Source organism: Equus asinus, chromosome 23 (assembly GCF_041296235.1).
Source record: "Equus asinus isolate D_3611 breed Donkey chromosome 23, EquAss-T2T_v2, whole genome shotgun sequence".
Lineage (NCBI taxonomy): Eukaryota > Metazoa > Chordata > Mammalia > Perissodactyla > Equidae > Equus > Equus asinus.
This window is the reverse complement of record NC_091812.1, coordinates 54,410,198-54,554,376: the sequence shown is the minus strand read 5'-3', so window position 1 is coordinate 54,554,376 and position 144,179 is coordinate 54,410,198.

Sequence of the window (144,179 nt, the reverse complement as noted above, 5' to 3'; positions counted from 1 at the left end):
ATAAACAAAAAATAATGAGTTTCAGATAAAGCACAATGATTTCTATTTCTAGGTTCAAAGAGAAAGCCTCCCTATGGATCCTAACAAAGAACTCACTGTGCAAGGGGGTGAGAAACGGCTTCCACAGCAGCCTTCCAGTGCTCACAGGGATTTCACAGAGCAGACTCATTCTTATAATGTTGGCTAATGGTGGACCAAACAAGCCAGTGCAACACAGTGACAACAACACAAGCCACCAGGCAGGGGTTGGTCTGTCAGTGAGTCCCATGGCTCCTATATGTGGCTGGCACCCAGAGGACACTCTCTCTTCCCTGGTTAGGAGACTTTGGCGAAGCAGAGACGCAGTCCTTAAGGCATTAGGGAATTTCTCAGATGATAAAAATAGAGACGTAGGTAGAGGGAAGAAGAGAGACCCAGTTTTCCAATCTGAGGCACAAAATGAAGTTAGTGTCTCAAAAACATCGCCTCCGTCCACCTCCAGATCTGAGAGACAAGATCAGAGTCAAATCAGAAGTGAGAGGTTCTGGATGTGGAGTTCCAAAACAGTTGGGAAGGATCCATTCTCATTCAAGTGAGAGTTGGGCAGGAATAACAAGAGGTCAAGATTTTACTTGTTCTGCCTTTCTTTTAAAACGAATCTAAAATCTGAGCGGACTCCAATAGAGATTGTAAATGGACGTGAACACGTAAACATTTTTCAGAAGACAATTTGAAATTTTTCCTCTGTCATTAAGCTTGTTTTGACTACTTCTTTTGAATCTCCGACAACTTGCATATAACTCTGAGCTGTGCCATTATTTCAGAAATCTGATAACTTACTCACGTCTATATTTCTATCATGACTTCAGTTCGACTTTGAGAGCCCTGTAGTTTTTCTTTTTGCTACTGCATTGCTTCCCTTCCCTATCACTTATTCTGTAAATTATTGCTTTTTCAAACTTTGAACATATTATTCTTGCTTACGATATAGGACAATGAAAATTATTTATTTAACCAAGATGAAAATATTACTTCTGTTTTCTATCACATTCTATATATTCATCCTTAATATTTAATTATCCCCAAGTGCTTTAGTGTATTGTGGCAGGCTGTGCAGAAATTAAGTAATACAACCCAATAGGTACAACAATAAAGAAAAATAAATTTATCTAACATATCGAAAAACTGTTTATCTCTTCTGAGAACCGATTTAACAAAAACAAAATGGAAAACTCAAATATCTATTTTGAAGTCGTTGTCATTACATAGGTGACACCGGTAGCAAGGGAAATCATTTTGTGCTTTAGAAAACAATTCTCTGCTGCCACTTTTTCTTCCTTGTGCAAGAAAATTCCCCTGAAGTTATACATATGAGGGTGAAGTTCAAGAACATTTGGAGTTGCCTGACTTGGTGTCAGTTTGAAACTTTGGATTTCTAAATACAATTGACAAAGTCATTTATAGAAACTTCACATTTTTATCCTTGGGACTAACAGCAGCGGGGGATAGAAGCGTCTAACCAGCAAGATTGAAAGAAAGGTCCCCTGATGCTTTGTGATTTTTAAATGAAAATAATGGAAGATGAAAGCAGATCTTCATTTTATCTTGTTTGTGATGCCTAATAATTCTGCTCGAGGAAATAAAAATACTCATTGAAAGAAACATTTAAAAACTCCATAGGCTAAGCCATGCCATTGCAGGCTTGACTACATTTCTTTATTAATCCTTTTGGAAAAGGACCTTCTCTCAGACATCACCCTGAAAATGGCTTGAGACGGTAAGTTTTTTTCTGATAACTCATTTATTTAATATTAAACAACATTTTACGACTACTATTACTATATTCAAGGAAGCCATGTGGAAGACACAAGAAAAAGATGTAGTGTCTATTTTATCCATAAATAAAGGACAATATATTCTTACCTTTGCATCCTAAGTACTTAGCATACAACTTGTCATGACGCAGGCACCCAAATTTTGTTGAATTTTAATGAGAAATCTCAGTCTGGTAAGGGACAAGAATAGTTATGAGATGTTAAGAAAAACCTGTAATGGTATGCATGAAACACAATGAGAACACGGGAAGAAGTTCACTCACCTACTCGGAGATGTCAGGGAAGGCAGCCCAGGTAAGATGGTGGTTGAGCTGAGTTTTACAGAAAGTGTAGGTGATTACCCATGAGGTAAGGAAAGAGAAGGACAGGCCAGGAGGGGACTATGATGTGCAAAGTGCTTGTACTGAAAACCCGTCTTGTGTTGGATACATCACCAACTTTTAAAATTTAGAAGATTATCTTCTAGAGTAAAATGAAAGAAAAATCAGATGGTAGCTAGACTTTTGGTGGTAAACACAATGTAGAGTATACAAAAGTTGAAATATAATGATGTACACCTGATGTATAATGATATAATAATGTTGTAAACCAAAGTTACCTCAAAGAATTTGCTAAAAAATGACAACTTTATCATATTTGAAAAAAGATGAGAGATATTTAAAAAATAAGTGTGTTTAATAAGCAACATGATATTCAAAGTAGCAGGAAAAACACATACTAAACAAATGAGATGGCGTTTGTCAGTAGTGACAAGAATTTTTAAATTATAAATCCAAGATTGCTTGGAAAAGACAATAAAATGGAAAACCTCTCTGGAAGACATTTTGTCAAACTAACTTACAAACCTTAAACATATTTGATGAAGCAATTCTACTTCTAGGTATTTAGCCTAAAAATATAACCCCGGTATACAATAATATTAATATAACATCATCAATAAATATTTACTTATAAAAAAAGTAAAAACACACAAAATACCCAACAGTGACAATGGTAAAAAAATTTGAATACGTCATTTGAAGAAATACTACCCAGCACTTAAACATTATATTTTCGAAAACGTTTGATGACATAGAAGATTGCTCAGAATAAGTGAATAAAAAAGGATACACAACAGCACATGCATGATGACATCAGTGTTTTACAAGCAAATGTATCTATTGCAACACTCACTGTATTGAACCAACAGCAATGGTCTTGATTTTGAATTGGCAAAGGAGCTCACGAGGCAAGATCTGGGTCCCCCAGCCCCAAGTTTCCATTGTGTTAAGAAAGTATATCAATCAGATAACACAATACACCCCATGGACCTTGAGACCAAAGATGCTCCCTCCACCCCAAAAATTCTTCCCCTCTCTCAGGTGCATACCGCTTCTCCAATCAAGCGGTGGAGCTTTGTCCCTTCTCCTTGAATCTGGGCTGGACATTTAGCTGCTTACCGATGTTCTAGAACTTTGAGTCTAAGCATTATGAAAGCCTCATAGCTTATGCTTCTTCTTTCTGGGGACGCGACTGCTAAGAAGCTACCTGGACAGGTTTGTTCATGTCGTGAATCAATGTGCCAAGATGACAGCCCCAGCTGAGCTTCCTGGGAACAGGAGCATCAGCCATGTGAATGTTGAACCATCTCAGCTGATGCCACATGGAGCAGAAAAGTGCTTCCCTCCTGCCCTGTCCAGACGGCAAATAAATGGTGCTGATTAAAACCACTAAATTTTGTTATGCGGCAATAGAAAATCAAAACAAAGAACACCTCCATAGTGGAGTTGATATCCAAATACTCCTGGGTGTGACTTCTCAATGTCTCATCTACTTCATCCACTTTGCATTTTGGATCTGTGTGGACACGGAATTCTAAACTGGTTGAGTATGGACCTCCTTAGTTAGGGATGCTAACAGGTCTGGGGTGCCTTCAGATTTTATGCCTTATAGTTGTGTAGTCTCTTTAGGGATGTATGACTAACTTCCATTCTCCAGTATAACCACAACTCATAAATATCATCAGACAATAAACAACCTGGGCAACAAGTTTCAGGTGCTTGATCCTGTACATGTTACCTTGGCCAGATTCTCATTTTTCTAGGATATTGTTATACTCCAATAAGTTCATTGAATTAGCATTAAACAGAATACAGATAGTCCCCAACTTATGATGGTTCGACTTATGATTTTTCAAATTTACCATGGTGGGAAAGCAATAGCAATAAGTAGATACTATAATTCAACTTTGAATTTTTATCTCTTCCTGGGCTAGTGATATGTGGTAGGATGCTCTCTCATGATGCTGGGCAGTGGAAGCAAGCTGCAGCTGCCAGTCAGCCACGCAATCACGAGGGTCAACAACAGATACACTTACAACCATTCTGTGCCCATGCAGCCATTCTGTTTTTCACTTTCAGTGCAATATTCAATCAATTACATGAGATATTCCACACTTTTTTGTAAAATAGGCTTTGTGTTAGATGAATTTGCCCCAGTGTAGGCTAATGTAAGTGTAATGTAAATGTAGTCTAAGTGACATTCTTCAATATAAATTTTAGCTGGGGTGACGATATGTTCAGAGACTTTTGAGAATGAAAGAGGGTGCCAAATAGAATAAACAAATGCTTATTGTTTAGGCAACTTTAGCACCAATAAAGCTGATATATGGATTCTGTCTGCTTTGCTCTTGTGGTTTATTACTCAATTGAGTCAGTCCTTATGATAGGGAGAGTAGTGCTACTTTTGGACTCCTTCAAACTCCAACATTGATAATTTCTTAGTTTTCTAGCTCTCAGAGCAATGCCTTCTAAAAAGGAACTGCTTAAACTAGTCAGTGTGAAAATAATAAATCTGGAAAACTAGACACGAAACTGTCAATATTGCTTTTCTTTGAAAGATGAGATTTTAGGCTAATATATATGTGCATACACACACACACACATACACACACACATATATACATGAGAGAAATTTTTTGTTTGTTTGTTTTTTGCTGGGAAGGATTCACCCTGAGCTAACATCTGTTGCCAGTCTTCCTTTTTTTCCCCTCCCCAAAGCCCCAGAGCATGGTTGTATATTCTAGTTCTAAGTCCTTCTAGTTCTTCTAAGTGAGCTGCTGCCACAGCATGGCAACTGACAGACAGCTGATGTGGTTCCGCCACCAGAAAACAAACACCAGCTGCTGACGCGGTGAGAGCACGGAACTTTAACCACTAGCCTATCACGGCTGGCCTGAGAGAGAAATTTTGTGTTTGAACTTTCACAAGTGTTTCTTTGATAATCATGGAAAGGAAATTAAAGAAAAAAGTCTCATGATACCCAATAAGTATGCTTATTATTAAGCCTTACATTATCTCACTTCATCCTATTAACAACACGTGAAGTAGATCTTATTTCTCTGTCTTATTAATAAGGACACTGAGGCTCAAAGATATTGTGGCCCGATAATGGTGAAGCCAGAATTTGAACTTAGGCCTAGTTGGGCCCACAGTCCCTGTGGTTAATTGTTGTGTTACGCTGCCTCCCTGTTCAGCTCATGATGGCTGATAATTGAGTTGGGAATTGATAGCTCATTTCTCATTTTACTCTATGTTATATGGCTGGTTCATGTGTGAAGATAAGTGCACCTGAGCTCAGTTCTCAGATCAGCAGTGAGCATTCATTTCTAATTACGAGGGATAGCTGGTATCATATTTTCATAGTCACAGAACTATTCCTTCACATCTAACATCCACACTCCTATCTCAGTGGAAATCTTACTACTTCGTTTAGGTGTACTGTTTTCTACATAGTCCACAGATGATTGATTTGCGTGTCTAGGATATAGCATTCTACACATTTAGCCATGTTTTAATTTTGCAAAATTCAGCACATTTTTTGCTATTTTTCTTTTGTTTCATGACTTTACTGTAGAATCAACAAATACATGGATGCACATGAATACGAGATTGATTAAAGACAACGTATGCCATTCAATTGTGTGTGCTGACACTTGGAATTACATTTCACACCAAATCTTATTTTCCGTGTAATAGCTCACTTATGTTTTTAATGGAAGACTTCCTTATGCTGAAAAATCAGCTGTGAATGAATTAGATTTAGAGAAGTCAGAATGAAGTCCTGAGAAATTGACTGTATGATCTTTTACCTGTACCACGGATATTCTTCATTTGCCTCTAAATATATTCTTCTTTTGAAAAATATATTATGAGTTTTATTGAAAAAAAAAGAACTCACCCTAGGAAAATATGTATTGATTTAAAAATGTTAGTATTTTATTTGGCATTGGCATACTCTTTGTTTTGGACTCTTTATAGGAAATTGATCCTACTTGGAAGCGATGCCGTGTAGTGATCAGCTTTGAAAGAAAATGGTGAAAATCAGCTGGGAGGAATGAGGCTGAATGAATGCAATATCAACAGTAACACAAATGCCGCCCATGGGAAGGGAGGCATTTGAGAGCCTTTCTAGTTTACCTGCTGAAATTCTTACTTCATCAGTCCACACCTCGACACTCTATACTTTCTTGATTAAAAAGTAAAGATGATAATAAAGGATTCATTCCATAGGAAAACTTTGGAGAAAACTCAATTCTTTTGAAAGTTTTTGTCATATGTAGCACAAGTCTCCATGAATATATTGATGCTAATTTTTGAAACGGAAATAATAAGATAATAGCCATTCAAGTATTACACTCCCTTTAACTAACTTGCCTACTAGGTTTAAGCATGTCCAATTATTAGACATGAAAAAATTCTTATAAATTTCCACTAGAGATTCTGACCAGTATACTTTGAAATATTACTTTTCCTTAAGTGGAGGCTTATTAATTTAGTAAACAGAACTTTGATGCATCCCTTTGCTGGGCACTGGCATGGATGACAGAGTTCAGATAAAAAGAGTTACTTCTTACCCATAGGGGTTCATTATTTTGTTGAGAGTATAAGCATCACCTTGTCTGGAAAAACAGTGGATTCCCTCTGAATGAGAACTGCTTAGATGTCTCCAGGTTGAAGTAAACTGAAACTCCCTCATTTCTGGAATGGTTAGGCAACTTGAGAAAAGTTGATATAGGGTTTTCCTCATGTGCAATTACCATTAACAAAGAAACTAAGTTGTATGTATTTAATATAAAACATCAGAGATTAGACTAGTAAAAGTTCACCTATTGCCAAACATTCAAAGGTTTACTAATATTTTGGCACTAAGAGCTAGGGGGTAGATGGTTTGCAGGAAGTGGTCAAAATGGCTTTTTTTCCCTTGTACTCAAATTACATTGGTGTTTATTGTTTAGTATAGATTTTTTTAAAAAATATGATGAAAAATGAAAACCTTCTCTTTCACAGAACATTTTACTTTAGTCTTAGATCTGAACTTTAAAAAGGAAACTTGACATAAAATTTGTATTAATAATTCATGGACTATATTAATGGCTGAGTTAGAACTTTAACAAGTTGGTGTTACAAAACTGTCAAAAACGTAACAGCCCTGCCTTCTTTAATTTCCACTGCTTCTGATGAAGCGTAGGGAAATGCCTTATTGGTGTGCAGTGTTACCAATTATCTGACAGAGCCAGAGTGTATTTCCAGCTAATCAGAAATAAGAGTGCAGAATTAAATCTCCCGTGTGAAACTCATCATTTACATATTTATGATTCAGAAATGATAATAAGGCTAATGAGAAACTCACATACTGCCTTTAAAAGTCAAGTCAATCTTACAGTTAATTTTCAACAGATAAAGCTCTGATACGTGGTTGTTGAAAGATGATGTCTGTTGATAACAATTTAGTTTAATTAAACATTACAAGTTATATGCATGGACTCATCCATACATTATATAAAGGGGTTTGTTTTTAAACTGTCACCTTTGGGCCAAGAGTGAGATATAAGGTTAATGGAAATGGGGGTGACACAAGGAGTTTATGCAAAGATAAGGTTTTGGGGAAGAGGGTGATAATACAAGCACGCACACACTTAAGCCCAGCATTACCTTATACGTGTCCCGGAAGATCAGAGAGGAGGTGACCAGTTGTAGATTATGAGGGCTCTTTAAAGCTGTTAAGAGCTCGGAGTTGTGTGTTGCATACACATTTCTGAGTTGAGGCAATATGTCATGTGCTATGATTATGCTCATTAAGTGGCACTGTCTTCAGAGCCAAGGCATTTGAATAAGTTCACTGCTGCAACATCATTAACTAAAGAGGTGGCTTGCTCCCACCCCCACATCAACTCTCACTAAAAAATGCCTTATTCAAGTCACCGATTTGCTGATGCTGGCAGATGACCCTTTCTGTGTATAATACGGGTTTTAGTTCTCTGTGGGCGTTCTTATTTGTGCAAGGACTTGGGGCACACTTTGTGTAATCTAGCACTGTCACAGATCTTATTTTCAAAGTACACTTTTTTTCCCTCTGAGGTGGCCTTAAAATAAAATTGAAATGAAAAGTTTAGTGGCATAAAGTGTGTTTATTTCTATTTTGCTTTCTTTTTTACTCTTTTTTGTAAGAAGAATTTTTGCATTGGATAACATATTGCTGTGTGGAAAAGAATAGAGACGGAGTTTTTAAGCTCCGTTACAGTGCAGTTTAATGCCTCATTGATATTAACATCATTATGATGATAATGTAACAATAACAATAAAAAAATAACACAAGCAATAACAAAAGCCTATATGGTCATGGGAACAATAGAGGGCAAATACAGCTCTAGGAAAGGAAAATGTCATCATGGCTTACAGAGAATCTCATATCTACATCGCTGTATTGCTTTTCTATTGCTGCTTAAGAAATTACGACAAACAGTAGCTTAAAATGATACATGTTTATTATTTCACAGTTTCCTGGGTCAGAAGTGTGGGCACAGCTCAACTTGGTTTTCTGCTCAGGGTCTCCCAGGGTGCAACCAAGGTGTTGGCTGGGGCTGTGGTCTCCTCTGAGGCTCAGCGTTCTCTTCCAAGCTAATATGGTTGTTGGCAGAATTCAGTCCCTCTTGGTTGTAGGACTGAGGCTATAAGTTCCTAGAGGTTATCTACAATTTAATTATATGTCGCCTTCTCCAGAGGCAGTTCACATCATAGTAACTTGCTTGTTTGAAGTCAACAGAAGAGTCTATTGCTCCAGTCTACTAAGACAGTGTGTTATATAATACAACATAATCATGAGAGTGACATTCCATCACCTCTGCCATATTCTATTGGTTAGAAGCAAGTCACAGGTCTTGCTCTCATTCAAGGGGATTATACGAGCTTGTGAATCATCGTGGGTAACTTGACAGTGTGCCCACTAGTCCACCACGATCACTGAAAGGCACATGGGATACTAGTTAAGAATATAGGCCTCAGCTCAGACAAACTCAAATATCAGCTCTATCATTTACTGACCACATGACATTTGGAAGGTACTTAACCATTCTGTGCCTTATTTTTTCATCTTTAAAAGAAAGCAAATGATGAGATTTATATCTAACATTGTTGTGAGGATTAAATGTGTTAATTAATCTTAAACACTTAAAGTACTGCCTGGCATATAGTAAGTTCTCAGTAAATATTACTGTTGTTCACTATTATGGTGAAATAAGCAATTCCCGTTTTCGTTTTTTAGGGAAGAAATAACACTATATATATATATAGATAAAGATGGTGACCTTCTAATGAAATGACAAAAGTCATAGCTTATCACCAGATTACTTCTCTTGAGCCTGCCAAGATAGCTATGACTCTGGTCACTGAGATCACTATTTGTATCACACCCTTGTATCTTGACTTTTGGAAAAGGTGACTCAGTGAGTAAAGTTTATGCCTTGAAATCTCCTTTGCTCTAAACATAGGAATGCCAGATAAAATTTTTAAAATAAGTGAATAAACCAAAATGACCCAGGTAGAATTAAAAAAAATTCATGCCTTTGACCAAAAAATAGAAAAGACCTAGAAAATGTTACACAGCTGTCAAGGAAGAAATGACTCTACAAATAGAAGTAGAGAGGGATATCTAGAGTTTGGTTAATAAGTGCTAGACATGAGTGAAAGCATTCTATGTAAAAAGAAAGCTGAAGCCTAGAGAAGAATGTCTTGAAACTAGGGACTGAGTTTGGACTTCTCTTGCCCCCCTCAACTATTATAGCAGGTGAGGGAAAACAAAATCTGTGTCTGTTTTCTACATGGGAAATGAACTAAAAACACACATATACACATGCTAGAGAGGCAGAAGGGAATACAGGGAGCCCCTTTGCATCAGAATCTGAAATAACCTTGCTTGATGGCGCTGTGCTTTGATCTGCAATCTTTCCAATAGCACCACGAGTCAATAGGAAACCTGAGCTGGAATTATAACATCTGGTTGTGGAAAAGAGGCCTGGAGGGACAGTAGAAACAATTGCAGAATCACCTGACCATAGGGAATAAGCACAGAGGGAAAGAGAGAGAGAGAAATATTATAAATAAAAACAAAAGCAAGTAACCTTTGCTTAAAATGAGTTTGCAAACAAAAGTGTTAAAATACATGAAGAAATATGATGCCAAAAATGACAAGCAGAACATGAATTCATTGCAGCGAAAATTAATTTCATGCAAGCAATTATTAAAAGTATAAAATAATTATTTTGTTATGGCCACTGAAATAAAATGAAGACATGACTTCCATAAAAAATACAAAAATTTTAAATAAATACAGACAGATGTTAAACTATAAAGGTTAAGAAGATGTGCATTAATTAAAAACATTTGAAAATAGAATTATATATTTATATAAAAATTAAAAAGGGTAAAATTCAGAATGAACACAGTAACAAGGAAATGAGTGAACTGGAAGGTATTACTAAGGCTTTTCAAAAACAAACCAGAATGAGATTTTTTAAAAAGCGTGGAAAGATCTTTTAAAATACAGAAGAAAATTTAAGAGACGTAAAGGACAGACTGAGAAACAGCAGAATTTGTCTAATAGGATATTTGGAAATAATGAATGGCAGAAATAATGACAGTAAGTATTTGAAAGAATAACTGCTGAGTTTTCTAGACTTAAAGGGGATGTGGATTTTCAGTTTAAAAGTTCATTTCAAGCACAGAGCTGCATTTTTTCCTTTTTTTTCTTTTGAGGAAGATTAGCCCTGAGGTGACGTCTGCTGCCGATCCTCCTCTTTTTGTTGAGGAAGACTGGCCCTGAGTTAACATATGTGCCCATCTTCCTCTGCTTTATACGTGGGACGCCACCACAGCATAGTTTGATAAGCTGTGTGTAGATCCCTGCTTGGGATCTGAACCAGTGAACCCAGGGCTGCTGAAGCAGAGGACATGAAATTAACTACTACACCACCAGGCCAGTCATCCAAGCTGCACTTTTTTAAAGAAAAAGTAAATCCATACCGAGAAACTGATGGTAAAATTACAGAAGATGAAGACAAAAGGAACCGTTTTAAAATCTATTGGAAAGGAAAAACAAAAACCAGATAGATGTGAACAAATGGGTATCATTAGCAACAATATTTTCCAGAAGAAAATGATGTAGTTGCTCCAAATAATGATAGTTAACTGCTACACTGAATTCACTCTGTGCTCTAAATTATATGCATCTCTTACGTGATAGCTTCTCTTATTATTTCCATTTTCCAAATGAGGAAATTGAGGCCTTGAGAAGTTAAGAGACTTTCCTAAATTTATAAAGCCATTAAAAGCTGAAACTATCTATGTTTTTATACTCAAGTTTATTATTTAAGACAGAGTTAAATTGATATTTTTCAAAATATCGTAACAGAAAGAATTTAACACTCTAAGTCATTCAAAATAATCCTTGAAGATTGTACTTGATCAGGAAAAGTGAACCCAGAAAGCATGCACCAGATACAAGAAAGAATAGAAACACAAGGTTTGACAAATGACATCAGGCCAGTAAATTTGATTAACTGGAAATTTGATTTAGAGTCAAATTTGATTGGTTATAAAAGCAATAACTATTTTCTGAGTTTGAAAAAGTAAAATAAAAACTCTAAAATATCAAGATGTGTTGATTGGGACGGTAATTGTAAGGGGTAGTTAAAGCATGGCAAGTTTTACTGCCATACCAAGAGGAAAACAAAAATATTAAATAATTGACTTTGTTAGATAAATACATCAAGAATTTATATTAAAATTACATTCTAAAATATATGTGTAATGTATAACTTACATATATTATATATTATAAATTCCAGACCAGTAATTGGATAAAAGAAGAATCTAGGTTGTAGAAAAGAGTATTAATTTAACAGTAGCAGTGGAGGAAAAAAGAAAAAGAAGGGCTAACATAATATGAAGAATAAAATGGTGGAAAAAGTTAAACTATATCATGACAATAAATGTACATGGATTATATATACCTACAAGCACAAAGCACATTCATATAGAAGGAATTTACATTGCTTATGTCTACTTTTAAAAGATATATTACAAATAATCAAATTGAAATGTTCCAAATAAAGAAATGGGCCAAAGAGATTTTGAACAAAGACCTTTAAGAAGAATGCTACTATACCAATACAATAATAGACAAAATTAAAATTAAGGCAAATTAAAATTAATAGTTAGATAAATAGGTATATGGCATAACAATGCTAAAATTTACCTAGAAGTCATAAAAATTATAAAATTTTATGTACGTAACAACATAGTTAAGAGATTAATAAGCTAAAAATTGCATGCATTGCAATTTCACCAGACACTGATAAACCAAGCAGATAAAGGAAGAAATCCTTAAACTCAGCATATTTTTATACAAAACTGACTATAATTTCAAAGAAATGATTACCCATAAAACACATTTTTAACCACAAGGCAATTAAACCAGCACTTCAAAGATCAGTTTAAAAAATAAAATATGTTTCAAAACTTTGAAAGCTTTCAGAAATAACTTACAGATTTTTGGAAGTTTAGTTGTTTGATTGATTTCTTAAAAATCTAAATGCAGTACTTTATATTCATTCTTTTTTAATTTCATCTTGTTAAACATTTGGCCCTTTGTTTCAACCTGACAAGATCGTCTTAGATATTAACTCTATAACCATTGTAATTTTTATTCCTCCATGATTGGAGTAAGTTTTTATATTAATAAACATGTCTTCCATACATTCCTTTGAGTCATTATATAAAAATGGTAAATCTGTTAACATGAAGGACAGAGGCTTAAACTCCTAATATAACTAATTAGTGATGGAATAATGCATTAACCCTTCCAGATTCCAGATCTGTACTATCTCTTTTTTATTCTCTGATACTGTATAAAATAGTAGCAATGCAGCTTCCCTCTTCAGCCCATGCCCAATTATGGCTGAAAACCCTATTTTATTTATCCATAACAAAACTGAGAAAACAATTATACATTTAAAAAGGAAAAACACTTTGCTAAAGGCTAGAGGGAGCAGAGAAAAAAATAAAACAATAATACATGAATCCTTTGACTTGCAAGTATAACATTTTTTGAGACAAATGGATTTTTCTTTATTGACATAAGATATAAGAAAAAGAAAAAATAATTTCCCACAGCATTGACGTTCCAGTTTCTCATCTCCCTACTGATAGTATAAATACTAACCATCAGCTTTACCTCTAAGGAGCATTCTCAGACAGCTAGATCCACTAGTGAAGGCCAAGAAAGCGGACAAAAAAATTTATCCCACATACAATTTTGTGGCTGAACTCTCCAATTTTGTACACCTCATCAAGATAGCTGTATCTTAAGAAATAAAAGTAACAATAATATTCATACCAAAAGAGTTCCACTCATGGTCATGGAGGGAATTGTTCCAGAAATACATTGCATTATGTAGGTGTTAAGTAACTTGGGTACCAATCTTCACAAGAGTCAACACTGGAGTGTGAGTTAAAGCAAGATCCTCCCCGTGTTGGGCCTCAGTTTTCTCATCTGCAAAATGATGGGGTTAGTCGAAATTACGTACAAGGTTTCCTCTTGCTCTGATCATTGCTGGGCTGTAATCTCCCCCACCTACTCCATCTGTTCAAAGCTTGGCTCCCCATGAAACTCAGAAAAACTTCGTTCTATACATCTCAGCTATCTAGAAAAAAATTCATTTTCCTTTTTCTTTTTTTTTTTTAAAATACCTCTTGGCAGAAATATCACATTTGTTTCTGATTTAAGCTCATGTTCTTCTTCTTTTAATTGGCTTAGCTCTCCCTTTTCATGGGTGTCTCAGTTGTGTATGTGGTCTCTCTGTAGCAATGTTTTAGCCAGCTGGCTTGTTTACTTTCTTGATAGGAAGTTAATTCCTCTCTAGCCTCTAAGTCCTTGTGAGGCACATGGAGATTTTCTTTTATTGCTTGAATCTTCTTCATGTAGCAAGTTTTCTGCTATTTCTTAAGACTATTGAAGGTAAGCCTTCAGCCAAATGCAAGTATTCCCCAGTGCAATTGGCTACATGACCTCAATCTTCTTCAGGCATATCCTTAGCCTACAGGGCTCTGCTGACCCAGCAAAGCTGTTTATAATCCCTTCTCTTAAATATGCATTTGGAGAGCAAAGTCATTAACTTTCCTCTCAAATGGCTGTATCAACAACTTTTGTTCCTAGACATTAAAGGACCCCAACTATCCGACATAAGTGTTCAGGTCCCTTGCAACAGTAAGGTGCTATCCTGTGACATACTATAAAATTTTACTGCCAGGTCATCTCTCTCTTCAATATGCTATGAATTGGGGGAAAACAGCTAAATCTGAGAAAGCCAACTTGTCATTCGGGAGATTTGTAGATCCTAATAGATTCTAAGTTAATATATTAATCAGTAGCAGCCATTTTTTATTTGCTAGTGAAATGTATGCCTTGTCTTAGAGGGGTAGTGACCCTTCAATTCAGTGTTTAAGGATGAGTAGTTACTCACACAGTGGAGGGAGGAAAGAACTGCAGGATATAATATGGAAGTAAGAATCAATGCGTTGTGCTTGGAATGGGAGAAATTCTCTGATGTGCTTAGAGTATAAGGGATTTTAGAGAAGTAATATGTGGTGAGGTTAAAACCATAGGCTGGTACACTTTATCAAAGATATAATCTTAATGTGTATTTCTTAATATTACAGTGAAAGGTGAGCTTTTGAAAGGTATATGTGAGGAGAGTAACATAATCAGGTTTGTGTTCTAGCATGACCATGAAGAGGATGAATGGGAGGGAAAGACACGGGATGAGACAAAGTTAGGAAACGTGAACTGAGGTAGTGACAGAGGAGAAGGGACTTTAGGACTTGATAGCACCTGAAATGGTGATGACAAAGAGACGGCAAGAGGAATAGAAAGGATGAGGCCATGTTTTGGAGTTTAGTAAATGAGTAGATGGGGATGTCACAAGCATAATTAAAAATTGAGAAGAGGTGCAAGCTTGGGGGAACCAAGGGGAGACATGATTTCAACTTTAGAGATGTTGAGTTTAAAGCTGCAAATAAAAATTTGAATCTCAGGGGAAAGTTGGGATATAGAGGTGTGGAGTTTGATGGGTGGTTGAAAAACTAAGATAGTCCTTGGTAGAATTGTGTCTGTAAAATGAAAGACAGTCTTTACGGATACAGAGTTTAGATGTCACCATTACTAGCAAAGTCATGTACATTTACTTCTTAATACCAAAGACAACTCAGTCTGTAAGTGCAGTGACGGCATGTTCGTTTGACTCCCAGAATAGAAACTTATGCTTTAAGGTCCACATTATTAAAGTGTCCCCAGCATGTGCAATAACACGTTTGTGTCATTACTTTTAACCACATGGCTGAAAATAAATTAATGGGAAACTTTGATAAATATAGTGAGCGAGGACAAAATATATATTAAAACTATCAGAAGCTACATGAGACTAAGGCTATTTATTTATTTTGGGGTGCAGAGAGTTTCCATTTCTGCAGGGTCCCTCTGTGCTCCAGATCCCCGCTCCCTGTCTCTGTGATTCCCTTGAACCTGTGCCAATTCAACGTTTCTGCATTTTTTCATTCCATTCCATCCCAATTTTTGCCCTTCCGTAAAGGCGTAGTAGCATAAGATCTGAAGTGGGGTAACTATTCACTGATGGTTTGACGTAACAGAAATGACATCGCATTGCTAAACATGTAGCATATTAGTATTACTAATATCATTAATTCACAGTCGTAAAAATTCCTTCCTCAGACGCTTCGCACAGGTCATCTCTACATATGGAATCCTGGCCTCCTAACACACTTTGGTTCCTCTTCTGCCATCCCAAGCTTGCTAAACCATAACCACCCCCACAAAATCATATTTATCATATTTCTTTATTAGCAAGAATATACGTTTTTTCTAGCTACTTTTTTTGGGTCTCCTCTCAGTCCTTCAGGATATACTCAGATAGCCTCAGCTTCACTTCCAATAAGCACACTAAAGTATGTCCCAAAACAGGCAAATTTTTTCCCTGAAGGAAATTCTGGGGGTGAGCTCTTAAAATTTAGCATTTTCTCTCTTAGTCTAATATAAAGTCTTCATCAGTCTCATCATGTGGCAAATTACAGTGAATAAATATCCTATCGATCTATGAAATTCTATTAGGTGTTTTTCCTCCTCAAACGTGCTCAAAACTAAAAAAATAACATGTAAGTCACTTAAATCATCGCTATTTTATTTTGTGGGAATGAGTTATATTGCAAGAAACATTCTCTAAGTAACTGATAACAAAAAGATAAAAGTGGTTATTTAGTTTTAAGAACAAGTTCTATGCTTCTTAAAATTGCAATAAAAGATAAAATGTGGATGAGCTTTCTCAGGAAGAACCTTGTCAATCTGTCCAAAAAATAAATAAACCAGACAAACAAAAGCAATGAAGATGAAAAGCTCAAGGGAGAAATACAATTCCACAAACCCATAGGGACATGTCCTCTAAAAAGATTATTTTAGGGTTTAGAGTTTATTTGTGAGATTTGAGTAATTGTTGAAATAATGCATGTCTAAAATTTTTAAAATAAGGACAAGAAGATTGATCTATATTAGATGTTTTTGTAAGAACTTCATGTTGTATTTCACCACCTGGTACTAGGCTGATCAGCACTGTTGATAAATATTTAACATTATAGGGCAAAGTTCACTATTTTAGAATAACAATGAGTTTTTCTCTTATTGCTATTCTCTTATCAAGTTCAATCTGTGTGCTATGGTAAGGTGGAAAAGGTATTTTTGATCTAGAAATAAGTACCACATTCTTTTCCCCTGAGGCAAATTAATTCAAAATATTATTTTTCTCCATAAGATTTAATGCTATGATAATAAGCAATAAAATGTCTAGAGTGAGACATTAGCACTATTATTAGTCTTTATTCATTCTCCAGGTATAGGCTAGGCAGAGAAAGAGGTCCAGAAATCTTTATAGGGGCCCAATTGAATTTTTGCCTGGATGCAAGTCTGTGCATATACAGGGTAAAACCCAACTCTGTCGGATAAGAATAACTTAAGAGGAAAGAACAATGAGCACGATTGTGGTATGGAAACAATTCCCAGAGTAAACACAGAGCTGGCAATTATTTATGTTCCTTCTAAACCAGAGTGGAGACGTCTCACTGACCATACAGAATTAAGTAGAGACTACAGAAGGCCACGGAAGAAGTGAGGATGAATTAGTCCTAAGACGAATGCTATGTTTGATCTCCTCAAAGCAAAACATTCCAAAATTTGTGAAATGCAGCTAAAGGAGTGTTTAGAGGAAAATATATAGCATTTGAAACTTAATTTTTAAAAGAATGATGAAAAAGCACTGATCTAAACTTCCACCTTAAAAAACTAACAACACATTTTAGACACAAAAAATCAAGAAAGTAGAAAATATAATTTAGTAGGAAAAAGATCCCATGACATCAGAAGTTGACTCTTGGAAAAGATCAATAAAGTTGATAAATCTCTAGTCAGACTAATCTGCAGGCAATAAAAACACAAATTTTAAAAATCAGTAGTGGAAGAAGAGACATCACTATAAATTCGACGACATGAAAACATGCATAAGGGAGGAGGGAACTACAAAGGAGCATAAGGAAACTTCTGGGCATGATGCATGTTTTTTTTTGACTACTATGAGTATTTCACACTGAAATACTGAAATGTATTAAATTTCAAACTTTAAATATGTACAGCTTATTGTAAGACAATTACATCCCAATAAAGCTGTTAACAATTGTAGTTATTCTTATATATGTATAAAAGCATTAACGGACATATGTTGTGGTGGGCGTGTGTTTATGCATGTGTATATGTATTTGAGTATTGTGTATGTTAATACATACACATCACATTGTACTGAGCGGTACAACAGCATTTACCTCTGAATGATCTTTTCCGATCATTACCAAGAACACACGCTTTCTCCTTAGTTATCTTTACCTTATATTACTATGTAGTGGCATAGCTTGGATTTCTTATTTTCTGACCTGACAATCATCAACATAATTAATATTCCATCATATACATGATTAAAATTTTTTTTCTTCATTAAATAGAAATTTCGTAACTGCATATGGCTGTTCTAGTAAATAAGTTATATTCATTATGCATTTATGTGACACAAACAATGCTTATTTAAATTACCCTTTAAAGTCGTTATTTTTTTGATCCAATTTTATAATTAAGGTTACTGCGACTTAGAGAAATGAAGTACTTGCACATAGCTGGTAAATGTTAGCATCTGAGTCTAGTTGACTAGGGCCTGCATCTTTATCTACCAGCTTCTACTGCTGTTGCCGCCATGGCAAATGTCTGCAGTTGGGTATTTTAGCGGGGTTGCAATATGTGGAAAGAAATTAAAATCATGGAATACTGATGGAAATTGATCACATTCATGAAACATTTACAGAGTATCTGATATAGTCCATATATTGTGCTGGGGCTTAGAACCTAGAAATATGTTTTTATCTGGGTAGGCACAGAATTAGTGATAAATACTCAATACATATATGCACAAAATCTTTGTTATTTTATTTGTATATATAACTAGAAGTCCATCTTTGAACTCAATAGCATGAAGAAATTTGATGTAAACTTTCCTGGCTCCTGTTGTTTTTTGGTTGCCCATTTTCAATGCACGTGTTTTATTTAATTAGTCGATATAAATGTACTTATTTTAGAAATTGTTTCATTTCTTTTGCTTATCACTATTTTCACCTCTTGGGCCTTACAGTTTCCCCAACAATTGTGATCGTCATTTATTTATGAAAGTCATTTCTCCAGTGCCCTTTGATTTCTGCTAGTTCTTCTCATTCATTCATGCAGAGAGCTCACCACAACCAGAAGCTACAAGCACTCTCCAGGATGAGAGGCAAAGCAAGCACGTCTCAAAGTCAGACTCTGCAGCACCTGCGTCAACAACTCCTAGGATGCCCACGAAAATGCAGACTCCTGGCTAACCTCAAACTGATTAAATCAGAACCTCTATTTGCAATGGCCAAGGACACTGTGTTTTACAAACCTTCCCCCAGATAATACTAGAATCAGAGAGATATGAGTTAGAGAAGCCCGCTCAGGAACCAAAACCAACTGACCTCAAATACATTGTTATTAACAACTCCCTTATTCGTTAATGGTGCCTCTCTGATGGGAGGTTTTTAGATCTTGTTTCCGGAAATATCTTCTTGCTTTCTCTTTTAATATTTATGTCATCTCGATGCAGCCACTCACTCTGCTGAATGCTTACCCAGTCTAATGGCTTTGGGCACTTCTCAGAAATCCAAAGCATTGCCGTTGGTTTACAGGTTATTTTTAAAGGCCAAGAGGAAACAAACAGGTTAATCCTCTCAAATCAAGCACTCAAATTTCCCTTCATCACCCCAACCCTCCCTCGGAAAGGACTTTTCTTTGTGAAATTTCACAGGTATGACAGAGCCATGAGGTCTCAGATTCGCTTTGAACAGGAAACTTTTCCCACAGCTCTAATTAAAAGGAAGTTTCAAACCTACAAATTAACAGTTTTAATATGCTGTTCCCGCTGATTAGCTGCCTCATTTTAACAGGCATTCACTGGTTACACTGCAACTGTTAATTTTAACGGCTTGATTTTTAAATTCCAAGAGGAGTAAAACTGGTTCAAAATGATTCCTATAATTTTTACCATTGGCCTAACAATCTTTATTTAGAAAATCTTCTTGAATATATTATTCTCCTCTAAGAATTTTATCTCTTTTACCTAGAATAGAATAGACATTTAGAAGCAATCTCTTGTTTTCTGCCTTTTAGGGACTAGATTTCAAACTACCTTTGCATGGTATTGTGCCTCTGGAAATTGGGTGGGGAGAAAAATGTTTTAATGACAATCTCCTTTTTAAATCAAACATTTACAGGTCTATTTTTTAGAAAACACATTGTAGTTTTTAAAAAAGATTTTAAAAATTGAGCCACAATGTAATCAATTTGTAACGGTGGATATAAGAATATACGATAAATGAAATTGCTAGAAAAATCTCAACTAAATAGGTGAGGCCAGCTCTACAGAAGTTGACTTCAGATGCCGAGTTTTGCTTGTTCATTTGTATCCTGAGAGGACGCCGAGTTCCTGCTTATCAAGGATGATACCAAATCCACAGATAATCCAAAAAATTCCTTTTAGCCTCCAGTTTTAAATCTTTTCCTTAAAGAAATCTTTCCTCGAAGCTGCTAATAAGCAGCTAGAGTCACTGATTTAAAATGCATCTCAGATAATTGTATTTTGCTTGTTTTTATATTAAAGGTTACTTTGCTGTATCCATTTTCTCCCATTTTAATCTTTCCATCATTTTCAACCTAGTTCCACACACCTCCTACAGGAAACCCATTTCATTCATTTCTGGTTTATTCTTTCTGTTTATTTCTGTTTACCCTTTCTCTTCATTTCTTTTTACACAAATGAGCAAATATATACATACATATTTATGCATTTTATACATATGCTAATATACATAGATGTATGTTTGTATAATTATACATATATTATTTTATACATATATACATATATTTTATATATTATATATACATGCATTTTCTTATTCTTTCCTGTGGAAAATGTAAAGTTATTGACATTCTTTTGCCCTTTGCATTGTCTCCCTAAGAATATCTGCCTTGAAAACTCCTCCATATTCATGGACATATGCTTATACTTTTATCCAGCTGCATTGTACTTTGTTATGTGTGCTATAGTTTATTCAACCACTCTTCTACATATGGCTATTCATTTTATTTTCAATATTTGCAATTGCAAACAATGCTGTAATGAATAACCTTTTGCATACATATTTTTCCACATCATTGAAAGTATATCTTCAGGGTAAATTTAAGAAGTGGAAATGTAAGGTCAAAAAGTAAATGTACGAGAGTCCTTGTCTCCTGACCTCTAAGCTAACAGAAAATTCCTAATTTTTTAGTGATTTTTATCAGAAATTTATTGTTATACGTTTTAATTTTTGCCAATGTGATATCTTAGAAATACCTTATTATAGTTTTTTTTTAAGGAAGATTAGCCCTGAGCTAACATCTGCTGCCCATTCTCCTCTTTTTGCTGAGGAAGATTGGCCCTGAGCTAACATCTATGCCCATCTTCCTCTACTTTATATGTGGGATGCCTGCCACAGGATGGCTTGATAAGCAGTGTGTGGGTCTATGTCCAGGATCCAGATTCACAAACCCCGGGCCGTGGAAGCAGAGTGTGCGAACTTAACCACTATGCCACCAGGCTGGCCCCTATCTTATTGTAGTTTTTATGTACATTTATCGAAGTCTGATTGAGATTAAACACCTTTTCATATATTTAAGAGACATTTTGATATACATTTTTGAGAATTGTTTGTTCATGTCTTTGCCCGTTTTTTTCCTGTTTGATAGCTCTGTTTTTACCTCAATGTGTAAATGTTCTCATATAGTAATGCTATTAGCTCTTTATATGTGATATATAGTTTAAGAAATTACTCCTAGTCTTTCAATTTCCTTTTGTTTTCTTGATTGTGTGTCTTGCCATGGAAAGTTTTCTGAAAATATTCTATGTAGTCTAATTTGTCAGTCTTTTCATTCATTGCATCTGGATTTTGAGTCCTAGTTAGAAAACCACCTCCTACACTAATGTTCTCGAAGAATTCATCCATGTTTTCCTCTAGTACTTGCCCAGTTTCATTATTGTTATTAATATTTTACATTTAGATCCCTGATTCATTTAAAGTTTATTCTTATTTATGACATGAGGTATGGATCTACCTTCATTTTTGTCCAATGGCTAACCAGTTGCAGGGGGTTTTTTTTGAGTCCATCTTTGCTCCAGTGGCTTGGAATGCCACCTCCTATTATATACTAAATACCACATGTACCTTGGTCTATATCTTGACTTTTATTCAATTCTACTGTTTTCTTTCCCTTTTTTGTCTATTCATGTACAAGTAACATACTATTTCAATTACTGAGGTTTTATTGCATATTTTAATGTCTGGGAGGTTAATACACCATCACAAGTTTTTGTTTTTAGCTTTTTCACGGCTATTCGTGAACATTAGTTTTACTATGCTAATTTTAGTATCAACTTCTCTAGTTTGATTGGGAAATAAAACTTGTTAGTATTTTTATTAGGATTGAATTCAATTTAGAAATTAACATAAGGCTGATTTTACATTTGTTATCTTTATGTCTTTCAGTTAAGTTTTTCATAAATTTTTTCTCTGTTGAGTTTAACTTCAATTATTTAATAATCTGTCCTGCTCTTATAGAGTTATGATTGGCCTCTGAAAGGGGGGGCAGTTTTGTGATACCGAGCCCTTAGCCTTTAGGGTCTGCGCTAATTCCAGGTAAATAGTGCCAGAATGAATTAAATTGTAGGATTCCCAGCTGGTGTCTGCAAAGAACTGAAGAATTGCTTGGTATGGAAAACTCACACATTTGGTGCCTCTTCATCTGGTTGTTCCTCTGTATCTTTTACCATATTCTTCAATAAACTGCTAAACATAAGTAAGTGTTTCCCTGAGTTCTGTGAGCCACTCTAGCAAATTGATCAAACCTGAGGAGGGGGTGGTAGGAACCTCTGATCTACAGCTGGTTGATCAGAAGCGCAGGTGACAACCTGGACTTGTGACTGGCAACTGAAGTGGAGGCGTGTGGCGAGGGCAGCCCGTGGGACAGAGCCCTCAACCTGTGGGATGGGATGCTACCTCCAGGTAGATAGTATCAGAATTCAGTTAAATTCTCAAGCACGCTGCTGGTGTCACACAGAATTCATTGCTTATTGTGGGGAGAAACCTCCACACATTTGGTGACCTGAAGTGTCAGAAGTGAAGTGTTCCATGTGAGTGGTACAGCAGACTCACAGGGAAGAAACAGTGGGGAAGAACAAGGCTTTTCTCTACACAGGAAGCTAAAAGACTGGGCTGTTTTTCTATTACATTTTGTTTGTAGTCTATCCAGAAGCCAAAAACATCCTGACACATTTATAAAAGATTCAATATAATACAGCTTTAATTTCCGGAAGATCTCAACACTGTCACTGGTTTGGATCTGGGTATTTGTTTTCTTCTCCTGCCTGTGGAACTAATTTCTATATATTTCAGGCTAGTTTCTGCTTTCAGTGGTTAAATTTACTTAGCCAATTATTATCAGTGTTATTTTTGGAAGTGAATGCATCATATTCTGTATTGTTATTGGTTTTCATAGTAGTGTTGACGTATATTTGATCTAATAAATTAGCATATGCATCTATGAGGCATATTTGTCAATAAAATAAATTCATATTCTAATGTATGGGCTGATGAATAATTTTTGTAGAAAATATTATACATTATATTTTTTATATTCAAAGCATTAAGTCTCAACATTTCCTTTTCTTATTTTCTTATAGCAACAATCCCAATCTGTGCTAGAAATTGCCATTAAATACGGGAGAGAGGAAGTACCAGAAAATAAAAGAAATTGGAATAGTTTTATGATGAGTAAGATAGTCTTATTTTTTTGACCCAGTTAGGTAGAGAAAATTATCATTCTACATATCCTACTCAAGTTATGTAGTTCAAATGATATTTGTTCTCTCTTCTGGGAAAATTGAAGTCCATTTTTCCAGAATAAGTCCTCCAAAAACTATTTAAGTGATCAAAGCATCAAACACAAAGAAAATCTTGCATTAGCACTCTAAAACTATAAAGGCATGATGAACATAAATATTTTAAGGATTTACTATTAGATATAGGACAGTTGGAGCTAGATTAAAGGACATAATTTACAGTTGACTCATAACTCCCCTTCCTGTGAAAGTGGGTCAACATTCCTATTAGACAGCTAGGGCTCAAGGGCAGGGATTTGTCTGTTTTGTTCACTATTGCATCTCTGGTGCCTAGGACATTACCTAGAACATAGTCATCATTCAATTAATAATTATTGATTTACTAAATCACTTACTAAATGAATAAAACGTTGGGATGAATAAATGAATTTCGTGGATTGCACATAAAAGCATTAGCAGAACTTACCAATTATCCTATAATTTTGAGTATCAAGGACTGAGTTCTGATTGAGTTAAGGTGAAGGCTTGTTCATTCCTACCTCTCCTTTCCCCTGGGGATTAATAACAGTTGACAGGCTCTGTACCTGAGATTGAAAGCGAAGAGTAACTTCATTAAACCCAAAGGCCTTGGGTTGCAGAGCATCTTTCTAAATACAACTTTTCCACTCAGAATGGTCACATTTTACCTTTTTCTCAGTGGAGCATAGCTTAACGGACCAGGCATTCTCCAGTCAAAGAGGCAACAGCACTACGGAGAACGCCAGTTTCAGACACACTGGGGCCCAGCGTAGGTCCTAGGCCACACTGAAAACTAAACATGGAAAGGGGGTCACTGACTCAGCAGTTTCGACAAACACAAGCCAGAAATCCTGTAGAGATGACTTCTCTTCCAGGAGAGCTTATTCTCCCAGCTCCTTACCTCTCACCCTACCAAGATTGTGGGATTCCTAAAATGATAATATGGAATTACATAATATAGTTCCATGGTTTGTGATCCGACTGGCAGATTCTAAGAAGAGACAAAAGACGTTGTAAAAACCTACTCACACTACTTTTGTCAAATGTATGCCTAGAGTAGACTTATTTTCAATAAAGGAGAAATAGACTTGAAACTCACATTCTTTGAACAAATGACACAATATAAATGGAAAGAATATACATACCCCTCATGAAGTAGAGAAAAGACTATCATAGAAATAATAATATGAATCACAACTAAATTTTAATAGCATCGGGTTTTCTTCTCAAGAAGGTGGATGACAACATAGACAATAAGACCTGAAAGATAGATAATGAGCCAGCACACCAAGATAAAAAGGAAGATATCGGATTTACAGACATGTGTATGTATTATGCATGTAGGTATGCATGTATGTACAGTTGTTAAAAACCCTTTTCCTTCTTCCTTATATTTGCAAATACTTGATTAAGTAAGGTATTTTTGCCCCAAACCTCAACAGTTTATTGATAAGGTTCTGTTGTGAAAATTGTTTTGTGTTGGTTTAAAAACAAAACTATAGCCTATGCTTGGTGTCTGGGAATCTGTGTTGAAGTGAAAGCAATTTAAAATTAAGAGTGTAGCAAACGACTGTTGGGAATTCACTAGAGAATGTTACTTCATATATCTGATAAAATATGATGAAACAAATAATTCTAAAGCATAAGTATTACATTGGCAAAGTAACATTATTTGATTCCGCTTCATAAATCTCCCAGTAAATCAGGGATCCATTGTTTTAGGTATGTGCCTCTCAAATTATGAGCCACTTAATATGTAAACATTTTAGTGCAAGTGGGACTAAATGGCAAGGAGCTTTGGAAGAGTAAAGTCCGTTGGAAAGAAGTGTATTTTATGTGATGTAGGTGAGCTATTTTCAATGTGACAAATTGGCCTGGCATGGAAATATGGCTTTTTCTGTGGACATAAATGTAAAATTGGAGGTGCTGCGAAGTTCACCAATAATCATCTGTAAGTATATTGCTGAAACTTCCCAAATATTTCCCATGTCAATTTTTATATTTTTTCCTTTATTGTCCAAATTCATCACTCTGACAAGAGTCAAATAACTTTCTTTATCACTGTCTTTCCAATCTCAAGCGATATATGCATCTGGAAGAGTCAGTCATTCTCAACGATCTATATTCTTTAAAAAAATCTTCCTTCACAGTGGGGCTGACATTCCCAATACAGATTTTGTAACTACTGTGTAGTCACTGCTACTGTTTATTGTGAATACCCCGAAAGTTTCATTTATAAGAAATCTTTAACATTAACAAATAAGACTGATGTCAAATAATAATTTACATACATCATTATGGCAAAGTAGTGGATTTTTTTGAGAGCTTGAGATAAAAGTGAAAGTAATTTAACCGTGTGCATGCGTTTGTTTCTATATAGCTATATTACTATAGATATGTACATGGCTACGCACACATTCTCTTTTAAATAGGGTCTCAGAAATGACCAAGACTTTCTATTTAAACAATTCAATGTGTCCATGACCATTCAGGAAATGATAGAGTTATTTGAGTACCACTTCTTTTAAAAGCTTTTTAACTCAGTGACCCTTAAGGAATCTTGTTAAACCTCAGAAAGAAATCATTCAGAAAATATGGATAAAACTAGTTGAAACTCTATAGGCATTCAAATATAAGATGGTTATTCTATGCAGAAACTATGACTATATTTTGTTTAGAGGGTTTTATTCTCTCTGTGACAATTGTCCAGCACTCTTGTGAAACAATACAAGTACTCTGTATTCAAAGTCAAGAAAAAAAGACCAAGAAATCTATAACCATGTAGGCCAGATTCAAGGTAACATCTAGAACTAACTTTGAAGCCTTGTGGAACTGATTCATAACAAAAGAAGAGAAAGATAATTAGAGTTGGTATGATTCAGTCACCAGTTAAATTCCTTTTGTGGAGATAAAACTATTCCTTTCCATTATCATATCATGGTTTTCTTTTAGTCATAAATACAAACCATTTAAATTCAACAAGTACTTATTGAGTGTGTTTATACTTAGATACTGTTCTTGGCTCTGGTGATATATTAATGAAGCAAATAGATAAAAGGATCTCAGCCCTTGTGAAGTTTTATATTTTCATAAAAGAAGGCAAACAATAAAAAAATATATTAAGCATGATAATTGATATTGGGAGTTCCAATGGCTTGGTGGTACATTGAATCCAGTTTTAAACAGAGAGATACAGGAAGGCATTCTACCACATTGCTAAATTCACTTATTAGTTCCAGTAGATTTTTAAAAAATTTGTTAGGATTTTTATATAAACAATGCTGTTATATGTCAATGAAGACAATTTCACTTCCTCCTTAATATTTATGCCTTTTATTTCAGTTTCTTGCTTATTGCACTGGCTAGAACCTCCAGGGTGGTGTTGATTAAAATCCTTTCCTTATTCCCGTAAAGAATAAAGGTTCAATAGTTGAACATTAAGTAAGATGTTGACTCTCTGTTTTCTGAAGAGGAATTTACCTTGACTATTTGAAAAACAATCATACCATTTTTCGAACTTTTACATCACTTTTATGCATCTATTGTGCTGATTTTTTTAATGTTAAGCCAATCTTGCATTCCTAGGGTAAATCCACTTGGTCATGTCCTATATATTTATGTGTTCCTGAGTTCCATTTGTTAATACATTGTTTACAATTTCTGTATCCATATACCTGAGAGGGATGTTGGTCTCTAGTTTTCTTATCTTGTGATGTCTTTGCCAGATTTTGGTGTTATAGTTGTGTCAGCTTTATGAAATCATGGTACTATTTCTTAGAAGTTTGATAGAATTCACCAATGAAATCATGTGACCTTGGAATATTCTTTATTGCAAGTTTTTATAATGAATTCAATTTTTAAAACAGATATAAGAACATACATATTTTTACTACTTTTTATTTCTCCTCTCCTCTAGGGCTGAGGCCTTAAACTTCCAGAGTCCTCAGTTGGACTGTCTGAGAGAAAAGGGAAGAGAAAGGAAGAAAGAGAGAAATAGAAATCATCCTCTTGGTTAGGGGCCATACTGTGTACCAACCTTGACCTTGATTCTCTATTGCCCACCAGCAACTGGCAATAACTTCTTGGAGAGCCAGTTCTAAAATCTGAGGAGATATGTCTAATTAGTTCAGCATAGCTTTACCAATGGTATTCTAGACTTTATAAAAATAAGCAATTTTAATCACTGGAGTATCATAGTATTTTTAGCTATTCAAGACATAAAGAAGACTAGCTAATACATTTGCTCTGTGTAAAGAAGGGACTCAAGCGAGCTACCAGAGATAATGCACACTCTCATAGATATTTTAATATTTGTCTAGGACTTATCTTAAAAAACTCAGAATATTTAAAACAATGAACCAAGGAAAACAAGCAACCTAAATGAAGATTTAGGTTACAGTAGCTGAGGAACTTCATTGAAAATAATCAAACAAGGCTGATCCACATCGTATGCTCTATACTTTGCCTCTTGGGTCTTACTCAAAGCAGACAGTGCAATTTTTCTCTTCCAAGCTTGACCCACTTGTGCACGGTGCTGATAATTATTTCAGTCTAAATTCAGTATTTTAAAAAGTCTCCCAAGTTTTGCATAGTGCTCCAGAAGACAATCATTAAAAGAGGTATGAGGTGAAGTATAAACTTTTTATGGGACATCAGACAACTTACACGATGAAATATCTGTTTGAAGCCTGCACTTAAGAATGTCTGGGACATCCATCAGTTGGAGTCTATGGTCCTTTACTTTTCTTGGATTAGCTGCGAAGCCAGGAAAAAGTTATGCACTATATTGATTTGTCTTGTGAAACCAGCCAAAATTATTTCTCATAGTGGGTCATTTATTTGTAAACGGGGCAGAACAGTTGTTGAAAAAGGCAAAAGTTGACTTTGGAAAACTAATTAGTGAAAGAAAAAGGATTACACCTTCCAAAAGCACAGAACTTAAACTGCAAATGAGAAACTGTTTTCCAAAAGTCTGTATGTTAGTGATTAAAAAGTTATCTACATAGCTCCATATAGTCTTTTAAAATCAATATGTCTCTTAATTCAACAGATTGCTATGAATATTGAGAAAGGCTTATTTTAAGCTATTCCAAATTATTTTGTCTAGAACTCAATAATTATAAGCATCACATAAGAATATAGAGCTGTAGCAATAAAATTCAGTGAAAGAAGACATGATACACATTAGTGAGGTAACAACAGAGTGAGTCACGTAATGCATATTAAGACTGATCATTGGTTATTGGCTGAAAGTTCAACAGTTTTACTAATGTTAATTCTTTGCTATTAAGAAAAACTACGCTAAATATTCCAAAATATTCCAGATCATGGAAAGATCATTAACTCAAAAGTTATCTACATGATGATTATTAAGGAAAAACTTACTTTATGAATACTGAGACATTTTAATTAGATCTTTTGAAAAGTAGAAATGAGGGATATAAATAATTTAATAGTAGGTAGACGAATTAAGATAAAGTCAAAGAAAGAAAAAATAAATATGGTTATTAAGAGTCATGCCTTTGACAGGGAGAGTAAATACTGATTGATGCTTTTAAAATTAATAAAACACATTCCTAGAAAGACACATAAGGGGAAATGAATGTATACTTTATGGTTCATCATTCCATAAGGTTATTATTTTTGGGAAAAATAACAATTATACATATAGATAGGTATAGACATGCCCACTTATGCAGAATATATAAAATAAAAAATTAAGAATCTAATTTTAAAAAGTTAAGATATACTCCGAGCAAAATAAACACCTTTATCGAGCCTACATAAGATCTTTGAAATATTTTCCAGGATAATAATAATAAGTTATTATGTAAACAGTAGTTATGAAATTTAACAATTTTAACAGCAAAGGCTCTAAACTTTCAAGCAGCACATAATTTCTGTGACATACTTATTACTCCAGATCATAATAAAGGAATATTTTTCTCAAATTAGTAAAATTTTGAAATTTAGACAAAATTTTGTACATATTTGAAAATAAAAAAATTACCACTATCATTTTTTTCATTTTATAAACATATCCTAATGTAGAAATAAATAAATAAAATCAGCAATAAATTAAAATTATAGCAAATTATGACCAAAGAGGTTTTATTAATCTTTCCAAAATGATTTTTTTTAAAGATTTTATTTTTTCCATTTTCTCCCCAAAGTCCCCCCATACATAGTTGTATAGTCTTCGTTGTGGGTCCTTCTAGTTGTGGCATATGGGACGCTGCCTCAGCGTGGTTTGATGATCAGTGCCATGTCCATGCCCAGGATTCGAACCCACGAAACACTGGGCCTCCTGCAGCGGAGCGCGCGAACTTAACCACTTGGCCACAGGGCCAGCCCCCAAAATGATTTTTATTAAGAAAAGTAATAATACAATTCATATATCTACATTTCATAAGTGAAATAATACCATCTTTATAGAGGCTGAAGAAACTTCTTGATTAAAAAACAAAGGAAATAAATTGCACCATACCAGGAATAGAAAGATTTTAGACAAAATGAAGACTATCCTTAAAAAAGGATCCAACTTAGTACTTGATAATGAATCAACAGAGATCTTTCCATGGAAGCTAGGATCTAGAAAACATTAAAATACACCATCATGCCTACTATGAAGGAAATAATAAAAAGGGAGATTTTTGTAAAATAGGAAAAAATTCAATATTATCAATACACAGATAATTGTTTGTTTAGAAAACTCAAGAGGATCAACTGAAAATGATCTAGAGATAACGATAGAATTAAATAAGATACGTAATACAAAGAGGTGAAAGTAGCAAAAACTGAAATGCTGAAAAAGAATATTTTATGTATGGATATTAATTATTTTATATAGGTACAATAATTTAAGGAATAGATCACCACTGGAAAAATAGACATATAGATACTTGCAATAGGAAATAATTCCCCCCAAATGCCTGGTATATTAAAATGTAGTAAATATTAAAGATAGCATCTCAAATAAGTTAATAAGTCTGGACTATATTTTTAATCAATTCTTGAGAAAACGAATCAGTTATAAAGTAAAGTAAAATGATATTCTTATACATACTGTATAATGGATTTTCTGGGTTTACCAATTATTTTTTTTGAGTGAAGAAATATAAAAAAATTAATCCATGAAATATGTAAAATAAATATGGTTTTTATTCATTTAATATCAAAGTAGTTAAAGATTTTCTGAGTATAAAAGGAAAGAAACTATAAATAAAATATTTTATAGATTTGAATCCACACAGTTTAAAAAATTGTGCCCAAAATACCAAAATCAATTAGGTGGGAGTGAAAACTGAGCATTTTTTCACATATTAATGGATAATAGCCTTAGAAAATAATGCTAAGGATATGTTTGCTAGTTTGCAAAACAAATTTAAAAATAGCCAATTATTTGCTAAAGAAATAAGCATTAAAATATGTCAGCATTGTTCACCTGTGAAACTGCAGACATAAAGCAACAAAAGCTAATGTTTTCAAGGTGTATGAAACTAGTACTCTCTTATTACTCTGTTTTATCAGAGACTATGTTGGTTAATTTATCTTATTACTCCTCTCATAAATCCTACTTGTAAAGTAGATAGTAATATCCTCATTTTAGATGAAGAAAAACCAAGTTTGATGGAGTTTAAATGACCTGCTCATGGTCACGCAGCAGGTTGCAGAACCACATTAGGGTCCATATCTAACTCCAAAGTCCTTACTTTTCCGAATGCTTCCCAGATCCCCACATTAGTTCTCTGTTAATGAAATCAAGAGGGAGACAACGATGAAGTGATAAAGGGTAGGGGTTTCTGATTTGAACTGCCAAATGTAAACCCTTTCACTTGATCTTTACTCTAAAATCCTATTTAGAACAATTAAAATAACAAATTATATAAGAGAACACGTTCATAACGTGGAAAAGCCATGAAGGATGCCATCAGCTGATCGGAACCCTGTCAGGAATTTCTGGAACATTTGACGGTTAATTAGATTTAATCAGAACCCTATGGAACTGAGAAGTCTCCAAAATGATAGAAATGAAAGTGGGAATTAAAATAAAATAAATAAAATAAAACAGTGAGTCTTAGAAGAAAAAAAGCATACCCTCAGGATTGAAGGTAGCAGGGAATGGGAGAAGAGACAGGGACCATACCGATTCATCAGTTTAAGGAATTTAAAAGGCTATGCATCTAAAATGGATTAATCCTCCACGTATCTCAGTTTTAAAACATCCAGCACAGCTTTTCAAATGAAAGAGGAAATCCTGACTCAGATCTCTTTCTGAAAACAGGTGGGAACAGAGGAGTGTTAGGTCCAGAGTTAAATAGCAGCCACCACAAAAGATTCACTCCCCAAACTAGCTAATCTGACACCCTGGAGACTTTCCTTTAGCCACATAGTATGCTCTTGCCCTCCAACTTTGAAACCCCAAGAACAAGGACCAGGACACCTGTAACAGATGTAGCCCCCAATGAGATTGGACCAGCGAATTTCCTGTGAGCTTGGGGAAATATGCTCAAACTACCAGTATTGATTAGTATAAACCTGCACCTTTAAACATCGCACCACAACAAAGAATCACCAAGTATTTGAGGAAATCAGCCTCACAAAAGGGAGAGAGAATCAATCACAACAAAAGAGAAAAATACTACACAGAATAAAAGCATATGTCAAAGAAATAAAAGATACACACATATAATTCAAATTCGTTGAGATTATTGAGAGGTTGTAATAGCCACAAAAATCACAAGTCACAGTTGTACAAAAATGAAACAATTAGAACATGGGAAATTAAAAATATGGTGCGTGAAATTTTAAAAGCAAACAGACAATAAACAAAAAACTTGAACAGGCTGAATATTGGGGTAAACACAGCTGAAGATTGAATCTTTGATTTGGTACATGGAGTCAGTTGATTATCTCATAATACACTGTGAAAAGATAGAGAGATGGCAACATTATGAAAGTACTAGAAGTCGGGCAATCTGTCTAACAGGAGTTGTAGGAAAAATGAATGAAGGAAATTGAGAAAGAGAAATATAGAAATAGATAATTTTCCTGAGCTGAATACAACCTCAAGCGTGGGTGTTGGTGGTTGGATGAAGGAGACCCGCAGACCTGGTGTAGAAATTTAAGACTTCTAAAGTCACAAAGCTTCATGCTAGCTTCCGATGAAGAAAGTAGGCCAACAAAAGGTGACTATCGTTAAAGGGATTGAATTAGTGTCAGATTTATGTCTCTAACTCAGGATATTTGAAAATGGACAAATATTTCTAAATTCCAAAAGAAAATTGTAGATGTAGAACTTTATATTCTTCAAAAATATCATTCACTTCTGAGGGCAAGTTAATGACATTTTCCAACTTACAGGATGGTGAGAAAGTCTTCCAGAAACAATGATTTACTCCAACAAAATACAAAAAAGTTGAGGTTAAGCACTATCGGACTCATAGAATATGAAAAACAAGGTTGAGCAAGGAAGCCAGAAAAAGTTAGAGTTAAATATATATAATAGTTGAAAGGGTGATTGCAAACCTTAAGACAATCAATAAAGTTTAGGTCTATAAAAGTAGAAGCATATTGAAAATATAATAAAAAACAGAAATTAAAACTCCAGAAGATTTCAACAAAATATGGGATATTGGAAGGAAAAGGAGAAAGTGACAGCTTGCAAAAAGTATTTTTGTTTGGAAGGAAATGTTATAGTTGCTGATTAGCTTTCCATGTTGATAGAGAAATATGTTTAAATATTAAGCAAATGTTTAATATAAATGTTACATAAATAATGGTGGAGTTACCGTGTTAGCACTGGATCACCCACCTCAAAACTGTTTTTTTTAAAGAGAAAAAATAAATCGCTGTCTTTTTAAATTGCTTATTGCTGGGGCCGGCCTGGTGGCGCAGTGGTTAAGTGCGCACGTTCAGATTCCGCAGCCCTGGGTTCGCGGGTTCAGATCCCTGTGTGCAGACATGGCACTGCTTGGTAAAAGCCATGCTGTGGTAGGCGTCCCACATATAAAGTAGAGGAGGATGGGCATAGATGGTAGCTCAGGGCCAGTCTTCGTCAGCAAAAAGAGGAGGATGGGCAGTAGTTAGCTCAGGGCTAATCTTCCTCAAAAAAATAAAAAATAAATAAATAAAATAAATTACTTATTGCTATATATATGCAAAGGAACCTGATTCTGACTGTTATATTTTCTTTTTGAGTGAAAAAAATAAGTTCACTTTTTTTCTATCATTTGAAATTTTAGCTTCAAACTTTTATTTTTTATAGTTACTTTAGATGTAATAATAGGTCTTTATTTCCTTCCTCATTGTTTCTTGTATCTCATTTCCTATTGGATATATTTTTATTGCTAAAATATATCCTTTAGTAATATTTAAATGTCCATGTCTTTGCAGTTCTGAGAAAAATCTGTATTTTCTCCCTCACATAGTAATGACAGTTTAGTTATTATTATATCTATAAATATATAAAATTTTGTTTAAATTTTGTACTTTGAAGACAATGTCTTAAAATCAATGTAACAAATAGGAAAGTTAAGGTCTATACGATTTCTCTTATTTAAATAGTCTGTCACTTCTCATTAGGAAGCTTTTATAATTTTTCTCTTTTGTTCCAGTGTTCTAGAATTTTGCTATGATAGGTCTAAGAGTGATTTTCTGTCATTTATCCTGCTTGGGACTTGATGTGCCCTTTTCATTTGAAGATTACACGTTTTAAATAATATTTTGTTTTCATATTTATCTCTTTTTTTGGTAAAAACATTTAAGTCTGACTCCCTTAGCAACTTTTTGTTATATGATATAATGATAATAATTATTAATAGCTACAAACAATTTATCCTTTCCTTTTTTTTGTGGGCTTTATGTTGGGAAGGGGGTAATCAACTGGCCTAATCCTTCTTCTTGAACTGAGAGTGTATCATCTGTACTACTTTCAATAAGTGGATATGTGCGGTGAAACCTTCAACCAGAGAAATGCTGTGGGGTGCCTTGTGTCCCTAAGATAACTTGAACTGACACGGCAAGGCAGACCAACTGATAGAAACATAGAAATTCTGGACAGAAATCTAACAATTTTCAAAAGAAATAATCTCTTTAAAATAAAGTGAAATTTCAAGTGCTAGAAACAAAGAGCAAAATCAAAACCAGTTCAGGAAATGAGAGCTGGTAACGCCGAAGTCCCTCAGGGATTTTGGACTTAGATATGGACCCCACTCCCTGGGGGCTGAAGTTGAGCCCTGGATCCCTAGAAAGCAAGAGATCAGAAAGGGAATCCCTTATGTAGAATTTGCAGCTCCAAAGAATAGGGGCTAGAAATCCTCATTCTCTTTCTAGGGAATCAACCTTATTATGTCTTTGAGCCACAAAAGTCCCCTTTGAGGAATCAAGTAGAGTTATTAATATGTAGAAGAACTTGGAAGGTCAAAAAGTAAAATATAGGTGAATTCAGGGTCATTGAATTCACTCCTCCAGAGTCAACGCAAACGAAGGAAATGCTCCACTCCAGGCCACAGCCACTTGCATTAAAAGAAATATAAAGATGACCTCACAAAACCATGTTACAGTCTACACAGGAAAATGAATCAACAGGTGAAAGATTCAGTAACTACAACAAACAGAAAATTAATATCCCAGGAATGGAATATCAGAAAATTCTGAAAAAACATCTAAAAGCTCAAAGTGTTCATTGACAACTAACGATCTAAAGCTATTAGTGTCTTTTATGGTTTGGTGTTCAAGATTTATAGTCTTTCCTCTAGGACAAAATGAAGTTTAATCTTGATCTATGTAAAGAAATACATTTTAACAATTATTATTTTTTAGAATAGTATAAAAATTACAAAAATAATATTAAAGTCAATGTAAAGGCACAGTTCAATAATTAGAAATAAAATTCCTTAGGCAAAGTAAACTACAGAAAATTATCTTCATGCTTTTGGTCTCAAGGAAGTCAAAACAATTTTTTTGCCTGAAAACATTAACATAGTATTCCAACCATCCACTGTACTAATGTATACAAATACGTAAGTTAAATTATCTGATCATGAGTGGTAGATATTCAAACCATTAAAAAATTGCTTTTGAGTCTAAAAACTGGTCACATTTTATGAAAATGCATCAGGTTTTAACAAAGCAGGAATTTTTTCAAAGATTTATTTTATCACTTTTGTTCTCCTATTTCATATGTCATATTTTGTGTCTGTACATACAAATTTAAAATATTTTATGATAAAGCAAATTGAAGTATGAGCAGAGAGTCTTGTGTAACTTTCCTAATAAATAGGAGGCCAATCAGGTAATATGTTCAAATCAAACTTTATTTTCTGTCCATCAAATAAGTTAAAAATATAGAGAACACAGTTTCTAAAAAAGGTGTTTCTATGTTTTTCACAGAATGAATTTGGTTGATTGAAATGCACAGCACATTCAAATCAGAATTGGTCAAGTTTGGAGGATAGCTGGTCTAGTGTCTTTTTTTTGTAACCACAATCTACAGTTAAAGGCATGTGTTATCGTGATCCAGAACATACACTGACAAACACACATACATGAATTTGAAACTAATGTTCTTAATACTTTACTTGTCCTTATATGTGATACTCTATAAAAATCTTTCTTCTGTTTTATTTCATTTTAAAAATGCTTAGATGCTGATTGTAATCACCTAATTGATTTTATGATCTACTAACAGGCCTTAAGAAATCAATTTTAAAAACCACTGATCTAAATTAATCTATTCATTTTACAGATAGAAGACTAAGATCCCAGACAAATAAACTCACTTTCTTAAGCACTCATGCCAGAATGTGGTAAAATTCAGTATTTTTTTTATTGCTAGTCCCTGTATCTTTCCTATAAGATATGATTCTGCTCCATTTGAAAGCATAACCATAATAAGAATATATGTAATTTAATTTGACCATTATATGGAGAAATTTCATAATAAATTTCTGAAATATTAGGGGCTGACCTCTTGCAGGTTAATAGCATAAAACTAGATTTTGTGTGAAAAGTTAAGTCTTTTGCATTTTGAACGCTAGCCACGCTTTTCAGAAAAGGGTTGAAATCACTGAAAGTTATATTCCAGGGAGTCCACAAGGTCAGACAAGGTCAAGCCATCTGCTTTTTGCAGTTTAAAGTTGTGTGGCCTCAACTCATTCCCACCTCTGAGGTAGGACAAGCCTAGTTTTGACATAGCAAATGGAAAACCTCTTTCTTGCTCATTAATGTTTTCAAACATTTATTGAATTCTTGTGTGTTAGGCCAAGTACTGCGAAGACAGTGATGACGAAGACTTGAGCCCTACCCTATAGCAGTGCACTGAATTGGTCTTGCATTTCTCAAGTCAGGCTGCCCATAGAGAACATTTCCCGAATCCCAGCCCCCTCCAAATGATTCTCTCCTGTGCTCTACTCTCCTGGTGTGACACAGTTTGTCTACGCATTAGCTACTCTCCCGGATTTACTTGGAAAAGAAAACATGAGATAAATGACTATGATTATACATATACATTTTGTAAAGGGATTGGGAATGCTTTATGTAAAAAGAAAATACCATTCCAGTGACACAATGTACTGCAGAGGAAGCAGGATTGTGAAGGTGGTTTTTCTGTCTATCTCTATTGGATTGCTCATCTTAAGGAACTTAAAATCAGATAATTCATGTTTGAAGAGAGTGTAGAAATCAACAGTAGGACGTTGGAAGATTCTGTGCAGGTGCATCTGTAAAGAAAATGCATTCAGTATCCCTCAGGGCGTGGACAATGGCCATCACCACTCCTATTCCAGAGTGGTTTTCATACTTGATAGTAACAAAGAAGGATGACAAAACAATATTTTAAGAAGTAGATAATTCTCAATGGGGATATTATTGAAGATAAAATATTGAGCCAATCATACAAAGAATAAAATAAAATGACAAAATAAAACTTCAGGAACACAAAAATATAATGGTATGGATATAGTAGAAAACCTAAATTGAGAAAGAAGATAAAATAATAAAAAATGACAGAAATAGAGGCTATACATTACACCGATATCATCGAAGAAAAAGAGGAACATAAAGAGAAATGAACAAAAAGGAAAAACCCAATGGGAAAAATTGCTAAAAAGTTATACTCTAATCAAATCAGCTACCTGAGCAAACTGAAGAGAAGGGAAGAGAGAAGGACAAAAGCAGAGGAGGACCGTGGGTGCTAACCAAGTTACAGACCCATAGCAATTGTAGAATTGTGTTCTGAAACCTGATAACTCGGATAGGTTTTCTCTGAGGAGAATCGAACAAAGGAAATGCAACTTGTTTAACTCATTTAACTTTTTTCTTTCCTTTTTTTAATGATAAAATATTTCAAAGAGAAATAAAACTTTCATTTTCCTCATAATTATAATATCTTCCAAACATAAAAAATATTACATAACAGTAAGCAAATTTCTGTCTACTGATATAACAAATCTTACCATGATCCGTATTTGCTTCAGATCGATATTTTAAAAAGATATAAAACGTTAGAGTTAAGACTGGAGGTCTGCCTAAAAGATCGCACTCTTGACATAACCACTATCCTACGGATGTTATATATTTCATTACAATGTGTGCTTTCAATTTTACTATAGTTACATAGACTCTGATAATATGTAATATTGGGGTTTGTTGTAGCTGTTATGAAAATGTGCATAAACGTTACAATATGCTATTCATTATTTTGTAACTTGTAACATTAAGTTTTAAAAAGTATCCATTGTTGGGGCCTGCCCGGCCGGGCCCGGGGTTCGCCGGTTTGGATCCCGGGTGCAGACATGGCACCACTTGGCACGCCATGCTGTGTTAGGCGTCCCACATATAAAGTGGAGGAAGATGGGCACGGATGTTAGCTCAGGGCCAGGCTTCCTCAGCAAAAAGAGGAGGACTGGCAGTAGTTAGCTCAGGGCTAATCTTCCTCAAAAAAAAAAAAAAAAAAGTATCCATTGTTTACTCATATATCTAGGACGTTCACTTTAACTGGAGTCTTCTCTCTTGATATCTGAGCATGTTATTTTATCTGCCAATTTCCCTATATATGAGAATTTAAATTGTTTATGTAATCCATATAATATTTCATTTATACATACACATTCATACATATATACATACATGTACCTATATATCAAAATCATGCAATTAATTTTTTATCTTTTGTGTATTTTCCCTTTGTCATTAAGAAGAAATTCTTTTGATGCACAACTACATATGGAATTTCTGGATCATAAAGAATTTGTTTCTTCCCTTTACTAGTTATCAGCAAATTTTTATAGAAAATTCTTACTAATTTACACACCCTGCTAACAGTGGGAATGTTCCCAGTTCCTCACATCTTCATTGATATTCAATCTTTCCAGTCATTTATGACAATCTTCTAGATATGACATTGTCAATTATTGTTTTAAATTACATTACGGAAATTGCATTTCCCTAATATTAGAGAGGTTGAACATTTTTTCATATTTTTATAATCACTAAGAGTTCCTTCTCTATGAAGGGAGTGCTCAAATTTTTTCCCCATTTTTAAAACTGCATTGCTTGTCTTTTTTTATTGATTTGAAGAAATTTCTTAACATAGTCTAAATACTAATCTGTTGTCAATTATAGGTGGTACACTTATCTTACACATCTTTTGCCCAGTATGTGGCCAGTCCTTACATTTTGTATAATTATATGACTATAAAATTTATATACATGATTTTATAAAGAAATATTGTTTATATTATATTTTAAAATATATATTTCTATTATGTATGTTACTATTATAAAGAATTCTTCCACATTTTTTCTAATAGTTTTAAATTTTCAGTTTTAATATTTATATTTTTATTGCATATGTAATCGATTTTATGTATGTTCAGATGAGGAATGTAATTTAGTTTTTCCATCTGGCGTACCATTTACTCCAGCATAATTGAATAGCTCATCATTTTTTCATTGATTTGTAATGCCAGTTTCTTATGTGCGTGTCTGTTTTGTGACTTACTATACTACCCCATCTTGTAACACTCTCTACATAAGCTTAGAATAATTTCATATATTTGAGAAATTCTTTTTCCAACTTGGTGTATGGTGTAACTTGTACAATACATACATTTTTAAATTTTGATAGGACTCACCTCTAAAATTGTATTTTATGAGGTACTCAGCTATACGAAGCGAGTAAACAACTAAAACATACGAAAAAACATATTTCATTTAAAAGGCAATGTTCTTGAGTGATAATTACATTGACTCATTGCTTGACTCAGAGACTTTTTTCTATTCACATAAAGATTCCATTTTATATATATATTTTAAATTGTTTGCATTTTGCTTTGAATTTTAAATTTATTGACTGATAATTCCCCTTAATATTGTTTTAAAATATATTTGGACATATATAAACCTTTTTTGTTTAGTTTGCTTACGTAAATATTCTTTTTCATCATTGGACTCACCAAAAACTTAACTATCTTAATAAATTTTAAGAGAACAAGATCTAATTTTATTATTTTTGTTCCTTATTACATTGATTTTGCCATTACATCTATCATTAATTTCTTCCTTGTGTCTTTAGGTTTGTCCATTTTTCTTTTCTTCCTAACTTCTTGAATTAAATATTTAGATCACTTTCTCCAATATTTTTTATTTTCTGATAAATGATAAGATCACCCCTAAGTAAATTTTCCTATATGTTCCACAAAATCTGTCATTTATGGTGCTGAATTTTCATTCAAGGTTATATATTTTATAATTGCCCTTAAGATTTTCTCTGTAACTCACCTTGATTTAATGGAACAGTTATTGCTGATTCTAGAACATAGTATCCTTTTCAGCTATGTTTCTGTTACTAATTTCTAATTTTATTCCATTAGAGTCTAGATTTTAGTCTATGTAAAGTTAGTTATGTTTTCTATTTTTAAATCTGATATAATAATATATAAAACAAATACGTAATTTATAAAGGTTGATGATAAACAAATACCCATAAACTCCACATTCAGCTAAAGATCTAAAACATTACCTTTCCCAGAGACTGCTGCTTCTCTCCTCCATATCCCCGTCCCCTTATTCTGTGCTAATAAAAGTTCTGTCTCCACGCACAAAGGGACAGTTAAAGATTGGAAGTTCAAATCTGCGTCAAAGCTTGATGTGGGTATGATTAGGTTCTCAGCAAAGAGATAGCAGTGGAAGTGACCTATGAATCCTCCAAACTTTTATTCAAAAAAGAACTATAAATTCTGTGTCTCCTTTCTTTTTTACCAGTCCTATGGGATAGTAGAAGGATATAGTTTTGTGCTAGCTTCAAAAATGCAAATTAGACTGAAGAAGTCTTATTCATTGATCCTGTCCGACTCCCTTATCAGCACAGCACTTTGTCATTGACACTGGAGAGAGAGAGAAAAATGAGGAGAGAGAGAGGAGGAGGAGGAGGAGAAGGAGGAGAAAAAGGAGAATGGTAATAATAAGGAGGAAGAGGAAAAGAAAGAGAACAAGGAGGAGGGGAAGAAGAAAAAGAAGAAGGGCAATTCCTGTCTTATGGAAGCTACTGTATTTTGGAATTCCTTTACAGCAATATAATGTGAATACTAGATAACAGCATTATCATTATTGGTAAACTTTCTTGCGTGTTCTGGCCAGATCATTTCCAATGCCTCTCACTTGAGAGATAAGCACTATCTTGAAATTGTATTTATTGTTTCTATGCTTTAAGCTGTAAACTGTATTTTTGTGTGGGTGAGTACCTGACAAATCTATGAAATCAAGTGAAGGAAGAAGCGTTAAATTCTTTATTATTTTATTATATTTATATGGAAAATTTCATTGTCCCTTTGGTAAGCGCAAAGTATGTTATCTATTTGACCCGTGACAGTTGTTCATTAGTCTGTGAGTGTGATTTTAGTTACTGATGGAAATGACTGAATTATCGTTGTGTGAAGTCTAGGATAAAAAGACAACTTTACTTGTATGATTTGGTCATAAGTAAGGACTGTATTTATGTCACAATTATTAAATATAGGTACTTTTATAATAACTATGAAAAACACTTTTCCCTCACTAAAAACAAAAAAAGTGGTAGAATAGCCCAAATTCTATATCTGACTCACCAGTTCAATGAGACCGCCATTCTAGGTAGTAAGCTGATGCAATCATAAGCCTCACTTTGTTTCTTTCCCTTTTCTTAGGGATCACAGTCCTGTATTGTCTAATTGCCAAATGACTGGAAATATGTTTTTTTGCATATTTTACTTGTTTCATGTGTTTTAGTTGTTTAATTGCTTCACATAGTTGAGTACCTCATATTCTAGTTGTTTCATATATTTCTAATTGTTAAGGCAAGGGAATAAATCTTCCCTGGTTAGTCCATCTTGGTGGAAAACAGAAATCCAAGCATTTTCATTATATCGTGTATCTTTTTCTCATTGATTTATAGGATCTCTTTTATGTATTATTTATAGCAATATATGATATATATGTATTGCAAGTATCTTTTTCTCATCTCTTATTTGCCATTTCACTTTTCAATACATTTACTGGGTTTGTTTTGACGTGTCCTGTTTAATAATCTCTTATTATCCAATGGTCATGAAAATCTTCTCTTATGTTTTCTTTTAGATGCTTCATTGTTTTATTTTTTTCGTTCGTGTCTATGATTCATTGTGAATAAATTTTTGTGTATTGTGTGAGGTAATTTTTTTCCAAGTAGATAGCCACTAATCTAACATCATTTATTGGTAAGATCCTGTTTACTCACTGAATCGCAGTAACACCTTTCCCACAACACGTGTGACTGAACATATGATCCTGGACTTTCGCTGTAGAACACTGGTCCATTTGTCCATCCTTGCACCAGAAAGACACTATCTTAAGTATGGTAAGTATTTAATCTGATAATTTGAGTCTTTCAACCTTGTTTTTATTTTAAAAAATTGTATCACCTATGCAAGATTTCTTAACTTCCAAATTCATTTTGGAATCACCTTGTCAATTTATACACACATACATGCATATGCAAACGGACCTGCAACAAATCTAGGTAAATTTGCAGAGATTGGCATTTTAACAATGTTGATTCTCCTAATACATAAACATGGTACATTTCTTCTTTTAATTTAGCTTACAATATTGTTTGTTTTAAATTACTTGCTCCATCCCTTACATTTCTACAAATTGGAAGTTTTACTTAAAACCTTGATTATATTCAAGTTAAATTTTACTACCTTAATTTTAAGAACAATTTGTATATTTCTTCTACAAAATTACAGACATAATATACATTTGTGTGATCAATTAAACACGAGGGAAAGAGATGGTTTTGCAGGAACACTCACCCCTGTTGTGGAAAACATTTATCCTCATGTGCGAACCTCTGGTGTTGTTTCTTATACAAATTTAGATTAGTATATAGATCTTCCTCAACTTACAATGGAGTTATATCCTGATCAACCCATTGCAAGTTGAAAACATCGCAAGTCAAAAATAAGTTTAATACACCTAACCTAACGAACATTATAGCTTAGCCTAGCCTACCATAAATGTGTTCAGAACACTTGTATTAGCCTACAGTTGGTAAAATTATCTAACACAAAGCCTATTTTATAATAAAATGTTGAATATCTCATGTAATTTATTTAATACTGTACTGAAAGTGAAAAACAGAATGGTTGTCTGGGTACAGAATGGCTGTAAGTGGATCGGCTGTTTATCCTGGTCATCACGTGGCTATCTGGGAGCTGTGGCCTGCTGCTGCTGCCCAGCATCAGGAGAGAGGATCTTAGGCATAACGTTAGCCTGGGAAAAGATTAAAAGTCAAAATACAGTTTCTACTGAATGCATATTACTTTCGTGCCATTGTAAAGTCAAAAAATGGTAAGTTGAACCATCATTAAGTTGGGGACTATCTACATATACAATCTCCATTGTCTTTTTTTAACACGGATAAAGTTATGTTAATCACATTACTCTTGAATTTGCTTTGGTCGCTGAAAAGTAAAACATGAGTATTTCTGCAAGTCAAGAGATTAGAGCTATGGCATCTTTTGCTGCATATCTGCAAAATTCTACTCGTAAAGTTAGTTGTACAATATAGTCAAACATTTTCCTACTGATGGACATTATGCTATTTTCAATCCAAACATAATGCACATGTCAGGATGATTCTTTCTACATCACTGATGGACAGAAGAAGCCATTTTTGTGGCTGCTATGGCATCAGAGGACTACAATTCCATAATGTTTATAAAAAGTTGATTTTCACAGTTTTTGTTTATATATGGTTACATAATTCTTTGCTTTGAATAAATGAATCTGGAAGCACTATTAAAATTTTAACTATTTTATTTCATTGCTTCGTTGTAGTTTGTGTTTGTTTGTTTCTCTGAAAACATTTTAATATATTTCCATTTGGCTCTGAGACAGCTTGATGCCTCCAATCAGACCCTTAAATCATTATTTTCTCTAATCTGAATAAACAAGGGTCTTCACTCCACTGCACACATCACTAAAGTTGGAGCTAAGTTTTTCATCAATCTTTTTATAAGCTGATTGAATTCTGCATTTTTCCATATTCTTCCTTCTTGGCAGAGCTATACATCTTCTAACCAAAAATGTTTTGTGAATTTAAGCTCATAAAAATAGTTTTGTTTGGAGCCTACTCAAATAAAGCTTTTGCTACTTTGCTCCTTGCAATGAGAGGGAAGATGGCCTCAAAGGTTTGTCTTAATTACTCTGAAATCAACAAATCTAGAAGAGACTTATTGTTTCCAAGATTTAAAAATCTTATGAACATTTTAAAAAATAAGAACAGAAGTACAAGAAGCAAATATAGTAATATTTGTGAATGAAAAAGTTTAGCTTTTGAACCAGAGAAAGCATTTGCAAAGATGTAACAAAGTGTTATTTACTGTAGGGGAGGAAGACATTTCTTCTTCCCAAATGGGGGTTCGTCTGGCCGGAGAACGAATTAAATTCACATGAGACAGAATAGCAAGAGAAAATTAAACAAAGCTTTATGAGGAACCACTGCCCAGGGCCTTTCTTCCCGAAGGAAGAAAGGGCACCGAAGAAGTGGGGTGCACATAGTGGTTATATACCCCCAAACAGGGTGTTTCACATGTGATTGAAATGTCCCTCCCACAAGAGTCACAAGATTGCCCTGTCGGCACAGCGCTTGATGGACACAGCAGGTAGTGGTCTGCTCTCTCAGTGGGCGTAGCAGGAGGCAAGTCGATTATCTGGAGCTGGGCGGTCACAGGTGAGCGCAGCAATCAGTTCCTTCCCTAAGGAAAGATGCTTAATCCTTAAAGAAATGCCAAAGTTGGGAGGGGGAGGGAAGTCAGCTACAGGAGGTTACCAGACTAGCACAATAAAATGCAGATTTAAGTCCTTGCCTTTGGTATTGATTAAGAGTTTCTAGAGAGAAGGTCATCTCCTTTCTTCTTCCTGGTACAGAGAGGGAGGCACCTTTACAGATAGAGATTTACCTTACAAATGTAAATGTGTCCTAATGAAGGGCAAGTTCTATTCCTCAGAGCCTCCTTCCCTGTCCCAGTTTATCAAAAGCAATCAGCCTCAAATAATCCTGATTCCAAAGAGACATATCTTGGGGTGACCAATTTCAGGTCCCCACATTACTGAAACATATTAATACATCTTAGCCAATTTTTATAATAAAATAAAAAGTCATGCTATAGTCTTGGTTATATGTAATAAACTTTAGATTTCTTTTGCCTCTTTTAAGTAGGCATGCTTACTATAATAATTATTGTTTTCGTACATCCTCAGAACCTCCAAATAATTTATTCTATCTATTTATAGTAGACACACAAGGGATGTTGAGTTATGTAAATCTGCTTCCAGAGCAGACAGATGAAACAGGAAATCCATGAAAATAATGAGCTATTTTCTTTGATTGTTATAAAATAGTTTTGGGGTGGTGTTATTTCAGTCTCACTCAGGTTCCACTCTTTCAGCGACATACGAAAGATGAGGGCCCAGGGTTTAGGGACGTAAAGCCCTCATAATGTGAGAACTCCAGAGAATTAAAATCTTGCATTCACGATTCTTAGCTGAAAAACATCATGCACCCACCTCTTTGGCTTCTATAATGATGGGATATCTAAAACTGAGACTCTCTCAGGATTCTCCAGAAACATTGTGACAAAGGAGATGCTCTCCCAAGAACCTTGGATCAAGCAGCAGACTACTGGATGCATACAGGGTCAAAGCAAAACCTTCAGACCAAGACCTCTAAATGCCATAAGGCAATAACAGCCACAGTCTTTCCTGTCTCTTTCTCCTTTGTTGTGGTTATCTTTTTCTCACTCTATTGGTCTAACGTTTGTATTGAAAACTTCTCTTTGGGAACAGGAATGAGGGGCAATAGATAGGCCTCTATTTGGTGCCTGCCATTGAATAAACTGAGATCACATTAAGATGCAGATTCTGATTCAGTATGTCTGGAGACAGACCTCAGATTTTATGTTTTAACAAGTTTCCAGGGCTACAGATGCTGCTGGTCCATGGATATCACTCTGCAGAGCAAAAATCTAGAGAGAGTTTTACATTTGCTATTGTAAGCATGAGTTGCAAAAGTAGTGAAAGATTAGAGTTAGTACAGCCTGAAGTTCCTGTATTAAATTTTCCTCTCCTATCCTAACACTATTCAGGCAGAATAGCAAATATAAAAAGGAAACTAAAAATCTAGCCATAAAAGTATTCCTTTAATGAGAGTTATATCATGATTTCACATAACAAGAATTACTCTTATACCACAAAATCCTGCCCTTGACATGTTGTTCCTAATTATTGTATTAACCAAAAGAGTGACTAACTTCTTGCCAGAAAATATTGCTTTTTGATGAAGGCCTCTTAAGGTAATTATCTTGCAATGAAGGAAACTCTTTCCAAAAGGGATAGAACATTAATGATCAAAAAGGAAATAGTTCCAAAATTTAATTACATTTCAGAATTCTCTGCTGATTCTGGTTAGGTTTGCAAAACAGATGCAAAATATCATTAAACAAATTGTACAAGAACCAAAAAAAAAAAAAAAAGGAAAATTGAGAGAATGAATTCAATACAAAGTCATGAAATTAATTATAGCATTGGCTTGCTAAGCATTTATGGAGCTACAGATATCTCTATCTGTTTGGTGATGTCCCATAAAGTTAACCATTTAACGTATGCCATAATTGAGTCCACAGGACTAGCTAAAGTATGCAATGAGGGAAATAGCAAGCAAATTCATAAATTCTCTGTTTATATTTCTAGCCACAGACACACTCTTTGTTTAACTAACAGGTTGTGCATGTATAGGCCATTAGTGATCATTAATTTATGAAACAGTTCTTGAATTTCACAAGTAGGTTTGAATTTCACGAGTTGCATTTCACATCAGGGAGTCCAGATTATTCACCACTTTCATATGCTAACACCTGTGATCAAGGCATAAAGGCTGATAAACTAGCATTTAGCTCTTTGTATAAACACATAAGCAGAAGGATAAGTCACGAATTTGCCAATTTCTCTCCCCTGCTGATATTAGCTGATATTCATAACATATGCACATGAAGCCTTGAAAGTGTTTGTATTCTTCCTCAGAGTAAAATTTAGAATATTAAAATGCTGGTGTCACGATCAATTCCAAAAGGAAGAACTCAACTCAATATTTAGGAAAGACCATTTTGATCAATCCCAAAAGGAAGAAGTGAACTCAGTATTTAGGACAGCATCATTGTCTCCACTGCTCTTTGTTTGGCAGGGGTGGCTGTTAAAGGAAACCAGACATTCAAGTTTGTGAAGTTAACTCTACCCTTTTTCTGAATTAAAAGGGGCAACACTCATATCTTTTCTCTTAAAATTTTAAAATAGATGAGACTCTGGTATGCATAAACACTGCAGGTATGGTGTTTTTTCTTTCATTTCATGGAAAATGTAGATTCTGTTTGTTTTTACCAAAATTGATATCTTTACTCTCCATTGCTTGTTTTGTGTTTTATTCAAGACTCAAGTATAAATAACATTGTCAAAAATGTCTTATTAATAAATGTGTAAGCCTTTAATAATGGATGCACTGTTTTTGTGGCACAAATCAACTAAAACCTCTATTTGCTTGATTGCAAAATTGAAACTCTTCAGTTGTTTTATAAGTCCTTAAAGTCTATATAAACAGAATAATTAAGTCAATCAAATATAAATGATACATTAAAAATCGTATATTGCTTATATTATTACTTATATATATTGCTTATGTTATCTTATAATGCTTGTATTATTGGGGTAATTTAAATATATTTTACAAAGCTAGCCAGTTGATTTGCTAAATTTTCTCTCATTCAAATATTTACAATATGAACTAACGTTCATATTCAATCAAATTTAGAGAATCTGATCTTAGCTGACCCTGCCTTTTCCCAGCCATAGAAGTGGCCATTCAAACTTCATATTCAAGTATTCCTTCACTAGCAGATGTTTAAAGCAGAAATTGTGTGTTCTAGGACTGGGAAAAGCTCCTAGGGGTGTAAAAGAACTTTCTTTGACAAGGATACCAAAGCTACACAATAGGGAAAGGATGTTTTTTTCAATAAATGATGCTGGGAAAACTGGATATTCATATTCAAAAGAATTAAGTTGAACTCTTACCTTAAACCATGTAATAAAATTAACTCAAACTAGATTAAAGACTGAAACATAACACCTGAAACTATAAACTCCTAGGAGAAAACATAAAACAAAAGCTTCATGTTATTGGATTTGGCAATAATGCTTTTGGATGTGACACAGGTAACAAAGTAAACATAGACAAATGGGATTACATCATATTTAAAAATTTCTGCACAAGAAAGGAAACAATCAACAGAGTGGAAAGACAACCTACAGAGTAGAAGAAAATATTTGCAAACCATATACCTAATAAGTGGGTAATATCCAGAATATATAAAGAACTTCTATAATTCAACAAAAAAAACCCCTAATAATCCAATTTAAAAATATGCAAACGACTTGCATAGACTTTCTCTAAGGAACATATACAAAAGGCCAACAAGCATAGGAAAAGATGCTCAACATCATTAATTATCTGGGAAATGCAAATCAAAATCACAATGAGATATCACTTCACATTCATTAGGATGGCCACTATCAAAAAAAGGAGAATAACAAGTGTTGGCAAGCATATGGAAAAATTGGAACCCTTGTGCACTCTTGGTAGGAATTTTAACTGGTACAGCCATTATGGAAAACAGTATAGAAGTTCCTCAAAGAATTAAAAATAGAATTACCACATGATGTAGCAATCCCATTTCTGGATATATATCCATAAAAATTGAAAACAGGACCTCAAAGAGATATTTTCACACCCATGTTCATTGAAAGATTGTTTGCAATAGCCAAGAGGTAGAATCAACTTATATGTCCACTGAGGACAATGGATAAAGAAAATGTAGGATATACATACCATGGAATATTATTCATCCTTAAAAAGATGGATATCCTGCCATATGCTACAACCTGGATGAACCTTGAGGACATTATGCTAAGTGAAATAAACAGGTCACAAAAAGAAAAGTACTGCATGATTCCATTTATGAGTTATCTAAAGTAGTCAAATTGATGTGGATTAAGGCTGCCCCAGCTAGAGAAGCCCAAGGTGACCTGGCCTACATGCCAAACTATATGACCCAGTGGACTTTTTTTATGGTATGAATTAGGACTGCCCCAGGGAGAGAAGCCCAGGGCATCCTCACCTGCATGCCGATTTATATGGCCAGATTTGTATCTAAAGTTATATGACCGCACAATAACCAGACCCCATCTGCACTGAAATCATTTAATGACTTTTTACATCATCTTTTCTTTTTTTCCAGTAAAAATAAGTCACGTACCCATGCCTTATAAAATTAGCCCTAACCCTCAACTCAGGGCAGCAGCAGGAGCTCTGCCTGCCCGTGGGTCCTGTCCCCATGCTATTCCACACTATTCTCTAAATGAAAGAGCACTACTGCCAGATCTTGAGAGTCTAAGAAATCTTTCTTTCGACTCCTCGGCTCACCGACCCCGCATCAAAATTATTAGAAACAGAAAGCAGAATGGTAGCTGCCAGTGACTGAGGGAAGGTGGAAAAGGAGAGTTGTTAAGTGGGTATAGTTTAAGTTTTGCAAGATGAAAAAGTTGTAGAGATCTGTCGCACAACAAAGTGTATATACTTAAGACTACTGTACTGTGCATTTAAAATGATAAAGATGGTAAATTTTATGACTTTTTTACTTAAAAAATAAAATAGAAGGGAAAAATTCTTTTATTGTCACATATCAAGCCAGTCATCAGGTGGATTAACATGGGGAAAATGAAGGAAATAAACATTAACCTGGAAGAAGTAGATTATTGTCTCCGAGAAAAGAGTGAACCTTCTATTTCTTCATCGACACTCTCTAATTAAAGAACAATGGAAAAACAGCAAACATGACATAAAGCAATTAGCAAAGTAGACTCCATAGAAAGCCAAATTAAAAATTTCAAAAATATTAAACTAAATATTGCACATGTCATTATATCTCTGTTTGTACTGAATAATTAAGGTAAAATTGGAGTTTTATAAGTTTGAAGAAATTTGAATACATTACTTTTTTATAGTGTTCTAAATTCCTATGTTAGCAAAGAGATTACTGGCAATTATTTAGAAAATATGAGCTTTTCCTCTTTGATGATTTTTCACTTAGTTTAGCTCAAAATGGATATTTGAAAGATGTAAAGATTGAATTGTTCATTGTCCCCTTAAATACTGGGAGAACACAGAGAGACTTTAAAAAAGTGATTTGAACCATGAATATGAAAACAATTAATAGATTTAAATTCATAGCCTACTTAATTATAGAGTGGCATATGTGAATTTTTAGTAATAGGGTACACATTTATTAAAATTACTTAAGACTCCAGTAAGATTCAATTAATGGGTCTTTAATGCTCTATTCTGTCAGGACTAAGGAGACACAATGAGAGAGCAAATAAATAAAAAATTCTACTGTTTTAATTCATATTTTATTTGACTTCTGTTTTTTCTTTGTCACCATTTCATCCTGTTTATCAGTAGGAATCTGAGTTTTGTAACAACTACCATTAGAAATTAATATGTGAGGGTGTATTTTTTTTGTGGAATAAAAACCAAAGTTGCTTTGATATTAAAACATTTCAAAATTAATTTTTACACATAGTGGAAAGAGACAATTAAACACTACATTTTCCCAAACTGCTAAAGGCACTTAATTGAATATATTGTATAATAGTTCAGTTTGTATACTTTTTAAGACTAAGAAATCTTAAGTTATGGTAATTGTTGTTTACATTTTTGAAGTGAAGGGGATTCAGCTTCTGTGAAATATTTATTTTGTAATATTTTTAAATAATTGATAAATGTCTTTTGCAGAGTGTATTTGTTTATTTAAAGAAACACCTTGTTTATCCCCTTGTTATGGAATGACCTATTCTATATATAAACTTTCTTGACACAATTTTCACAATTAAATACCAATGTAATTGATTTATTCTACAAATATTAATTTTCTCAATCTGGAGTCATATACTACAGTCTTTTGTACTGGACTTCTTTCACTTGCCAAAATGCTTTAAAGTTCACTCGTGTTGTAGGATGCTTTAGTATTTCCTTTCTTTTTAAGGTTGAGTATGCCACATGATTTCAGATTTTATCAAAGATGTGATTTTGCACTATAGCAATTCTCAATTCTGTTATATTCCTCCAAAAAGCATTGATGTGCTTGTTTTAGTAGCTAATTGAACTGACTATACTCAAAGTGCAGACTGACTCTGACTCTGTAGAGGTCAGAGGCTCAGATCTCATTTCAATTCTTGAAGACTTAGTTGCAAATTGTTTTCAATTTGTCCAACACATATGTAGGTAAGGGTTAAGACAGACACTCAAAAAAAAGGGCGAGACTTCCCTGAAATTTACTAGCCCTTCTCCCCACCCCTCTGCACCTGGGCTGTCCTCAGGATAAAGCAACCGGGAAAGGAGCAACTTAGTCTGCGATTGTTGCTTGCTCCATTGTGGTTCCCTTCCAAAATCTGCCGCTTGTTATTTTTTTTTCCAGTCTCCAGAGCCCTAGGTAGTTTATTTTTATTGTTTTACATTTTATACAGAATCCATAGCCGTTATTTTTCAGGGGACACAGTTTGTGTGGAACTCACTCCTGCGTATTAGGAACAGGAATGGGGAATAAACCTTTAAACATGAAAAACAATTAAAAACAATTACACAGCAACAAATTTTCAAGTTTGGATAGGAGCGACTATTATTGTGAAAATAAAACAAAGCAAAAGAGAAACAAGCAAAAGGAAAAAAGAAAACAAACAACAGAGAGAATGCAGATTAAGCTCTTTAATTTTTTATGGAGACAAAGTTTGTCAAAAATTGTTTTTAAATATCTGGAACTTAGCATATTTTTATGTGTGATGACAACAACAATGAATGTTTCTCATAATCTTTCTGGCTCTCCTATTTACTCATTGTAACCAGGAATTTTTTTATTTATGCTCGTATGAGGCCCACAGAGGGATAATATGAGTCACACTTTTACTAATACATGGTTTGTTTTGCTGAAATATTTTTGCTAGTAGGATTTTTCTTCAGAGTGGTATGCAGCCTGAGGAAAAGGAGCAGCATCATTCAAGATGATAAAGTGACATTTTGGAACAATATATAGAAGATTTAAGGGTGAAGAGATTTTAGTAAGAGGCAAGATGGAGAGAGAAGATTAAAGAAATTTATATTGTAGTCTAAGTCTCTTATCTTTCTTTATGGAATTAAATGCTTCGTGATCGTTTAAAAACATTTGCACCACAGGTAATTGTGACTGGGTCTTCTTTTTTATTTTAATGAAGGAATTGGGAGAGTGGGACTGATGTGAGCTTGGGGAGCGGAGGAGTCCAAAGAAAGATTTCTTAGACTATCAAGGTCTGGTTAGTAGCGCTCCTTTATTCAGAGAATAGCGTGGGGACAGGACCCATGGGCAATGAAGAGCTGCAATGTGTTGAGGGTTAGGGCTAAATTTATGAGGCATGGGTATGTGACTTATTTTTACTAACAAAGGAAAGATGATGTAAAAAGTCATTAAAATGGTATCAACGCAGGTGGGGTCTGGTTATTCTGTGGTTGTGTAATTTTAGATATGAACTGGGTCATATAGATCGGCATGTAGGCCAGGAAGCCTTGGGCTCCTCTCCCTGGGGCAGCCTTGATACATCAGGACTACTTGCCACCCATGAAATCATATTCTTCTAAGGTAAACCTGCTTTGCTACTTTTTGTGGCGCTCTCAGATGGACGGATATATGTAGAGGTCAGCCTCTTCCTCACACTTCTTCATTTTTCTGTTCCTGTTGCTTTCCTTTCCTCTCTTTCTGTCCCCATTCCCTTCATTTAAGGGACTTGGAGTTCTTATTTGGGGTGATATTTCTCCGTTTCTGGTGAGAATGACTAGTAGTTGAAGAATTCTAATTCCTGGGGGTTAAGCTTTAGGATGTTTGTAAGATAAACATGATGTAATGGTTATGATTAAATATTTCAGTGATATCTGATCAAATTAATGGTAATTATAGATATTAAACTACTAACAAGGCAAGAGGAAATACTATAAATTTAACTGCATTAATAATTATTAAAACTCCTTAATATTTATTCAGTACAATAATCACACGTTCAACTAAATGTATCCAGTAAACTTTACATTGAAAAAATTATGACAGTAAATTCTATAACCCAATTGCCAATTTTTAGATTTTTTGGCTCCTGTGGAATACCCATGATTTATCATTAGTAGTATTTTTTAAAAATTATTTTGTTGAGGTCATATTGGCTTATAACATTGTGAAAATTTCAGATGTACATTATTATATTTCAGTTTCTATGTAGACTGCATCATGCTCATCACCAATAATCCAATTTTTATCCACTACCATACATATATGCCCTTTTACCCCTTTCATCCTCCCCCCTACCCACTTCCCCTCTGGTAACCACCAATCTGTTCTCCTTATCTATGGATTCGTTTGTTTGTTCAACATTACTAATTATTAGGGAAATGTAAATCAAAACTACAATGAGATATCACCTCACACCCATCAAAATGGCTATGGCTATTAGTAAAAAGACAAGAAATAACAAGTGTTAGAGAAGATGTGAAGAAAAGGGAACTCTCATACACTGCTGGTGGGAATGTAAACTGGTGCAGCCACTATGGAAAACAGTATGGAGAGTCCTCAAAAAGTTAAAAATAGAAATACCATATGATCAAGCTATTCCATTTCTGGGTATTTATCCAAAGAACATGAAATCAATAATCAAAAAGATATATGCACCCCTATACTCATTGCAACATTATTCACAATAGCCAAGATGTGGAAGCAACCCAAGTGCCCATCAATGTATGAATGGATGAAGAAGATGTGGTATCTATATATACAATAGAATACTACTCAGCCATAAAAAAGACAAAATAGTGGCCATTTACAACAACATGGATGGACTTTGAGATTATTATGCTAAGCAAAATAAGTCAGACAGAGAAAAACAAATACCGTACAATTTCACTCATGTGGAAGATAAACAAACACATAGTAGTAGTATTGTTGTTATCATTATCATCTACTATTATTAACACTTCTCTTCACTCGGAGCTCTGGATTTGTCATTGCATACCTCCTTAAAAGGGTTCACCTAAATACTAGACTAGAAGAACTCCTAGACCATTTATCAAGGTTTTTCTTTAGTGCTAGCATCTCACATTCTTTCTCTACCTTTTTTTTTTTGCATCTGCAGATGGTAAATTCCTGACTGCGTGCCTGGACCTTGCACCCATCATTTTGTTTTGGGCTGGTTACTTTTAAAAACTTCAGATGGGAAAGAAACTCTGAAAAGTAGAATTTACTTACCTTTTGTTAGGAGACATTTACGTTTGTAAGGGAAATCTCCATCTGTAAGAGTGTCTCCCTCTCTGCATTGGGAAGAAGGGCAGGAAGGGATGGGTATGACCTTATCTCTAGAGACTCTTAACAGGAAGGCAAGGCCTTAATATCTTGCTCTTGTCTGCATAATAATCTTGCTCTTGTTTAGTGTACTTGTCTGGTAACCTCATGTAACTGACCACCCCCCAGCACCAACATCCTCCTTTGTCTTTAGCTGAAGATGATATTTAAGGTAGTGGCTTCAGCTATTTACTTAATCCGATCTGATTCTTTTTTTTTTTTTTTTAAAGATTGGCACCTGAGCTAACAACTGTTGCCAATCTTTTTTTTTTCTTTCTTTCTGCTTTTTTCTCCCCAAATCCCCCCAGTCATAGTTGTATATTCTAGTTGTGGTTCCTTCTAGTTGTGGCACGTGGGACGCCACCTCATTGTGGCCTGATGAGTGGTGCCATGTCTGCACCCAGGATGTGAACCCACAAAACCCTGGGCTGCTGCAAAAGAGTGCACGAACTTAACCACTCGGCCACATGGCCGGCCCCTAATCTGATTCTTAACTAAAGTTATAGGACCACCCAATAACCAGACCCCACCTACACTGATACCATTTTAACAACTTTTTTTACATATTCTTTCTTTTGTCTTATAAAAAGATAACTCACACACCTATGCCTTAAATTTAGCCCTACCCTCAACCCATGTTTTGCAGCTCTTTACTGCCCATGGGTCCTGTCCCCATGCTATTCCATACTATTCCCTGAATAAAAGAGCACTACTGCCAGATCTTAAGAGTCCAAGAAATCTTCCTTTTGACTCTTTGACTCACCGAGCCCGCATCATTAGCCTCTCACATTTCTTCTCTTACTTTTTTCTGCATCTGCAGATGGTAAATTCCTGACTGTGTACCTGGACTTTGCACACATCATTTTGTTTGCTGCTATATGCATCCTTTGATTCTTGTTTGCCTAACAGACTTTTTGATCTGCTGCTTTAACCTAGCCTTATTTTTGATATATTCCTTGATTCTACTTCCCTGTCAGTTTCTAATTGAAAGAGTTTCTTTGTTCAGAAATTAAATATTCCCTCATTCCTCAAGGATTTCTCAACCCTTCTTTTTCTAGAAGCTTACTCTGCAGTCACCACTGATAAAATGAACTACATTAAGTGCCTACTGTGTGCCCAGTAGTGAGATAAATGATCTACACATAAAAATGAAAGCTTCGTAGTAGTCTGTCGCCACCCTCAGCCCGACAGACTCCCCAATTCTAATGAGCTTGTGTTTGGTAACAGATTTCATCATTTTACTAGTTGCCAAGTGTCTTATGCTTCTACCTACCAACAAACCAGTTTTTCTTTACTATATGCTAGCAAGAATTGTCTTCGATGTCAATCACTCTATCCTGATTCACTAAATACATGGTATTGTTATTACTATAATTATTGCTATTATTGCTATTGTATGTCATTTCTGAATGCAGAGGGGAATTCTGAAGAAGGAATATTTTGAAAAGGATGATACTGACACTTTCGCTAAAAGGAAATGAATTATGCTAAATGTGAGTCAGAAATTTTGAGTCACACAAAAAGGAACAAATTGTGTGTGCCTGTTAGAATTTTTCTTGCTGGTAATTATAGTATCATTCCTTTTCCTAGCTGCCTCAGAATCAATAAAATGAACCTGTTAGAACCCCTTGGATATATAGTCCTTTCTCTGTTGCTGGTCAGGTAAATTGAAGAGATCAGGGTAAATGACAGGCAGTCATGCACAAACCAGACTCTAGAACCTTCTATTTCCAAAGTCTACTCACAGGCGAAATACCTGAAGAAAACTCATTGGAGGTTGTACCATTTTGCCATTTGACAAGATGCACATTCTCTAGGAAAATGGTCTTCAATTAAGACCTCCCTACCTGATGATATGAAGACAACAGCGAGAGGGAGAGAGGAAGAGAGAGAAACCACATTAACTTCTAGGTGTTTTTAGGAACATTTATGGCTCACCCAGTACTAATTATAATATGATTTCAAATGTGTTAAGTTAACATTTCATGAAGTCCTTTTCATATGCCAGCCTTAGCAGGTCTTATTTTTGCTTCCTGCATATTTTCAGGCACTGAAATAAGTAGTTCATATTGCTTCTTTTCCTTTTATAACTTTTTAAATCTGTGTGCACTCAAACATTATTTCTTAACTGGATCTGTATTGCTCCCCTTCACTTTTTAAGCTCAGATATTTTAATTGTACCATTTCCAATATATTCAAAATACAAATAGCATATGAAATGTGTCAGTCTTCACATTGAATTTATAAATAAGTCTGGTCACAGTCAAATAATTTCACACATTGCCCAGCATAAACGTCAATTTAAAATATGAGGCTCATAAATAAAACGAAAACTGTTACCCAGCAGATCTAAAAACAGTTATTATGTCAGAGTTAATCTTTGCACCAGCTCATGGTCTTCCTACACACAGCTTTAAATGTGAACCCCTAAATACCAAGGGTCCTGCATAATAAATCTTACTCTGCTAACTCATTTGCAAATTTCAATTGGGAAAACATCATCGTCTACCTGAATGGAATTTGACCTTCTGAAAAAAAGATAATTCTGTATTTGTAAAGGATGTCAAAAGAACATGAGATGATGCATTTTCATTGAAAAATAAGCCAGGCTGTCACGAACTCTTCTAGAGTGCCCACAAATATCATGGAAGCATGACCACAGCCTACTGATTCTTCCTTGCTGCAGGATCACAGCCTACTGACTCTTCAAGAACTGGGAAGCAGTTCTGGCAGGTCTCAGACTTTGAACCAAACCACTGACATCTGACCATGCACTGCACAAAGTAGATAAAACACAAGTGGAAAACGTGACTCTACAACGGATGTTCAGTTTACAAAGGATCTGCAGGGTAAGTACATATTTTAAAGAAGAAAGCACTATTCTACATTCTCCCAAGGAAAAGTAGAAATAGGCATATTTGATTGCCACCATGGGTTTGCATTAACTACTCAGGAACAAATGGAATAATTTTTAAATATGTCTGTGAGGAGTTGCCTATGTGCCAACCCTCAGTGGCCCCATATAATGATTGTCTATGTAATTATTCTTTATCAAAAATCTTTTATTTTTGTTGGTTTTTTGTTTACTTCTATACTAAGAGCCGGATTTTGTAAATTATACCAATAGTGAGTTTTCCATCTGAGGTTGCTCCGATCGTCTGCAGAAGGTATATATTTTTCAATTGTTGGAAGTACATAGATGCCTCTGTTATAACTTTTCAAATGATTATAGCTTGATTAGTTGCAACAATTTTTGTTATGCAAATTTCCAAAGCCACTCTTATTTTAGCAGCTATGAAAATAATATTTTGTTATTTTCGGTGGTGGCTTCCCTATTTAGATACTTAAATATTTATTATTTTCTTGAATTGTAGAATTTCATCAGATTTCTCCCTTAAAAGTTATAAATTATTATTTTGCCATCATAATCTCTTTCCAAAATATCCAATTATGGTCCTTTCTCTAAGTTCCAATTACTTCTGTGCCTCAATATCTTCATCTGAAAACAATATAGCACTTACCTCATGGAGTTTTTTTGTAAGTTAACATATGCAAAGCATTTGGGATAGTAAGTAATTTAACTCTTTTTTTAAAACTGTTTCTTATGACTTCTCTTTTAGCAATTTTCCCTAAATGCACAGTGAATATTAATGTTCTAAGTGTTGTTATCTTGTGTCACTTATTGAGATTTCCATGCACAAGATACTTAGGCATTTTGCATAAGTTTTTGTCTGTATATTCTCAAAGATCATGTCAAGTATATATAATTTCCATTTCAGTGGGAAAAAAGTTTTGAGTCTTGGAGACATTAAGCAACTTGCCTGAGGTTAAACTGTTGATACGTGGCAGAGCTACAACTCAAAACAAGGGCTAGCTGACCTCATAGCCTGGGTTCTAGATTCCAAGTGTGTACTTCATCATCACCTCATCCTTCTTTAGTCAGTGTGTGTGTGTATATATATGTATATACACACCTATGTATATATATATATACACCTTGAGTCTACTATCTGTTTCACTGACCTGGATTTCTTCAGGGTTGGTTTTACTATCCAGTGTTTCCCCTGATGATCATGTCCATTAAATAAGTGAAAAATCTCTGTTTTTATTTTATGGTAACTATGTCCTTTTTCCTTTCCCAGAGAATAGATGGCAGCTATTTTCTAAACTCATTTTTTTTTAATTGCTTTTTTCTCCCCCAATTCCCCCAGTACATAGTTGTATATTTTAGTTGTGGGTCCTTCTAGTTGTGGCATGTGGGATGCCGCCTAAACGTGGCCTGATGAGTGGTGCCATGTCCGTGCCCAGGATCCAAACCGGTGAAACCCTGAGCCACCGAAGCAGAGTGTGGGAACTTATCCACTCGGCCACGGGGCCTGCCGCAGTAAACTCTTGCTTTCTACAATTGTTACTAAAAAGAGGCCACTCATTTTTCTGCTGGCTTTGCATTTTTATATTGCTGAACATGTTGATGATTGGTGCTAGATTTTGTTTCTTCTGCTTACTCAAGCTTCCTTAGAAAATAGGCCCTCAGGGGCACGGCGCCACGATCCTGTTTATGGTGATAACTTTGTGAGAAGTAACAGCTCTTCATGCTAATGTTGGGTGAAATGGTTAGGGCTACTTCAAGTATTTTTGAAAGTACAAGTTAAAGTTAATTCTATAGCTAGTGGGGAAGGTTGAAGGTAGAAGGAGAGTCACAATGATCCAGCCTGCAAATAATGACCCAAAACTCAAATCCTGTCAGCCACGCGAGGATCATCAATAGCATTTTCCTGGATTTGGGACTGAGAAGTATGACAGGTGATCCGAGTGTTTAGTCCCTTGGATTTCAGACACTTTCAACAGAATTTTCTTCTAAGATTTAAGATGAAAGCAGAATGCTCTTCTAGAATCACTGAGGTTGGAGTCATATGAACTGCACACATAATACTTGATTGATTTGATTCTGTACCATCAATTCTAAAAATGATAAGGATTCTTTTTCTTTTTCGTGAGGAAGATTGGCCCTGAGCTAACGTCTATTGCCAATCTTCCTCCATTTTATGAGGGATGCTGCCACAGCGTGGCCTGACAAGCAGTGCTAGGTCCACGCCTGGGATCCAAACCTGCGAACCCCAGGCCACTGAAGCAGAGTGTGCAAGGCCAGCCCTGGTAAGGATTCTTAAAACAATGATTCTCAAATTCTCGACCTTGAAACCTTGGCCTCAGAATCATCTGAGGAGACACTTCTAATGAATCAGAATTTCTTGGGTTGAACTAAAACATCGCTTGAAATTACTCCAAGTGATTCTATCGCACACTGAAGTCTGAGAAAGAAAAATAACCTTTAAAAACATGGAATATACTCAATTATTTCCTCTCTAGAGATACTGGAAATTTTTTTCAAATGGTTATGAGGTTTACAAAAAAAATGATTACAAAAATTCTACTCATTCTTCTATTTTCCAGGAAGTCGCAACAGGAGAATTTTATAGTAAAATGTTGTGAAGTATGAAAACAAAATGTTCAATGCCTAAAATGGAGTCTTACCACTTTCGAGTAATAATCACTTGTAGAAATAAATCAAATTCTCTGACCTCACTCATGGAATTCATGTCTCTTAATGTCCTTCAGTCAGTCAGGTAGATGACAGAAATTCAGGTAGCTGAAAGAGTCTATCTTTTGCAATGTTCATTTATCATTCACAGAATAAGAAGCAATTAAAATCTTCAGTTTAAAAACAATTGACCCTTCAGAATCTTAAGAGCATATTCAAGTAGGTGCCTTTTTATGCTGAAATGCAATTACGTTGTCTCTTAAAACATCTTTGTTTTAAAATATCTTTCTCTGATAAAATTGTGTGAATATAGAACTCTACTTATAGAATCTTTTCCACAGTTTGAAAGGTAGCTGTGTATTTCTGGACCTATTGCATTAACTAACAACGTCACTGGAAACCAAAGGGCATGTTTTAACACTCCTGATTCTAGAAAATATACATACACGTATATGTATACACATATATACACATATATTTACATATGATATAATAAACCATGAGAATAATTTTATAATATTCACAAATGACATAGGAAAACGAAAGTGAAATTAATCTTTTGTTTCTGAATTTAGGTTTCAATTAAAGGACGGAAATTTTGCCCTATTTGTTAATGATGAAAGGCTTTATACAGAGTTTATATGATGTTTAACACAAATTTTCAACTTGGCTTTTCAGTGAAAGACAGTGAATTTGGAAGAGTAATATGCTGCAAGTCAGAAAACATGAGTCTTTGTCTCTTATCACTCAGACAGTTGAGCTTAGACGGGTTACTTTAAATGTTCAAGTGTACAGTTAAGGAACTTCTAATCAGTTACTTCTAAGGCCCAAGCCAATTTAACACTGAGGAAACTTTCATTCTAATTCTGATTCCCAATTGTGAGAAACGGTGAAAACAGGTTTCCCCCGCTATCTGAAAGTTCACTTTATAGCACTTTGCTTTGATGAAAGACACCAGTAGTTCCTGTGTTTGCTAACTGAAAGAAATCTGAAGAGGATTTTCACTTTTAGGAAAAAAGGTGAAAAGCCAAAAATAGCATTCACCATTAGTTTTGCGGTGAGCCATCAGAGAGGCAGGGTGCACCCCAGCAGTGAGAGTGGCACTGCCAAGCTCCTTGCCTGGGAACCACTCTGGCATCCGTCTCAGCATCGAGCTGCCATAGCTTTGAACTGTGTCTGTGAGCATCTGTGCTTTATCCTGATTTATTTTGATAGGTTATTTTTTGCGTCTGGGAATGTTCAAAATTTTTTCCCATAAAAATTAATGGTCATTGCATCTTCACTTTATGCCATTTTGCCTTATGAAAGGTTTTATAGGAGTGCTCTACTTTTGGATAGAGGGGGAAACCTATGTTTTAGCATAGTGAGGAAATATACATTCTATGACAACAAAGAATTGTTAAATGTGCAAGGAAACCAGTAACAGATATCATATGCATTAAGATTATTCATTTAAATCTTTTTAAGCCTTTTTTTTTTTTTGAGGAAGATCAGCCCTGAGCTAACAACTGCTGCCAATCCTCCACTTTTTGCTGAGAAAAACTGGCCCTGAGCTCAGATCTGTGTCCATCTTCCTCTGTTTTATGTGGGATGCTGCCACAGCATGGCTTGACAAGCAGTGCATAGGTCCACATCCAGGATTTGAACTGGGAACCCTGGGCCACCAAAGCGGAACATGTGAACTTAACTGCTGAACCACTGGGCTGGCCCCCTTTTTAAGCATTTTTGATGGTTCTTTTTACTACCACATGTCTATACATTTGTCTAATGCATTAAATTGAAAAACTAAATAGAGCAAAAATTTTCTTGCTGTGTTAGGTCTAGGTCATGATGTTGGGCATTTATTTTTATATAATACAGAGCTACCTTCATTGGCTTTTTTATAACATCTTCCCCAAAATGTACTATTAAAAATTTCAAACTCGGGGCTGGCCCAATGGCATACTGGTTAAATTCACATGCCCTGCTTGGGTGGCCCAGAGTTCACCAGTTTGGATCACGGGTGCAGACCTACATACTGCTGCTCATCAAGCCATGCTGTGGTGGCATCCCTCATAGAAGAACTAGAAGGACTTACAAATAGGACATACAACTATGTACTGGGGCTTTGGGGAGAAAATAAAAAAAAGAGGAAGATGTGAAACAGATGTTAGCTCAGGGCCAATCTTCCTCACCAAGAAAAAAAATCTATAAATAAATTTTACATTAAAAAAATTGAAAGTCACAAAGTGAACGAATTGTACAATAAACATCATTCATATACCTACTACCTAGATTCTACAATTAGTTTTTATGATATTTATTTGATTATATAGCTCTCCATTTATTCTAAGGGTGATAAATAAGGTATGATCCTTGTTTCATTCAGAGATCTTAGATGCAGACCACAAGACCCTTTCTAACTGTTGGGTGCCAGAAATCCCCTTTCTTCCCTCCGGTGTTCTTATGGCTGGACTCAATAAAATTGAGGCAAGGCTAGATTAACAGGGGAAAAACTCAGTTCAATATGTATGTATTGGAGACCATAAAGAAATGATGTTCAGACAGTGAACAAAGCAGGCAGTTTATACATCTGTTACACAAAGAAACAATACATTTGTGAAGAAGTGACAGGACAAAGGAACTTAGATTTGAGGAACGTAGTTAGTGGGGAGCTTAAGCAGAGTTTAGGCTATAGGTAGGAAATTAGCAAGGTTCATTTCTGCAGGCTTCTCACCCCCAAATCCCCCAGCTCTGGGGATGAGGATGCAGGGCCCCTTTCACAGGAGAGATGGATTTCCTGCTTTTGGGCGGATCAGAGACAGGAGGGTCAGAATGTCCTTTTTCTTCTCGAGTAACTTTAACTCAAAATAGTCAAAATGCCACTGTGGGATATTTTGGGGTGGTCTGCCCTGGGACCCAATGTAGATTAAAAATATAAAATGAATTTGTTAGAAGATGTTAAATGTTTCACAGTTTCTCTGGGAACATGGCGACAGAGAATTACCATCCAAGGTTATACAACCAGGAAGAGTACACACATACTACGTTGCCGACAATTTTCAGATGCAATGGCACAGCCACTGAGTATTGGCGCTGCAGCTCACATAGTGAAGATTGAGCGTAAGAACCTAAATACGGCACAATTTTTAGCCCAATCTCTGCCATTGCTGGCTTTGAAAGCTTAAGTTTATTTTCCATACACTGCCACCCATTTAACAAAATGGACTTTTCACATTGATCTCTTTCAAATCAGTGTCTATTTTGGGTGTATCTGATTGGTAAAATCCAGGTCACATGCTATCCTCAAGGGCAAGCATAGGTGAGACAGAGTTACCTGGCTCCTACATTGGGAAGGTAGAACTCATAATATGGGAAAGTGCCACATTGTGAAAAGGCTGTTCAAAAAATATAGGGCAAACGTTCGTTAGAATCTTATCATCATGATACCATTTTTGTCCACAAGCATTTTCTTAAAATAATTATTATTTGTTTTCTGGAATCAATTTATGTCATGTCAGTGTCTATCTGCTAATCGATCAGTTTGGTAATTCTCTTTTATCCATGCACACCTATGTAGTCACAAATTCTTGTGTTCCTCACTTCTTTTCCTTGGAAAGTTACCTTTGAGATCTATTTTAATTGGAATCAACGATTATTTTACTCTTCATCTAAAATTCTCAATTCCCAGTTAATTTCACTAACTTATACAATTACAAAAAATAGAACAGATGAGTTTCTTACAGTGTTTCTGTAATTGTGTAATTTCATTCTTTCTTCTCTTTATACCATTATGCTTGGGGTTGATCACATATTTATAACATTAGGGGAATAAACCAAATATTTATGAATGTCACTATACCAAACGGGTAACAGAGTCCTTGTATTTCTTGTACTTCCTTGAATAAATGTAATAAAATGGGATAATCTGACATATCTGAAGACTGAAACAGAGCTCTATGGTTATTATGAAATAATAGCTTAAGAATGTTAATGTTTCAATTTTATTCAGAGGTTAGGAGCTGTAAAGAATGACCAAAATGCTTCCACCTAGGGTGCAGGGGATTATCTTCACTGAGTGTGTTAAAATGTCTCATTTTTATAAGAAAGAAGATGTAGCCACTGGATAAAAGAGGGGATTTATTTACCTTTTTGAGGCTTTGAAATAATGTACCATGTTTCCAAAAGATTTGGTATTTGAAACAAATCAGAAATACGAGAAGTCCTACTCAAAACATTTTAGATTTTGGAGACCTCAATAAGTACACTAGAGCCAAGAAGCAAAATATCAAAATTAATTGCTCAAGGGAATGGATGGAAAGACATGTACTTTATTCATGGCCTTGCTGGATTTATGATTGGCCCATTTTCCCCTGGTTTATAGAAATTAAAAAGGAGAACAGAATGACAGTTATTAATCTCACTGAAAGTGAGTAGTTCAAAGATTATGAAAGAGTAAAGGTGACATCAATTTGAAAAGAAAACTATTAAAGGTATTTGTCATAGGGCCAAACAAACTGTCACAAGATCTTAAAGATACTTATCGATGGAAAATCAAGGTAAAGTCCTCTTGATATAAAAAAAAGTTAATGTTGAGTAATTGAGGCTTAAAAGATGGTTAGGAAGCTGGGTCTCAACAGATAACTGTTAAAGAGACAAATTAGTACACTATTATCATGCATAGTTTTCATCTATTGAAATTATTTATTCTACGCATAAGGGACATATTATTATAGCTCTGATTAGAGAATAGTTCACTCACTACCTATCTGTTTTGTACATATATATTCCTTTTTCATTGTTTAATGATATTCTTAGTCAAAGATAAAAGCTATTGATTTATGCAAAATGGGAAATACTAGTCATTATATTTGCTTAAGTAACCAGAATTTTCTGTTTCTTACTGTATAAAATTATTTAAATTGTGTTAGATATATTTTTTCTTCAAAACTTGGCACCTGAGCTAACAACTGTTGCCAATCTTCTTTTCTTTTTTTCTGCTTTTTTCTCCCCAAGTTCCCCCAGTACATAGTTGTATTTTTTAGTTGTGGGTCTTTCCAGTTGTGGTACGTGAGATGCCATCTCAACATGGCCTAATGTGCAGTGCCATGTCCGTGCCCAGGATCTGAACCCTGGGCCACTGAAGCAGAACGTGTGAACTTAACCACTTGGCCATTGGGCTGGCCCCTGTGTTAGATATATTTTTAATAGCCATTATTTACTAAAAATAATCCATTTCAGTAAGAACTAGAAAATAAGTGGGAACATAGAGTATTAGATTTGACGTGCGCCTTTCTTCACAATCTACATATTTTATTTGTATTCATTGAAAAAAGTATCTGCAGGCTGGCCCAGTGGCCTAGTGGTTAAGTTGGCATGCTCTGCTTCAGCAGCCTGGGGTTTACAGATTCAGATCCCAGGGGCGGACCAATGCACTGCTCATCAAGCCATGCTGTGGTGGTGTCCCACATACAAAATAGAGTAAGATGGGCACAGATGTTAGCTCAGTGCCAATCTTCCTTAGCATAAAGAGGAAAGCTGTCAGATGTTAGCTCAGGGCCAATCTTCCTCACCCAAAACAAACAAACAAAACAAAAACAAAAGTATCTGAACATCAACCTCAAAATACTTTCAATATTTTTTACTTGAATATCAATCATGTTAAAAGACTGATATGTCAACTCATATTGACCTAGGTTGCACTGTGAAGTTATACCCTGTTTTCAGAAGCACTTACTCGTGAGTCCCTCATATAATTAAAAGAAGACACAGACTAATCTGGCGAGCAGTCACTTGGGATATCTGATCATCCTCAAGCTACCAAAAAGCCACAGGGAGACAGATAACATGGCACCTGAAGAAACATCATCTCCTAACATAGGAACATGTAACTTTCATGATCTCCTAATGTAGCTCCATTTTAACAGCATATTTACTACTCTTGTTAACTTGGGGAGTGGAAAGAAATTAGCATGACCTTTATTGAGATTACTTTTCTTTTTTTTTTTGAGAGGTAAATCCAACATTGTGAGAAAGAAAAGTTAAATATTATTTTGATATTGCAATCTTATCTTGTTCTTTGAAAGCTTCTTCATAGTGCTTGATACTCATATATCTTTGCTATTGGACTTTGACAAACTCCCACCTGTGTTCCACAGGGACCTTCCTTTCCTGAATCCTCTATGGAAAGAGTGACAAATATTCTAATATACTGAAAGTGAAGGTTCTGACTGGCTCTGTTTGTCAAACAAAGAATTCTTCAAAACAATATGATACCTTAGTATGGACAAAAAGTCACTGAATCTCATGTAGTTATGGAACAGGAAAAACTTCCAAATCCAATTCTTTTTTGTGTGTGTGAGGAAGATTGGCCCTGAGCTAACATTTGTTGGCAGTCCTCTTCTTTTTGCTTGAGGAAGATTGACACTCAGCTAACATCTGTGCCAATCTTCGTCTATTTTATGTGAGATGCTGCCACAGCAAGACTTTAGGAGCAGTCCTAGGCCCATGCCTGGAATCCATACCTCCTAACCCCGGGCTGCCAAAGCAGAGCACAAGAACTTAACCACTATGCCACTGGGCTGGCCCGCTTGATTCTCAAGTGAGGAACTGTGACAACCCCTCCTGCAACCTCCTTCAAATCCTCAGAGGCATAGCTATTTGCCGATTCTAAAAAAATACAAAGGGAGACATTTACTACATATGCTGTAGCTGAAATCTAAATTATATTGTTTTGGAGGGTGTCCTGTTTATATCTCCACTAGAACTGTAATCATTAGGGATGATGAATTTCTCATCCTTGGTCAGGGAGTCAGGTGTCCTGGGTTCTGGGTTCTGTTAATCACAAGCTTTCAGATACTGAGCTTTCTCTTGGGGACTTCAGAATCTAATCTGTCAAAGAAGGGTCAATTTGGATTATCAGATCTCTAAGTCTCATTCTTGATTAAACATACTCAGTTTATTTGGTCTGACAGAACTACTAATTCATTAAATATTTATTGAGCAGCTACTCTTTTAGAGTCTAGGGCTACAGAAGTGAATAAAGACATACTTCTGTTCTAGTGGAGCATAAATTGTAGTTTGGAAAAACCATCCTACTTACTTTTTTATAGTTAATAACAATCTTGATTTTTTAAAAAAAATATTGTATTGTTTCATATGTACAAAAGAAAATTATTTTCCATTTTCATTTGCAAATCATCTTCAATTTTTATCATCATAGTTTTCATGCTAACTATAATAAAATTTGAGACATACACCAACACGTCTCAAAACCTCAGTGTAGGGGCCAGCCTGGTGGCATAGTGGTTAAGTTTGTGTGCTCCACTTCAGTGGCCCAGGGTTCGGATCCTGGGTGCGGACATATGCACTGCTCATCAAGCCAAGGTGTGGTGGCGTCCTGCATGTGAAATAGAGGATGATTGCCACAGATGTTAGCTCAGTGACAATCTTCCTCAAGAAAAAGAGGAAGATTGACACAGATGTTAGCTCAGGGCCAATCTTCCTCACCAAAAAATAAATAAATGTCCCTCAGTGTAGTCTGTCTGTATCTTCTCCTTCTCCCTGTCCCATGTATCAGTTTGATACTTGCTTCTAAGTTATGTTGTCCTAACACTGAATGTTTCTTCATCCTGAAACTAGTTACAGTGCTTCCGTCTTGTGCCAGTCACTCTTTATGGCTTCAATTCTTCTTTTCCATTTTTGCTGTTTCTGACCTCTACTAATCTAATAACAACCCAGTTGGTCTCTTTGACAGTTTATTCTGTACGCTACAATCTGAAGAACATTCTTAATGCTTAACACTAATTATGTTTTCCCTCGAAAGCATCAAGGTTTCTTAGTTTCCTTCAATGTATTGTTCAAAATTCTCAGATTGTTGAAGAAAATTCAGCCTACTTGGAAGTCATTATGCTATCAGCCTTATCATATTATCTCTGTTGGAAGGCTAGAGTTCAGCTATATGAATAAAAAGAGCAAAATAACGCATTCACTTACTGAATTATATGTAGGAACTAGCGTAGAAGCAGTGTTTCTTCTGGGGAATGTGCTAAAGGCAAGGTTCTAAAATTTTTGTTGTCAGATCCCTTTAGATTCTTAAAAGTTATTGAGAGCTTTTGTTGATATTGGTTATGTCTATCACTATTTAAATTATTCAAAGTTAAAAGTTAGATATTTAAAATATTTAGTTATTAATCCATTTAAAAGTGACAAAATAAATCCATTATATATTAATATAAATAACATTTCTTTATTTTTTGGTGAGGAAGATTGGCCCTGAGCTCACATCTGTTGCCAATATTCCTCTTTTTTGCTAGAGGAAAATTGTCACTGAGCTAACATCTATGCCAATTTTCCTCTGTCTTATGTGGGATGCCGCCACTGTGTGGTTTAACAAGTCGTGCTAGATTCTTGCCCAGAATCCAAATCTGTGAACCCCAGGCCACCACAGTGGATCACGTGAACTTAAACACCACATCACTTGGCCAGCCCCCACCAATAACATTTTTTATTGAAAAATTAATGGTATTTTCCCAAACAAATGAAAAAAAGTAAGGAGAAGAGCGACTTTTTTTTTGATCTCTAAAATGTCCGGCATCATAGACTACAGCTGAATTGTTGTGTCTGTTTCTACATTCAATCTGTTGTTTTGGTTGAAATACATTAGGAAAATCTGGCGTCATGCAGATATTTAGCTGGAAAATGGAGGACTATTCTAATAGCCTTTTCAGATAATTGAGACTATTCCTCTTTAATACTGCATTAAAACTTGATTATTAGTAGTGTCTTAAAGGTTAGTAGTAATATGGGATATGGAACCACATCAATGGACTTTTTGTGTGGAAGTGAGAATCTAACAAAGAGCGCGAATAATTATTATGAAAATAGTTTTTACCTGATGAACTGTCTGGAAGGGCCTTGGGAACCACTAAACAGAGGATAAGAATAAACTGATGCATCCATCAGAGTGATTAGACCCCAGGCTTCGAATTCAGAAGAAGTCCTAGTGCCTCTGCTTACATGCCATATGACCTAGAGTGGCCTCTGAAACCTCTCTAGGCAAGACTTCCTCCCTCTAAAATAGCGATGATAATAATATTAATTTTAAAAAGTTATGCAATGTAAATGATGAGAGAATGCACATAAAATGCTTTGCACTGTGCTTAGTCTATTGCAAATTCTCAGTAAATGTTAGTACTATTATTATTAATGAATTCTTAATACGTGACAGGAGCCGAAAATCAGTAAATGATTGAAAATTGAATAAGAATGTAAGTTAAACAATCTTATGTTTATGATCTGTATTTTGGGAAAAGGTTTGTACCTTCTTGGCTAAGACTCTGAGCTTTATTACACTCAAAGATGAGCGTAATAAAGTTTCCAGGGCATCCATATGGCCCAGAGTAGGACTGAATTATCACAATAAAAAAGGCTCAGTGAAATGAAAATCCTAGCATGGCTGCACAGAAAATTTTGCCTCAAATAGAAACAAAACAAAGCAAAATATGTTTATGCAGTTATAAGAGGAACTAAACCAAGAGAATTAAAAAAAATCCTCAACTCAACCAATTGCAATGGAACTGAGTTGGACAGTGTTTGCCTTGTTGAGAAAAACATTTTTCTGTCCTTTCATTACCACATGCAGTGACTAGTCCCATGTGATTAACAAAATCATCTTGAAACGCTGGCATGCATTGGCCACAGATGAAAAATTAAATGGCATCTTTAAATTCTCACCCCTCATCTCATTTAAGAGAGGATGTTGTTGCACTTGGATTCCAGTCCGTCTAATCAAGCGGCGCATTTCCTATCACGTCCAACACCTGGCTGACTCCCGTGTGCCAACTGTGCCCAGTGCAATGATATGTCTGGAAGTAATTATTTCTATCACCCACATAAGGGCAGGGGATATGAGACACAGCACATGCTTACCTTTTACACAGACTTCATTTTTCATTTTAAATGCCTCTGTGAGTTGGCCCATGTAGACTCACCTGGGTCCCTAAAAGAGAAATTTCCAAAAAAATTGCAACTGGGATGAGGAGTATTAGATAAGGAAAGTACTGTCCCAGGTTACTCAATCTTTTCTGCAAAGCAAATATACCCATATAACTTTGATATTGACATTTTTTTCTAAGTGAATAAAGACGAACAGCTATAGTCATGCCATAATGGTTTGCCATATTCCTATGTTTTGAAGGGACGTTTTTCTCAGGATAAAATTTCCTGTGAATAAGAAGCTACCCATGATACTGTCCTATGCTTATTATTAGATTTGATCTAATTTTGGTGTATGTGTGAATTTTCTCTCTCTCTAATATACACATTATAGAAAGATAATGAATAGATAGATAAATTGAAATAGATATATTTTGGCATCAAAATAATTGTAAAAACTTAAATCATCCACCCTGACATTATAATGTTCAAATACTTTTCCTTTTGCTAAACCTTAGTGTTACAGCTATTGATTAAATCATCTCCTCTTTCAGGACCCTTGGGTATTCAGATTACGATATCTTTGGAGTCTTGTTCTGGCATTCAGTCAATGCATGTAAGAGAATATGTTGTATCATATTTAGCAGACTAAGCTCTCTGAGGAAAGGATTAGTGAATAGTTACTGAGTACATCTAAAAAGCAGATTTTCTCTGTAATATTTATATCTATTCTTGGAGCATATAACCGGATATGTTCAAAATACAGATGCAAAAAGGAGAGATGTCCTAAATAAAGTGTATTCATCTAATCTGCATATTTTGAAAGACAGATTCTTCCCTGCTTTCACATTTTATTTTTATATTTTAATTGGAGCCTTGCATAATTTAAAAGTGAGATGGATAATCAATATAAAGATCAATTCAGCACTAAATCCATGCATGAGACCACTAATGTTTGCTTGGCAAAATGCCGCATAAAGCTAGTTTCGTGTCTTCAAGTAAGGTAATCTGTTAAAATATCGTTTAATAATATACAAAAAGTATAAATATATAAGGAAAATCAGAGGAAGAACAACACAATCTCATGTGAAATTAAAAAGTGATAATTTTACATAATAGTATTAAATTATATGTATACTAATAACTGGAATTCCAGTAAAGAAAATACCAGTGCCTTGTAGCCTCCCACTGTATCCCATTTCTAACCTGATGCTCTCTGCATCCTTCAGCTACAGAGCCACACATCCCAAAGCACTCTCACCTTGATTCATTTTTAAAGAGAGTCAGTGGCCTCCTGTTTCAGGCAGACATATAATGGGGCATTCTGCTGTTAACCACATAGGGAGAGGCCATTTTGACATTAGCTCCCATCTTCTCTGACCATTAGAATTCTATATTCACTGACAGGAGAAGGAATTCCATGACAACAAATGCCATCAGCTGACTTTCATCTTAGGAATCATATCTCAGGAGATTTGAGTAGGGAGATCACACTCCAATTTGAAGTAGATGCCCCTTCTTTTCACATATTACACAGAAAAGTATATATATAATGAAACATCATTTTGCTATTTGTAAAAGCATGCTGTAGAAGGAGAGTTTCTTTACCAATATTCTAATATTGTTGGACTTGAGTACAAAGTATAAATTCAATGTATCAAAAAAGTGTCATAGCTATAGAAATGGAAATAAATAGTGGTTTCCAGGGGTTAAAATGGAATACAGTGGGAGGAAGGTAGATGTGCTGATTAATGGGCAACAAGAAGGATTCTTGTGGCATTGGAAGTATTGTTCTTAGTCTTGACTGGGGTGGTGGGTGCACTAACCTACACAATGTGATAAGACTGCATGGAGCTAAACATACACACATACAAATTCAAACTAGTACAAGTAGAAATGAAGAAGTCTAAACAAGATCAGTGTATTGTATCAATGTCAATATCCTGGTAGTGAAATTGTACTATAGTTTTGCAAGATGTTACTAGGAAGGAAACCAGAGTAAGAGAACACAGGATATCTCTGTATTATTTACTACAACTGCATGTGAATGTGCAATATCTCAAAATAAAAAGTTTTTAAAAAGTATAGAAGAGTTCTGGTTTCTGGCCCAGGATGTAAGAAACTTGAAAGGTCTCATGTCTATCTTCACAATAAGAAAAAATATAAGCAAACTGAACATCAACAACTCTTCTTATATCCTTTAGAGAATAGAGATCACATGGCAAACTGCTACCTCCCAAATTAAGGAGATAGACAGGCAGATATAGAGAAGTACAGCTTCCAGAGCAGGAGGCCAGGGTCAGAAACCACTGCTGGAGCCACTACAGGGTTAAGAAGACAAACTGCAGTTGATGAATTTCTAGAAGCTCTAGTGGACAAGCTTGAGAATTAAAATTCCAAGGGGACACCCAGTCATAGTGGCTGTGTGTTGGTGTGATGCTGAAAGCTATGCCGCTGGTATTTCAAACACCAGCAGGGTCACCCATGGTGGACAGGTTTCAGCATAACATCCAGACTAAGACATACTAGGAAGAATGACCTGGCCATCCACTTCTGAAAAAATTGGTCATAAAAACCTTATGTACAACAGTGGAGCATTGTCTGATACAGTGTTGGAAGGTGAGAGGATGGTGTAAAAATACTGAGCAGGGTGCCACTTTGCTGTACACAGGGTCACTAGCAGTCAGAATTGACTTGACGATACTAACAAGAAATGAACAAATAGAAAGTGCTCTAACAGAAAAAGCAGACAACACAAAAGAACATGTGGGTAATGTAAGCAAAAAGATGGAAACTTTAAGAAAAAATCAAAAAGAAGGGGTATAAATCAAAAAACACTGTAACAGAAGTTTGATGGGCTCATCAGTAGACTGGACATGATCAAGAAAAGAATCAGAGAGCTTGAAGAAATATCAATAGAAACTTCTGCAACTGAAATGTAAAAAAAAAAGAATGAAGAAAATGGGACAAAATATCCAAGAAACATGGTACACCTAAAAAATGTACAACATATGTTAACAGGAATAATAGGAGTAGAAGAAATAAACAGGAAATGTTAGAAGTAATAATGGCAGAGCATTTTCCAAAATTAATGATAGACAGCAAACCAAAGATCCAGGAAGCACAGTAAACACAAAGCAAGATAAATATATATATAAAAAATCTATACTTGGGCATATTATATTCAAACTGCAGAAAATCAAAGACTAAAAAATATTTGAAAGAAACCAGTGGGGGAAAAACATATGCAATATAGAGGAGCAAGAATAATAATTACATTGGACTTCTCTTCAGAAAACACGCAAGAAAGAAGAGAGTGGAGTGAAATATTTAAGGAGTTTAAAGAAAAAACTACCAACCTACAATTCTTGTCTTTGGTGAAATTACCCTTCAAAAGAAAAAGAGAAATAAAGGCTTTCCCAGACAAACAAAAATTGAGGGACTTTATTGCCAATAAACCTATCTTGCAAGAAATGTTAAAGAAATTCTTCAGAGAGAAGGAAAATGATATAGGTCAGAAAATCGAATCTACATAAAGAAAGGAAGAGCATTAGAAAAGAAATATACAAAGCTAAAATAAAATCTGTAGCTCTTCTTATTCTTATCTTGCAATTTATTCAAAATAGTAATAGTAACAATATATTAATTTATTATGATTGAGTGTGAATGACAGTAATGCTATAAGAAAGGAATTGGGACTACTCTGTTATATGGTACTTGCACTACACATGTAGTGGTATAAAACTATTTGAAAGTGGATTTGGACTACTTGTTGATATATATTATAAACTCTAGGGAAATTATTTAAAAAGCAGAAAAGAAATATATATATAGATTTTCTAAGAGAGGATAGAAGTAGAATCATATAAAATGCATAATTATAGCCCTGATGAACACAAATGCAAGAATCCTCAACCAAATATTAGCAAACGAAATTCAACAATACATTAAAAGGATCATACAACATGATCAAGTGGGATTTATTCCAGGGGTGAAAGGATGGTTCAATATCCAGAAATCAATCAAAGTGATACATCACATTAACAATACTTTTAAAAAGTGAATAATTAAAAAAGAAGAGGCAGAAAACAATGGGAAACAAATAAACAAATGAAACAACAAAAACCAAGAACAATGAATAGAAAACAGTAACGAATATGGCAGATATTAATCTTACTATACCAATATCACTTTAAATGTCAATGTCTAAATACACCAATTAAAAGACAGAGGTTGTCAGAGTGGATAAAAAAAACAAGAACCAACTATATGTTGTCTACAAGAAACCCACTTTAAAAATAAAGACACAGAGGGGCTGGCCCCGTGGCCGAGTGGTTAAGTTTGCTCCACTGCAGGCAGCCCAGTGTTTCGTTGGTTCGAATCCTGGGCACAGACATGGCACTGCTCATCAAACCATGCTGAGGCAGCGTCCCACATGCCACAACTAGAAGGACCAACAATGAAGAATATACAACTATGTACTGAGGGGCTTTGGGGAGAAAAAGGAAAAATAAAGAAAAAGAAAATCTCAAAAAAATAAATAAAGACACAGATAGTAAAGGGATAGAGAAAGATAGACCATGCTAAAACTAATCAAAAGAAATCTAGAGTCGCAGTATTAATTGTAGGGAAAGCAGAATTCAGGGGAAGGAAAATTATCAGACATAAAGAGGGATATCACATAATGATAAAGGGGTCAATTCTTCAAAAAGACATAGTAATCTTTAATGTGTATGGATCTAATAACAAAGTGTCCAGATTCATGATGCAAAAACTGAGAAGAGCAGGGAGAAATAGACAAACTCATTACTATGGTTGGAGACTTCAACACCCCTTTGTCAGTATTTGCCAGATCTGGCAGGCAGAAAATCACTAAGAACGTAGTTTGACTCAATAGCACCCTTAAGCTACTGGATCTGATTGGCATTTATAGAATACTTCATCTAAAAACAGCAAATTACACATTCTTCTCAAGCTCACATAGAGTATTTACTGAGATAGACTGTGTTCTAGGGCATAAAACACAACTTAACACATTGAACAGACCAGAAATCATACAAATATGCTCTCAGATCATAATGGATTTAACTAGAAACCAATATCAAGACAGACAGCTAAAAATCAGAAAATAATGGAGGGGTTAGCCAAGACTTCTAAATAACCCAGGGGACAAACATAAAATCTCAAGAGAAAATTAAAAATATTTTAAATAAATGAAAACACAACATATCAAAATTTGTGGAATGAAGAAAAAGCAGTTTTGGGAGGGAAACTTGTGGCAATGAATGGTTTATTAGAAAAGAAGAAAGATCTTAAAATCAGTCATCTAAGCATCCAGCTTAGAAAACTAGAAAAAGAAGAGCAAATTAAATCCAAAGTAAACAGAAGAGAAGAAATAATAAAAATTAAAACATAAAGTAGTGAAGTTGAAGACAGTAAATCAGCAGAGAAAATGAACACAATAAAAAATTGGTTCTCTGAAAGTCTTAAAAACGTTTAAGTTAAATTAAAATTAAAGAAAGTTTATAAACCATGCTAAGTAAAAACAAGAGAAGACAGGAATTAGTAATATCAGAAATAAATGAGTGGTCATCACTACTGATTCCATGGATATTAATAGCGTAATAAAGACATATTATGAACAACTCTATGTCCACAAACTTGGTAACCTAGGTAAAATGGACCAACTCTTTGAAAAACACAATATAGTAAAACTCATACAAGGATACATAGATAATCTGAACTAGTCCTTCATCTTTTAAAGAAATTGAATCAATAATTAATGACCTTTCAAACCTACCAAAGCACCAGGCCCAAAGGGGCTCACCGGTGAATTTTAACAAACATTTAAGGAAGAAATTATACCAATTCTCTAGTCCCTTTTGGAAGATACAGTCAGAGGGAATACTTCCTAACCCATTCTGAAGCCAGCGTTACTTATATAAATACCAGAAAAAGACATTACAAGAAAAAGAATACACACAAATATCTCTCATAAACATAGATGCAAAAATCCTCAACTAAATGTTAGCAAATTGAATCCAACAATGCTCAAATAAACATACCAAAGAAGAAAAATCACCTGATCATATCAATAAATGCAGAAAAACCATTTGACAAAATCCATCACCCATTCATGATAAAACTATCAGCAAACTAAGAATAGCAGGGAACTTCTTCAACTTGATGAAGAATATCTACAAAACACCTCTAGCTAGCATCACACTTAATAAAGAGAAAGTAAATGTTTTCCTGCTAAGATCAGGAGCAAGCCAAGGATGTCTCCTATACTACTTCTTTTCAACATTGTACTGGAAATCCTAGCTAATACCATAAGACAAGAAAAGGAAACAAAAGGGACACAGATTAGGAAGGAAGTAATAAAACTGTCGTTATTTACAAATGCCATGATTTCTCTGTAGAAAAACCCCAAAGAATCAATGTTGAAAAACTTCCTTGGGGCTGGCCTGGTGGCCCAGTTGTTAAGTGCGCGCGTTCTGCTTCAGTGGCCCAGGGTTCACCGGTTTGGATCCCAGGTGCAGGCATGGCATTGCTTGGCAGGCCATGCTGTGGTAGGCATCCCACATATAAAGTGGAGGAAGATGGGCATGGATGTTAGCTTAGGGCCAGTCTTCCTCAACAAAAAGAGGAGGATTGGCAGCAGATGTTAGCTCAGGGCTAATCTTCCTAAAATAACAAAACAAAAAAACCTCCCGAAACTAGTAAGTGATTATAGCAAGTTTGTAGGGCACAAGGTCAATTTACAAAAGACAATTGCTTTCTTATATACCATTAGTATACAGTTAAAACTTTAAATTAAAAACACAATACCATTTAGATTAGCATCAAAAATACGAAATACTTAGGTATAAAACTAAGAAGACATTTACAAATTCTTTATGAGAAAAACTATGAAATTCACATAAAAGAAATATCAAAAGATCTAAATAAATGGAGAGATATCTTCCACATCTGAACAGGAAAACTCAATATTGTCAAGATATCGGTTCTTCCAAGCTTGATCTATGGTTTCAACACATTCTTAATCAAAATCCAATGAAGTCATTTTATGGCTATCAACAAACTATTTTAGAGGTTCGTATGGAAAGGCAAACAACTCAGAGCAGCCAACCCAAGACTGAAGGGCAAGAACAAAATTGGGGGACTGACATTACCCACCTTAAAGACTTACTGTCAGCAATAGTAATCAAGAGAGTATGGCACTGGTCAAAGAATGGACATACAGAGCAACAGAACAGAAGAGAAAGCCCAGAAATGGACCCACCTAAATATGGTGAACTAATCATTAACAAAGCAGCAAAGGCAATTTGATGGGGAAAGGACTGTCTTTTCAACAAATGGTACTGAAATAACTTCCACATGCAAAGAAAAAAAAAAAAAACCTAGACATAGATTTTACACATTTCACAAGTTAACTCAAAATGAATCATAGACACAAATGTGAAACAGAAAACTATAAAAATCTTGGAAGACGACATCAAAGAAAGTCTAGGTGACTTTGAGTTGATGAATTTTTGGATAAACACCAAAAGCATGATTCTTTCATAAAAAGAAAAAATTGATAAATTGGACTTCATAAAAATTGAAAACTTTTTCTCTGTGAAAGACCATGTTAAGGAAATGAAAACACAACTCATAGACTGGGAGAAAATCTTTGACTAACACATATCTGAAAAAGGACTGATATCCAAAATATACAGAAAACTCTTAAACTAAGCAATAAGAAAACAAACAATCTAATTAATTAGTGGACAAAAGATCTGAACAGATACCTCATGAAAAAGATATACACATGGCAAACAAGCATATAAAAAGATGCTCAATATCAATGACATTAGGGAATTGCAAATTAAAACACCAATAATATACCACTACACATGCACTAGACTGGCTAAAATCCAAAACACTGACGATGCGAAATGTTGGTAAGGATTTGGAGCAACAGGAACTTGCATTCATTGCTAAGGGGAACAGCCACTTTGGATGGCAGTTTCGCAGTTCCTTACAAAGCTGCACATACTCTAACCATATGATCCAGGAATTATACTTCTTGGTATTTACCCAAATGAGTTGAAAATAGATGTTCACACAAAAAGCTGCATGAGTGTTCATAGCAGCTCTATTCATAATTGCCAAAACTTGGAAGCAATCAAGATATCCTTCAACAGATGAATGGATAGATAAACAATGGTACATCCAGACAATGGAATATTATTTAGTGATAAAAAGGAACGAGCTATCCAGCTATGAGAAACATGCAGGAATCTTAAATGCATATTGTTAAGTGAAAGGAGCCATTCTGAAAAGGCTGCATACTATGTCATTCCAACTGTATGACATTCTGGAAAAGGCAAAACTATGGAGACAGTAAAAACATTAGTGGTTGTCTGTAGCATGGGTGGAGGGAGGGATCAGCAGGTGGAGCACAGGTGACTTTTATGGCAGTGAAACTATTTTGTATGATGCTATAATGGCGAATGCATATCATTAAACATTTGTCAAAGCCCATAGAATGTGCAGCACTAAGTGAATCCAAATATAAATTATGGACTTTACTTAATAATAATAATGTGTCAATATTGCCTCATCAATAGTAAAAAATGTACCACACTAATGCAAGATGTTAATAATAGGGGAAGCTGTGTGTGGGTGGGGTAAGGGCGTATTTGTGAATTGACTGTACTTTTTGATCAATTTTTCTACAAGCCTAAAATGGCTCTAAAATGTAAAATCTATTTATAAAAAGTATAGCAGCTTAAATTTCACATTAATTAAGTTAAAGGATTATACTCTAGCAACTATTTGGTTATACATATGAGAGCTCTTTATAACAGAATGTGAGATCCTGAGGAAAATATTTTATTTTTGTCTATCCTCTTTATGTACATAAACAGATTAAGCAAACTGTAAATCAAATCACTGCCAAAAAAGTAAAGGCTTGATATTTACTATTGTGGATACAGAAGAAAAGGGCACAGTTTTCCAAAATATACATCATAATATTTTTAAATTATTACTATTCTTTATGGTGAAACATTTTCTCAGAAGAACGTGTTTAGTTTGATCATTTAAAACATTGGAAAATGGAATTAAAAGCATCACATATGGTGTATAGAAAAAGATTTAGAAACACATTTAGTCTTATAAAGCAAGATAGACATTTTTATTCCTAAATCTTTTCTGAAAATGCAAGGCTCTATTTCAAAGACACATCAGGTAAAATGGTATAGATTCAAGTCCAACACATTTTCTCACAAATTACTTAGTTTCTTTTCTACTTTTTGTGGGCCAAGAGAGATGCCATTTACTAAGAATTTAATTTATGCCAGTCTCTAATGTTAAGTAATTTAATATGATTATTTTATTTCATTATCACAAAAATTCTGAAATATCAGTTCCGTCGTTTCCTTTAAGGAGATAAAAACGTTCAGTGACTTTGTGAGCATGAGATTTGAATATAATTTATTTGATCTTTAAGAGGTTGTAGTTAACTATTATTCCCTGCCTTCTTAGTAATATATTTATTTAACTAATAATGACTAATTTTAGATGCTTCGTGTACAACAAATTACATTTTGGGAATTTGCCATGGGTTAAATTTTTTTTGTACTAACCTAAAACTCAATGAAACTATAAACCCAAATCAAATTAAGAGATTCTAGAAACAACCACATTTAAAAACAAAAATAAAAAATTTTACAAGAAACTTGATTTTATATTGTTAACCTTATGAAGGATATAAAATTGGGTCTGTAACTTCACAATAAACAAAAATCAACTACAAGCGGATTAAGGATATGGATATTAAAATTTTTTTTGTGTCAAATTTTAGAGGAATACAAAGCAAATTATTTCCGTATTTAGAGTGATAGTCTAGTTATCTGTTGTTATACAGAAAACTACTCTAAACTGTAGTGGTTTAAAACAGCAATTTATTTACTATATGACCCAGCTATCCCACTATTGGGTATCTACCCAAGAACTTGAAATCAGCAATTCAAAGAGACTCATGCACTCCTATGATCATTGCAGCATTATTCACAATAGCCAAGATATGAAAGCAACCTAAGTGCCCATTGACTGATGTCTGGATAAAGAAAATATGATATATATACATATACATATATATATATATATATATATATATATACAAATATGTATATATTTTCAATGGACTACTACTCATCCATAAAAAAGAATAAAGTCGTCCCATTCAAAACAACATGGATGGACCTTGAGGGTATTTTGCTAAGTGAAATAAGCCAGATAGAGAAATACAATCTCTGTATGACTCCACTCATATGTGGAAGATAAATAAACACATGGACAAAGAGAACAGATTAGTGGTTACCAGGGGAGAGGGGGAGGGGAGTGGGCACACGGGGTGAAGTGGTGTACCCATAATATGACTGACAAATAATGTACAACTGAAATTTCACAAGGTTGTAAACTATCATAACCTCAATAAAAAAATAATTTATAAAAACCCCACCAATTTATTCTTATCTCTCATTGCTGGGTCATCTCACTTGAAGTCCTTTACGTGGTTATAGTGGATGGGCAGATAGTGAGTGGGCTGGAGTTTTCTGAAGGCTTGATTTGGCTGGACACCCAAGATGGCCCACTGACCTGGACAGCAGCCAGTTCTGACTTTGGGAGGGAGCTCAGTAGAAGCAATCTCCCTGACTGCCTACAGGTGGCCTCTCCTTGTGGCGTGGGCTTCTCAGAACCTGGTGGCTGGGATCTGAAAGTAAGTTACCCACAGTGGGAACATTGCAAGAGACTCATTCTGTGTCCTAGCCACAGAAGTCCCAGAATGTCACTTCTGCTCAGACAGTCACTAAGGCCAGTCTAGATTAAGGGGCAAGGGAATTATATTCCACCTCTAGCTTGGAGAAGGATGAGGTCACATGATAGAAGATTATGGGGGATGGGCTTCTTGTCGTGCTCATTTTTGGAAAATGCAAGATGTCACAGACAGAGGAGTCCTTACCTCTGATAAAATAAATGTACTAATCATAAAATAATGCATACAACTATTAAAACTAAAACTTTATGTTCATTATAGCGCAGTCACATTGGAAAATAATTTGTTGTTATCTTGAAAATTGGAACTTTCCCACACATATACCCTACGACTCAGCAATTCTTTACTTAGGTATATATGTTTGCACATTAATAATTAGGAGATGTGTCCAAGAATGTCATTAGGAGCCTTGTCCATAATAGCAAAGACCTTGGGAAAAACTGAACGCCAGCTATTAAAAATGGATAAATAATTTGTGATGTATTCATTCACACAATGAAATGCTATAGTAGTGGAATGGGGAAATATTAGTATGAATACAGTATTGATAACAATTAAGTTATTCCTACACAGTATTCCTACACAGACTACACAGTATGATATCAATTTTACAAACTTCTAAAACAAGGAAAACTAAGGAACATATTGCTAAAAGCCTTAGTAATTAAGATAAATAATATTTTAATGTAAAAATTAAAAACATAAAAATCAGTGTAAAAAAGTCTGTGATAAAATATCAAAACTTTAAATACAAACAAAATCAGATTGTGCAGTAATATGTCTAACCATTATTGAAGACCGAGGCAAAGAAAAATCTTTAAATTGGTAAATTAGATACTGAATTGGTAAATTTCACCCCTTGCTTTTTAAACACAATTAAGTGTTTTTAAGCACAGTTTGGTAGTACCAATCGAATTTTAAAATGTGTGTTAATTTCGACAGAGCAAATGTGCTCCTAGGAGTCTGTTATGAAGAAATGTTTGCATATGTATGCAGAGGTATACATGCAGTGACATTCTTTGCGGTAGATACACTGATAATAACTGACACGTTATGCATCCTTCATTATGGAAGAAAATGACTTATGGTATATAAAACCAACAAATTAGGGTATATAAAACAATACCTAAAGCATATTATGAAATATAAACATTATCATTTATTATTATTATTAATAAACATTATTATTATTTAATAATAAACATTATTATTTAAATATTATTATTATTTTAACATTATATAAACCAATATCCAAAGTATATTATTAAATAATAAAATTCAAAATGTGAATTATATTGTCCTGTACTTCTTTTTTATTTATTCATATACAGAAAAATTAACTAGAAAAATCTACATCAAACTTTTCGTAGCTGTTACCTATGGGGAAAAGATTCACAAAGTAGGGGAAAGAGGGATAGTCTCAATCTCCTCAGTGGCTTAAATCTCGCTGGAACTTTTTAACAAGGGGAATATATTACTTGATAATTAAAAAGAATAACACTGAAGAAATTGTAAAAAATGATTGCAGCTAGGAATACTGAATTAGAAACAGTATTTTTCTTTTGCTGATTACTTAAGATCCAATGACGTTTCATGAAAATCATATTACTTACTAAATCCACTTCATTTACCAGGTTTGGTTACTTTTCTTATTTAAAAAAAATCAAGCTTCTGGCACATTACCATTTTTTCCCCTAAATTATTTTAGTCAAGGAGAAGAGGAAACCTAAATCTGAGGAGAAAAAAATCCCCAAGATTTAAGGTCTTTTTGTAATACAGTTTGCTTTAGACCTTTAAGTTCATAATTTCAATTGTTCATTTAGGCCAATAATAATAATAAAAACAACAACAATCATAAATTTATATTCTGATTGAAATGCTAGAGGTTGCATTCATACGCTTTTAACAAGATAGAGGAAAATATATATAAACATATAACTGGGAGAAAATGGGAGAGTCTCATGATAAGATGGAAATCATTCTGTTCACTGAAATTTCTTTTAGGAAAGAAGTATATTTAAGCAAGTGTAGAAAAGGAGATGCCAGTCTAAACTTGGTAGAAAGTGGGACCCCAGTCATTTTACATATATAAAAGGTAAGAATATTCTCGTTTCTACAACAAGTCAGAGAGGAAACTAGAAGGAGGGGAAGTGGGGATTGAATTAGTGAGATGGGAAAGACTATAAGCTATATGATACAATCATATTCAGAGTCACTTTTTCCCGGGGTATAAAAATCTTCAATAAAATTATCAAATTAATTTCTTTGGGGGAATTGGTGATAGAGCTGGAATCTACATCCAGATTGATTTTGGGGGAGAATAGAAGAGCAAATGCAAAGTGATGCAGGAGCACCAAGAGAGAGAAAAACAGGAGTGATTTATACAATTCATAGAATCTACAAGATTGTGTAATGTCGGTTCACACCAAGTTTAACTAGATCTGCAAAGAACAAGGGATTCCTGGCCAATACTTGAGTTACTATGCTATTAAAAATGTTTATATACTATGCACATATATTAGAAAATACCAAAGTGATATGTCCATATCTAATTAAAATAACTATATGATTCCTGGCTGTCCCAAATATTTTTAGTACGTAAATTTTTAACTGTTAGCTGAAGTCGACAAAGCCACATGGTAAGAAATGAATCCAGATCAAATGGAGGTGATTAGAAAGAGGATTTAATGGATGTTTGTATTTCTGTTTATTACTTCCTGAGGAGCTGCCATCTTCATCTCTGGACCTTGACTCTTTTATCTGGATGACAGCATTCTACCCAAAGGACCAACACCATCCCTCTGTGACCCTGGAGTCCGGGACAACACTGAAAAGAATGCGTTATCTTCAGGCTTCAGCACAAGTTATCAGATTTAGGGAATATGCTAGAAACATTTAAGTTTTCTCAGATGGTCACAGAGTTTCCTGGAACCATGTTGATTGCTCATGGCCTCCTCCGAAGCCTCTTATAATGCTTCCAGGTCATATTTTATGCTGCATACCAGGCATTCGTGTGCTAGGCAATACGATAATAACAAAAGTTTGCACTTAGAGCTTCTGAATTTGAATTCCTACTTTGCCATGCGCCATCTTTGTGACCATGCACATAGGACTGTACTTCCCTAGGTCTTAGCTTCCACATCTGCAAAACAGTGACGAATACCTATCTCACAAGCATGTTGTAATAATTAAACAATTTCATAAAACTGTTTTACACAGCATCTAACACAGCAAGTAGTCAATAAGCAGTAACTATTATGTATTTGGCCAACTTAAGGCTGGTATACCCAGCCTGTGAACCCATCCTTTCCTGCTTTTCTGTATCAGAGACAGTCTAACATTTTTAGAAGTGTCGTACTAAAACTACGTTTTACATCACAAACCTTTGTTCATCTATCTATCATCCATCTACCTAGCTACTTATCTCTCATCTTTGTCTCTCTCTGTATTTTAAAATTTCTATTGTTTATCTATCCACCTATTTACTATTTATGTATTTAACTCATAAAACTCAAATTTAAATCTGTACATGTCTCATTCTATCCTTTCCAGACTCCTGAGAGGTGAACTGCTGTTCTCAGGCTCATATTTCCATGCCTATCCAGCTTAATGCCAGCACATGTAGAAATAAAGAAAAGATGCCAAAGGACAAATGAAAAAGTTTAATTTGGAAACATTTCCTTTGGTCCAAGTCAATTGAACTGTATTTGGAGTGAAGTTTGTGTTGAGAACATTCACTTCAACAGCAAAGAATATTTTGCTCATTGTTTCTCAATTGTTTCACTTGGAAAGAAAAGGAGGAAAGGCTCTTTCTCGAATTTTTTCCAGGCCATCAAAACTTGAATAAAGTCTGTGCACTCACAGGTATAGATCTTGGGTTGACCAGCTGTTCCCTGCTTGTGGATAGTTGGGTAATGATTCCCCGGGTTCCATCAACCTGAAACACACTTAAAAGAAATAACGCTGTCAGATTAACATGGCACCTGCCTTGTCAAATATGTCTCCAGCCATCTGGAAGGCAGTATAACCAAGTCCTTGACTCAATATTTCACTTACTCCAGTTTTGCTGTAAGGACCTTAAAAAATAAACTCTCAAAAAAGACTTTGCTTAGAAGTAGTATATAGTTTCGTTTTTAGAAACTATGAGATGTCATCAAAGATGCCATAAAAACGATGCATAAAAATGTATAAAATAACAGATATCTAAATCATACTTGTGATGTTATTCAGAGAGAGAGGAAATATAATTTTCAAGGGTATTCTAGGTTCTGAAATACGTTTTAATTATTTCTCATCCAACATGTTCAACTGTATTTTAGATAAACTTTGTGACTAGTCAAGCAAATATCAGTTTCTACCTATGAATAGTGCAGACATCGATTATTTAAAATCTATAATAAAATATAATTTTTCAGGACAAGGGGTGCTTATAGAGACAGACAGAGATAATATGCCTAAAATTTTACTAATTTTAGCTTGTGTAATTCTATTTTTATTAGTCAAGTATTCAGTGAGGATATCAGCATTTATATATAAATTAAGCAATACAAATTTCTGATATACTCTTCCTGTTTTTGTGGGAGAGAACATACTACATCATTTTAACAGAGGAATATTTAAGGAAAGCATAGTTTTACATTCTTTGAGGTTAAATAAGAAAAAATAATTAGACAGTTAAAAATGTAATTTATTCTTCACATTACTTGGAAAAAAACCCCTCAAAATTATCCTAAAACATTTTGGATTTGTAATATATAATTTTTGCCTTTCAAAATGAAAGTCTCAAAAATATCTTTTTGATATGTGTTAATAAAAATTTTCTTTTGGGGCAAAGGACTCATTGGTAATAGCATAAACACCTGAAAGTAGATTAGACATTATAATAGGTGAATGCTGCTGCTGCTGTTACGGTTAAAATGGATGCTCGTCAGCTTCATATCAATGAATTAGCAATAAATAACGTATATTGTAATGAGGAGTGAACGTACTATTGTCTAGTATAGATACATACATGTAGTATAAATTGTGTGCCCAAGATAAAGAAAATACTGCGAATCACACCCACTATCTATTGTACACTCTTGGCAATATCACAATCAGAGAACAATTTGTATTTTAAAAGTTATCTTCAGTGAGGCACTCCTACTTCCATCAATTTTATCTCAACCGATCACCACATTCTGTGGATGGCTGTTCTGATATTAGAATCCTTTTTCTTTCTCTAGTCAAAATGTTTTATATATTTTTTGTCATTTTATGAGTTTCCTGCTTTGGGAGTAATTTTATTGTCAATTCATGAGAACTTTGAAATGTCACAAAACTTTTGGAAAATATAGTACTAATAATTAAAGTTTAACCAGAGGTACCTCTCATGGTATCATTTGGATGTGCAATTTCTTCATTTAACATATGTGAAGGCAAGGGGAAAAAAACACGTGTATATGTATACAGCACATACTTATATATATGTCCTATATATATGCACACACTGATGTATGTCATAGTAGTAGTTTCTATAACATACAAATACATTGGAAAATGAAACGCACAGGAACATGAAGCTATTAGGTAGTGCAGACTGTCATTTTTCACGTTAACAGAATATTTTGTCAGCCTTATCCAGCAAAAATTCTGATGTATGAAACAACATTGCTAACAGATCTGTCACCCTCTGTCCTTCCTTTTTACTTTGCATATACATCTCACAATTCTCTAGAGGGCTCGCCTCCCCATTTAGCCCTTCCCAAAATCCCTGAGCTGCCTTTGTCATCTGGCGCCTTCATGAACAACTGTGAATACTGTGTCTTTCTTCTCACCTGATAGGTGAGTCATCCCCAAATCCAAGGTACTGTTAGAGGATGTAAGGGATGCTCTGTGGGGAGGAAATCATGAGAGCAGGAGGATAGCCTTCTGCTCTCAAGGGAGAACACTGAAAGGAAAATCAATCATGTGAATTAAGACCTTTTGATGAATAAATAATTCAAACACGCTAAATTAATTAACGAATTTCCAAGTTAGGATTATTATAGCATTCTAGAGTTAGCTAGAATTGCACCAGTCGAAGTGTAATCATTTGGTTTTGCTTCATATGATTTTCAGATACAAAATGACTGTGATGGATTGAAGGCTACCATATAAGAGAATAGACTAGCCAAAACCAGGTGGTTGGGCACTCGCTTTCCAATGCACAAACCAAAGACTAAAACGAATGTTTCTTCCTAAACACTCTGACCACTGTATTTAATAGTGTTGACATTTACATAAATGGATTGCGGTATAGTTGTCGAACGTATACTGGGATGATTCCATAATCCTGTTTTAATTAGATGGATGTTGTGAGCGTAGAAAAATCACAAGCTGCACTCCCTGTGGTGATGCCATACTGGCAAGGAATCAATCACCACGGCTCTGGTTGCCATAGAAACTGATAGCTCCTGCACCACCATCTAAGTGGCAAATGATTGGTGGTGTACTCATAACACAGGGAGAGCAATGAGTTTTTCTATCCTGTCCAGCAGCTGTGCCAGAGAGTTAATTAAAAGCAGAGAACATGAAATAAATCTAAATCTGTGAAGAAATGAAATGTACAGTACAAATTGAATTCCCGTGTCGAACAGAAATTAATATGCAGCGCAAACCACAGAGCTGCCTGAACAAGCAGCAGCTGGGAATCTTGGGAAATGGTGCCTCTGAGGCGGTTAGAGCTGAAATGTGGAGAGGGCACCTCCTTATCTTATTACCTAAACAAGCACTTTGTTCAGAATTTGTGTTGACTGATGCATGCAAATTGCAGCCTCAAATGTTAAGAGTTCCCATTTCTAAGCAGGAAGGACAAAGCTTAACTAAGATTTAATTAACAAACTGTTAGCAACTGCAGTTTATCAGCTGTGAACACAATGTAAGTAAATGTTTCTACTCCTGTACTAGAATTCACCAGACAACCTCTGAGAAAGTCAATGTGTTTTTATTGATAAGCCACAAATTCAGAATTCATGTTTCAAATATCGCAAGCCGCCAAGGAGGAAGTACCTGAAATGCTTTCCCAAGAAATAAGAGAAGCTCGACATGGAAATAAAGTTTATTTTCTTTTTTCCATAGAATGAGCTACAACAGATCAGGCATAAAATATTTATCTAGAGAGAACCACAATTTCTTGGTTCAGTCCACCCCTATTCTAGAATTTCAGTGTTATCATTTGGAAAAGTTAGTGTTTGAGTGACCTGTTCTCTGTGTGAAGCCAACCACTCCTACTGGGCAAGTAGAACGACCCAGGGACCACACTATGCATCTCTACAGCTGCCGCATGTGTGTGAGTTTATAGGAATCAGAGGAAAAAAATAACACCCTAGATCATGCAATTTACCCTTCTACCCCAACTAGGACAAAACCAGATCCTCAAGGAGTGACTACAGAAAAGCAAAAAAATGCTGGTAGAACTTCAGAGTTAATATCATTATGACATGCTCATATGCACTTAATGTCCTTTTAATGAACTGCTAGAATTTTCCTTTTATCAAGATGTATTTTCATCTGGTTAGTCCCCTATTTCTGATGGCAATTGAACTGCTCACCTAAGGGGAATTTACATAATTCCTCCCATCACCCAATTTAAGGATGTTTTCCAGTGTGATAAAACAATAAGAAAGCAAACACCATTCTTCCATATACTTGTCTACAATGATATGTCTGTATGAATCAGATTTTTATATGTAGTTAAGAACTACTTGGTTTGAAAACATCACATAAATGTCCACGACATAAGGAGCAAAATTCTGAAGTAGCTTTTTCAAGGGGAGTTTTGTATACTTTGCAGACTATGAATAGGCTTCCAATGACTGGTAGAGTCAATACTATTGTAAGAGGAGGACTTCAGTTTGACATAAGGCGGGAGGCATGAATGAAAATGTGATTGAAATCAAGGGAGGGGGTGTTTCCAATATTATTCTAACTGTACCATTTTAGACTTTGAATATAGTCAAGTTAATTATACCACTCTTATTCTCATCTCTGAGTGGAAACACTGATAATCAGTAATAGGAAAACCATCTGATGTCTTCATGGGAGTGAGTATCTGGATGTATGAAAAGAAGAATTTTTAAAAAGTATGTAAAGTGCCCAGAAATACTAATATCTGGTGTCACAAATGTACAAAATAACAAAGATTTATGTAGTTAATGTGTAAGACTAGAAATTTATATGGTAAATATATCTTTAAGTAGACATTTCAAAATGCAAAAGTTCAAGATTTCACAAAATTTTTTTTTTAATATTTCTTTCTTTCTTTTTTTTTTTTTAAAGATTGGCACCTGGGCTAACAACTGTTGCTAATCTTTTTTTTTTTTTCTGCTTTATCTCCCCAACCTGCCCCCCCTCCCCCCCCGCACACAGTTGTATATCTTAGTTGCAGGTCCTTCTAGTTGTGGGATGTGGGATGCCACCTCAACGTGGCCTGACGAGCAGTGCCATGTCCATGCCCAGGATCCAAACCCTGGGCCGCTGCAGTGGAGCACACGAACTTAACCACTCGGCCACAGAGCCGGCCCCCAAAATTTCACAAAATTTTTAATGCCACTCAAAATATCCCTTCAAATTCACAAACATAGGAGGTTTCAAGGTAAATGTATATTTTCAAGTATTCTGTGTAATTAGACCGTATTATCTCTGGTATTACAGTCATCTAATGGGATCTTATGGATCATGAAATGTTAATCTCCATAGTTAATATTGCTGAATAAAAATATTTTTTTGTTTTTAAAGATTGGCCCTGAACTAACATCTGTTGCCAATCTTTTTTTTTCTTCTTCTTCTTCTCCCCAGAGTCCCCCAGTGCATAGTTGTATATTCTAGTTGCAGGTCCTTCTAGTTCTGCTATGTGGGATGCCACCATAGCATGGCCTGATGAGCGGTGCTAGGTCCATGCCCAGGATCCAAACCCTGGGCCACCAAAGCGGAGCACGCGAACTTAACCACTCGGCCACAGGGCCAGCCCCTGGATAAGAATCTTGAATCCATGTCCTGTCTTTCCCATTTTCATTGCTCTGACTTACGTCTCTATAGTCCCTCACTTGGATTCTTATTATTGCCCCTAACTGATCTCCTTGGAGCACCATTTTCATTTTTCAGTGAAGAGAAGGAGATCAATATGTAGAGTTTAATAAATTTCTCCAGGTATTTTGAAAATTGTGTGATGTTTGCCCATCCTACCCAATTGAGAACTAGGACTCTAAAAGAGTGATTCTCAAACCTATTTACTTACCAAATCAACTAGAAAACTTCAGAGTGTATGTGAGAGAGAGAGAGAAAAAGTGAGAGAGAGAGAGGAGAGAGAGAAAACAGGTTCCCACGATACTGTAAATCCTATTAGTTGTTCTGCATAGCACCTGAACATTCAAAGTTTTAATAACTTTTGCAAGTGAATCTAAAGTACAAAGTCATTTTAGAAAAAGAGGCAAAAATTTAGCTGCAAGCAGTTTTGACATCTATTTATCTTTTGACCATTTTTATTGATGACCGTTTCACCTGGTGAGAGCTATGGTGAGGTTCCATAATTTATATAAGCAATGCTGATCTTGTCACCCTCCTAGTCAATGACTTTAACCATTTTTTGTGATTCACTTTATGAGAATAACAATAAGCAAAGGCTGTTTTTCTCAGAAAAATACACATACATATTTATATACAAAATTTGCAAAAATATTCCCAGGATGTTACTGATTCCCCTGATAAAATAACCTCTTTTTTTACTCTATGTTGCATATTTGGCCTTCTCAGAATTTCTTCTGACATACTTTTACAGTAGGTATTTGCTAAATGGTAGTTGTTATTATTATCATTGTTATTATTTATTGTAAGTTCCCTTATATAAAGACCTCAGTTATAAATATCTTTAGATCTAAGTATTAGGAAAAGAAAATCTTTGTTTCTCCTGGAAAACAAATCATATGCATTTGTAAAAGAATGTGAAAGTGCAACTATGTTATTCTCAGTTTCAAGTGAAGCCCCAAAACAGTATATGCCATATACTAAATTGAAATACAAGACCACTATGAACGACTTGCAAAGTAAGTTTGGAGAAAATGTGTTCTGCAACTCAACCTCCTCATCACAACAAGGATATAAAGACGTTAGCAAGTGGGATGTTAAAGGATGATTCTTTGGAGAGAGTTGGTTTTGTGAGACCTCATCTTGTAAGTGGGTTTCTCCCTTCATCTCAATTCAAAGAGCAACTTTAAGAAGACCTCTTGGAGAAATTATGATGTTTTTGCTGAAATGTGGAGGCAAAAGTCAATTGATGTCCTACCAAGCTTAGCAACTCTCAAGGATGAGCCTGGAAGGCTAATCATTCTCACAGTAGAACAACAGAGAGATCGCTATGTTAGGCTAGATGTTGCCAGAGCAAAGTATGTATGAAAGTTTCCTGTGGACCAGATTTAGACCACATACAATGGAGAGCTTGTACAGGGCTGTCTTAAATATTGACCAAGAAGATCACTAGAGGGGCAAGGGTCAGGGAACCTAATATTTCTTTAATGGAGGAATAATATACTGACCACAACACACTGTCTCTTTCCCAGTGACCCAAGCCTTCTGAGAACCCACAGAACGTCCTACAAGAAAATGCATCATTTTGAAACACATGTGAAATTCAGAGATGTTGACACAGAATTACAGCTTTAGTCAAGTAAGAAATTCTTTATCTTTCTCCCCTTTTCTCCAGCATGCTTACCTCAATTGAGGCACCAAATAACATCATATGTCGAAAGAGTTAGCTATGAATTAAAGCAACAAACTCTTAAATAAAATATGTTCTGGTGAGGGGAGTAGCTATGACTTTGAGAAAGCTTGACATATTGATTCTTTTAGGCACTTAAATTACTAGGTTAGACATTTAAATTACTGACTGGAGGACCTTTTACCACCTGATAGTGATTCAAAATTAGTGTGATTTGCCCCAAATTCCATTCAGTGGAAGGGAAAGAACTTGCCCCACAGAAAAACAAAATGAAACAACATGTTGCTTATAAGTGAACCTACAAGTCCTGCTTATTCAATATATTTATACAACTTTGTTCCTATAAACAATGTGAATCTTTAAGCTAATTATACCTCTCTTCATTTTGCTTTTTGGGAACCTCAGAGCCAAGTATGCATATTAATTTATTAATATATAGGCTTTTATGGACTGTGTACCTGCATATGATCTTTTTCTTTGGTCTTATCTTGTTTCCATCTATATTGTCCAAATTCTAAGGTTGTCAATATTTCTATTTTATTGTAGTGCATGAATGTTCATAAATTGGCCAAAATATTTTGGGATAACCATATGTGTATATTCTGAGTATGGGAAAGGGAAGAAAAGCAAGATCAGAACAGACTGGAACTAGGGGAACTTGAGGGCCACCAGAATTATCTAAAGCATCATGGAAAATTCAGGCATTATTAGGCTGAAGCTATCATCTAAAGAGACTCCCTTTCCCTGGTAGGTTGAGCATGACAGGTAAAATATAAATTACAGTCACTATATTTAATCATTTAGCTAATATTTGTTGAGGGTTTATTCCGTGTCAGCCATAGCATGCAGAAAAATCACACTTGGTCTCTTCACCATTCACTGGGAAAGATAGCGGCAATGCCGGTTTCACAGGTTCATGACTTGTACTTGCACAGGGCTCATGCTCAGACGGACGCTGCACTTGGTTTAATGTTTTCCTATTCCTGTTTTGAAATCCTAATTGTTTTTGAACAACAGGAATCTTTAATTTTTCCCAGCAACTTAAGTAGCTGATCCTGGATAGCGGGCTGTACGTTCTAAATCTTTGCCTGTCTACAGATTGCCCCAAACAGGCTCAAGTCTCATCTGGATCTGGCATTCACATTTTTTATGTCTGTGAATGGATTCAGCTTTCTTTGTTAAGACACAACGCTGGACCATTATCTTGTCCCTATCAGAAATAAAAAAGAACAGCTTGAAAACGTACACAAATCCTCTCTTATGTCAGCAAGACTCCAGAGTAACTTATTTAAATAATTAGTTTGTAATGTGCTTCTGTTTGAGAAGAACAAGTCTCATGGGAAAAAGAATTGGAGAAATTGTGAAGTCTGTTCTTAGTAATCTGCAAGAAAGGGCACCGTGTATTGCTCTTATTATGCTTTTTGACTTCTGCTGGGTGGTGGTGCTCTGTAGCTATATCCTTGAGCACAGAAATTTGAAATCCTAGGTGACAAGAAATGCTCCTTTATGTTTTTCTGCTATTCTGTTGTTTTTTTTTTTTTTGCTATTCAGTCATAATTAACACATACCGGGGACCCATAATACCTTCAGTCTTGCTACCCATCTATGTATTCCTTCCTTGCTGGGCCTGACCTTTATCTTTGCACCCTTAGTACCTATTGCAGGCGGAGCCTGTAACCCAGAAATTATTAACTAAGTGATTGAAATAACCTTTCCATGTTCAGGACTCAGATGAGCGCTTTACATGGGCTATCTTATGGAATTAGAGAAGAATGATTTCATCCCACTCTGTGAGCTTTTATAAAATTTAGAAAGCTATATTTGATCCCTTGTAACATTCTCTTTGATGTCTTTGCAATGGGTATTTGCTTAGCCATGCAGTTCTGGTCCATCAAGTCCCTTCAGAAGCAGGATTGGTGAGAGGAAGATGTCAACCTGTAATGCAGGCCTAGCACAGCCTTCACCAGCCCTCCAGAGAGCTCTACAGACAGTGGCTCACATGTGGTTGCAATCCTTCGTCTCACTCGTCACTGGAGGCAGGCCACCTTGGGAAGTGCTTGACCTTTAGCAACATCGTCTTTGCAGGTGAGGCAGACGCTGAAGGAGTGGAAAGCTGAATGCTCTCTCCTGAAGTCACTCCTTGTAGCTGGGCGACAAGGTCTTCCTTAAAATGATATCTGGGTGGCACATCCCCATGTCTACCAGAGATTTCCATCATAATACCATCTGGTCTACCTTCCTAGATTAAACTATCAGAATCATTAAATTCTGAAAAAATAAAATTCTATTTGTATAGTGAAGTGAGGTATTCAAAATAGGTGCTCCATCATGAAAATGAAAGCAGAAATTATATTCTGTGAAGCACTGCAAAAAAGGTTTCACATTATAATTCCTTATTCTAATTATGGGTCTTTTCAACATTATATTGTCTATTTTCCAACAGTCTGACTGAGGCATCTGTGACTATAATATTATTGTATCACTGCCTATGTCATGAGAATCATGACATAGTCTGGTGGTATCTGCTAGATCTTATAGACACTAGACAATCTTTTTCATTTCAAAATAGAACTGCTGCTGGCCTTGTTAGTCACAAAGAGATATAATATTTGATTATGAATTGTATTATTGTTTCTATTGTTCTATTATTTTTCTTATCCTCCAAAGTTTATGTTATGCTCTATAATTAACTTTTTTTTTTTTTCTTTAGGAAGATTAGCTAACTAACTGCCAATCCTCCTCTTTTTGCTGAGGAAGACTGGCCCTGAGCTAACATCCGTTCCCATCTTCCTCTATGTTATATGTGGGATGCCTACCATACCATGGCTTATCAAGTGGTGCCATGTCCGCACCCAAGATCCAAAAGGGGGAACCCTGGGCCACTGAAGTGGAAGGAGTGCACTTAATCGCTGCGCCACTGGGTTGGCCCCTATAATTAACTTTTAAAATTGCTTGTTTGAGTAACTTTTTTATATAAAACCTCCGAACATTTTAATATAACTAATTGTTTTCTATTACACCTCTATCCTCAGTACACAGAAAAGTTCACATATTTGTTAAATGACTAAAAAAAGTTGAATAAGTGAATGAATGAGTTGGTATCACCCTGGGACATTCTTAAACAAGCATGTAAAATAAATAGAGAAATGGTGCTGCAGTACAAAACTGAACTAAAAAGCCTCGAATTCTCCTGCTCTCTAAACAGAGAAGACAGTCTACATACGGAGCTCCCATGGTGGAACACACATGAAAACGGCCGATGTTTGCATGAGGAGATGATAATCATGTGCTAAATATGATTTATCCACATGCCACTGTTGTAAGAACTAAAGGTGGCACAGTGTCGGAGTTTCCTAATGAAAGCTTATAATTCCACAAACCGATCATGGTAGCACCATATCTTCATTAGTCGATCATTTCTGAGGTCAGCGTGCTTTAGGCTTTGTCAAACGAGAATCAGTTTCTAGGATGGGAGAGTGATAGGACAAGGGGAGATGACTAAAAAGCCATTTCATCTGGAATATCATCTTTGAAAAAAAAATAAAACCCTATATGTTGGCCCTATAACTCGAGGAGAAGTCCAAAGGAAATAGAAGATTCAGACAAAATTCAGTTAGATCATTGTACATAACTTTTCACCCTAGGAATATAGAATTAACAAAATAAAACAACTTAAGTGGATGATGGGAGGACAGTGTTCAATAAGCTAAGATGAGGTGCACCTACTAAAAGCAATGTTTAAAAAAGTTTTACAGACTTTTGAGAAGGCTTATGATATATTTCAGTGCAAAGTAATCTGGTTTCAAATTGTTGTTAACAGTCTAAGTTCAAAATATTCTTCTCTCTATTTCTCTCTGTAACCAGAAGGAAATACACCAAAAATATTAGAGATGGTATTAATTTTATTCCCTCTTTATTTTGTTTTCCACGGTAATATTTTTTTCTTTTTTTGCTTTTATAATCAGGAAAAGAAAGCTTATGTGTAAGTAAACTATTTGCATCTTTTGCTCCCCTCCTCTTATGGAAAAAACAAAATTTACAACTTATTGCTTAATTAAGAAAAATAAAATGTGTTCTGGGATTAAATACTATGTACTAATTCAACATTTTAATTTTCTATTCTCTGCAGTGGTTGAATCAAAATGCCAGTGTAAGCTTCCTTATAGCTTGTGTGAAAAAGGCAACATATTATTCTAATTAAATAACCATTTGGAAAGTATTAGCTGACCAGGAGGGTCTGGGCATATATTATGAAATTTTTTCATATTAACAAACTCATTCATGTATTCAACAAAAGTTCACTCACCGTGTACTGCATGTCAGGGATTAAACTAGTAGCTTTGGCAGGGAAAAAAGTATAGGGAATGTAATCGCAAGTGAGGGTGAGGTTATGGCAGATGAGGGACAAAAATCCAGGCCCACGACCCTCATTAACTTTGTCTCTGAAGTGCTGGCCTTTGTTGCAACAGTGTGTGTGTTTCTAAGATTTGTGTTGTTACAAGCTCCTTGAAGGCTGCTTGATATAGGCACCTTGATTATGGAGCTAATATTGATGATATATCTAGTTATTACAAGGACTGTCTGTTTAATATCTGTCTTCCCTACTTTCCCATATTCTGCCCTCTCTCTCCACACAACCTAAACTCCATAAAGTCAGGAGCTGGATGTTTGGTCTGCTTAATCCCTAGAGCATAGAACAGCCACTTGTTCCACAGTAAGACTCAATAAATACTCCTCTAGGTATTGATGAATTGATTGAATGAATGACTACAATCTTCTCTCTGAGGCTTAGACTTCAGCATGATGTCTTTAATTTATGGTTATAACTGCCGTTTCCGTTTAATAACATTGATTTCCCTAACCACAGTCAGCTGGATACTAACATGCAGAGGGCTTTTGGGGGTTATTTTCTATTGGCTGCTCAAATTTAAAATTTGTCTAGACTACCTATATATCTGTTAGCACAAATTTAAAAGGAGGGTTGTATATTTTCATAAGAAATCCTCCCTTACAACATCTCCCATTTTCATTGTAATCTGCAGATGGCATTCTTTGATCCCTACAGTCTCTAGATCTATACAAATGATATACAAGTTTTAACACATTAGCATAAAATGTAAAAGATATTATACCTCAGCGTGCATTTGTAGTTTTCAAATTTTTTCTGAGCATAGGAGCTCTTCTTCATCAAAAGAAAGCCAATGGGAAACTCTCATATCTAAAGCCCTGAGACTTCTCTCATTGAAAGGTTATAAGGAGAAGATATATGATCTCTCATCCTTTTTTCTCAGCTCCTCTTTTTCCTCCCCTTCCTCCCCTCACACCATTTGCTAGCCCCTGGTGTAGCTCCTTGGAAATTTATGGCTTCTAAGAGTTAGAAAACTGCTGTAGAATGTAAGTTTTGATAGTTAATATGAAGTGCTTCTTCTAATGAGAAGGTTGCACCAATATATCTGGCAACACAATCATGTTAAAAACTGTCCCATGAAAACACAGCAGGTTCTAACTTCACTACTGTTATATTTAGTGATGTGTGGAAATAACTCATTTCTTTCAGATGTTAAAGAGAAGCAGTTTGGCTCAGCACATTAAGCAATTGGACGGCGATTCATGGGCTCAGGGTTTTCAAGTTGTCCTTTTGCTGACGTGTTTGACATTGGCAAAGTCACTGCTTCTCGTTACCTTGGCTTACTCCCCAGTAAAGTAGGGCATGATTATGCTGACTCACTTCACTTTCACAGTGTTTGTTCGCTAACACTGATAACGCACTATTCCATTTAAGGAACCAATGACAACTGTTCTAAGGAGCAAGTAGAAGTGGTCACATTTGTAGCTAAATAATTTGAAGAAAATTTACAGGCTAAAGGGCTTCATATACATATTAAACAAAAACATTGGCTAATTTAGGTAAGATATTATAATAAAAATGATTTTCAGTGCAGGTGCATAAAGTAGCTTAAAATAGTTTTAATTTTACTGTAGATTGGAGAGATGACCGGAGTTAGGGTTTGGGGCAGGAGGCAGTTGGGATGTGTGCTATAATTCTAACAAGATGAGCATGCACTGTTTTTAGGATCTTGAAAAAAAGGATGTTTTTATTTGTTGAAAGTTTAAAAAAAATATATCTTGCTAGTTCTCCCTGCTGGAATGGGAAAACTAATATAGACTAATAAAAAAAGTCTATCATTGTCAATCTGATGTTGCTTTTGACTACTAGTAAATTGAGTGCCTTAATTCTCTGCTTGAGAAGGAACAGCTGCCACAGCTGTAACAGAGAATACATTTTTTTTAAAACTTGCTAACTAAACTGGCTGTTCAACTCGTATTCAAGGTAACCACATCACAGGCCCTAAGCAACAGCTCACTGCCTGGTTCTCAGTCACGTGTAGAGCAATCTGAGATCAATAGCTGAATTTTCTTGGAGAAGAACTTGAACCTCATGGAAGGTCTTCCTTTAGTTCAGAATGTTTTTCTTTCATTTCAGTCACTTTGCATTTTTATCAATTCTCCCACCGAGTGACTCAGATCGTTTCACCGAATGATCTTAGCAGATAAGATGAGTCAATCATCTTTGGGAAATTCATTAAAATGGAAGCCACTAGGGCACCATTTGCTTAGGTGAAGTACTACTCACGCAGGCTCAAGGAGTTAATGTGCTTACTAAAGTGCTCATAACATAGTTTCTTTGCCCAGAAAAATCTCTCCCTAAAACTCATTAATTCCTTTAACATGCTTGCAATGCAAGTATTTAAAAAAACGTGAATACTGATCCACTGGATAAATTACAGATTGTTCAAGGTGACTTTTTATTACATTAAGGGCTCTGTCTGGGAAGACCCTGATTGGAAGAGAAAACTACAAAGATCTCAAAAACAGCAGAGGTGAATTGAAGTCATGACCATGGTCAACTTCATTCATTTTGTACATGTTGACTATTATGTGCCAGGATAAGGATGTAAAAGTGACCAAGACGGTCTTTGCCTTGAAGTAGTCCATGAGCAAGTGGGAAAGACACATTAACCTTGGACAAGTAGCTCAATTTTATGCTTCATAAAATGGAGGCAATAATATACACCTCACAAGTTACTATAGTGTAATAATGAAGAATGCAGGTGCTAGCCAGAGTCAGATAGACCTGAACTCGAATCCAGATTCTATCCATATCTTGCCTCAGGATGATCATGGGCAAGTTACTAAACTCATCCAGGCATGAGTTTCCCTGTCTTTAAGATTAATTATGGGGGCCGGCCCGGTGGTGCAGCCGTTAAGTTCTCAGGTTCTGCTGCTTCAGAGGGCCAGGGTTCACTGGTTTGGATCCCGAGTGTGGACATGGCACTGCTTGTCAAGCCACGCTGTGGTAGGGATCCCACATATAAAGTAGAGGAAGACGGGCACAGATGTTAGCTCAGGGCCAGTCTTCCTCAGCAAAAAGAGGAAGATTGGCAGCAGATGTTAGCTCAGGGCTAATCTTCCTCAAAAAAAAAAAAAGATTAATTATAGCATTACTTGGGTGAAATGGTAATTGTGTGGAGTTAATGTGCTAATATACCAAGTATATGACACTGTGCTGTGCCTGGCACACAGAAAGCTACCTAATCATAGACACAATTATACTTAGATATACACTGATTTTATATATATTTAAATCATTAAGTCATGATGAAATATTATTGTCTCTCTCACTTAACATATAAACTACCAATAGTAATCACACTAAAATACTTATAAAAGACATTTTGAAAGATAACTATGTACAAAATAAAACATTCATAATATGGGCAAAAGCTATGATATTTAAAGGACGTCAGTAACTCCAGTTATGTACTTCAGTTACTTCTAAAACCTTATGAACTGGAGAAGAAACCAAAGATCACCTCCCATTTCCCTACCAAGGCTCACACACAAGCTTCAATCTTGTATGAGATAAGGCAATTACAATTATGTTCCCCCATGAAGCAACACCGCTGTTTGTTAATACATCAATAAGGAGCACTCATCTGACATACAAATGAAATGGAAATACTTCTTACAGCAGATAAATCTTAAAGTGCCCCCAAAGAGCCCCGATTTCCCAGCTGTTAGCATCCATACCTTTGTCTAAGCCCCTCTCCTTGAGTGTAGACAGGAACTGTGACTTAATTCTATCCGATAAAATATGGCAAAGGTGAAGGAATTTTGCAGACGTAGTTAAGGTCCTAAATGAGTTAATTTTGAACTAATCAAAAAGAGAGATTATCTTATGTGGGCATGACTTAATCAGTCAAAAGCTCTCAAAAATGGGACTGGGAGCTACCTGAGGTCAGAAACTCTCTCTCTAAAACTGGGCTGGGAGAAGTAAGCTACCATGTTGTGAGAGGGCCTGTGAAGAGGGTCATGTGGGACAGAACTAAAGGTAGATTCTAAAAGCTGAGAGCAGTCCAGTCAACAGCCAGCAAAGAAAAAAAGAGAAAAAAAGGGACTCTAGTCCTATAACCATAAGGGAATGAATCCTGCCAATAACTGAAGACAGGTTGGAAGTACATCTTTCCCCATTGGAGCCTCTGATGAGACTGCAACCCCAGCCAACACCTAGATCACAGCCTGACAAGACCCTGAAACAGAGAACCAAGCTAAGCTGTGCCTAGACTTCTGTCTGGATAAAATACTAGTTAATAAATGTGTGTTGTTTTAAGCCAGTAAGTTTGTGGTCTTTTGTTATTCAGCATAGAAAACTAATATCTCCTGTAGAGAGAAAGGTTTTGAATTCAGGGTACAGAAAGATAAAACAACACAATAATAAATGACTGTTTTCTTTTATGTACTGTGATCATTTGTTCCCTGGTGGAAGTGGAAGTCTTTCTAGCACAGAACTGGAGATAAACTGAGATGGAGTCACCTCTCTGAAATTTCTTTAATAAAGAAATTATTCACTTAAGATAAGGGTCATTGAAGTAGTCAAGTGTTTTCTATGTACTGTATCCACTAACTGCATCATCAGGAAAAATCATCACTAATTTTGGAGAGAATGTCCTTTGCTGGCTAATTTGGTATTGAAGGAGCAGAATTTTTTTTTCCTTCAGGAATAAAAGAAACCAGATAGAGAATTTCTAGTTATCATCTAAAAAAAATATATTAGGGACATGACTATGAAAGAAAAATCTGTCTGTGGGCTGTGTGTGTAGGTGCTTTGGTATGAAAGAAAGGATAGAAAGTGGTTTGGGGGCATCATAGTCCTTTGCAGCCTGAGGGAAATGAAGTGGGGAGTGACCCTATGAAAAGAAAAGGGAAGCAGAATGATTTCCTATAGGTCTATGGGGAGGACTATGGGGCGTAATTGGAATGTCAGATGGGTCTAGATGCCTAACTGACAGGACAACACACTGGACCACTTTTTTTTTTTTTTTGGTGGGGAAGATTCACACTGAACTAACATCTGTTGCCAATCTTCCTCTATTTTGTATGTGGGACACCGCCACAGCATGGCTTGATGAGTGATGTAGGTCTGTGCCCAGGATCCAAACCTGCGAATCTGGGCTGCTGAAGCAGAGTGCACCAGACTCAACCACTAGGCCATGGGGCCTGCCCATGGACCACTTTTAAATCTGTAGGACATAGGAAAAGACAACAGCTCCTCCTGCAGTTGGTATGTGGAAAATTTAACCATTTACACAAAGTATAGACTCGTGATAGATTAGATTAGAGATGAAAGGGAGTTTAAGGGTCCTAGAGTCTCATCCTTTCTTTTGCTGGTGAGAAAACTAAAGGCAAGAGCTGGTAGATGACTTGTCTATCGTCACTCAGCAAGTTATTATCAGAGCTGAGAATGGAGCAAAGTACCCCTGATTCTCGACTCTCAATTCAATATCCTTTCTGTATGCTTCTGCTTAAATATTATTAAACAGACATAATGTGGTGAATAGGTATATATTTAATAGAATATATATATAAAAAATGTATATAGATATAAAATTAGACGTTTAAAGTACCTTCTAGAATATAAATATATTATATATTAAATATATTTTTATTATTAAAACATATTAATATATATTATATATTAAATATATTTTTATTAAAACATATTAATATATATTATATACTAAATATATTTTTTATTATTAAAACATATTAATATATATTATATATTTACCCAAAATGTACTTTAAACATCATCTAAACCAATAGTCCAATGCTCTGGTTTTATAGGTTGGAAAAACTGAGAACCTAAGAGATTCAATGACAAAGCTGCTGTCCCTAGACACATACCACAAAGAATTTTGCATAATGACTCAGAAGTAATTTGTCTGAGTTGTTTCATTTTTCCACTCTATCTCTTTTTAGTATTTATGGTCAAACAAATATTGCAGGAGTTCCCACATATGCAGACCCCTCTGCAGTATTCCTGATTTTTCTTGCTCCACCTATGAAACCTCCTGTGGTACTATGTCATCCTTCAGCTCATCAATCTTCTTCTCTCACCTCACAAATCAAAATTACCAGTCCCCTTTCCTAGTCCTTCTGAACCTTTTGTCGAGTCATTGCTTTCCAATCTCCAATGAAGTCATTCTAAAGTGTTAAAGTATTACTATCAGCCCTCCCAGAGATAGGTCCTTTTTAAAAGCAGTCATGAACATGCCATGTCCCAATTTTCTGAAATAATTTCCAAAATTAGAAATTTTACATAGTTGGGAAAGTGTTTCTGGAGAATATACCAGAAGTTTTTGGACAACACCATACAATCACTTAGAAATTTAGACAGATCTAGTCGCTAGGAAGTTACTTCAAAAGGTAAACCAGAAGTAAACTGAGTACATGGCAATAACATCCTTTAAAAAAGCCACTGCCTTGTAAGTCATAGGCACAGATACTTTCTGAACTTTTCTATCTTCGGTGGAGAACCTGACCTGAATCTAAAGTGCTTAGTCTGGCTATGGAAAATCCCAGCATACACGTGGTTTAAACTGTTTTGTTGGTCCCCCACTATTTTTAATGATATTTTTCCTTACCTGAACAACCCAGAGGCTGAGCAAATGCAATCCAAATCCTGGGGTTCTTTTTAAACTCAGCTCGATTCTCACCTCTCTCTCTCTGCTTCTTCCCACCCCCCACTCAGCTGCCATGTTCAACAACACTTCAAAGGTGTGGCTGGCTTCATTTCTAGGCTTAGATTCTGTTTAAAGAAGCAGCTAAATTGGAATCAGTTTATCACCCTTGGCTAGGATTTTTAACAGAATTTAAAACCGGAGAGGAACCCCACCACATCTGAAATGATACCAAGTATCTCAGCTGGATGCTGGATCTTCAAAGGAAGCTGTGGGCCTGGATGAAGCTCACTTGTCACTGTGAGCTTTGCATCTTGAGCCTTCAGACGCACAGCTCCACAGAGACCCAGGGCACTTTCAGAGTTTTTATTTTTCTTTAAAAAGGAAGAAATTAGTTAGGCTTATTTTTACATATTTCTCCTTACACAGTGATGCTTTTATTAAAATTAAAGCAAATGGAGAGAAATGAGTACTGGAAGATACACAAGCACAAAAGAACCTAAAATTAATCTTCTCTAATTTATTTGGAATAAGGTCAGCAGAGGTAGCTCTGAGAGCATATACACTAACCATCAAACAAACTTATGGGGCAAAGAAATCACCAGCACAGAGCTCCTTCACCTAATTGGCTGTGGTATGACAGATGCAGTCAGCTGAAAGCAGAACCATTGTTGTGAAAAAAGCAGAAGTCCTTTTCCATGTCTTCGTATTTTATCTCTCGTTTCAAGCTTTGGCTAACATACATCTTACATTTCACAGTCTTTATGTCCTATAATCAGTGGCTTGAATATGGTATTTTATCCTGTGGAAGAGTGATGCTATGTTTTAAAGGACTTTTCACTTGAGATGAATGTTGAATCATGGTCAGGTGTTCTTCATAGGGTAGGATTGGAAAACTCCCAGTAAAAATGGTAGCATGAGCAAAAGCACAGTGGCATGAAATAATGTAGTATATTTCTGGAACTGCATGCATTTCAGAGTGGCTCGTGTGTAGGATGGAGTCAGAGGTGACCCACTAAGAAATAAGACTAAGGAGCAGGAAGAAGGATATTATTACTCAGTTCAGATTGGTTGACTGAGCGTGGGGAGTGACTACAGACAAGGGAAGCATATGAAAAAGGGACTCAAGGACTGTGAGGGCAGCTTGAGAGTTCAGTAGGCCAGAAGAAAAGTCAGCAAGGAGAAGACTGGACCCAAAAGCCAGGAATCAGGTTGAAGGGATGATCGAAGGACATAATAATACAATGGGCAGTGATGTCAGTATTCAGGGATATGAGAAAGTGAAACAAAGAGTCAAGTACTGAATAGGTAATCTGCCATTTTAGGAAATTAAATCTGAAAACATGGAGACTGCACCAGGTGAAACATTTATTTAGAGCCTAACACATGCAAGCAGGGGAAGTTCCTCAAATGTGCATTTGTTAGACTACATGGTTCAGAGAAAGCCCGTGGCTTTTGAAGCCCAGAGATCCGTGTTGATCTTCTATCTGTACTTCTGCATCTGTGGGATCTTGGGATATTATTTAATCTCTCCAACCTTTGATTTTTATGCATATAAAATGAATAATAATACCATTTACCCTATAGAATATCATGAATATTAAGTAAATTTATGTGAAAAATTCAGCACAATTTTGGCTCATTTTGGGTACACAATAAATGTTAATTTTCCTTCCTGTAGAAAATCTTTTTGAGGTATGTTTGCATTCTGCAGAGCTTACACAAGGATTTTGGGAGGCTGGTCCTGTGGCATAGTGGTTAAATTTGGCACATTCCACTTTGGTGGCCTGGATCCACAGGTTCAGATCCTGGGTGAGGACCTATACCAGTCATCAGCCATGCTGTGGTGGTGACCCACAGATAAAATAGAGGAAGATTGGCACAGAGGTTAGCTCAGGGCAAATCTTCTTCACCAAAAACAAAACAAAACAAAACAAAACATAAAAGGGTTTTGTAGTAAAACAAGAGTCAACATCATAGGCATGAATATCTAAATACCACAAGAGAAAAAAGAGCCAGGGACTGCGTTAAGGGTAAAGCCAACTGTGGCCAAGCAGGATAGACTCTAGTAACATTAAGCCCAAGGACAATTGTGAGAGAGACATGAGCAGAGAAACTGTCTCCTTGATAATTAGGGCCTACAGTCCTTCTAGATGGATACACAAAAAATGTTTTTATGAGTTTATCATCCTTTCTTTATAATAGGGTGCTGTTTGAAAAAATACTTCCTGCTTAACCCAGTTATGCACAATTCAAGTAACAATTTCAACCATCAAGAAATTGCACTGAAATTCTCTGCAACACATTTTGCAAAGCTTAACCTATGAAGTAATTAGCAAAACAACTTTATTTTAATGTCATTCAGTTAAATCTAGCTCTCATTATTTGTGTTCCTACTGTGTACTAAACAATATGTGAAATGCCGTGGATAGAGGATGCTTAAGATATATTCCATTCCCTCAAAGATCTCACAATTTAGTAGCCTATTCCTCTTTATGTGGATTTTTCTTATCATGGACCCATGGGCTATAATAACTTTACATACCACTTGTGGGTCATGTTAGGGCAAAAGTAGAGTTAATAAAATGGACAAAATGTCCTACTATTTTACATTATTTTTTAAAACCAGTCAATGTCCTTTTCTACAAGAAGTTTATCTTGTCTTGAACTATATCTGAGTGTCATAAATAAGAAAGAACGCTGAATTCCAGAATCAGTTATTTATTTTCAGTGCAAGAAATAATTTTACTAAGCCCAGAATATCTCGGTATCAAGAAAACCTTGTTGCAGCAATATAATATACTCTTTAAAGGCAGGTATTATTTCTTGCTCTACTTTCTCAAGAGTAGGGTTAGACTTTCCAAGGTGGCTCACCAAAATGCTCATAACCCTTCTCCAAGGCTAGTAGGTAGAGTGATAAAACTCTCTCTCTTACTTCTAAATGTGCATTTCTGCTCCTGGAAAATAGCTTTGACTTCTTATTTCTACTCTCTCATTTTCCATACCCAAATTGATGTCTTATGATGCTAATTTCGAAGTATTTCTTGAATCTACACGTCTTTCATCTGTACTCTTTGTCTGGACCTTAATTATCACCCAAACCATTGTGATCGCCTCCTAAACCAACTTTTCCTCTCCCTGTCCTGCTCTATTGGCAAAGCGATCACTCAAATAAGAAACTGACCATGGGATTCATTTGTTAAAAAGCTTCAGTTGAGCCCTATTGTCTACAACATAAAATCCAAATCTCTTTGTTTAGAATGAAATGTCTTGCATAAACCATCCCTTGCCTACACGTTTGGCCTTTCTTCATGACACTCTCTTTAGCTGCCATGTTGAAAATCTGCATTTCACTTTTCTCTATCTGTGCTTACTCTGAAAACTCTGTTTGAAATACTCTCTCCTTATCTTCTACTCCTTCACTTGACCACTTTCTACTCATATTTCAAGAATAATTTTATGTGTCATTTCTTCCAGGAAGCAATCTCTGATAACCTTCCTTCAGACAGGGTCAAATTCTATTGCTCTGAGCTTGAATCTCCCTCTGTGCATCCTTGTATCATATTACTTATTATTGACATTAACTGTATAGATTCTGGGCTCCTTGATGTCAAAAAATCATATGTTCTTAGTCTTTGTGGCATTATCTTCTCTTCTGCCTGAAACATGATCATCACTCAATAAATATTTCATGAAGCATACCAATTTCCCCTTTTTTTCCAAAATGAGTACAATATATTCACCATACTTGCCATATTCGTACTAAATAAATTTGACAGGTCTGACACATGATAATCTGTGAGACTTGCTGCTAGCTTTCTCAGCTGCTCAGATTTGGTCATTTATAAATATTCTGTTTTCTAGCCCTTAATTACTTTTATAATTTATTAGAGAATTTTACTCCAGAGTTTTCAGGTTTCTTTGGTAGCCTGTGGAGAGAGACTCAAAAAAGCCACTCAAAATGACACTAAGCCACTAAGTTATTGACAGTCTCTTTTAATTACAAACCCTCTATGCATTCTATTGACTCCTTCAAAGAATCTTAACTATATGAAATAAGTAAAACTCGCTTTTGTAACAATTACAGTAATGTGATCTTGATAAACTTATCTATACTACCTTGGCGTCCAATGGCTAAAATCTTTCTTTCAAAGCAATCAGGAACCAGATGCACGTGATTTGATATTGGTTTACCTCTCTTGAAATTGTTGCTGAACATGAACTTAAGCACAAAAACTTATGAATAAATTCACAGTATACAACTTTCTTAATTTCAACCATCTATCAGCTCTCTAAGCCCAGCGTGCCCTGTACACTTCTTCCTTACATCCCTAACAGACCTTTTGTGGAGTACGAAAAGATAGGAGCACCAACAAATGCTAGCTAATAGTTTTGAGTTTGCGTCTTCATCGACTTTGATAATCTAAATGTAAAGTTCATTTGAAACACGATAGTGCAGCTTCTACAAAAACTAATAAAAATATTTTAAGGTAACCAACACTTATGGTTAGATCTCACGGGAGATTCCTTGAATGGGAAGCATAAATAAATGCATGTTAATTTAAGAGTGGGTTCAAGGCAGGGACATTTGAAAGAACTATGCCCACATTGCTTTCTAACACACAAAATGAAAGCATGTTTAAAAAGTATTCTTATTTGCTAGCAAAAAAGCAGAAAAATATTACAATATGACTCTGTAAGTTAGGGGATTTGGAATTTTTATGTCTACTACCTCTGTATCAACTAGAATTGCTTTCTCATTTAAGACATCAGAAGTGGTATTTATGCATCAACTTTCCTGGCAACAGTAAGTTATTTCAATGTAAAGTTGATCTGTTTGACCTAAGTTTTTAATCCAATCTTTCCTGTGGGACAACAATGTTAGGAATAGACTACTAGCACTTAGTATTTTGCAAGTATTCCCACTCTCCAAAAAGATGATAATCTGATCAAAGAGGGTTAGACACTTGAGTTGAATAATAGTATTTAAAACTACTGCAATGCAGGCAAAGTAGAGCTGAAAATGTGTTAGGTAATTAAACTCACTGGGAGACAATGATTTTTCTCCCAATCTCATGGCCTAATTCTAATCCATTGAGGAAAAAATAACTCCTTAGCCTTATAACAATGCACATCCCAGCAGTGACCTCAGTGATGGGAGGAGGACAATAAGGTTAATATAAGCAAAAGGTTCTAAGAAAAGGGACTTTGGGGGAAATTCTAGCCATCTGTGCCTTGCAATAACTAAGATGTACCCAAGAAACCAAATAACTCATATGGAATTCTGACAGATGGAAAAAATAGAATAAATACCCCCCCACACTAATGATGTTGACAGTTATTAGTTGAAGCTCTGTGATTTGGGATTTGACATGTCATGTTCCACTGCTGCATAGTTATGGGACGCTAACATTTCTTTAGGTGACATTGACAGCACGATGGGAAAACTCAGAAGATGATAGCTGCCCCTACTGTATTATTTATTATAACCTACCATACATTTCAATTCAGTAGTTTATGCACCTGGACGCAGGAAAAGAACCTGAAATCCCCAAGGACACCTAAAACCAAATGGATAAACACAAGTTGGAATGTGTATTACGTTTGCTTTTATATGGATTGACATATATGAATGAATAAAAATTCAGACTAACCTACATTTCTCATGTCCATGGGTTTAAGAGATATATATTATGCTCTTCATAATCTTTGCTAAAATATATATGTATTATAGAAAATTTGAGTTTTACATAAAAAAATTAAAAATAATCTTTTATAATCTACTACTCAGCAATAACTGCTATTAACTTTGTAAAAACAGTTTTGGAAATGTGACATATGTAGGAAAAAAAATTATAAAACAATTTTCCAAAAGCTCTCAACCAGTAACTGATGCAATTGCATATATAGATTGTACAGCTCCCCTACCCCTTAGGAAGAGGACAGGACTAACTCTAAGGAATGTGTTTTACACTGGTTCACAAAGTGTTTTCAGTGGAATTACTCTCCATCACACAGAGTTTGATAATAGATAATTTTTTGACTATCTTGCTTTCACCTTTCTACTCCTATACTGGTGGTTCCTTTATCTTCTAAATAAACTACTAGCATTTGAAATCTTGCATCAAGGTCTGGGTCATCCAAAGCTAAGACAAATCTAATACAGAAAAAATATATTGGCCCTGTGAGAAGATTAATAAAACTGATGCATGATTTGAAAGACAGATGAAAAAGGAGAGAAGATATAAATACAAGTCTCATGAATTTAAAAGAGGATATTTCTATAAATATTATAGATATTAAAAAGATAATAATGCAATAATCTCAGAAATTTTATGACAGCAAATTTATCAACTTAGATGAAATGGATAATTTCTTAGGAAAATAAGCTTATTAAAATTAACACAGGAATATACAGATAACCTGAATAGTTCTGTATCTGTTAAAGTGATTGAATACATAAATAAAAACCTTTTCCCAAAGGAAACATTAGGTATGTATAGCTTGCCAATTAATTTTACATATTTTTTTAAAATTATGTTTCAATTTCTCACCATTCACCAAAATAAACTCAAAATCGATCAAAGACCTAAAGGTGAGACCTGAAACCATAAGCCTTCTAGAAGAAAATGTAGGCAGTACACTCTCTGACATTGGTATTAAAAGGATCTTTTCAGACACCATGTCTTCTCAGAGAAGGGAAACAATAGAAAGAATAAACAAATGGGACTTCATCAGACTAAAGAGCTTCTTCAAGGCAAATGAAAACAGGATTGAAACAAAAAAAAAAACACAGTAATTGGGAAAAAATATTTGCAAGTCATACATCTGACAAAGGCTTAATATCCATAATATATAAAGAACTCTCACAATTCAACAACAAAAAATCAAACAACCCGATCAAAAAATGGGCAGGAGGCAGGAGACATGAACAGACATTTCTCCAAAGAAGATATACGGATGGCCAATAGGCACATGAAAAGATGTTCATCATCACTGATCATCAGGGAAATGCAAATTAAAACTACACTAAGATATCACCTTATACCCATTAGAATGACAAAAATATCTAAAACTAATAGTAACAAATGTTGGAGAGGTTGTGGAGAAAAAGGAATGCTCGTATACTGCTGGTGGGAATGCAAACTGGTGCAGCCACTATGGAAAACAGTATAGAGATTCCTCAAAAAATTAAAAATAGAACTACCATAAAACCCAGCTATCCCACTACTGGGTCTCTATCCAAAGAGCTTGAAGTCAGCAATTCCAAAAGTCCTATGCACCCCAATGTTTATTGCAGCATTATTTACAATAATAATAATAAAGCCAAGACATGGAAGCAACCTAAGTGCCCATCAACAGATGACTGGATAAAGAAGATGTGGTATATATACGATGGAATACTACTCAGCTGTACAAAAGAACAAAATCGTCCCATTTGCAACAACATGGATGGACCTTGAGGGAATTACGTTAAGTGAAATAAGCCAGATAGAGAAGGACAATCTATGTATGACTCCACTCATATGAGGAATTTAAAAATGTAGACAAAGAGGGGCTGGCCCCGTGGCCGAGTGGTTAAGTTCGCGTGCTCCGCTGCAGGCGGCCCAGTGTTTCGTCAGTTCGAATCCTGGGCGCGGACATGGCACTGCTCATAAAACCACACTGAGGCAGCGTCCCACATGCCACAACTAGAAGGACCCACAACTAAGAATATGCAACTATGTACCTGGGGGCTTTGGGGAGAAAAAGGAAAAAAATAAAATCTTTAAAAAAAAAAATGTAGACAAAGAGAACAGATTAGTGGCTACCAGGGGAAAGGTGGGGTGGGGGGTGGGCACAAAGGGTGAAGGGGTGCACCTACAACATGGCTGAGAAACAATAATGTACAACTGAAATTTCACAAGATTGTAACCTATCATTAACTCAATAAAAATTTAAAAAAAATTATGTTGCAAAAAATACAAAAGTAATACTTTTCTAATGTATAATCGTGATGCAAATGTCTGACTAGGGCATTACATAAAGGAAAATTACAGGTGAACCATTCTCATGAATATAGTGAAAAATATCTCATGCTAATAAATACACATAGTAGCTAATTGAATCCAATGATACACAAAAAGTGTATCATGATTAAATTGGATTTTCTCCAGGAATTCAGAGTTAGCTTCATATTTAAAAGTCAACCAATGTAAATGACCATATGAAGAGTATAAGGGGAAAATCAATTATCTGAATAGAAGAAGAAAAGCAATGGCTGGGTTCCAGGATACAGCTTAGACACATGTATCCTGTGTAAGTCAGCATATGAAACATCTGGATCCATGTTTCAAGGACTTCTAACTTGAAAAAAAACTTCCTAAATGGGTTACATAATTTTATGCTATGTATTCAATATTTGTAAGCTTGAGCAAGTCACTTCATTTCTTTGTTTCTTAGTTTTCCACACTGTAAAACAGCAATGCACAAAAACTTCCCACTCCCTGAACGTACATCACATCATTTTAAGGATCCAAATTTCGTAAAAGCTATATTAAGACATTTTGAAATATATGCTAGCATATACCTTTATTACTGTAATCTAATTTTTATTAAGGTCTTGATTATGATGCATAGAGATTAACGCCACTGTACAAAATCATATGGTCAGATAGTGCAATATTATATGGAGAAGAGTTTTCAGTAGAAATATAATGGTTCCGTTCTTGAGTTCTACGATTGCTTCAAGGTTTCAACCAGAATTTTAAGCTCAGCAAATAAGGCCCATCTTTATTATTGTCTTAAATTTCCTCCTTTGCAGCTAGAAGAAAGCAGGAGGAAGCCAGCTGAAAATAAGTCAGTGTAAATGCCATGCATTTTATACAGTCTGATCTGGTTCTCCTTTGTGTTTGACATACTAAATCCTGGGCGTGTTGCAGTGTTTTAAAATACTATGTAACCCAAACAACTAGACTTCCTGTCGATGCAGTTGGTCTATTGAGAGGAAAGGATTTGAGGATTCACTCTTTGTTTTAAAACGTGTATAAAATAAAACTCATAAATATAATTCACAAATCTACAAGTATTGTTTGCAGATCTTCTAGCAGTGTGGGTCAGATAAAGAGGCACAAACATAAGCACAATACTCTCCACTAGGCGCTGTCCTTTTCTCCTTCTTGGGTTCATAGTAGTCTAGTCATATGTCTGTAACACTATACATCCGCTATGCTTTGTTCATCTGTTGACGTGCCATCTCCCTTTTTAACCTGGAGGAACTTTGTAGATAGTGAATTACGTCCTTGTTCTCACTGCTCTTGACTCCCAATTTGGCACAGAATAAATATCAACATATTTATTTTGAATGAGTAACTGAAGCAAGGATTTTTCTATTTTTTAAAACTATTGCACAAAGATGCTATCTCTTTCCCAATGCAATGGAACCGGTATTGTGATCTGATTAGAATCCAGGTCTCCAAATTACTAAGATTCTGTTTAGTTAGAAATCACTGTCTCCTCTCCCAACAAGAAGAACAGGAGCAAAAACAAGAACACTGGAAAAACCTTGTTTCCTCTTGTTTTTGGATTGTGTCTCATGAAGAAAATTTCAAGAAATTAAAAATAATAAATCATATTTAAGTAACCAATCTTTCAACTTGTTTGAATAATTCAAGTAATGGAATAATAAGTTTGTGAATTTGAGCTGAGTTTGTTAACATTTATTGCAAATATAGATTGTGTCTAAAAGGTAAGTGAAAACACAGACAAACCATGCAGTTGGGAAAGACAGGGAATGTCTTGGGGTTAATGAGTAGAACAATTAGGAAGAGTGGGGTGAGCGTTTGGGCAATCATTAAGTAATCAAGTTGAAAAGGTAAGCTGGGTCATTTTTTGAATGTTGGTATAGGAAATGACAAAATCATTAAAAAATTTTTGAGCAAAAGAGTGATACATATAAAACTGAATTTAATAACATTAATCTGGAGAATGTGTAGAGTTTGGAGAGTACAAAGAGACTGAGTGTGGAAAGAAGAATATTTTATTTAAACTATAAGGTGGTACTGAATTAATTTAGAATTGTGGATATTACAACAGCAATGAAGAAATAGTATATACAAGACCAAGAAAAACTGACTAGGTAGGGCTAATGGGTAAAAAGAAAAGAGATACAATATCTACTTAACTATATTAAAACATTTGGGTAAAGCATTATAAAATACTCCTTTTATGATTTAATACATAATGAAACCAATCTGCATATTTTGGTATGATTTGGTACCTTATTCACTACTGTATATTACCTATCAGAGGATTCAGTCATTTCTGTTTTCACGTTAGACTTTTTTGATAAAAATGTGTCTTTCAATATTTTATTACTAAAGTATCCAGATATGCTGTGCACTTTATAAAATGCTTTTGTCATTGCGGTCATCTATCACAATCTTTTCCTTACTTAGTTGCTATAAAGAAGAAAACTTTTGGAAAAAAGGAAAGCCTTGACGGTCTCCTGGCCTTTAGAATTGCTCAACCTAGGAAATTATTCCTGGTGTTCTGCTATTTTGTAGCCTACTTTGGAAGTAATTCCCTAAAGATTTCTTTCCTTTTTGAGCTCTGCATACCATCTCATTTCCCGCCTTCCTGAGTGCTGGGCAAAGCATCCTTTACTTTTAAAATTGGTTATCTAACACCATAGCTCACCCAAAGACAGTGTCTGCGTTTGCAGTATACTACACACGTAAATTAAAAAAAAGGAAAGCCTGGAAAATCAGTGTGTAATAAAATCTATTCTCTAGTCTGCCTAATTTGTACACCAGAAACTTATCATAAGTTTCAGTTGGACTGACCATATCAACAATTCGTCCTCTCCCATTCTTATTCCCACTGTCCTGTAAAAAAAAAAGAAACATTAAATTGCTGAGCCCATAATACCCAAAGAGACTTGGTTATTGGAAGCCTGCCTCATGGAGGAAGGCGTGCTTGCTAGGGCCATGTGAGCTCTCTCCTTGCCCCTGCAGTGATTTCCCTTGCCTGAGGACACTGTAATGCTAACAAAAATGCTTGAGTGATTATAGTTAACCCTCAACACAAAGTTTTGTAAACACTACGTATAAGTTAAGAAAATTTACATAAAACGAACTTCCAATATTGCTGAGTTAATGTGTTGGTGAAGCCTTAACCAGAAGAAAGCCTGTTTTGGCCCCATCAGGACCTTCTGTCTTGTGTCATTCATTTATTTCTCTGTGGTTGCTTTAAGTTCTATGGCCCATGCTGAGCCACAGCATGACCTAGTCTGTGCCAGAACAACCATCTCTGCTTATCACAGCATTTGTGCTTATTTGTGACTTCTCAATTTCTGTCTGCAATTAGTAAAGTTTGCACTGCATATAAAAAGTTTTCAACAAATGCATTTCTAGAATTTTAGCTATTTTTCTTGTAATTTTCCCATTGGAGAGATCTTTACAATGCTTATGGAAGCTTGTCTTTCTTCAGTGGCTGTTTTGCATTGTACCACTTGGCTTGCAATTCAAATGTCAGGTTTTTTTCTGACCTCTGTCATCTTTGATTTTGTTCTGCAATAGCAGTAAATTTTTAGCAACATATTCAATTTTCTTATGGCAAAATAACAACTACTTAGATGAGCACTACTTGAAAAATTTCTCCTAGAGTCCAGAAATAATTGACTCTCATTACCCCTGTGTCCTGTTTTCTTTTCTAGATTATGAACTCTTCAAGAGCAGGGTGTGTGTCCTCCCTTTTTATCCTTAGCACCTAATGCAGTGCCTAGCAAATAATAAAGGTTTTTTGAGTTGATGAATGAATTTACCACCAACAAACATCCTGTTCATAATGTGTGCTTTGCAGTCACCCAACTGGGAGAGGATTATTGGTCCAGATACCTTTTTGGATTTCTTTTTCTACTTGTCTGACTCCATGATACTGTGCCCATCTTATTCATCAATACGCACATAGTATTCTGACCAGTTTGATGCAAATGCATTGTATACTGATTCAAAAGGTTCTGTCTTTCTGAATCATAAAAGTTGGTATTTTCACTTCAGAATGACCTTTTTGGCAGCTATAAACAATTTTGGACATGGTCTTAAATGCCTCTACTGGAAAATCATATCGTAAGTGATTTTTTTCAAAAGCCATAATCTTACTAATGTTTTCAGAATCATCAATACATTAAGTTTACAGTTAGAATATGATATTTTTAATGTGAATGGACTATAAAATAGCCACAGGTGACCAGTTTGGTATTTACAGTCTGTGGCATTTCCAGAGAGAAGAATCTTTGTTTACTGACTGTCTGACAGTACGGCTTCTTCAGATGAGGTAAACATCATCTGTGGTTCAGCAGGAAGCACACACCATACCCAGTGCCTGAGCAACTGCTATTAGATGATCATTGATTATGCTTTTAGTCTTTTCAAGGTCAGGGAAGTCTGGCGAGGATTATACAGCAGATAGCAAACTACATCCTTAGTAGAAAGGTCTTTGAAAGCATTTTCTAGCTTTGGCAGTGATGTACTATACACTGCAGGCTTACCATGTCTCTTTAGCAGGTCATATATTTTCTTTTATGCTCAGCTGAGTAGAGCTAAGATCAATTTTTTAAATCACATTGCCATATTATCCATCTCCACAATTCGAGACTAGGTGGATAATTGTTTGCTATTTTTGAACAAGCCTTTCAGTTATACAACTTGGGAGGGAAGGAGAGGTATGACATACTTATTTCCCCTGAAATGTTGGCTTATAAATTAAAATTAAATCAAATCATGTGTGTAAAAACTCTACACTCCAGAGTAAAAAAACCCTCTTTTATATTTGTAGAGGTATGTAAAAAAAAAAAGCATAATAAGGAATACCTGTTGAAAAATTAGCTCTAGAAGAAAACCAGTTTTTCTATTTTAATCCAAACACTAAAATGGTATAAAACTATGTAGGACACTTATGAAATGAGAAAAGAGTGCATTAGAAGAATAGCATTTTCTATCATTATTACTGCTATTGCTATTAAATTTCCTAGTTTAGATATTATTTTTTTTGTACCAAGTGTAACTACTCTGAGTGAAGGTACATGGGACATCTTTGCACTACTTTTGCCACTCTCAGTGAATCTATGTCTTTTTTCAGAATACAAAGTTTAAAAAAATCACATTTGTGGATATGAAAAGACAAAATGTAACGTTGATTATATCATGGATTTTGCTGATTAAAATTCTGAGAAATTTCTTAGTTTGCACTTTTTACATAGAGTAAAACTAAACTCTTTGGAATTGGTTAGCAACCAGCAGATATTTAACATAAATTGGTAAGAATGGTGCTAAACAATTTAAAGCCATGTTCTTTTTTTCTTAGCAACCATGGAAAAGGTTCTACTAACAGTAGTGAAAAGTTGGTTTACTAAAAAATATATATATAAATTCATTTATATTCTTGTATATTCTTGGGACGACTGATTAGCCATGTTAGAAAACATAAATGCATCTTTATCTCACTCTGCATGCCAAAATATGTCCCCAGTGTCGCAGAAATTTAAATATAAAATAGTGGAACCGTGAAAGTAGTAAAAGAAAAAGGAAGGGATGCTTGATATTCTCGGAATAAACTCCCTGAAGCCATAAACAAACAATAAAATGATAAGACTGACTACGTAAAAACTGAATACCTATTTATGGCAAAATCGTTCAAAACCAAAGTCAAAAGGCAAAAGAGAAACTAGGAGAATAATTTGCAATGCACTTTGCAGACAAAAGGCTCATATTCTGAAAAGAAATATCTTTCATTATCTGATCCATAGCTTCCTTGTCAACATCAATTTCTAACACGCTTGCACTTGCTCACTCCTTTCCCGTCTCACTATTCCTTGTCTTCCTTAACCATTTCAAACACCCTCCTACCTCAGGGCATTTTAAGTACTGTTGCCTCCAACTAGAATGTGCTTCTTTCAGATATCCACATAACATGTATTCTCACACCTCTTAGTTTCTGTACATGTGTCCCCTCCTCAGATACTTTCCTGATTATGAGAGCCGTTAGCTATACACATATATACCTTTGTTCATATATACATATATTCATATGTGCTACTCAAAGTTCTTGTAAATAGGAACATCATGTTTTTATTTATCATATTGGCAAAAATGAAAATTTTGGTAGTACACGGAGATTTAGAAGATATGGGGAAACATAAAATTTCTTAGGGAATGATGTAGAATACTCTATCAAAATGCATTCTTTTACTTTTCATTGAGAAATTACAAACCTAAGAATTCATCCAACTAATATAATCACATGTATATACAAATGCATGTTAATTTTATTATTCTTACTACTAATAGCAAAATTGGAAATCATCAAAATGTCTGTTCAGGGCCAATTGAACAAGTTGCTAAGCATCAAAAAATGGTATATCACACAGCATTTATAAAGAATGAAGTAGGTTCATAATTCTGTTACAAAAAGTGAACAAGTTGAAGCAAGGAATGCAATATAAAATCCAATGTATATAATTTGGCTCCATTTATGTAACAAAAAAGTGAAGTTGATTGTTACAACATTGAAAGGAATGGAACAAGGAGTCTGAGGTAAGAATAAGACCCAATTTTAAAATACCCTTTTGCACTATTTATTTTATCATTTTATGTGTCATTGAAACAACATCAACAGCCACAACGAAAGAGAGAGACAGAAATGGGGTTGGGGGGCGGTGTGTGTGCAAACTACCCTTGGGCAGGAATCAGGCTGGCAAAGGGTCAGGAGTTTGACTATAAAGGACCTTAGAGGTCATGATAAGATGTCTGTCTATCTAAAGGGAGGGGAAACCACGGAAGCAAATGAACTCAACGCAAACGTCCAGCCAATTTTGGCAGAGCGAGGGTTTGAAACCAGTTTTTTTTTTTTAATTCTTCTCCACATCCCAAAGAAGACCTTTTAAAGAGGTTGAACAATATGATTTGAAAACTTTGTAAGTGAACTAACTTCAGTGAATGTGTATCATACCTAATGTTACATAGGAATGCTATACCGTTTACCTGGGGGTATCATATCTACACTGGAGAGTGGGTTTTCTGAGAAGTCAAACATATCCTTTAAAATTAAAATCTAAAAAACATAGATCGTATGTCTAAATTACAGATTTCTTTAAAAGCTAAATACATTTATATAACCCCTCTTCTTTCAGATGAGGTGTTGTGTTTGTAACCTCTCTAACTTGAAGACCTAGGACGTATATATTTCTACAATGTATTCATTTCTGTGTTTAGTTTGATACATTAGGAATTTTGCTTAAAGTGAGTTGTAATGAGAATTGATAGTACTAACATGTACTCTGAAAATATTATAAATATAAATAGAAAAATGCATGTTATCAAAGATTTTTTAAAAGCGAAAGAAAGAGTTCCATGACAGCTGATATGGACAATTCTAAAATCTTGCTTTGGGAAACTCTGTCTCTTCTATTAAAATTAAGAAAATATCAAGTAAGGCTTTAAAGAAAACCACTAGCTTTCTCTTTTTTGAAGTATTTCATTCTGTTACTACATTTTATTATGCTACACATTTACTGACTTTTGAATAAAGGTGACGCTAGAAGGTATTTTTTTCCCAAAATTATTACTCCATCAAAGATATTTTGAAATTTGTTTGATGTTCATACCCTTTTTGTGGCTATTGTCATCCTCCTAAGTTACACGTGGATTATTAAAACAGCCTTCTAATGAGAATGGTAGTCTCGCTTCTAGTCCTTTCAACTCATCCAAGCCAGCTAAAGTTCCATTCCATTTCTGTGTTAAAGCACCTTAAATGATGCCCCACTGTCAAAGGATAGCGTCTCAAATCCTTTGTCTGCCACTGAAAGCCTGTAAGATTGTGAGTATTATAATATAACTGGATCACTCTACATACAGGTAATTAGAGCAAAAAGCTCCCAATTTGTGAGATCTGAGGCCTGGAACTAGATCTTTCCATTGGCAATGGGGCAAAAGCTAGAGGAACTGAACTACAAACAGGCATATAAAAAATTCAGACCAGAATGCCAAGCCTGTTACTCCTCCTCCTCCTAAAAAAGCCATAGAGACCGGGTCAGAGGTCTACGTGGAAGCATGGAGGGACAGAGTAGTGGTAGTAATCTACACAAATTGTTTGTCCTTAAGTGGTAGTAAAGGTGGAAGGAACTTTCAATACATTAATAGGATTGCTCCAATGGGTTAGTGGAAAATTAAAATGGGAGATCCAGAAATCTTAGCAGATGGTCAGAAATAAAATCCTTTTAGAAATAAATACTATATTTGAGTGGTACTTCAACATTTGTATTTTACTTGTCCTTTTATTTTTATATGTAATACAATAGCTAATATTTATGTGAAAGTTAGTTATGATATACTAGGTGCTTTTCATGCATTATTTCATTTCCACCCTCAAAGTAATCCCTTGAGGTAAGAACTACTATTATTATCAGTTTATGGATTCAGAACAGAAAAAGTAAATGACATGCCCAAGGTGACACTGTTAGTAAGTGACACTGTTGGGAATGGAAGCCAAGTTTTGCTGACACCGTAGTCTATGCTTTGGGCTCCTAAGCTACTTCTCCTACCAATGACTGTTGCATATTCCCAGTGCTACACAACTATGAAGATATTGATAGGAGAAGAGAAACCAGAAGCGCAATGCTTATCGATATAGTTGCGGTTGCTTTTCTGAAGGGGAACTGAGACTAGACCTGTCGATCTTCAGAGAATAACCAAGTCTCCTTGAGGAACTGATGTTTGTTTCGGGAACTCTCTTTTGCCCTCAGTCCAGTTTGCGCCCTCAGCTAGACAATTTCCTCCAGTGTATGCTCTTTCGCCAGCTGGCTCATTCCCACCTACATTCATTTCTTTTTTGTTGGTCTACTTAACACTTGCTAATGTTCTAATAAGTAATTTATTTTTGTTATTTGAGTCATGTTAGCTATCTTACAGAGCAATTTATTTTATGTAATGAACAATAAAGATATTTGCAGAGCAACTTTATCTCTGGCTCTTTCACCACAAGAATTTGAAACATTAATTTTTCTTTCAGTATGTGATGGTAAAACAATCAAAATAGGAAAAAAAACGTAGTTTAATATATTAATTTCATTTGCTCTTATTTAATATTTGAATAAGGAAGGAAATATTATCCTATGTTAGTGTTTAGGTCTCTGCATTTGAAAATTGTTTTCAATGCTTACCTTATAGATGGGGAAATATTTTAGCTATAATTGATGCTTTTAACAATTACAATCTATTAAGACTCCAAGCGTATCATTTCATTATACTTGATTATTTGGTTTTAGTCTGTTGAGCATTAATGAAGCTTTTAATGTCATTGGTTTTTACATCCTTATAATGAGCTCCTTTGTTTTACTACTCAAAATTATCTTTTTATTGATGTGCTGAGGTAGATACCTATAATAGAAGATCATCAAAATAAAATGAGATTTTGTGATTCAACTCTCACATTTTGATTTCTTCGGTGATTTTGTTATCTCACTTTCTTGTTGCAGGTGTTTTTGTAGATAAACACTTGGATTAATTCGGAAACCTTAGAGCTCCTCACCCGCTGCACATTCACAAGTCTAGTATCAACAAGGTACACTGTAAGGACTCATTCTCTCATAGATGGAAATGTCTAATGTAAGAATCAACTAAATTAACCAAGAAATTATGTTTTAAAGCATCAAAAAGACAATCAAATGAGAAAAGATATATGATATGAGTTGGGAAATATATTAGGGACTAAGAGCTGCAGAGAATTAAACCCCAAAATGAAAAGTTTGAAAATGACCTAAGGGGAGTTGAGAGTCATTAGAAGACTTTGGAGGGGAAAAGGAGATTTCAGAGAGAGGAGAAAAGAGATGACTTGAGTGGCAGCACGCCATTTTACATATTACCTAACCCTCCCCTCAACGAACAAAATGGGCTGTTAAGATAACTGCTGACGGCTTCCTTCCACTATACGATCATACTCAGTGAAATATAGGCAGATTTGGAGACCAGCCAGCATCATTTTCAGTCCCATTCTCCAAAATGAAAATACTTGTTCCTAATCGGCTTACCACACAGACTTTTTGTGTCCTTATTTATCCTACCTTCTCTCTGACCGAAGACCCTGAGATTTGAGCACACGGAGAGGAATTAGTTTGGGATTGGTAAAAGGATGGATGATAATTTGTGTATGGAAAGAAACAATATGGATCATGTGTGGGTAAAGATAAATTCTTGCTTGAAGGGTAATGAAATACAGGAATCTTGCAAAAATTCCCGTAAGGCAGTTTCTAGTTTATCTGAAAAAATAGCAAAATGCACAAATGTACAGGAAAGTGGCTGTAAAGATTTAGAAGAGTAGCACAAATTTGGGAAAACATCTAAGCTGGGGTGATTAGAGGAGGATGCAATCAAGGAAAAGTAAACAGATTTTCTGGTTGAACTGAGGACTCATTGGCATCTGCAATTAAATCTGCATGGTGACACTAAAATCTAGGTTTTAGTGGTTTTCCATAGGAGTGCTCTGGAATAGGGTGGCAGGAAAGGCAGATAAAGAAAGAAATATCAGAACTGATATTATTAGATATAATCTGGCTGAAATGATGGAACACGATTTTAGGATGAAAAGTAGATACACATAGGGAGTGAAATGGAGTGTGGAGGTGAGGAGAAGAAAGGCAATGAAACATTGGGAGACAATGTGGGGTAAAAATGAGACCTCTGAAAATTCTCTCTAAAAGCAATGAGAAAATTGGCAAAAAAAAAAAAGTCAGTCAACTATTTCAGAACTCTGGTAATTAACCAAAGGCTTGTATTGAAAAAAAAGGGGTGCATTTATTTAAAAAAAAAAAGTCTGAATCTCTATAAGAACTGCTAACTTTGTGGCATTTGAGCTTTTTCTATTCCCACCTCCTGCTCTCCAACACTGTGGTGAAAACTAACAACAGGGTAGCCACTGGAGGGTGCAGAAAAGGGCTAGATCTTTTCCATTGACATATTCTCAAAGAATTTGACTTGTCTAGTAGTTTCCTAGAAGTAGTCATTATTTGACTTGTCTAGTAGTTTCCTAGAAGACCCCACTTGTAAAGGATTTATATTGACATGACTTGGAGTTCATCCAGTGTGAAGAGCTGTTTCCCTGGGGATGAGATGGGGGAAGGCGTTTGTCATAAAAAATTACAGGCAATTGTTCAATTTCATGGTTTTTTGAGATAGTGGATAACAGTTGTGGCAAATAATTATATAAACAAAAAGCTTAAACAGTAAAGCTGGAAATGAGATATCCATAGAGCTTTGAAAAGCTCTGAAATATTACTGGGACTCTAGAAGGCCACATACATGTGTAGAGCACATGCCCCAGGTAGTGTTCTTTCTTTCTCAGGAAAGACACAAGGAGACCCTGAGCTCTCATGTCTGGCTGAACTTGTGGCTCTGTGCAGGCAGGAAGTGAAGGCAAAGAAGGAACTCATAAATACTTGGCTGACTGTTGAAGATATGCCCAACATGCACGCAGAGCCCCTTGGCAAAGACTAATTGCATTTTTGCCAAAAGTCAGTTGTCCATATACAGTGAGGATCTACTCCTGGACTCTGACATGAGCCATTGATATATATGTCTATCTTTGTATTGCTACTACACTATTCTGATTACCATAGATTTATAAACTTTCCCACTTTCTCAAAAGTTGCTTTGTTGTTATTTGAGTATTTTTTATTTCCATGTGAATTGAAAATCAGTTTTATTCCATAAAATCATCTTTTTTTCAAAGGAATTGCGTGGAAAATATAGTTCAATCTGTGGAAAACTGATATCTTAACAGCGTTGGGCCTTCCAACGAATGAACAAGGAATATATCTCTATTTATTTAGGTTTTAGAATCTTTCTTGGGAATGTTTTACATTTTTCAGTGTCTGAATCATCCGTATATTTTATCAGATTCAAATATTTTAAACTTTATGCTAGCTTAAATGGTATTTTTTTTATTTCAATCTCATACCATGCATAAATACAATTGATTTGTGCATAGTGATCTTGCACCCTCCAAATCTTGCTAAATTCATATGTTAGTTCTAGCTGTTTTTTGGACAGTCCATTGGATTTTCTGCCTGGATGATCATGCTGTCAGTGAATTGAAACAGTTTTAGTTCTTCCTTTCCAATCTGGATCTTTCCTTTCTTTATTTTCCTTTCCTGTTTGCACTGTCTATAATAACCTGAACAATGTTTAATAGCAGCGGTAAGGCTGCATGTCCTTGGCTTTTACTATCTTAGGGAGAAAACTTTCAATCTTCCACCAATAAGTGTGATGTTAGCTCTTTAGAATATTTTCTTTTTCAGGTTGAGGAAATACTCTTCTTGTCCTAGTTAGTTGAGGGTTCTTTTGGTCTTGTTTGTTTGTTTTAATCAGGAATGAGCGTTTGATTTTGTCAAATGTTTTTCTGTGCTTATTGATAATAAATATTTTGTATTTTTTAGTCTTTTAGTATGGTAAATTACAGTGACTTTTGAATGTTAAACCAGCCTTGCATTCTTGGGATAAACTACACTTTGTCTTGAGGTATTATCTTTTTATATGTATCTGGATTTGATTTGCTAATATTTTGATGAGAATTTTGTTGTCTATGTCCAAAAGGATAATCTATAGTTTTCTTTCCTTGTAATGTCTTTCTGTTTTTGGCAATATATAATGCTGGCCTAAAGAATAAGTTGGAAGGTATTCCCATATCTTTCATTTTCCGGAAGAGTTGTATAGAATTGATATAATTTCTTCCTGAAATATTTAGTAGAATTTACCAGTAAAGTTACCTGTCCCTGATGTTTTCCTTTCAGGAAGGTTTTTGCTTAGAAATACAATATATTTCATAGACATAAGTCTGTTCTTGGTATTTATTCATCTTGGGTGAACTTTGGTGGTTTAGGTCTTTTACAGAATTTGTCTATTTCATCTAGGTTGTTGAATTTATTTCTATAAAGTTGTTTGTAATATTCCATCACTATCCTTTTAACATCTATAGAACAATATTCCTCAATGTTATTGTAATCATTCCCTTAAGAAGGCTTTTTAGACTTTTTTCCTAATCGCTCCCCCATAAAATTTTGTTTTTAACTTCACAGATATACTATATATCTGTTTATGTATTATATATAATCTGTGCTTTACATAAAAAGAGTAAGATATTTTTCTCCCACAAATCAGTTTTACCCCGTTGGGGGAAATATCACCCGCTTTGAAAAATGCATGCTATAGAATCTGTAGTGATCTCAGTTCTCTCATACTTGATATCAGTCTATTGCCTCTCTCCCTCTCTTTCTCTTTCCTGATCAGTCCATCCAGAGATTTAATCTTTTTTCTCTCTGTTATTAGCAGATGATTTTCCTTAACATTGAAACTTGGGGAAATTTTCAGTCATAATCAAATTACTTTCATTTTCCAAGAATAATAATAGTAATGTACATTTGCTCTTTTTGTTAGCTTTATATTTAATTTTTCCTTTTTTTCTCAGATCTGAAATTTATTCTATTTGTTATTCACAAAGAAACTTTCTGTAGTTTTTCTCATGTTTGCTGTGTTATTAATTGCTTCAGAGATTCTTATCATTCATTAAACACTTTTGAAAAGACATTAAAATTTATATTAAACTAAGAAACTAACTGTGGATATGTCTTAGATGGCATACTTTTTAAAGAACAAATTATTATCTATATAAGATAGAAAAGGTATTACTTTTAGACAATGTACAGTAGTACTCTCTTTTCTCCAAGATCCCTTTACACACCTTCTTTCATCTTATATTCATCAGTAATAGATTATAATAATTCAATGCCCATTAAAGTTCACAGAAAATAATGGCAAATAATATAAAAATTAAAAACAATAACTATTACCTTATTGTGCCTTAGCACTTACAGCATACTTTTATAACTTCTCTTAATCGATTGTCACTAAAACACTCTAGGTTAGTATGATAATATCATTTTTTCAAAATAGGTACATAAGGATTCAAAAGTTTATGTGACTATAGATGCCTATAAGGCCTTTTCTAGTAAGCTTAGAACACACGTGATTATAAATACACAAAGCTAGGTATCTGCAAACCCAAATGCCTAGGTTTGCAAATACACTTCTTTTATAACAAGGGATTGGTTCTTGTGCCTAGCTCAAAAGATATTTATGGCTACTGCAGGAAAAGATAAATACTAAATATTTCTATTCTTAAAAGCTCCAAAGGAGGGAGATAATACAAAACTTTCTCTGCCGTCTGAAGTCCAACTAATAGCTGATTTTATCACCTCCTTCTTCTTGGTTAGAAATTGAAGGAGAAATTGCATCACATACTTGGATTCAGTGATGAAACAATGCCCAAAGCTCATTTTGACAGGTAATTCTCAGTTTTTCAGAAAATGTAACCCTGATCCAAACAAAGAAACTATTGGAATTTTAGGGTCCCAGGACTAAAGATATGTATATCACGTTGCTATCAGAGCACTCCCACCTTCTGAATTTCTTTCTCAGTAGCATGTCAAGTACGGAGGCAAGACCCATGGAAAACTATAGTGTTTAAACATAAAAAATAGACTATATGTAAGGAGAGTCTCTGAAACTCAATGACTGCTGAAATGAGCATCACTTCTATTAAATATAAAATTTCTCGTTTGCTTATATGAGAAGACATTAGTGTTATTCATTGAGAGGGAAAAAATATTTGTGTGCTGAGGATATGGTTTTAGTAAGGGAGGGACAATGAATAATTCCAATAAAAATTTTTTTGTGGTTGGGAAACCTTGGGCAAGTTACATGGCCTCTGTAATCCAATTTCCCCACTCACACAGTATGAGAATTAAGTGAGTTAATACCAATAATTTGCTAAAAACAGTGCTTGGCACATAGTGAGTGTTTTGTAAGTCAATTAACAAATATTATTTCTTAAAGCTTAGCATTTTTACAATTTGTCCACAGCCTAGAAACCAAAGATTAGGCATTTATCTTAAACAAATTATAAAATCATAGGCTAAAAGAGGCATAATGTTTATCCATATTCATTTCTCTGAGAAAGTTTTGATGAGGTTTCCCCAAACACATGAAAGCTACTGTTACAGACTAGCCCAGGCCAATTGTAGTCAGAATAGGTTATGCACATTATGATTCAAACAGTCTTCAAAGCTTGGTGCTGAAAACCACAAAGGCTGATTTGTGAATTACATTTCATCTCTTTCATAGGTCGTCAAAGGGAATCTGCTTACCATAATCACTTAGGATCCTGGTCTAATGAAATAGCCATCATCTTGAATGTTGTGCCAGAGCTAAGAAGGTCTCTGGAAGGTTATACCCTGTCACATCATTCCACTCACCTCATTGGCTAAGATTAGGGGATCTGGAAGTTCAGTCATCCGTGTTCTCAAAGTGAATGAGAACCAAATATCTGTGAACAGCATTCACAAATATCACACATGCCTGGTGTGTGGATGTGGGGTAGGGATGGGAATCTGGAAAGGATGCAGCCAATGTGCTTAAGTGGAGCGATTGCTTTAGTCCTGGATTTGCACAGTATTTCTTTTCCCATTCCTATACTCCTCCTGACACCCTGCTGGCACATACAGTCACACATACTTTATGCAAGGCAAGCATTCTCATTCAATTACCTACCTTTTTGCAGAGAGAGAGAGAGAAAAAAAGAAAGACACCAGTTTTAATCCGGCATTTCTTTGTGCCCCTGGATCAGCCAGAGTTTGCAGCTCTGTGGACTGGAGTTCTGGTCACAGTGGTTTACAGCATGGCATCATCAGTTACTCCTTGATGTATCTTATGAATAAAATCTGTAGAACCTTTCTTTGTCTAATGGGCCAAGGTGTAACTACTGGAGCATCAAACTGCCTTTGCATTTAAAAAAAAAATCTAACATAGAAGGGGAGAGGAAGTATTTTCACTAAACTGAGCTTAAAAAAAAAGAGGAAAGTCCCATACACATATCAGCCTTCATCTCCCATTACTCCCCTCATCTCCCAGCAGGAGACCTCATACTCCTCAGGACCACTAACCACCCTGATCAGGATGCACGTGGCCCTCTGCTGAAGTTGCCCCTGCTTCAGACAGCTCTTGCTTATTTCACTTTGTTTCAGTTATATAAAACCTTTAGGGAAGAGAGAAGGAATTTCTTGCCTGTCCAGGATCCTAAATCCACAGAAGGCCAGGACCCATTTATTAACACACTTTGGGACACGCAACAATGGATTGGTCACTATCGCATAAGCACAGATGTGCTGCTTTATCTCAAACGTTGCCCTTAGTAACAAAGACATTTTTTTCCCAAGCATCTTTCATGAAAACAACTATTGGAGGCAGAAGTGGTCCTATTTAATTAACTTCTTACTTCCGACCCTCAGGCACAGGAGAAAATAATGAAAAATCACCATGAAACAGTTGGTGACCACCTACTGATTTTTTTTTGCAATATTTCTAAATGTTTTCCTTCTATGTAAAAGCACATTTTTCCCAAAGCATTTCAGTTATCAGAGAAATTCAATTCTATTAAAATAAAGGAAGATAGTAGAAAAGTGTTATATTGTTTACTTTTTCCCTGAATTGTCTTTTTATGTTTATTTTTATGCTTCCCATTCACTCTAATTCTATTTGATTCAGTTGCATATGTTTCCTGTTTTTTTTATAACAATCTGAATTCTGCTCTACCCTACTCAGTTTTCATGCATTTATCTTTCCTCTCCATATAGCCATATTGTATCATTAACATAAAGCAGCAGAGTGATGAAAGTAGATGTTTTTACCTCTTCTCTTAATATCAGAATGCAACTGAGATTCAGTTTATTTATATTTGCTCAGTTTTCATATTTATCCAATGGAATTTGAACAGAATGCTGATATTTAATGAGCTGAAAACCAATTTTTGAATTGCTTAAATTGGAATAATACATAGTTCTTAGGTTGCATGACAATATTGGTAGGTCAATACATGATATCATTACTAGTGCGTTTTATTTGTTTTTTTAATTACAATGATACATTGGTAAATTGCACAATGACCCTGACAAAGTCCCTTTTCAGCTACTCTTTCTCTCTTTGCTGCGAAATTGTGGTGAATTGTGATGAATAACAAGAGACGAGGACCAAGAAAATGATCCACTTTAAAGAAATGAAAGTAGTTAACCTGTTAATGCCATTTATTATTTTTAATTTGTAGTTCTTGTACAATAAAAACATTTTATAATAAGTGTTTCACAGAAAACTCAAATACTTGATAAATTTTCCCTATGAATTCTTTTATCTGTTGGTACCTCGAGTTGGTGCCTAAAAACAAGAAACAAGCTATGCCTCCAATTGTTATGTTAAGGTCAAAAGACAAGAGTGATATCAAAATTAGCTTTTCAAAGTAAGAGAGTTGTCATGGATGTCCTGTATGTGAGGACAAACTTCCACAATTTTCCATAGATGGGAGCTAAGTAATAATTTTCTTGCGTGTGCAAAACTTGGAGCAGGTCATTTAAGATAAGCAAGCATGAAGATGAAGTTCCTACGTTAGTTGGGTGGCCACAAAGAAACTTATCAAAAGATTCAGTTAAGGTTAAGATTGTTATTTTCAAAATGTGAATATGACTCTGAATTTTAAGGTGCCAGGAGGCAGTGTCAATAGTTTTGGGAAAATTCTGCCTATGAAGATAATACTAGCAATTGAAGACACAGAATACGATTACAATCATGATATCAAAGAGAATATGTTTTTATTACATCAATTGAAATTGATCATGCTGTTTCACGTACCCATGACTCTTTATAAGCTATCCCTTTGGCTAGATACTCTTCCTTGATTTACCTACATAGGGAATTATATTCAACCTTCAAAGTCCGTTCAAATTTAATTCTTCTTGAGGACTTTCCCGAGCCCAGGTTAGAACTGATCTCTTCCTATGTTATGCTATCACTGAAGCACACTTACCTGTTTACATTTCTTCCTTGTCCAACAGTGAACTCCTTCTTGACAGCATCCATGTTGTCACAAATGGCCAAATTCCATCCTTTTTTTATGGCTGAGAAGTATTCCATTGTGTATATATACCACATCTTCTTTATCCATTAGTCCCTTGATGGTCACCTAGGTTGCTTCCAGGTCTTGGCTATTGTGAATAATGCTGCAGTGAACATAAGGGTACATGTATCTTTATGCATTTGTGTTTTCAAGTTCTTTGGATTGATAACCAGCAGTGGAATAGCAGGATCATATGGTAGTTCTATTCTTAACTTTTTTGAGGAACCTCCATACTGTTTTCCATAGTGGCTGTACCAGTTTACACTCATACCAGTGTTACAGGCTCTTAACATCAGCCCTGATATCAATTCCCCACGTTGGACCCAGCGTATATGGGGTTAAAACTAAAACCCACCACCCCCTTTCCTGCTTCTCTAGCTCCACTCACATGTAAATACCTGTTTCTTTAAACTTGGACTCTTTGAGCTTTACAACTAAATGGGAGTTACAAATTGTTAAAAACCCAGGTGGCCTGGAGTTGGAGGCACACTAAAGTTTAGCTAATCATGTGTCCTTGAGTTTGCCAGGAAAGCTGCTGTCTCAGGAGTATCAAGGAGCGGAGGCTTCCCAGACCTCAACTCCTCGACTCCCGGCGCTTGAACCCGCCTCAAACAAGAAGAGGAGACAACGGCGAAGGACGCCCACCTGCCATCCTCCTGTCTCACCCTCCCCCTGGCCTTGCTGCAAGCAGCCTCTCAAGGCCAAACCAGGCTGGTGGGAAAACACCAGCCTGCACAGCTACATGTGCCCCCTCCCCTACCCCCAATAAAAATCCCTACCCATTCCTCATCGGGGAGCTAGCAATTTTTGAGGCATGAGCCCTTGCTTTGCTCCCTGTGCCTGGCATAGTAAAAACCTTTCCTCTTCCACTCAAGACTCTGTTCTGGTTATTTGGATTGGCATCGGGTTCAGAGACCGAACTTGCGGTTACACCAGCAGTGTATGAGGGTTCCCTTTTCTCCACATCCTCTCCAATACTTGTTATTTCCTGTCTTGTTAATTATAGCTATTCTGATGGGTGTGAGGTGATATCTGATTGTAGTTTTGATTTGCATTTCCCTGATAATTAGCGATGCTGAACATCTTTTCATGTGCCTGTGGGCCATCCGGATATCTTCTTTGGAGAAGTATCTGTTCAGATCTTTGCCCATTTTTTAATAGGGTTGTTAATTTTTCTGTTGTTGAGATGTATGAGTACTTTATATAATTTGTATATTAATACTTTATCAGATATACGGTTTGCAAATATCTTCTCCCAATTGTTAGGTTGTCTTTTCATTTTGTTGATGGTTTCCTTTGCTGTGCAGTTTCTTAGTTTGATGTAACCCTATTTGTTTACTTTTTCTATTGTTTCCCTTGCCAAGTCAGACATTGTACTTGAAAATATGCTGCTAAGACTGATGACAAAGAGCTTACTGCCTGTGTTTTCTTCTAGGTTTCATAATTTTAGGTCTTACATTCAAGTCTTTAATCCATTTTGAGTTGATTTTTGTGTATGGTGTAAGGGAATGGTCTACTTTCATTCTTTTGCATGTGGCTGTCCAGTTTCCCCAAAATCATTTATTGAAGAGACTTGTCCTTCTCCAGTGTATATTCTCGGCTCCTTCGTGGAAAATTAGTTGTCCACAGATGTGCGGGTTTATTTCTGTGCTCTTGATTCTGTTCCGTTGATCTGTGTATCAGTTTTTGTGTCGGTACCATGCTATTTTGATTACTATAGATTTGTAGTATATTTTGAAATCAGGGAGTTGATATCTCCAGCTCTCTTCTTTTTTTTTCAGGATTCCTTTGGCTATTCACGGACTTTATTGTTGCATATAAATTTTAGGATTCTTTGTTCTATTTCTGTGAAAAATGTTGTTGGAACTTTGGTAGGGATTGCATTGAATTTGAAGATTGCTTTAAGAAGTATGGACATTTTAACTATGTTAATTCTTCCAATCCAAGAGTAGGGAATATCTTTCCATTTCTTTGTGTCTTCTTTAATTTCTGTCAACAATGTTTTATAGTTTTCATGTACAGGACTTTCACCTGTTTGGTTAAGCTTATTCATAGGTATTTTATTCTTTTTGTTTCAATTGTAAATGGGATTGTATTCTTAATTTCTTTTTCTGCCCATTTGTTGTTAGTATATAGAAATGCATCTGACTTTTGTATGTAAATTTTGTATCCTGAAACTTTACCATATCCATTTCTTATTTCTAGAAGCTTTTTGGTGGATTCTTTAGGGTTTTCTATATATAAAATCATGTCATCTACAAATAGTGACAGTTTCACTTCTTCATTTCCAATTTGGATCCATTTTACTTCTTTTTCTTTCCTGATTGCTCTGGCTAGGACTTTCAAAACTGTGTTAAAATAAGAGTGGTGAAAGTGGGCATCCTTGTCTGGTTCCTATTCTTAGCGGGATAGCTTTCAGTTTTTTTGCCATTGATAATGATATTAGCTGCGGGTTTGTCATATATGGGTTTTGTTATGCTGAGGTGTGTTTCTTTTATATCCATTTTATTCAGAGTTTTTATCATAAATGGATTCTGCATCTTGTCAAATGCTTTTTATGCACCTATTGAGATGATCATGTGATTTTTATTAATGTGATAGATCTTGTTGCTTGATTTGCAGATGTTGAACCATCCCTGAATCCCTGGAATAAATTCCACTTGGTCATGGTGTAGGATCTTTTTTTTTTTTTTTTAAAGATTTTATTTTTTTCCTTTTTCTCCCCAAAGCCCCCCAGTACATAGTTGTGTAGTCTTCGTTGTGGGTCCTTCTAGTTGTGGCATGTGGGACGCTGCCCCAGCGTGGCTCGATGAGCAGTGCCATGTCTGCGCCCAGGATTCGAACCAACGAAACACTGGGCCGCCTGCAGCGGAGCACGCGAACTTAACCACTCGGCCATGGGGCCAGCCCCGGTGTAGGATCTTTTTAATGTATTGTTGTATTCTACTTGCTAGTATTTTGTTGAGGACTTTTGTGTAGATGTTCCTCAGTGATATTTCCCTGTAATTTTCTCTTTTGTGTGTTGTCCTTGTCTGCTTTTGGTATCAGGATAATGTTGGCTTCATAGAATGAGTTAGGAAGCTCTGCCTCCTCTTGAATTTCTTGCAAGACTTTGAGAAGGATAGATATTAAGTCTTCTTTGAATCTTTGGTAGAATTCACTAGGGAAGCCATCTGGTCCTGGACTCACATTTCTTGGGAGAACTTTGATTACTGTTTTGATCTCCTTGCTGTTGATTGGTGTATTCAAATTCTCTATAATTCTTCTTGTTTCAGTTTTGAAAGATTGTATGATTCTAACAATTTATCCATTTCTTCTAGATTATCCAGTTTGTCAGCATATAGTTTTTCATAGCATTCTCTTACAATCTTTGGTATTTCTGAGATGTCTGTTGTAATTTCTCCTCTTTAATTTCTGATTTTATTTAAGGCTTCTTTTTTCTTGGTGGATCTAGCTAAAGGTTTGTCAATTTTGTTGATCTTTTCAAAGAACCAGCTCTTAGTTTCATTGACTTTTTCTATTGTTTTTTCAGTCTCTATTTCATTTATTTCTGCTCTGATTTTTATTATTTCCTTCCTTCTACTGATTTTTGGCTTTGTTTATTCTTCTTTTTCCGGTGTCTTTAGGGACACTGTTAGATTGTTTATTTGAGATTTTTCTTGTTTGTTGAGGTAAGCTTGTACTGCCATAAACTTCCCTCTTAGAACTGCTTTTGCTGTATCTCTTAAATTTCAGCATGTCGTATTTTCATTTTCATTTGTCCCCAGGTATTTTTTGATTTCTCGTTTGATTTCTTCATTGCCCTAATCCTTGTCCAGTAGCATTTTGTTTAACCTTCACATATTTGTGGCTTTTCTGATTTTATTCTTTTAATTGATTTTCAGTCTCATAACTTTGTGGTCAGAATAGATGGTTGGTATTATTTTGATCTTCTGAAACCTATTAAGACTTGTTTTGTGGCCTAATATGTGATCTATCCTGGAGAATGTTCCATGCGCACTTGAAAAGAATGTGTACTCTGTGGTTTTTGGATGTGTTGGTTTTTGTTTAATGTGTCCTTTAAGCCCAATGTTTCCTTATTGATCTCCTGTTTGGATGATCTACCCATTGGTGTAAGTGGAGTGTTAAAGTCCCCTCCTATTATTGTGTTGTTGTCTATTTGTCCTTTTAAGTCTGTTAATAATTGCTTTATATATTTAGGTGCTCCTATGATGGGTGCATAGATATTTATAAGTGTTATGTTCTCTTGTCGTATTGTTCCCTTTATCATTAGGTAGTGCCCTTCTTTGTCTCTTGTTGCAGTTTTTGTTTTAAAGTTTATTTTGTCTGATATAAGTATTGCTACCTCAGCTTTCTTTCCATTGCCATTTGCATGGAGTATCTTTTTACATCCCTTCACTTTCATGAACTCTACCTCTAAATTTGACTCAGGGGGATAGGCAATGATTAATTTATTGGTCTCTATAACTTTCCTCAAATTATACGGTAGCAAGGAACATGGGTCATTTGGTGGTGGTGGCAGTGATTTGGGTGTGTCCATGTATGTGACTGTAAGTGTCAGTTGATGTTTGCACCTGCAGGCATCTGTTTTATTAAGTAGGACCTATCCAGACTGGAGAAGGGCCACACTATTACTTTTCTTTAAAAAGCTTCAGATTTTCCTTCCTAGCTGCCAGGATCACCTTTCTTTACATTTTCAACAAATTTTCAAGATTTCAGCCCCTCATCCAACCAACCCTTCCTTTTACTCTTCATGTCACCTGCTGTCATAATTGCTGGCCGTGCTATACTTCTATTTATTAGGAGGAAACCTGGGTTTGTGCCCATGGAGAAGAAATAGTGAGAAATGTGATAAAAAGGGGAAAGATTAGAATCTTCCAAGCATCCTGGCAAGCAAGGCGTTTGGAGAAACAATGTCTCCAAATCGTTGTGGGCATCAACTAATTATAAAGGCACTGAGGACCTGAGGTAGTGGTGGCTGCCTTCTCAAGAGCGGCAGGAGCCTTTGGCTGCCGGCAGCCCTGTGTGGTCTTGCAGTTCAGAAAAGAGGATGAAAAAAACACGTGTGGGAATCTGCGGACAGAGTGAGCTTCAGTACTCTGTCTTTGAACACTTTGAGTAAGGACAAGGACTCACATGGCAGCCAAATGTATTTTCTCTGCTTAACTAACTCGTTTCAGCCAGATCAGTTCCTACTGTCTTAATTACGCACCTCACTCCACACAGAAAAGACGGCACAGCAGTGCTGCTTCATGTTTATATATTCTGCTCTGTCCCCTTTGGGTAGTAAGAGCTGTTTTTGATACTAAAACTGATTTGTATCTTTTTCTTTTTCTTAACCTTGACTCTACAGTCTGCTCGATGTCTGTGGCAGTACTCGCCTCACCAGAGACGCCATACCTCACTACCCAGACAACTCCTTAACATTTGCCATGCCAGGAATAAAAACAATTGGGATTTAGCTCTCTCACCACGACCCTATAAAACCTGACAGCCAGATGGTCAAGCACGTTCAAATGACTGCAGTTAAACACAAGCAGAAATATATATATTAGTCTGAGGGAGACTTTTTCATTCGAATTAAAAAATGCAGCTGGCAAAACCTGGGAAAACACTGCATGGCAAATCTCCCCCCACTTTGTAATAAAATCAACATTCACAGACAGTTCTTAGGTAAGAAAAGGAAGGAAATGCACTTGTTTTTGATGCATGTTTGTTCTGATCTGAAATATCTTGACACACGCTTGACAGCTCTGGCTATCTTTGGCTTTGGGGTCATGCTCTTATCTTAATCCCTGATGCCATTCAGTGTTTTGCAAAGAAAAGCATTCCTAATTTCAGATTGCACTAGAAAATGCCAGATCTCCGGTGAGCATACGATCCCACATTTTCCCCTTTGACTTCTGCAGATTGCATCACCTTTTAGAGTTGACAGTAATTTGCAGAAAGCAGCAAAAAGGTTGGGCTCAATGCTTATAAAGAATGAATTGTGCCAGTCTAAAGTTATCCAAATCCTTTAAAAGGGAGCCACTCTCCTTCCTGACAGGTGTTAGACATGTTGCCATAAGAAAGCTGGGAGGGCTATAAACAGCAGTTAAGCCTCAGCAAATCGTTTCTATAAGAGCTAAATTATAATGACAGAATACAAAAGAGGGCAAAATATAATGGCAGACAATGTTATATGGTATCTTTATGTGTTTCAGAATTTTATTCATCCACAGTAATTCAAGGGTTCCCCAGCTTTTAGAAGAAGCATGGTATGATCTGCTTCAGGCATTGGCAGACGAGAATAAAGCCATCTTTCAGAATAAACATCATAGGTGTCTTACACTAATGATTTTAAAATGACTTGAACCTTTTAAAGTACTACATAGTAATTAGATGCTGTGATTATGTATTTTTGAGGCTATATTTATACATTTCTATCTGGTACTATGAGCTAGGAGCAAAAATAAATTGGCCCAGGAGAGAAAGGAGTAATAAGATGAAAATGAACAGTCAGTTTAACCTCTCTTTGTCTCAGCTTTCTTGTCTTAAAAGGATTATAATAATTGAATCTACTTTAGAATTGTTGTGAACATTAAATGGTAATTTGTAAAATTAGCACATAGTAATAACTATATATCTGTTAGCTTTTATTCTTCTTCAAATGACCCAGTAGATTTTATTTCCAAATTGCTGATGGGACATATCATGAAATCTGTGAAAGAAGCAAGATCTTCACACAGAAGCAAGATCTTCAAATGGAAAGAAGGAAAGGTCTGGGGTGGAGCCATGACTTCCTAGGCCAAAGAGATGATTTCATTTACCCTTGTTCAGAGCCAACTTTCTCTGCAATATTGCTTACTTCTCCGAATGGTGAAAAATATTAATTACTGTTTTTAAAAAATGGAATTAGATGCTTTTAGAAATAGTGTATATTTTACTTTTAGCAAAGAGAAGATAAGTGAAAATTTTGTATGTTTAAAGAAAAGTTATCTCAATTTTAAATAAGATATTACTATGTACATATACACATCAAAGCTTAGCAAGATGGTATTTTGCAACCAAAATGGAATTTAACATTGAATGTTAATCTGTGTCCAAGAAGGTTATGGGAAGTTGGCTGAGTGTAGGTAAGGAGCAAGAAGAGTAATGTGTGTTTACATCAGGAATCTAATTTTTTGTACAAAATATTTCAGAGTTTTGAAAATATCTCTTGAGAAACACTTATTGCAGGATTTTTTTAAGTTCAATGCTAAAAGTAAATGACATAGAAGCATAACCAAATTAATTTTTCAAGCAAATGAGCATGAATAGATATACGGGAGATTTAGTGTCTCATGAGGGAAAGAAGGTGGAATAATTGTAAGTAATAAAATAACCAACTGACCATTTGCTGTGATATTTGCTGATGCCCATGGTGAAAACTGACTTAAAAACATCAGAAGTAGAAGTATAACAAAGAAGGTAGGAAGTAGAATTCTGAGACTTGGCAAAGAAAACACGTGGAAACAAAAGAAATAATGAATGAGTAAAATGCCCGTAACAATCCATGACCACTCCTAATATTTTGAGGTGTTTCAGTCCATAGATAACCTTCAATTTTTTCCCACATTCAGGAATGCAGCCTGGAGAATCCAAAGTACAATCTCTATTATGTAGGCTGTCAGGTGAAACTACAGCTAATGAGATTAAAATAAATATAAATAAATGCTGTGGCAAAAAAAATTCTGACATTGTATTTATGGAGAAAATATGTATACATATTGGTTTGGATCTTGACCATTTTTTCAAAATAGAAAATATAAGTATACATGTAGGATGCCCATTCACAGAGCATACCTGTCATTTGTGCATTTGCTCTCAGATCAACTCTTCACCCTTCCAGTGCCCTGTGTTGAATGGCAGGGGCTGACATTTCTCATGCTCCTCCCCATGTTCTCTGGCTTCCTGATAAGTTTGGCCAATAGGAGGCACTGAGAGAAGACTAGAGGAGAAGGGTCCCTTCCTCTCCTTCTCCCTGCACATGCAGCTCTCTCCAATCTCTCTCTGCCCACTTTCCCTTAAATAGAACTTTAATATTGTGAGTCACTGATTTGCTGGTTAAGGCATGTGAAAAGGTGAGATACTAAGCAATTTAAATAAGGCCTTGAATAACCCTTAGAAGTCATTAAATAACTATTTTCTTTCTTTCTCTCCTTCCTTCTTTTCTTCTTCTTTCCTTTTTTCTTCCTTTCTTCCTCCCTCCTTTCCTTCCTTCGGTCCTTCCCCTCCCTCTCTCTCATTCCTTTCTACCTTTCCTGTCCTCTCTTCCCCTCCCTTCTTCCCTCTCTCCTTCCTTCCTTCCTTCCTTCTTCCCTTCTTTCCTTCCTTCCTTTTCTTTTTCTAAAGAATAGAGGAAAACGTTTCAAGATCTCCGGGAAAAGGACATTGTTGGATAGACTATGGATTTCCAGAACCTGCAACCACTAGAAGTTCCACAAAAACAGATGCTAAATTTGCTAAAGACACTTTTTTTTTCCCTCATGTGCGTGTCCTTAGGACTCTGGTGAGACTAGAAGTAAGTTTTATTCAGGATGGCACAGTAGGAAGTAGACTTTTGTAACCGCTGAAAAATAAATAAGAAAAAGTGGGAGGAAATCTCAAGTTGGCTTTCTGGTTCATAGACAAGGATGTTGAACTTCAAGTGTTTAAATTAATATCCAATTCTGCCAATTGTCTCCAAGTCATTTGGAAAATTTAAAATATGCACAGCATACTTGTGCTTGTTTTAGATCTCCTGCACTGCAATTCTCTCAGCTCAGAATTCTCCTCACCTCAGGCCCTCCTAAGGTGGCTTATTCATTTCATTCAGGTTTCAAATGGAATGTCATCTCCTCCCACAATCCTTCCTGGCCTTATGACCTAAGAGTGTGTATCCATCTATCCCAAGCTCGAAGACAGAGAAATCTTGATTTTCTCTGGATTTTTCTTGTAAATATGGCCCCATAAACAGAACTAAAATTTTTAAAACAAATTAAAAATTAGATTGAACAAGCTTACTTGAGTGTGTGTTATTTCACATATGCTTGTTAAGTGGGCCTATTTTACTTTTCAACTGGTCCAAATGTTTTAGAAAGGCAAAGATAAAAGAAAATGAAAGAATAATATTCATTTCACATCATTCTTAGGTTAAAAATGAGAATTGTTTGACAGACTTTAACTCTATAAGATCCTGAAACGTTGCCCCTTCCTAATGTCACATCAGATGAGTGTAAAAACTGAAAGCAGAAATCGGAATCTGTAACTTCATTTTGGGTGGAAAGCTGAAACTTATTTGTTTTTCATTACAGAGTAACATATGAGAAAAAAATTCACAATAGTCACTACACATATATATATTTATTATATATACTCTATTCATTCTATACAAGCAACTCTACTTTAATTGTAAATAGCCTGTTATGTGATTCAAAGAAATTAGAGATAATTGTCAGCTTGGAATGTAAATTTTCATGTGCTTTTATGTCAAGAGAAAAGAAATGAGGTTACAACATATTGGGTTCTTTCTTTAGTTAAGTGTCAGGAAGTAGTGGACTTTCACTCTAATATAAAAGTTTTCTATAACAGGCTGTCCATAATAATAAATCCTTGGTTTGAGAGATCACAATGTTAAGTGTCTAAAATATGCTGAGTGATGGAATGAACTTCCTGTGTGGAATAAATAATGTTTGATTAAATCCATTTTTTGCTTACAGGATAAAATATTGTGTCTGACAAAATTAAATTTCCTCCACAGCCCACACATTATCATAATGTGGATTTTCCAAGCCGCTTTTATACATGAAATAATATAAGATGTAATGAATGGAAGCAAGTACAGGTTATTTCAGTAGCAATTCTCCAGTGCTTTCCAGAAGTTTTGACGGCAGATCAGCTCTCTATGGCTGAAAAAGTTGTTGATGATGACCCAGTGGGCTGTTATGACATATTCTCTCAGATGAAAGAGTGATCACAGAAAATTGAAAAATGGCCAGAAGAAGATCTTAACTTTATTCCAATTTAACATATCTATTAGGGTACCAAGAGATTAACTTAGAATATTTCCTTTAAGAAAGGACCCATGGAGAAAGTTGCTATTAATGCAAGTCAATCAGGATATAGATGTAGCAAAAAAAAAAAAAAAAAGGAGACGTGAAGAGCACAGATTTCTAAGAAATGTGGGGGAAAAAAAAAACCTCATGACAAATTTAATTTCAGAATAAATCATAGCACAGAGCCATAGAACAAAGCTGAATATGTATGTTTACATCATATTTAATTATTGTCAATGATATATCTATTTCTTGAAAGCCTATATTTTAAAATTAGATTTTTTTAGGTATAATGCAAATGGAGTAAAACAATCTTTTTGCTTGTTCATTTCGATTAATTTTGATAAGTGATTGCAGTTGTGTTACCACCACTACAATCAGGATATAGAACATTCTCATCATCCCCAAAAGACCGCTATCAAGTCATTCGCCTCCAGAAGGTCACATAAACATGATTATAGAGCATGCAGCTTTCTGAGTCTGGCTTCTTACACTTACTATAATTCACTTGATGGACATCATGTAGTTGCATATATTAGCAGTTCATTGCCTTTGGTGCTGAGCTGAGTTGTATTCCATTGTGTGGATGTGCCACAATTTGCTTATCCATTCACCAGTCAATAGACAATTGGCGTGTTTCCAATTTGGGGCAATTATAAATAAAGCTGCTGTACACATTTGCATGGAGGATTCTTTTGATAAATACTTTCACTTCTCTTGGGTAAATATCTAAGTGTTGGGCTTTTGGTTCATATGGTAAGTGTATGTTTTACCTTAGAAGAAACTATCAAACTGTTTTCCAAAGTGGCTACATCATTTTGCTTTCCCACCAACAATGTATGTGCGTTCTGGTTGCTCCACATTCTTGTCACCATTTGATATTTTCAGGTTTTTTATTATCAATGTTATTTTAGCCATTCAATAGATATGTCTTGGTATCTCATCGTGATTTTGGTTTTCATTTCCCTAATGATGTGATGATGGGCATCTGTTTTTATGTACTTACTTACTTTTTGTGTGTGTTTATTTGAAGCATCTGTTCAAATTTCCTACCCATTTCTATTTTGCGTTACGTATCTTCTTCTTATTGAGATGTAACAGTTCTTTATGTATTCTGGGTACCAGTCCTTTATCAGTTATGCGTTTTGCAAACATTTCTCCCAGTTTGTGGTTTGTCTCTTCATTTTCTTAATAGTATCTTTCAAAGATCAGAAGTTTTGATTTTAGTGAAGTCCAATTTATCATTCTTTTCTTTTATGATTTTTGCTGTCTGTGTTACGGCTAAGAAATCTGTGTCTAACTTAATGTGACAAAGATATTCTGTGCTTTCCTCTAGAAGTTTTATAGTCATAGGTTTTACATTTAGGTATATAATTCATTTGAGTTAGTTTTTTGTATATGGTGCAAGGTATGGGTTATGGGTCATGTGCCCAGAGGACTGCAGGATCCTCCCCAGGGATTGTCAAGGCCTCAACAAATGCATGGACCCTGAAGAAAACAAAGTATTTTAAAAACGACGTAAAAATGCTCTATGATGTATAAAATTCTCATCAAGTGGCTACAAAATGGTAAATTCAGATAGCTGTATAATTGATGCATGAGGAATTAGACATATTCTGTTAACACAGTTCCTAATTTCTCTTTTTCTTAATTTTATTTTGATTCCTATTTATATTCTCTCAGCAGAAGTGTTTCAGGTTAAAAATTTAGAAATATATGTCAGTACATTGAATCCACAATTTGCATTGTTTTTGACACAATCTGTCATAGTGGTGATAGGAACTTCAAATCATGGTTCTGCCTGTTGGGTTTTTAGTCAAGATACCCCTGAAACACAGAGTGGGTCTAGCATAAAACTTACCTCATCTGATGGTTTTGCTGCTTCAATGAGAATATAATTTATATAAATTAAAGCACTTGCAAACTCTTTAAAGGACAACATACATGCTGTTTACTTTTATAGAATTTCTTATGTTCTTTCTTCTGATTTCAAAAGTAATTCATGCTAATTTTAGAAGTTTTATAAATGAAGTACCTAAATTTCTATTATCAAAAGGTAATTTGTGTTTACTTTTTGGGTATATTCTTCCAGTATTTTCCTAGGCATATATACCAATATGTATATTTCTCATAGTAGAATATGATCCCATTTGTTTGTTTAATAAAAGCAAGCATATCTATGTATGTACATGTGTGTATAAACTAGTATTTCATATTAATGCATTATATTGTTTTTTATTTGTTTTTATAATTTACAACCTTTAGTTATTAGCATCCCTCTATATGAAAAAAATCCGTGTAGTGTAAATTCACAAAGAACTAAGTATTATGAAGCCCTTTAGTTCTGCAAACTCCAAATATATGTTTTTTTCTTTTTAGTAAAAAATTCATGGAATTTTTATTTTTTTTTTTTTTGAGGAGGATTAGCCCTGAGCTAATTACTGCCAGTCCTCCTCTTTTTGCTGAGGAAGCCTGGCCCTGAGCTAACATCGGTGCCCATCTTCTGCTACTTTCTATGTGGGACACCTACCACAGCATGGTGTGCCAAGCAGTGCCATGTCCACACCCGGCATCTGAACTAGCAAACCCTGGGCCACCGAGAAGCGGAACATGCGCACTTAACCGCTGCACCACCAGGCCGGCCCTGATTTATGGAATGTTTTGATTACTCTATCAACAGTTTCTAACCACAATGTAGTCAGAATTTCTAACTAAATCCAAAGCTTACATCCCTTGACTAAAATTCTCTACGTAAGATGGCCTTTATTCTTCACTTTAGAATAACTCTGGTGTTTTAAGTATTGCTTCATTATAGAGTGGCTGACCTTATAGCCTGTCTAGAAAGGAGGCGGGAAATCCCATAGCTACAGGTAATCTGCAATCTGTTAGTATACATGCTTCCAATTCATTTTCCCAAGAGAAGGAGACTGATACTTGGTCTAGAGTAATGCAGATGGTTACATTTCCTCGTGGAGATAAAGCCGTGTCTACGCCAGTGGAACATGACTGAATTACACATCCAACAAACTGAAAATTTTTGTTGTTTCTGTTAATTGCTTAGTCACATAGATATTTGTAATTCATTCTCATAGACTTAAAGAATTTTCAGTTTTTATATTGAGATGACAATGTCAACAATGATCAAATGTTACTTTAATTCACCATCACAAGTCTACTTATAACATCTTCACTTTATGTTTTCTTTTAAAAGTCTGATCAACACAAAAAGTTTTCATAGTAGAATATGATCTTATTGTTTGTTTAATAAAAGCAAAGGTGTATACGTACACGCATAGGTATTAAAAATATATATAATATAAAATCATTGCAAAATTGTGGTATGGGTTATAAAATTACAGTATGGGTGAATTGTGGGTTATGATGAATTAAGGAATTAATAGAACAGCTTGAAAGCAACAACTTTTAAAATCTTTTAAAGTGCCTTTTTCTCAATTATAGACCTAATTGAAATTTTTTAAATATTTATTTTGTCTTCTGACTCATTATAAAACAATATTCTTTGGTGACTGCTAAATTCAATTTGCTAGACTTTCAAAGAAACTGGTGTTAACAATGCATTTGTTAGGAAAAAAATACAACAGAGCTATGAGATGAGAAAAAACATCCAATTATGTACCAATTTTAGTTAAGTACACCAATGAGACTTTTTTCATGATAAAGTTTGAAGAATTGGTAATGGAATTATATAAAAGAGTTAGCGATGGCTATTCTATTCAGAAACTCAATGGAAACTAGTAAAATTAGAAGGTTCTAAGAAATTTCTTCAGTAAGGCAATCATAGTTCGTACTTATATAAGTATTAATTTTTACTGAAAGTTGTCTTTTTCAAAGAATAATAGTTTTACCATCACTGTCTGGAAACTATCCTTTTTATAAAAGAGAGAGTGCAGTTACTGGGAATATAGGTTGTGGCTACCTGTGGCCAGCTCATAAGGAGTCCCAAAATGAAGCTAAAGAAATAAATAGACCATTTACTTAGTCAAAACTCTGGTGAAGGAAAAGGGATATACTCAAACACCAAAACAGATGACAGGTCTGCGGCCGCTGGAAAGCTGACTAGATGAAGTGGGGGACCAGATATCACACAGGCTTTGTAGATTGGGGAGATACCTGTGGATGAATTCATTCCTTCATTTATTCATTCATTAATTCATTTATGTATGTCTACAAATATTTACCAAGCATCTGATATATACATAAGAATGTGTTTTGGTGCCAAAAATTCAGAGATAAATAAAACAGAGCCTGAGGCTTCAGAAGGATCGTGAGATGTAGTTTGGGACACAATAAATGCAGTGACAAAAATAAGACAGCTATTATGGGAGCACAGAGAATGTGAATCTCCATTCGTGTCAAGAATATCAGACCTCCTTTAAGATGGTCCTAGTTCTAATAGAAAATCACACATACACATTTGTGTCTATTACTGTACATATGCATTTCTCGTTATTCCTTATAAAAGAGTACCTAATGCCTTTAACTATCATACTTTTTAGAAGTGAGAACACAAGATTCTAGCCACTGCATTCCATGTGTCTACAATTAGGTGGAGTCACTTAGGTATAAGGACTCAAGATAATAAGTTTTCAGGGGAAAACCAATGAGATGAAGCTCAATAAAAGATCCTGTGTCCCGATTACATTTAGTAGAAATTGTAGTATTCTCAATATGGCTTCAATATTAAGGAGAGTAGAGGATTTTGGCTCTTTCTTACAGTATTGGTCATGACATTGAAAAATACTAGAAAAAATAAAAGTATTACATGGTATAATCTTAGTTCCTAAAACTGTCTTTCTCACTTTACCTGTCATTCACTATTCAAACGAACATAATTACTCCAATTGTTAAAAATGTATGAAAAAGTATGAAATAAAAATATCATTCAGAAATTAATAAAATTTAAAATTGTGTTATTGCATAATTTCAACAAATGTCATTTCCGGGGAGAATAATTATGGGGACTCAGAGATGTATAGGAAACAAAAAAGAAAAAAAGCCTTGGGCAGTCCCAGTCATTGGAGGAAGTTCAGTGCAAAAATATATACTGAGTACCTCCTGTGTGTCAGTCATTTTTTTAAGACATGAGAGATATCAATATATGTAAACAAGCCTAAAAACCCAGAGAGAAAACATCAAAGGAACAGCGAAAATGAAAATGAGAAAACAGGCTATGTATTAGTGAAGAAAAAAGGGGTAAATGAGATTAAAGAGCAGAAGAATCAAGAGAATGGAAAGGGATTGTTTGTTTT